Source organism: Pinus tabuliformis, chromosome 6 (assembly GCF_031772625.1).
Source record: "Pinus tabuliformis cultivar Carrire ecotype Pingquan chromosome 6, CPIR1, whole genome shotgun sequence".
Lineage (NCBI taxonomy): Eukaryota > Viridiplantae > Streptophyta > Pinopsida > Pinales > Pinaceae > Pinus > Pinus tabuliformis.
In genome coordinates this window covers 500,217,673-500,361,851 of record NC_142292.1, presented here as the reverse complement: position 1 = coordinate 500,361,851, position 144,179 = coordinate 500,217,673, and the positions used below count along the sequence as shown (strand labels likewise).

The 144,179-nt window shown below is 37.2% G+C and overlaps 1 pseudogene; it reads left to right on the top strand.

Moving 5' to 3' along the window:
- Positions 1-97,963: 97,963 nt before the first annotated feature.
- On the top strand, positions 97,964-98,930 carry LOC149259511 (GEM-like protein 5; annotated as a pseudogene).
- The last annotated feature ends 45,249 nt before the right edge of the window (positions 98,931-144,179 follow it).

The following is a 144,179-nucleotide window of genomic DNA, read 5'->3' as shown; positions in this document are numbered from 1 at the left end:
CGAGTCCGAGCCAGGTGTTCTGCAGTTCACCTGCTCAATCGAGCATAGAGCTCTCGTGTAAACATAGCCACAAAGGCACTTCAAGCCACACAGGCTATTCCAGCCACACAGGCAAGCTAGCTACTACAGGCACTTCAGCCTCACAGGTGACAAAAGATTAGGCTCACTCAATCTGAGCTCTGATACCAAGATAAAATGTCAACCGAATTGAAAAGAAAGAGATGTAGCTCTCAGGTGTGGCCTCCACCTGGAGACTACACTCATCAAACTTGAGAGATCACTCTCGTCCACTCTATTCCCAATCAATCCAAGATTACATCATTAAATACAATACTAGGAAATAGGAAGTTGCACCCAAACCCCATAATTATAGGAACTAATCCTAAACTAGGGAGAAAGTTACAACAACGTAACTATTTTCTCCATTAATAACAAAATAATATTAATTATTCTCAACTGGAATCAACTCCAAATCGCATGGATGCCCAAAATCAAATCTAGGACCATTCCTTGATAAAAATTCAATAAATATTGAAAATGTTTCCTTCATTGGGTTGATCTCAACAAGGTTGTGTATTTTTTGTTGTCACAATGCCTATGTTATGATATTTATCTGAACGACAGAGGCCATAAGAAGAATATTTTCAAATGAAGGAAATCCAAGCATTATTCCATTTGGTTGAAGACGTGTTTTTAATAGCTTGTTTATTCTTTCTCTTGTTACTGAGAATGAATATAAGCATGAGCTTTACGCTGACCAGCGTTTGGCAAGCCTATATCACCAATATTACAAACCAGTCAATGAGACTACAACCTTTTTCATGCAAATATTCCGTGCTAAATGCAGCATCCATAAATAAAATTAATATTTTGTGTCCTCATATCAAATTTATTGATAAATGAAATTCTCATTATACAAATGAAATTATAATAGAATAATTCATCCCTAGTTTGCAAGACGATTTTACAAAAACTTGCATTGGAAGAACTAGTGAAATATATGAAACCGCTCCAATTTTTTTTGAACTGCCCACCTTGAAGTCAATTTGGGTCCTTCTGCAGAAAACCTAGATGACGGATTTTTGAAAAATTTCTTTGTTTGTCCACAATAGGGAACCAAAATTCTCTTCTTGGGCCATCTGCAAAAATCAGTTTTCACAATGATTGATTTCTTCAATTCGTTGTATTTTTAGCAGCCAATGAGTTGCAACACAAAATCCCCTTCTAGAATGACTCGTATCTATTCTCATGACGTTGGCATGAGAATCATTCACTATATCATACACCAGATGTTTCTTTTGTAATGATTGGAGAAGCAACAAAAATCAAGTCTTGCCTCCAGCCTATCATTTTGTCCATTTCTTTTATTCGTAACTCACTTGTTGACATCAAGAATTGATATTCATCCTCAATATCTTCTAGTGTAAAACCAATGGAATTTTTTCTAGACATTAAAAATTTGGTATTGATGCTTTCATCAAATATATGAAAAAGTATTTTCTTCTGAAAATCTGAAGAATCATCAATAGAGCCAGAGAACACATCCATTATGAGAGATGAATTAGTATCGGAAGTTTTGCTAAGCTTAGCATTTCCTTCCTGCATGTCTGCATATGGATTTTCATGGTTGGTCATGCTTCTAAGTTCTTCATTCTTAATATTTATAGCATCTTATTCCATGGAGAATCACATCTCCCCTCTGATGTCATTAAGAAAGTATATGACATGATCTATAATAGAAACTAGAACGCACTCAAAAGTGAGATCAATAAATGGTTCAATATCGTCGTTTTTGAAAGAGAATATTTCCTGTGATGTTGCTGAAGCAAAAGGATGAGATAGAACCAAGTGTTTCTTCATTGAATATCTCAGCATTGTACAATTAACATTTCCCTCCAAATATGAAATAAGAGATTTTAAGAAATTCATCTCCAAAGCAATATTTTGATGTTCCATTTGTATAGGAGACTGTGATATTCAAGAATCTATTGAGTACTTGGTAGACAAAAATCCGAGAGAAGAAACGCAAACTGTGAAAATGTGAAATAAAAAATCAAAGTAATGGAGGAAGCAATTCCTCCAGAAACTGAAACAGGAGAGAAACTGGGGCAATATTAATCAATACATCGACTACAATGAAGACATAGGAAGAAAGTGCCTTTGGCTTCATACCGTAATCATACAATATTGGAGCCATTTGCTTCATTATCATGGATGGAAACTTTAAGTATAATTGCATTGCAAAAATTTCAATATACTAGCAAATTGCAGGCAGGTTGTTCATATAAAGGCATTTATGCATGGAAGAAGTAATTTTTTGAAGTGAACCTTCATCCACAAACCATGATAAAATCGAGATCATTTGTGAAACATGAGTCTTTCGCCTGTGAATACAAATAGACTTTTTGTACAGTCCAAAAATAAAAAGTTATGAGTTGCAAATTCCGTTCTAAACTTCGATGGCATATGAGTAGTGTGAACTTGGGGATCGAACCAAATTTTTTAATAAGGAACCTCCTATTTTTGATAAAAGAACATTCGTTAACTGAGAAATGGAGAGTTCCCTAGTCAATCCTCTTTGAATTACCCAGATCAAACCAGGCCAGTTTGAATTGTTTCATCCAATGTGAGCACCTACAACATACAATGCATTACTTATATGGCAATGTCATCATCGCTTCATTGAGCCAAATTAGCTTATACAATTATCATTGTCCATTTAATTTGGCTAATTAATCACATAGTTTATTTATCCTGATCATTGGAGGAATGAGACTTAGAGAGTCACAAAAGAATAAAAACTAGAAATCCCCTACAAGTCAACCATCCCAATACTACTATGGCCCAATTGCACCTAACTATAAGGTTATCATGAAATCTAATGCATTAATATTGGTGTGATCCAAGTTGCAACTTCATGAGTGACAAAGGTATACATCATAATGCATGAGAGAAATATTTCAGCCAAATTATTATAAAAGGAATTGAGAATAGGCCACAATGTTTAACAAAAATATTGCAAAAAAACCATTATAAAGATAAATCATAATATGGTACAGTGTGCAAGAGAGATGTTGTAGAAAAATAATAAAGAATGAACCAAATATTTATTGATTTGATAATATCCCATGAGACTACACTATGAGAAAAAGATGATTTACTCCTAGGTGAGGTTCCGTATTTATACTTTATATGGTTATCTTTCAATGAGAGTCATGCATCCTATTACATTTCAAATACCATGGGTAGATACCATGGTTTAAAAAATCCATGGGTGTATACCATGGGAAATTATAATAAATTATGGCACCCTGAAATATAATAAATTACGACGCCATGGATAAATACCATGGTTTACAAAATCCATGGGCGAGCAATGTAATTACAATGGTAAAATTGAAATTTTCATGTGATTAGATTCTCACTTTAATGTTATGATTTATTTCATTTATTATCTCACTTTATTCATGGTTTTAACAACCATTTATAGAAAAATAATGACTAACTGCGGTAATTATTTTCCACCTAGATCAATCGCCCCCCTTTGAGAAGCAATGGTCCCCATTGCGTAGAGTTCCATCTAGGGAAGCCTTTGTTGAATAGGAGCATAAATATGGGTTTGTGGATGAACCAAAACCAATTGTTTTTGAAGACAGGTTTTGCATGATTGACCCATAGCGATGGGTTTGTGGATGACCCTTAACCTTTAAGAATGAAGATCCAAGGATAGAAATACCCTACAATGTTTGTGGGTTGTGACCAACCACTCCAACATTTACCTAATTTCATTGATATATGAGAGTAAACATGAGACAAATAGTTACTTTGACATGACCTGACCTCCAAACTTGAGTTGAAGAAGTGGGGCTAAAAATTAACAACTTACAAACATCCCTTAAGGCTTACCGTGCACTCAGGGCCCAAAGAACCACCCCACTTGACCAAATCCTGAGACAGATAGCCTTTGCACTAACTTGGCCCCACAACAACATGCATGACAGGGAAAAGGTGTAATTATAGCCCTCCAACTGCATCCACAAAATTACTTCCCTACGGTTATAGCCCAAAATTTCCATTTCAAAGGGTGTGGTCCTGGAGATATGAGCCACTTTTCTAGGCCAACGTCCAGACTACTACCTAGAACTTCCTGTAACTTCTTAGAGTGATAAATGACATCATGATAATGTTATTTATGCAAAACTTGAACAAGAACTTAACTTAACCAGGCCTAACCATGATAGTCATTTTGACAAACATATGGTGAACATGTAAGCTACCAGTCATGAATGTATATTTTATCATAGGAGTCTTAAAATTATCTGAGAATCAGCAAGAAGGTACAATGCTCTCTATTAATAGCTGAAATAACACTTTTTAGCCCATATATTCATTAAACATCAAATATTTATCAAATATCGAACAAGTCATAGCCAGAGCATATTAAAAATCCATGTTTAAAACCAAAATATAACAAAATTATTAACCATGGCAGAATAACCGTCAAATCACCATAACAACAGGTACAATTTCTCATAAATTACAATAGGAAAATAGCTCTTATTAACTTATGCAAAAGCCAATCATGTTAGGGGCTTCCACGTACACCTGACCATAGATTGGGATGAACCAAATATTTCTTTCAGTCAATCACCCTTGTGCCATATTACAGGCATGAATGTGGACCTCACCAAATCCAATCAAGAGATCACAAAGCCCAAAGTAAACTTGAATGGATCAAAGTTCTTCACCATTACCTTAAGGAATTTTCTTGTCTCCTCCCACCTATTGAGGGCTTCCCAGATATTAAACCAACTCCACCCTTAGGCTACCATGATCTCACCAAATCTGGTTAAGAGATCACAAAGCCTAAAACAAAAATGGATTTCTCAGAGTTTCTTCACCATTACATTGACAAATTATCCTATCTCCACCCACCTATTGAGGGCTTCCCGAAGAATAAACGACCTCCACCCCTAACGGTTTGGAATTTTCCTGAGACCACCTCACCCAATTCTAAAACCCTCCAGTAATCCAAAGCTCAACCAATAAAAGAATCCCATCACACCATGCCTATCTAGGAAATGGAAAGGAAAGACTAAAACCATATTGAAATCAGGAAAAACCAATGCTAATGTGATTCATATATTTTCTCTTCAAATGCATAAAGATTTGCATTTAAAAGAGCATGTAACAATAAGATGCATATACATAAATGAAATGAAAATAAACAACAATAATGAGAAACAAATACACAATAGGTCAATAATTGAGTTCACCCAATGTGGGCTACATCTCTGGGCTCTACTCAAAGTGGGGTGGCCTGTTTCATTAATCTTTACTAAAATCATATTACATGCATGCAAAAAAGACACAGTATACCTCCATTTTTGGGGATGGTCTGAAAATACACACCTCTTCTAAAGAAGTGGATTGCACCATTGAATTATTTTCAAAAAATAATGAAAAATGACTATAAAATTGACCCCTTTCTGATTCGATCAAAATCCAGACTCCCAGGAATCTAAAAGATTCCTTCTCATGAGTGGAATGGAATTCAGCAACTCATACGAAGAATTGGATTACACCACCAGACGCCTTGTGAAAAATTGAGAAAATTAAGTATAAACTTGACCTACTTCTGTCACCTTCAAAAAATTTCTTCTAGGGAATCTTTTAGATTCCTCAAGATTCCCCTACACTAGGGTTCCTATCCTCGGTTTCTGTGTCACTAAAGGTTTCACCAATGCACTGGGTTCCGTGCATGCTTTATTCTCCAGGTTGGGTGAATTATGAATTTGGGTTCTTATACAAATTCTTGGGAGGAGTTTACAAGTTAGGCCACTTGGGTCGTTGGCAACACGGTCGGTTGTTATAGGCCTCGCCCAAGGTAAAAACCTTGCGGTTCCCACTTTATGTACGTGGCAATGTTTTTTTTATTTCGGTGGAGGTTTTATTTTTATGCAACAACATATTATATTTGGGGCCGCCTATTGGCGGGTCGACCCACATGGTCGGGTGGGTTCAATCCCTACGGACCCCCACATCACAAAGTATAGTCGTTTAAATATGGGCATTGGCCATATACATTATATATATGTATGTTCGAGTGGTGGCAAGAGTGGTTTCCCACCCCCCTATTTTTATATTATATAATATTATATATATATATATATATATATATATATATATATATATATATATATATATATATATATATATATATATATATATATATATATATATAATTAATTAATTAATTAATTAATTAAAAATAACTTTGCTAAAAACTGTTGCCCGAAATTTAGGGGTCACCAGAAAAATTAAGTAGGCAACAATTTCACTAATTACAGCTGCCAAATCTCTCACTTCAAATTGAAAAATTGTTTCCTCGTTAATTTTCACAAAATTCAGCTGCTCCGCGAGATTTATTTGGGCTACAAATTGAGTTGGCTCTCTACTAACTTTAGCATGAATGCCTTGTTTGACCAAAAGTTTGACTGGCTGTAACTTTCTGACACAATTTCGAACTGAGGTATAGTTTGCGCCATTCGAAATCTTGCGATGACATCTTCAATCTGAATCTAGTTTCACTACAATCTAATAAATTTTATTTTTGATCCTTTCCTGAGCCATGTTTGATCAATGAGTGTTTTTGGAGCCACCTGGATCATTCCTCCCCACTGAGAATCTTTTGGTCCTTCAAAAGCATGAACATAATATGCAATATATTATGCTCCCTTGTGTGCAAAACAAGTTCCCTAATATGCCACACTTCATTCTCCTTCACCTTTGTTCTTTAGAATCATAAGTGATGAACCGACAACTACATTGTTTGCAAACCTATAGAACAATCTTTGCAAACTACATGTTCAATTACATGACCAATTGTGACCCAAGAATCCCCATTCCTTCCAAGAGTTTATAACACACACTCTTCGGTCAAGTGTACATCATAATAGAAACCAATACCCATATCAACAAAAAGATGCCAAAACATCATCATGTTGCTTTCATAAGTGATGGAAAACACATCATCACTTTTTCAATCATTTTACAACATATGATTTACAATAAGATGGCCACGACAAGCTACTATATGTAATAAAACAATCTCTCACTCAAAAACGTGAATGGATCATCTACTTGTGACTAATTTTCTTATCGAAAATCTTCACCAACCGGTTCCTTCATAGGTGCTTTCTGGGCATGGAGTATCTAACATGTGGATCTCTTGTGTCCATCCTTGTTGTAGTGACTACAACGACTCTTTGTCCAAACTTTCTGGATCGTCTTGGAATGCTTATTCCTGGTGCACCTATCATAAGTCCTCATGGAATCACTGCTATCACTTGAAGGTGATGAGGTGCTCCCATCATCCATCGTTAGTTGGTCACTGGTTGTCTTGGATCATTCACCAACCTCTTTTCTGACATACCCAAGTCCTGTATAATGAGGAAATTCCTCCACTTCGATGGGATACATAATGCCTTGGACATTAATGCTGAGGCCCTTCCCTTGAAACCTGATCTTCTTCAACGATTTTGATCCAATTCATATAGTATGTTTCTCAAAAGCAACAAAATCATCACCATAAAAAGAAAAGGAAATTGAAAAATCACTTATTACCTCATGATTTATATGCTGCAATTTTTCCAAGGGATCCTCCTTGGCTTGTAACTAATGCTGCAACCTTTGTTTCCCCACTGCTTTTTGTAGGAGTTTCCTTCGTTCTGCATTCTCCACCTGAATGCTTTGGTTGACCTCTTTAATCTCTTGGATCCATGCAGAACTTGGTTCCTTCCTCACTTTTGGCACAACATCTATTGAAATCTTTACCTCATCAAATGAATCAGATCCCAGGTGGATAGGTCCATATCCAGTAATCCCAAGAGCTGCAATATTCATCTCTCACCTGAGTTTGATCCTAGGTCAATTGGTCCAACACCTGCAAATCTTGCAGCTATAATCTTCTCATGATCCTCCAATTCAAATTCTTGGTCTTGTTGCATGGTTGTAACCATCTTCTACTTCTCCTTCTTACCATTCCTCTTTTCCCTCAATTTCGAATGTAGTTTCCATCAATGTTCCTCATCATGCCTTTCTTTCTCACAGTGAGTACAAGATGTCTTTTCGTCCTTTCTCTTAGCTGCTGCTATCCTATTTCAATGATCTTCTTGCTCATGCTTCCCCCTTCTTTCAAGATGTACAACCTTCACACTAGCTTCATCAAGAGTTTTAGGTTCAAATAATAACAATGAATGGCATAAATAACTATGCAAAGAGCCAATATATTTCATCAATGTTTCAGGAGTGTCTAGTGGAACATTCAATGCTAATTCTTCTTTCCTAAACTCCTCTATAAAAGTTTGAATATTTTTACCTTTACCTTGTTTCAAATCTTTCCATTCCATCATGGCCTTATGTATGTAACCCAATGGTTAAAATTTTCCTTTAAAAGAAGAAACAAACTCATACCAAGGTGAAAGAATATTATGACTACTCTTACCACATTTCTATAGATTTTCTTCCCACTAGATGAGAGCAATTCCACTCAATCAAATAGATGTTGGTTGGATCTTGGCTTCATCCTCTTTAAATTTTTGTATGGATCAATATACTTCAACCCGTTTGATCCAGCTATCTAGCCTTTTTGCATTAGATTCTCCACTAAACATAGATAAATCAAACTTGACATCCAAATTAGAAAAATCCTTTCTATTAGTTTTTATTCCTCTAGAATGATGAAAAGAGGAATAAAATATATTTCACTGGAAGATGGAGAGGGAATTTTAGGAGGCTCTTATCCTCCTCCTTCATGATTCACTGAGGCATGATCATTTGGTCCTTCCTTGTTTTCTAGTTTCACCATTTTCTTCTCATACTCGGTAGAAGCATAACTAGCTAGAAGCTATTACATTAATCATGATATAATTTACCCCACAATTCCTTGAACGTTGTGTCTTTGTGGCTTGGTTGTTCTCTATAGTAGATTATCCTACAATTGACATTGCCTCAATTTGCATGGTCTATTACTTCATTTCCTTCCATAATGTTAAATATAATTTATCCTTTGCATAAATCACAATCATTTCCTATGATTTTTATATTTAGCAAAATTTGATATCACAATTAGATAAAATATTAATGAAACCAATAAGAAATCTTTAATAGCAATTATTTAAACATATCTTCATGTGCATAAATAAAATATATACAAAGTATCGAGACATGCCTCTTTTATTGACACTGCACGCACATTAGTTAAAATAACATAACTATCAAAACATATGTTTTTCCATTCAAATCTCAAATGCATATAGTAAAATACAAAAAGATTTCCAAGGCGTACTCCTTTATCCCTACATCACCTATATCATGAGAAAGGGAAATAGTTATGTTCTACTCTTCCCACTAGAACATGGTAACAATTAAAAGAACCTCCATGTTTATTATTATCTCTTCACACAAGAAGAGGGAAACATTTGCAAAGATAAACAATGAATAACTATGATTATGTGCACAAGACACATTCCATTCCAAAAGAACAGTTGCAACTTTCCATATGTGTTAAAATAAGAACTAGTGCATTAGCTATTATATTTGTGCATGCAAATACTCATACTTTTAAGAAGACCATCACAGTATTGATTACATATGAACACATATTATTCTCAAGAAATCAAACGCAATAGCTATTCTTCCTGTGCATGAGAGTACATGTTCGCATTCTTTTTCAAAAGAAAACTAACGTAATAGCTATTATTTTTGTATGTGTATATAGCACATACCCTTCTTCAAGAAACCAATGTAATAGCTAGTATCTATGCACATATAAGCACATCCTTTCTCAAGAAAACGTTTATAACATCTTTTATTTTTATGGATATAAGCATGCATTCTTTTTCAAGAGTCTAATGTACGGAAACCATGCATATATTAATTACATATTCTAGATTTCCACACATAATTGCCTACAATCTTTTGAAATAGATATAACATGGTTTCTTTACTTTTATGTGCAAAGTTCGTAGGCATCCTGTTTCCAAGAAAATCACATCATTAATTATCCTCTATGTGAATTAACTATGCAATATTCTTATGAAAAATAGTGCAATTAACTTTGTTTCCAATGGTCAACTCTTTTCCATGTACTTACCTTTATGGAAAGTCCAAGGGTTTGCAACCCAATCTTGCATTTCGTGGAACCTAAGTCTATGAAGTCAACAACAAAATTTTGTCATTGAACCCATCACTTTGTCCTCAAAATCATAACAATGCATTTTCTTCCAATCCATGAATGAGACATTCTAATGAACAAATATTTTCATTATTTGGATGGGCTTCGATTAGACAGGAAATCCCTCCATTAAGGAAAACCCATTAACCATATGCAAGATGGTAAGTATAAATATCAATGTATCGCCAACACTAGGTTTTAAACCAGAATAATCTCACGATTGTAACGTCACACCGTAGTCTCATCTTTGGTCGATGCAATTGCATGCAGAGTGACAAACAAATGGAAACCAAATAAACTTAGCCCATTGGTGCAACGGGGGAAACACTCATCACTATACCAATCTAGAAGTGTGAAGTGAAGCGATCGGATTCTAATGCATATATCTCATGGTAACAATATCTATATGAATTATGGAGTGAAATTTTCTCTAGAGAAGATAATGCAACAAGTGAAAGTTACTGAGCCATCCAAAAATACATCTATAACAAAGAGATTTCCAAAAAAATAGCCAACTACTAGTGTATGTGTTCGAAGGTGTACTCTCTGATGGAGAGAAATAGGAGAGGACAGTCAAAATGGGAGGGAGAGAGAGTGATCTACATCCTATTCCCAATATTGGACATCACCATATTTCTCCCCCTAAAGATAACATTGTCCTCATTCTTCATCACTGAATTATGCTCATGACATCTATCCCAAAACAACCAAAGGGAATCCTTCCCCTTCAAAATGAAGGATTTGTTTCTAGAAAATACCATTAAGAAAAAAAAATGTTTTATCAATAATCATAAGCATTTACAGTTGAAAAATATTCATTTTTTTACTTTCAATCACTTCAATATTATTCAATTTCATAGAAACAAAAACAAAGCCTTTATACCGACTTATTGTTACTAGCCAATTACTCTTGGAAATCATGGTCACTTTAGAAAATAATTTTAATTACAGGTGGTTTATTGGCTATGGAAAGCACTCTAAGATTGGTTTGATAACCAAAAAAATGCACCTAGGGTGGTTTCACAACCTCCATGGAAAGGACCTTGTAGTGTATGCCCAACAAATCCAATTAGTATCTCTTAATCATAATCACATTACTTTTAATCACAACATTTTCAATCAAAGGACATATTTATAACTATTAACTATTTATACAATGTCAGGTGATACAATACTTCTGCAAGTACTCAAATATCACCTAACTCTCTAATAATCGAATTGATCAATAATTGCACCAAGTGCATATTGTCCTACCCTCCATTAAAGACATCCACAAGTTTGGTAATACAATAGAGGAACTACACTTCCAATAATTCCTTTACGAGCACTAGGTTCTTATCTTATGAAGATGTACATACAATTCTTATACAATCATACACAAAATTCTTTTTAACACATCACTTACTTCGCTAGTTAACTTGGTTTTCTAAGAAAACTATAGTGGGAAAAAGAAGGCTCCTCCCAATGAATGGGAATTTGTTTCCACAACTAGATTGAGACAAATTCACATCCATCACAGTTCCCTAATAGTGACGACTATTGGTCCAACATAGGATTTCTCTTGGCAGCCTCCTGCCTATTTCTTTGACAATGTCATGTCTTGAGGAATTTAGAGGTCAACAACTCACTCTTTGGGCCTCCTCAAACAAGCTTCAAAAAAAGAAAAGTTTCCTCAGGATTTCCCATCTCACCATCTTGTCGAACTCTTTCCCATTACTGATATCATATCTCTAGGGAGAGGAAATACAAGCAGGAAACTGCCTCTCCCTAAGGCCCTCTTGGGGCCTTTCCAACGATCCTACAATTCTATAGGCTGGGAAACTCTTGTTAGCATCTTTTTCCCACTGTAATTTACATAAATAACCATATGAATATTACTATTGAATCAAAATAAATATTTATTTACATTGTGTATTCATACTTGACCCTCAACATGAGCCCCATTGTCTATAAAAGTAAATCAATAAGAAATCGCATGACTGACATCTCATGTCAAATGGGTGGGACTCATTTCAAATTTTCGACATAATAATAAACATGAAATTTAGAAAAACATTACCTTATCTTTCATATCATAACATTATACCTTTTCTTTTTCAGTTGCAAATCACATTGCAATATTTTACCTTTCACTGGTTCTTATATTCCATGTTTCCAGAGTTTTAGTGACTTTATTGTGGTACAATTATGCTAATAACACTAGCAACATTAGTCAGAATTTATTTTTATAAAATCATCCCTTGTATAGAATATTTTTATTCACAAAGAATTTTATATATTCAAGATGCATTTCACATTCACATGCATCAATGTTCTCAATATTTCAACATAGTAGAAAGGTATTGGTCCTGTTCTTTTTCATAAACCATTTGTATGCATTAAAAGTAAGCATAACAAATAAGGACACATCTTCTAGATGCTACATCCAAGGAACTTTAAAATGAAGTTTCCATGAATTTGTTTTCAAAAATAACAATGAATGGAATAGGCCCTTGCTCATTGACATTCCCATATTTGTAATTAATGCAAAGTGAAATTTCATTTATGCATATGAATCTAATAAAAAATCATTAAGAAAAAATAAAAAATTGAAGTCAATGGCATAGAATTTTCTTTGTTAAACAAATTAATAATATCAACAGATTTAAAAACCATCCAAAGTTTGGTTAACAATGACAACGAAAACAACATATTTCTACAACATGGTGAACTTAAATAATTAGGTTAAGCAGTGTCGCCATATTATTCTGTGATTATTCTAATGCTTTGGATGGATTTTTAAATTATGTAATTAACATATTTATTAGATATAATATGCATACCAACTAAGAACATCATTGAACCTGTTAGTGTCAGTCTTTACAGCCTTCCTCCAGTGATCAAATATGCTCTTACAAAGTGATTTTGAAGTGTCAAGGTCAAATTTTGTCATTTCAGTGAGTCTTCAAGCAAAATTTGGTCACTAGGTATTAGGTCTAGGGTTTGCCCAAATGTCAGTCCATGTAACTATTCAGCTGAGTCTATCATCATTCATATGGTTGTCATTATCATCTCAGTGTCTAATGAGTCATTTTACATCTTGTTCATGCTTCAGTTGTGCCTTGGCAAAGCTCATTTCCCTCTCCTAGGGTTTTGAAGGCAATTTCTCTTGGGCGGCTAAATAACCGGCAAAACTTGTTTCCAGATGTTCATACACCTTCCCCTATCCTTAAAGTACCTTATCAAACACTTCCCATCCCTTAGATCCGCCAAATTGCTCATTTTTCCACAAACCCTAGTTTCTAGCTACAACCTGGCAATTTTCTAGGTTTGACCTATGTTTTGTCCTTTTCGACCCCTTCCCATCACTCAATCTCTGAGATTCCAATTTCCCCTGCTTCCTAACATCCCTCCCCACTCCCAAAAATTTCCCCAAGAATTTAGAAGCCCTCTATCCCCTTCATTTCGCTCCATTTCGACAAAATCCCTTGTTTCACACATCGGGACAAGTTTCACTCAAAAGCTGTTTCTGATCAATCAAAGATGAATTTTGCAAAACTGAGAGAGGTTTTTGTCCACAACATGCCAAGGAAGAAAAACCTCTTTCACGTTTTACGCAGGTGTCATGGTTTGAGAGAAATGTCAAAAATACCGGCGAGAACGAAGGTGCTCCAAGGACGGTTGGCCAAAGCACAAAAACGAAGGAAAACGCCCGATCCACTCCAAATTTTGGCCAAAGCCTCTTTGACTGAGCATGATACTTGATTGGGGACTCCCAGCCCAAATTTCAAGAAATTTGGAGAAAATTTTGTCATTTGTGAATTTTTTGTGCAATTTACAGGTTTTGCCCACGGTTTGGTCTCACCCCGGGTGAGACCATTTTGGAGGACTGCTCGGAATTTTGAAAACTTGGCATTTTTGGAAAGGGCATGCAAAAAGAAAAATTACCAATACTTGGGAGAAGCCTGATTTTGAGTTTTGAGCCTCCAAAAGCTCAAAATACACCTAAAAGATGACTTTCTGCCCACTTTTTGAGTTGCAGAAAGTGACCTTGGGAGAAATGGTTTTTGAGGGGTCAAATCAACACCAAATTCAGAAATTCCACTTGGGATGGAAAGTATACAGGCCAAGCTTTCCAATGAGCCATCTTGCACCTGATTTGGACCAGTGGAACCCACTCAAAAACAGCTGTGAAGGGGCGCGACCAGAACTTCCAGGGGCGCGACCAGAACTTCCAGATTTGCCAGAATTCACATTTTTGGTCAAAAAACACTGTTTTGACTATGGTTGACTATTTTTACTTGTAGATGATGGATAAATGTAATATTTTCATGGCACTTTGGTAGATTTTATCTTTCTTTACCCTTCTAGAAGCTTCCATGATGTAAAAAGTGAAAAATTAATGCATGGATGAGTTAGCTAAGTAATAGAGGCAAGTTGTTGGGCTGCCTATTTTCTAGTTCTTAGTTTAGAATTAGTTCAAACTGCTCCTAGGAAGCTGAGCTCGACCCCTAGAGGTGGGGAAAGGAGTTAGATGGTCTAGATGGTCTATATTATGCTCTCTCCTTCTCATTTTGATGGTTGGACTCTTGTGTAAGGAAGCTTTATTGTATATTGTGCATCTATTTCTGCAATTGAAGGCAAGGAAAGCCAGGGTTTTACAGACATCTTTGAGGATTCTTGTGGATCTGATTGTTGATGGTGTGTTCTCTACATGTTCTTGTAAGTTTGTTTATGTGTTTCACATCTCTCTTATGCTTCTAAATTGGACAGATGAAGTGGTAAAGTTTGAACTCATGTTTTGACATGCTCAGCTTTTTAGTTTGTTCAATTTTAATGTTTTCTACTGTCTAGAGAGGATTCAAATTGTGTGTTTGCCCTCTTTAGCTTCTCCTCTATCATCTCTGATCATCCATCTCAGATTAAGGCATCAGCACTCATTCCTACCTTGCCCCTTAGATCCCCCTGTGAAAACTGTGCTCAATCCCCGCACCTTGAATTGCACTTCCACCAATTGCCACCAAAAAACCCCAAAAATCATTAAATCAACCCCCTTATCAATTTACTAGCCTAAAATCTTTATTATTGATTGGTCAGCCTAATCATATTGAAAGATCTATCGAATCTGACCCGAGAGAGCCTTCTCATACCTCGTAGGGCTAGCTACGAGGTGAAATGGTTTGATGTAGCCTTGAGAGTTTGTCTATCTCAGCCTAGGTGAATTCCAAGCGCTAACAGAACCATCAATTTTTAGAGTTATGGAGTTTGAACAAATAATGTAATCAACAACGCTTGATTAATACTAGTTCTACCATTAAGTTGGTAGAACCATTAAATTAGTCACTTTAAAAACACTATTGTATCATGATCCATGTTCTTTGTAAATTTCGAGAACTTGCAGTCATATGTATGCATTGTTAAAAAAATATCCAATTCCATAATCATTGTAGTTTTCTAGCATATGCATAAAATCCTTTATAAAGATTTACTCAAATAAGAGCACTAATTCACCATTAGTTCTTGGGTGTGAATATTTTTTTTGATAACAATCCAATCAACCCCAAATTCAATAGCGTACTGACACCATTAGACTAATATCATTCAATGAACTACCACTATCACATTGTTTGCAACTTTTAATAGTCTTCAATAATACATATTTATGCATACAAGTTTAATAGTTAGTCGATGTTACCAACCATCTCAAATTCAATCAAAATGCACGACAAGACTCAATCATCAATTATCTATTACAATCAAGTCCTACCACAAGAATCCTTGTTTATCATTAGCATTCCAAAGGGTTCTTTCAATCTCTTTTACATCATTAGGTTTTCCTCTTCCTGGAAAACCTCCACCATCTATATCCTTCGTTATTGCACAAGTACACGCATTCATTCTTTTCTTATAAGTAGTTAATTGTAACTTTAATCATTTTTGTTTCAATGTACCATTAAGCATTATTATAACATTATGCATGCAAGATTTGTAGTTAATCCACAATATCAGTGATGAGTGCTTAGGATTATTCATAGATGGAACATACTCTTAATTTTATTTTATCTACATAAAGATGCAAATACCATGAGCATAGTTTTTATATCATAAATTAACCCTTATCATTATTTAACACCATCATGCAGCTTAGATCGAATGCAGTCTACTACATACATTGCCATGAAATTTTCATTAGTATCATACTTAAACTTATACCAATAGCATCATACCTCTACTCTTTGTTAAGATAGAACCAAAAATGCGGTAGTGTTGTAACCTTTTCCTTTGATACCACTTGTAACATCCCCATAAACATGGTGTAAAAATACATAGGATTAGAATCTTCTTATGGAATTTACTGACATGTAATATTCCTAATAACTTATTCCATATTCCTTAACTAACCATTAGATAAAATCATCATCATTACCGAAAGTATCATTAGGATTGGAGTAGTAAGTTACATATCCATTGTTGTAGCATATTAGAATAAAGCTCCTTATTTTAATCTTACATAATTATCGTTATCTATTTAATTAGGATAATTAATCACATATTTGATGATGTAAGTGTCAATGTCAGGCTAGGAAGCAATATAATTAGAATGGCATAATAAGAAAACACATCAATGGACAACGATATACCCTAGAAACCTCGAAGGGAAAAACAAACAAACATTTATTTTATTAAACGTTTCATGAGGGTGTTCACCCATCACTCAACGGTTCTAAGAGACTCCATCCATTAACCATTATCAATAAATATTAAAAATAAATATATTTCAAATTCAACATAACTATTTAAAATTTGTTATAGTAATCATGATATTATAGACCCCACAATTCCTCGAACACTATGTCTTTGTGGCCTGGTTGTTTTATGTAGTATATTATCCTACAGTTGACATTCCCTCAATATGCATATACCATTGCTGCATTTCCTTCCATAATGTTAAATATAATATATCCTTCGCATAAGTCACAATCCTTTCTTACAATTTTTATCGTCAACAAATTTTGATATCATGATTAAATAAAATATTAATCAAACAAACAATAAATATTTACTAGTGATGCTTTAGGAATATTTTTGTGTGCATAAATAAACTGCATACAAAGTATCGATACATGCCTCTTTTATTGACACCACACATGCATTAATTAAAAGCACATAACTATCAAAACACATGATTGTCCATTCAAATCTCACATGCATAAAGTAAAATACATAAAGATTTCCAAGGAATACTCATTTATCCCTACCTCACACATATCATCAGAAAGGGAAATAGTTACGTTCTACTCCTCCCACAAGAACACAACGAGAGTTAAAATAACCTCCATTGTTATTATCATTGCTTCACACAAGAAGAGGGAAATCTTTCCAAAGACAAACACCACACTAAATATCTTTTCTTTTCACAAGACACATTCCATTCGTAAAAAACCACCACACCTACCCATATTTGTTTTAAAAAAATAGCACATAATATATTATCTTTGTGCATGAAAATACATGTTCGCTTGTTCTTTTTAGGAAATCAAACATAATAGCTATTATACCCGTACATGTAAATACATGTTCACATTTTTTTCAAAAGAAAACTAACATCATAGCTATTATTTTTGTGTGTATATAACAAATACTCTTCTTCAAGAAACCAATATAATAGTTGACATCTATCTGCATATACGCACATCTTATTTTTTCAAGAAAACTGTCATAATAGTGTTTATTTTTACATATATAAGCATGTATTATTTTTCAAGAGTCTAATGTATAAAAACCATGAAAATATTAGTAATATAACCAAGATCTCCACAAAAAATTCCCTACAATATTTTCCAATAGAAATAACATGGTTTATTTATATTTTATGTGTAAATTTTACTCATATTCTCCTTTCAAGAAAATAACATATTAATTATCCTCTATTTGCACAAAATTTGGAGGATCTTTAAGACAAATAATGTAATTAACTTATCATTCCAATGACTAACTCTTTTCCACGTACTTATCATTATGGAAAGTCCAAGGGTCTACAACCTAATCTTTCTTTTTGTCGAGCCTAAGTCTGTGTAATCAACAAGGAAACATTGTCATTGAACCCGTCGCTTTGTCCTCAAATTCATAAGATTGCATTTTTTTTATCCAAGAATGAGATAGTCCAAGGATGTCAGCTTTTCATTTTGCGAACGGGCTTTGCATTTTCTGATCACCTCTACCACCGACCTCGTGGTGAGGATTTCTATGCAGATCCTTGCAGGAAAAGTCATGAGAAAATACCACATGGACAAGGGTCCAATGCCAGTTATTTCATTGGCTGCATAGTGCGCGGAGGGTGTGCAGTTCAACTGGGCACGCTACCTTTGTTGTGCGTTCCTCGCAAACTATCAAGAGGTGTAGGATGAGAGTAAAACATTCCACTACGCGTGCTTATTACTCTCCATCGTATTAATCACGTAGGATCTACTGGAGGACGGTCAGTTTCCTCTCATGGACACGGGATTGTGGGAGGCTACACAGTTTGCATCCCTTTGGGGCACAAAAGATGCTACGTAGGTCACAAAAACCAAAGTGTTCTTGGTTTTGATGGAGGCCAGTCTGCGCATGGTCATCAACCAAAAGCCGCAGTTTTCTTCAACAGTGGTTTAACAGCTCTTGGAGTATGCAGAGTTCAAAGAATATTTCCACCATGTATACATCAGGGCATGGAAGGATCCACACCAAAAATGGTTTGACCTGCCGTACTTGGCCTCAGACAACATTATCCAGGAAACGATTAAGCATTCACCGACAGATTGGCATTCGCAATCCAATCTGGCTGCAGGTACCAGTAATTCTGCGGAAAAGACAAAGAAGGAAGAGGCCAAGAAGAAGCTTCAATAGTTGGCTAAGAAGCGTCAGAAAGAGGCCGAGGAGAAGGCCCACATGGAAGTGGAGCACACCGCAAAGCAGTAGGCCGAACTTAAAGAGTGCGACTCCTAGCGGAGTGGTAAGCCCTCTTCACCCCAAACAGAGGAGGAGGAGTAGTTACAGTGGGGCGGTGGTGGTCAAGAGGAGCAGAGCACTCCCTTCTGACACTCGCTAGATCCAATCAGTCTAATAGACGGTGACCTACATCTAATCACTCAAAAGGTACAAGGAACAAGGAAAGGAAGGTCCGTGGAAGAAATCAAAAGTGACAAAGCCATCACTGGATCCAATCACTCTAATAGACGGTGACCTGGACGAAATAGGCGATAAGGTGCATGATACCATGGCACAACTATTCCAGTAGTTCAAATAGCAGCACCAACAGGTGCTAAGTACCATCCAGAAGGAACTGTGCAAGATGCAGATTCATATGAGTAGGATCTAGCTAGGCACAGGGTAGATCAGCATTTCATCAACGAGTTTGGCACCGGGGACCACTCAGGTAACAGAGATGGTTCGATCACTAGATCTGTGGGAAGTCATGCTGCCAGATGGATCCTTGAGCATGGAGGCAGCTGATGACAAGGTCATCGTAAGTTCTTTGAAGAACATCAGCCTCAACCTGGCTTTGCTCCACAATGAGTACCTTCACACCCTGCAGGCGAATGTAACAATAGAGTTCAGATCTCAAGAGTAGTGCACACTAAGCCTCATAAGTGAATATAGAGTGAACAATGAAAAAAATTTCACCGAGAAGTCAGAGGCATTGTAGGCCAAGGAGAAAATTTAGGCGCAGAGCACCCAACTAGCGGTTTCAGTGCTAGAAGCATGAAGAACAATGCCATAATTGCATAACCCAGAGGAAGCGTTGTTGGAAGCAAAAGATCAAAAAACTTGCTACAGGAGTGCATGATGCCAAGGCAGAGGTGGCTAGAGTTGAGTTTGAGTTGAAACTAAAGATAACAAAATTGGAGCTCAAGTTGTAGCCTTCAACCTCGCTAGAGGTAAGGGAACAACGTGAAGCCACTATGAAAGATGGAGTCACGATGGTGGTGGACTGCACTGCACTGTTTGAGCATGCTATGGAGGTAGTCACGACCCTGCATGAGGATCCCATCGTGCAGGTCTTGAATAGAGAAGTCTATGAGCTCCAACAACAATATGATGAAGCAAGGACGACGTGCACACCGTTGCTACAACACAATGCCTTGCCAAGCTACAGGAGGTGAAGTAGCTACTTACACATGTGGAAGGAGTGCAGAAGAAAGAGGTTGTTATTAAGGGTAGATTAGGGCCTTGGTTGTGTGAGGCCTACAATGTCTCTGCCAATATTTAGGAAAAAATGGCGAACTTGTAGACTACGTAGTAGAAAATCAAGCAGGATAGTGCAGGAGAAACCACAGAGAAACTGGTGGAACAAATCAAGAAGGAAGCCACGCAGAATGCGGTTGAGGTAAGAGTTGCACAAGTAGACTTGGGGGATCTTCGCAGTAAGGTCCCACACCAACCGAGTGATTTGAGGGTGAGTCACGATCTTTGTGTTGGTGGCCCATTAGGATGGGGCCCCTTGGGTCAATTTTGGGGAAAAGCCCATGTTTTGATGTACACAATTTAAAGTGTCCATGAATTGTGGTCACAAAGTGCGTAGATAGTTAAATAGTCAAAAAGGGTTTTACCCTTCTTTATGTCAGTTGAGTTGGATTTTTGAGGAGAATGTATAAATAAGTGTGTCTTAAAGATTCTAAGGCATTAGAAAGAATAGAAGAGGAAGATGAATGTAATGGGTCAATAGAAGGAAAAATTGTAGAAGTCTTAGAGTATAAGGAAGGCTCTACAGCTGTTTCCGCAGAGGCCTAGAGTAGAGTTTGCTGCTGAGTCCACAGGGAGGTCTTGAGTCTGTAAGTTGAACTGATTATCAATAAAGAAGATTATTGCATAAATTCCTATGTTTCGTCTATTTACTTTTGTTATGAATGAATGCACTTTATGCTGTGATGGATGATGGGTTCATGAAATAGTATTGTATTGCTTCGTGACTTTTCTTGATTTATATTGTTATATGAATGCAATTAATGTTAATTGTTTACACGAATATTATCTTGTTATATGTTGAAGTTAGCGAACACTTAAGCCTTTCTGAGTAATTATCGGGTTAAGAGTAGTCGTTGACATGTGTAAGTAGTTGACTCACCTATTCAAGGTCTCTGAAAGAAAGTCGTAGACCTTCGCAGAGGTCTAGAGGCTGATTAAAGGGAGTTCCATTGATAAGCCATAAGGGCTTATCGATCTGTGCGAAGGCGTATTTAGGGCATAAAACAACATCACATTGATCTTTGGGTGCGGAAACTTGGTTCTAGCATCCCCCCTTATTGCTTCGGGTGAGACTTCAGTCTGCACTCTGCGGATTGATGCCAAAAGGCCCAGTAGTGTAGGGATTTATTTGGCACAACTAACTCTGAACCTAGGTCAGGACCCCCTAAGCCAACAGACCCCAAGAATCTAGATGAGGTTATTGAAAATGAAAGGATTTACTACCAACAAGCTAAACATAAGAATGATAACTAGAAATCCTATGAAAAATAGTAAAGGTGGACAATTTAAGTAATGTGGTAAAGGGGGGGAGAATCATAACTTCATCAAGAATAACGACCAGTCTAAAAAATCACAAGTGCATGCCTAGATTGGGTCTAACAAGATTGAAACTAGTAAGGGACCTAATGGGAAGGATAGGGAGCCATTAAAATGTTCAAGTTGTGGTGAACCTCACCTTTTATGAAACTACCCTTACAACAAAAAATTAGTACAACACCTTCAAAATGTCCAAGAGGAATCTACCATCAATTATATAGCCAAGAATATTCCACGCATTAGAGAAACATTGGAGGAGAAACATGCAGAGCACTAATTCACTATGTTGGAAATAAAAGGTACTATCCTTGGGCAATATCATTATGTATTAATTAATCATGGTTCTATCATAATTTATGTTATCCCTAAAGTTATAGAAAACTATAAATTAATAATTGAAATGTATAATAATCCCTTGTTGGTTCATTTAGTGATGGGTGTGAAAAGAAAAGTCATTAGCTGGGTAAAATCTTGAACATAATATACTCAATTTAAATATACTTCCATTAGGCTCTTATGATGTCCTAGTAGGCATGGATTGGATGGAAATCCATACTGCACTTGTTAACTATATTGGGAAAATAGTTACTTGTGTGATGGATAGTGGAGAAACACAAGTCATAAAAGGCATACACAGACCACCTTCGATAAGTCAAATATCAACACTATAGTTGAGGAAAGAAATTAGGAAAGGGTGTCAACTCTTTGCCATTAAAATCGAAAATTAGTCTTTGGACAAGTCAGTCAATTTATTAGAAGAATTGGGAGTGGTGAGAGATTTCCACGATGTATTTCCTTATGAGATTCCAGGACTGCCTCATAACAGGGAAATATATTTCTCCATAGAGATGGTACCTGGAGTTGCACCAATATCCAAAGCTCCTCATTGAATGGCAATACCAGAACATGTGGAATTAAAAAATCAATTGTAGGAATTGTTGAGTAAATAGTATATTTGACCTAATGTGCTTCAATGAGGTGCAACTGTCCTTTCGTGAAGAAGAAGGATGGAACTTTCAGGCTAGGCTTGACTACCATCAACTGAATAAGTTAACAATGAAGAGTAAATACCCTCTACCCCGTATAGATGATATTTTTGACCAAGTTAAGGGGGAAGTTTCATTGTCCGAGATAGACCTTAGATTTGAGTTTCATCAACTAAGGATCAAAGAGGAATACATATTAAAAAAAGCATTTATAACATGATATGGACACTATCAATTCACAGTGTTACCTTTTGGGCTCCTGAAGTTACCTGCCACTTTCATTTGATTCATGAATAGTGCATTCAACATTTTTTTAGATAAGTTTGTATTAATTTTCATCGATGATATACTAGTTTACTCTAAGACACTAGATGGACACAATCAAGATTTAGGGATCAAGCTATTAACCTTTCAGGAAAATCAAATATATGGAAAATTTAGTAAATATGAATTTTTTCATGATAAGGTATAATATTTAGGCCACACAATTTCAAAATAAGGGATAACGATGCATCCCAAGAAATTGAAGGTCATCCTTAAATGATCAGTACTAGAGGATGTGGTTGATATAAGATCCTTTATGGGGATAACTGATTATTAACAAAATTTTGTAGAAGTTTTCTCCAAGTTGGCACATCCTACAACCTCCATATAGAAAAAGGGTTAATTTTTTTATGGAAACAACAATGTCAACAAAGCTTCAAAAAGATGAAGAAACTACTTACTGTTGCTTTGATGCTCAAAATCATAGACACAGAAAATACTTTGAAGTGTGTACATATGAACATTTGGAAGGCCTAGGAGGTGTGCTTATACATGATGGGCATGTTGTGGCCTGTGAGTCACGCAAATTAAAATAACACAAGAAAAATGATGCAGTCTATGATCCAGAATGAGTGGCTATATGTTAGGCCCCTATACTACTAGTGTAACCCCTTATTGTTATTAGTATAACCCACTTATTATATTGATGTACCCATGTAGTGCCCATATTGTTACTATTATGCCACATAGAAGCCCACCATTGTCACTGTTGTGCCCTACAATATTATTGTTATGTAGGCTTTGATTGTATTGGGACCACTTAGACTCCTATATATAGAAAGGAGGTATTTTCATTTGTACCATCCAAGAATTGTTCATCTATGTAATGTAAAGGAGGTTGCCCCCTCGAAGAGGCTGAATTCTAAGTCGTGGATCTCTCTTTTCTATCTTTTTGTGAGCTGGTTTCATAACATTTGGTATCATAGCTTTGGATTCTAGGGTTTCGCTGCTCCAAACAGATCTTTTCGCGCGATATTTTCGGAGATATGATCTGCGGAACTTGGTCTTTTTGCAGACTCCTGAATTACACTCAAAACAGGTGACCTGGGGAAAATCGTCATAACTTTCTTTCTGAGTATCAGATTGAAATTTCGTAAGAATGTACAGAAAGAGGACGGACTGCAGTTTCTGTTTATATATTTTTTAGAGTCAAAGGTTGAAACAGTGACACGTGGCACTTCATACAAGTTCGCTCTACTGAACTAGTCTATAATCAGGTCACTGCGGGAGATTGTGCATAACTTTTTCTTGGAGAATCCAATTTGGATCAGACTTGTGGCATTGGAAAGAGGACACAGAGGGCTACTACAGGTCACAAGTTTAGAACTTAAAGATCCGAAAGTACAGAGTTACAGTCATTTCAAGGTAGAGCTCCTAAAATCAAGAAAAAGCAAGATGAGGAAGTTTGATGGCAAGGATCCGGTAAATTGGATACTTCAGATGGAGCAATATTTTGATATACATGGTGTACAACTGTTACAAAAGGTATGTATTGCATCTTCATATTTAGAACCAGATCAATTTTTATGGTACAAAGGGCTTTGTTCTCGTAAAAAACTTGTTACGTGGTCAATTTTCACGGAGGAAATGATAGCACATTATGAGGATATAAAGAGCAACACCTTCTTTAGAGCAACACCACAACAATTGGAAAGAGTAAAAGGGCTTTGTGACATAATGGAAAGCAAAATTATGGAAACCAGGAAGCATACCCCTCACAACTATAAAGATGGAAGTGTTGTTTCTCCCAGCCTTCCACAACCTACAAGGGTTACACCACAACAATTGGAAGAAAAAAGAGAAAAAGGGCTTTGTTACAATTGTGATAGCAAATGCACTAAAGGTCATAGGTGTGCTGAGAAGAAATTATTTTACATAGAATATGAAGAGGAGGAAGAAAAGGATCAATAAACATCAAAAGAAGAGGACATACGTCAGGACACCACCCTAGAGAAAGAAGAAATGAATCAGACCATATCTTGTAAAGCATTGGCAAGAATTACCACTCCTCAAACTCTCAAGATAGAAGGACATATCAAGAAGAAAAAGGTGCAAGAAGTGAAAGATCACATCGAGAAAGAAGAAATGAATCCAACCATATCTTGTAATTCAATGGATGAAATTACCACTCCTCAAACTATCAAGATAGAAGGACACATCAAGAAGAAAAGTGTTCAAGAAGTGAAAGATCACATCGAGCATCAAGAAATGAATCCGACCATATCTTGTAAAGGACTGGAAGAAATTACCACTCCTCAAAAGATAGAAGGACATATCAAGAAGAAAAAGGTTCAAGTAGAGAAAGATCATATCGAGCATCAACAACAAGTTCTCCAACTTTTAAAGGATAACGCCACTTCGATGCAAAATCAAATGAAACAACAGGTAGATCAACATCATAGTGAAAAATGTTTTGATGTGAGTGATTGGGTATTTTTACTGCTAGATCTCAAGCAAGCTATTTATGAGAAGGAAATGTTGGCAATACTACATGCACTTAAAAAATGGCGACCTTACCGAATGGGAAGACGCTTCAAGGATGAGGATGTGGAAGCATTGTTTTGTGCTATTTATATTATCCAACCAAATTGGATAAACGAAGCAATAGATGAATGGAAGAAGAACGAAGAAGTATGGCCACTTATTCAAAAGTTGCAAAAGATCCCAATTCAAGCAATATTGCCAGAAATTGAAGAGGAAGGAAAAATCATATTGGAACCTGGAGCAGTCACAGAAACAAGAACCTGACAGCTACGAAATCGATCAATTTCAGAGTATCTCATCAAGTGGAAGAACTTACCCGCTGAATATTCCACATGGGAGGACAAGAATTTTATATAGAAGCATCAAGAACTACTCAAGCGTTGAGGACAACGCTTTTTGAAGGAGAGGGGCATGTTAGGCCCCTATACTACTAGTGTAACCCCTTATTGTTATTAGTATAACCCACTTATTATATTGATGTACCCATGTAGTGCCCATATTGTTACTATTATGCCACATAGAAGCCCACCATTGTCACTGTTGTGCCCTACAATATTATTGTTATGTAGGCTTTGATTGTATTGGGACCACTTAGACTCCTATATATAGAAAGGAGGTATTTTCATTTGTACCATCCAAGAATTGTTCATCTATGTAATGTAAAGGAGGTTGCCCCCTCGAAGAGGCTGAATTCTAAGTCGTGGATCTCTCTTTTCTATCTTTTTGTGAGCTGGTTTCATAACACTATAATTCATGCACTCATAATGTGGAGGGGTTGTTTGACTGGAAAGAAGTTTACTCTAATTATAGATTATGTAAGTCGGAATTACCTTTTCAGCAACCCCAATATGAATTTTAAGAAAGCTGGGTGGATGGATTTACTTAGTGAATATGACTTTGACCTTAGACACGTAAAAGGAAAAGAGAATACAGTGACATATGCCTCAAGTCAAAGTTTAAAACAAATACATGAGATTTATGTTAGTAAAAGTGAAACATATTTCTTAGAACAAGTCAAAGAGTCAACATTGATAAATCAGAAGTATAATTAGCTATATAAAAAACTTGAAACTAAATATTATCTAGATAAATGGACCGATCATGAAATCAACAAAAATGGGTTGTTAATCTATAAAAAAACTCTATATACTAGATCAGGATAAAATCAAGAAATTAATACTAGATGAACACCATAAGAAACCTTTTGTAGGCCATTCAAGATGCCAGAAAATGATTACAACATCAAAAAGAAATATTTTTTACTAGAATGAAAAAGGAATTTGTTGAATATCTAGCTAGGTGCCAAGAATTCCATCAAGTGAAAATAGAACATCAATACCCAGTTGGACTACTAAACCCAATAACCATGATAGAGTGGAAGTACAAAATCATTTCCCTCGGCTTTATTATGAGATTTCCTCAGACATGGAAACAACATGATTCCATAATGGTAGTAGTTGATAAACTGAAAAGGTTGCATGCTTTATTCTTATGCAGACCACATATAAGGCTGTACAAGTGGCCAATATTTTTATGAGAGTGATTTTTAAGTTTCATGACATACCAAAGGTAGTTATAGAAAACAATGATCTAAATTTTACCTCGAACTTTAGGAATTCATTATTTACCAGATCTTGTACATGGTTAAATTTCAGTACTACATATCACCGAGAGAAGGATGGGTAGATTGAGAGAGTTAATGAAAATTTTGAGGACATGTTGCGAATGTATGTCATGAGCTAGCCTACAAAAGAGGAGGATTACCTATATTTGGTGGAATTTTCATACAAAAATGGTTATCAAGCTTCATTAAAGATGAGTCCCTTTGAGAATTTATATGGGAGGAAATGTCAAGTACCTTTAAGTTGGCACTAGATAGAAGATAGGTTTGTGTTGTGCCATATCTATCACAAGAAATGGAACAAATGGTAAATAATCTTAGATATAATTTGAAAGAAACACAAGATAGACAAAAAAGTTATGCTGATATGAAAACAACCCGTAAAGAGTTCTAAGTAGGGGAATATGTCTATTTGAAATTACGACCAAAGAAGAGTTCACTGAATTTGGGAAGTTGTTCTAAATTGACTCCTTAGTATTGTAGGGCCAATACTTATCAATTAGATTTACCAACCCATGTTAAGACTCACAATGTATTTCATGTATGTTTGTGAAATATATATATATATATATATATATATATATTTGGATTGGAGGGAAACTACTCTTAGAAATACAACAATTTCTCAATTCAATGTGCAATGGAAGAAATTTCTGCCTAAAGGGGCCATCTGGGAATTTGAAAAAGACCAGGGAGAATTTTAAGGATGGAAATTTATTTTATAGTTTAAAACATAGGCGAATCTCACTAGTACATAATATGCAATTTGTAAAATGTTTGGAATTCTTTTCGTAAAAGAATACGAATTTGTAATAATTTTATATAGTCTATATATAAAATTCTGGCGATTGAAAAAGTGAAACAATTTTATACTATAAAATTTGAGCGAATAATTTTTAGAAAAAATGAAAATTAACGATTTTTTTTTTGGAAAAAGAATGGAAAATTAGCCCACTTGCGAATATTAGCCCCTAAAATTTTCCCAAAAAATTGACATGAGAGAGGATTTCCCTATGTTATTCCAAATATTAATGGAATATGTAAAAACTGAGGATAGTGTCCCTTCAACAGGAGGGGAGATATAACACCAAGCCTGGTTAATTGCTCATGATTTTTATTTCTTTTATCATGGTTGAAAAGATAGAAATTCTAGAAAATACAAGTTGATGTAAGTATTCATACTTTGTTGTAAATAAAAAGGAAATATATTTGTGTTGTTATCACTCTTGAGAATTTGTTAAGGGTTGTCAAGTGGAACATAAATCCTATCTGTTAGGGAAAAAATTGTAATTATTTATGCCAAAGAAGATAAAATTTTCTCCATTTTGCATTATTCAGCTAAACAAGAAAGAAAAACCAAAAAGAGATAAAACCACATGGCTAGAGATTAATGCCATTTATCTAGCTTTGTATAGGAATCCTATGGGAGAGAAAGAAAGTGATTCCTAATTATCACCACTAGGAGAGAAAGACCATTTGGAACATAAGGAATAGTTGGAACATAATGAAACAATACGAGACATTACTTAAGGGTTCACGAGAAATAATTTTTGAAAAAATGAATACCTGAAGTTGTTTCTCTGATCGAAAGGAGTGGAGCTCATGGGTAGCTAGTTCAAAAAGTTATTTTATGGTTAGGTAGATGTGATATCTTTGTATACATTCCCAGAAGGAGAATATATAAGTATATTGTTAGATTAAAGTTACTATTGAATGGTTATAGAAAAATGGGGTAAAATAGAAATTAAGTTGGAATCTATGTAAATTATGGTTTAGATTACAATCTTTTGCTAAACCCTAGGGTTGTATAGTTCTAACATTTAACAAATGATACTACATCAATAATATTGAACACTACAATGTTGAACAAGGTAAATGTTTACAGAGAACTCTAGAAATGTGTGTCTACAAAGGTAGTGGTTCCTATTACAGAAGGGTAACAAAGTTGTTCTATTGAATTAGTTTTTCAATCACGATTTTTCTAGGTTATAATGATTAAACGATAAAGAAGTGATGTATTTCAAGCGAACTTTGAAAATAAAATATGTATGTGTAAAATGGTATTTATATAAAAAGGATTAGATAAATAGAAAGTGAACCCATGTTAGTTACCACAGAAGAAGGTAGACAGTTTGAACACACTCTTTTCTGATTTTGTAACAGACCTAGGTTTTATATAATTAGGTCATATGAAGAGAAAGAAGGTCCTATGATAGGTCCTGCCAAGCCTCCTAGACGATGGTTCTACAATTAAAAATATACATATAGCATATATGCGTATAAGCTATGTTTTGGTCAACTAAATAATACAATGCACTTAAATTGAACAGATAACAAATAATATTATAGATGAAAAAAATGAAAGAAATAATACAATTCTTCTTGAATTTTGTTACCATACATTGACTATTTATTCTACTTTAAGGAACCTTAACAGTACATTAATACTATAAGTAGAAATAAGAGTACTTTGTTATACATAAAATTTAATATAAAGAGATAAATCAAAAGAGTACCATTTTTCTTCTATACCATTTACAGTTACTCTGATATGCAATTTTAAATTCTAATTATGGAAAGAATTCCTCAAGATAAATTACAGAATATTGTATACATATTACAAAACAAGTCCTCCAAAAAGGAAAAATAGTGTGTAGACAATCCTCCATAAAGGACCATAATTAAAGTCTAATGAGACATTTTATAATAAATACAATGAGTGCGAGAACTTCAAAAATAAAAGAGAAAAACCCTAATCAAAAGTTGAAACAGGCTTAAGGGTGTTTCTTGGAAAAAAGAAGCAAAGTTACTACAATAGAGTGGCCATATACATTAAGTAATATAGTTGTGTAAATATATGAAGTCATGAGAGTTCTTGAAGCTTGTTTAGTAGTTTGTTGAGTGGAAGGTTAGAATAAACAAGTAGAGTGAACCACTTTCTTTAAACCCTAATACATGACAACCCAAAAAAGGGTCTTGCCCTCATGGTTGAAGAATCCCCTTATTGTATTATTATGCCCAAATAGTACCCATGTTGTTATTATTATGCCCCATAGAAGCCCACTATTGTTATTGTTGTGCGCCTACAATATTATTGTTATGGAGGCTCTAATTGTATAGGGATCCCTTAGACTCCTATATATAGAAAGGAGGTCTTGTCATTTGTATCATCCAAGAATTGTTCATTTTTGTAATATAAGGAGGTTTCCCTCTCGAAGAGGCTAATTTTGAAGTCATTAATCTATCTTTTCTATCTTTTTGTGAACTGGTTTCAAAATATTTGGTATCATAGCTTTGGATTCTAGGGTTTCACTACTCCAAACAAGTCATCGTGGAATTTTCACTATAATTTTTTCTGTACAAAGTTTCAAAAGCTAAAACAAAAACCCGTTTGATATGAAATCGTTCTGAACCTTGGGTACAAATTTAAGATGTTGTCTCACTATATTTTCAAATATATGATATGAGGAAGTTAGGGTTTTTTCAACTCCAGAATTCCATCTAAAACAGGTCATTGTGGCACTTTTGTTACAAGTGTGTTTCTATAAGGGTTCATACTCTGAACTTAAAATCCATTTGAGCAGAAATCTTGGTGAAGCTCAGGCCCAAATTTTAGATATTGTTTCTCTATATGTTTGGAGATATGGTCCAAGACATTTAGGGTTTTTTCCAGCTCTTGAATTACATCCCAAATAGCTGACATTGGGAAAATAATCATAACTTTCTCTCGGAGAATCAGATTGAAATTTTGTAAGAAATTACAAACAAAGAACAAAATTTAATTCGTTGTGTACCATTTTCAGGTTTGAAGGCCAAAACCGTGACACGTGGCACTTCCTACAAGTTCTCTCTACTGAAAACGTATATAATCAGGTCATCTAGGGAGATTGGGCGTAACTCTTTCTTGGAGAATCAAATTTCGATAAAACTTGTGGCATTAGAAGGAGGGATAAGAGGGCTACCATAGGTCGCAATTACAGACCTTGTAGTTTCAAACATTTAGAGAGATGACAGATTCAAGGTCAATATCCTAAAGAAAGGAACAGAATGACTCGAACGAAGAAAATAGAAACACCTAGTAATCAAAATTGGATGGATTATTTGAATAATGTGATCGATGCTACGATAAATAGTTTTATCTATGCCATGGAAGCTAATATCGATGGTATGGAAGCATATTGGAAGAAAGGCATGGAAGATTTGAAGAAATACATGGAAGGTTTGAAGGAATGTGGGATAAAGTTGCTACAAGGAAGACCTCCCAATTGAGAAGAGGTAGTAGAGGAAACTCATGATGAGAACAAAAGTAATGTTAATCATGATTTCATAGAATATAACATTAGATTGAATACCCAACATATTCCAAATATAGATATGAGGAAGTTTGATGGAAAGGATCTCGTGACATGGATACTAGAGATGGAGAAATATTTTGATCTACATAATGTGAAAAACACACAAAAGGTACGTATTGCATCTTTATATTTAGAACCAAATCAGTTTATATGGTATAGAGGGATTTGTTCTTGTAAACCAATTGTCATTTGGTCAATTTCCACGGATAAAATGATAACACATTATGAGGATACAAAGAGCAATACCTTCTTTATCCAATTGATAAATCTCAAACAAAAGGGTTCAATGGCAGAGCACATTGAGGACTTCGAAAAATTGAATATAAGGGTAAATGATATTCCAAAGAAGCATATGATTCAAGTCTTCATAGGACTTTAAATGATAACATCCAACATGTGGTTCTCCTTTGGGAACCTGATTCATTGGAGAAGGCATACAAGTTGGAAAGAAAAATTGAAAGAAAAATTATGGCAATAAGGAAGCCTACCACTCATAACTATAAACATGGAGCTATTGCTTCTCCTAGCCTTTCACCACCTACAAGGTTGACACAAAAAAAATTGGAAGAAAAAATAGCAAAATGGCTTTGTTACAATTCTGATAGAAAATACACTAAAGGTCATAAGTGTGCTGAGAAGAAATTAATTTACATATATGGGGAAGAGGAGCAAGAAAAGGAACAAGAAACGTCAAAAGAAGAGGATATAAACCATGAACCAATCCCAGAGAAAGAAGAAATGCATTTGAGCATATCTTGTAATGCGTTGACATGAATTACCACTCCTCAAACTCTCAAGATAGAAGTGCATATCAAGAATAAAAAGGTAATAATGTTGATTGATTCGGGTAGTACCCATAATTTTATTCATTCTAAGATAGCCAAGGAATTGAATTGCTTCCTATATCCAGAACTAGAGTGTCAAGTAATGGTTGAAAATAGAGGAACCATAAATTTCTCTGGAAAGTGCCATAATATCAAGCTATCCATGGGAGAATATGTCTTGAATAGTACAGTTCCTTCCATTACAATGGGTGGTGTAGATGTTGTACTAGGAGTCCAATTGCTACAATATTTGGGAACGATAGATTTTGATTTTCAAGAAATTTTTTTGAATTTTTTTTGGGAAGGAAAGGAAGTTTAATTAAGGGGTATCGCAAGGAAATCAAGAAATATAATCAACTATAACATCATGAAAATGCTTCTAAAGAAAGAAAAATTATGTTCACTAGAGGTTCCCACATTGAAATGTTCCATTTCTCCAGATCTCCAAAACGTTTTGGAAAATCATTCCAAGGTATTTGAGACTCCCAAAGCCCTCCCACATATTTGTGATCATGATCATGCTATTCATTTGATTCCAGGAAGTGTTCCCCCAAACATCAGGCCTTAAAGATATCCATATGCGAAAAAGAGTGAAATTGAACACATGGTTGCAAAAATGCTAGAGGTTGGTATAATTCAACCTAGTCAAAGTTATTTCTCTTCTCTATTGGTATTGGTACACAAGAAGGACAGATCATGGCGCATGTGTCTAGATTATAGGGAGTTCAAGAAGCTTGCTATTAAATATAAATTTCCCATTCTTGTCATTGATGAATTATTGGATGAATTACATGGAGCAATTTATTTTACCAAGTCGGATCTTCATTCAAGATATCATCAAATTAGAATGAAGATTGAAGATATTCCAAAAACAACATTTAGAACTCATGAGGGTCATTCTGAATTTTTGGTGATGCATTTTGGCCTTACCAATGCACCTTCTACATTTCAAGGTTTGATGAATTCCATTTTCAAACCCACCCTTAGAAAATTTTTGTTAGTACTTTTTGATGATATACTAATCTACAACAAGTCTTGGAAGGATCTTGTTCAACATGTTGACAGGGTGCTCAAACTATTGGAGGAGAAACAATTATATGCAAAAAGCTCCAAAAGTTTCTTTGGAGTACAAGAGGTGGAATATTTGGGTACTCCGTTAGCTCATAGCTCATCTTATCATCCTCAAGCAGATGAGAAAACTGAGATAGTAAAAAATGTTTGGAAGGATATCTTTGTTGCTTTGTATCTAATAAAAATCCACAATGGGTCAAGTGGTTACCTTCAGACAAATGGTGGTATAACACTTCCTTCCAAACTGCAGAAAAAATGACCCCATTTATGGCACTTTATGGATATCATCCACCGTCCATTACACCATCTTTAAAAGAAAATTCTAAGGTTCAAGCAGTGGAAGATCAAATCGAGCATCAACAACAAGTTCCCAAAATATTAAAGGATAACCTCACTTTGGTGCAAAATAGAATGAAACAACAGGCATATCAACATCACAATGAGAGAAGTTTTGATGTAGGTGACTGGGTATTTCTACGGCTACAACCATACAAACAAATGTCCCTCAAGCAAGCTAAGAAGGACAATAAATTATCACCAAAGTATTATGGTTCGTACAAGGTGTTACAAAATATTGGTACTATGGCATACAAATTGGAGCTTCCTGCATCTTCTGGAATGCACCCAATTTTCCATGTTTCACGCTTAAAGAAGCTTATAGATGAGAAGATCCCAATTTAAACAATATTGGCAGAACTTGACAAGGAAGGAAAAACCAGATTGGAATCGGAAGAAGTCAAAAAAACAAGAAATCGACAGCTACGAAATAGATCAATTTTAGAGTTTCTCATCAAGTGGAAGAACTTACCCGCTAAAGGTTCCACATGGGAGGATGAGAATTTTATACAGAAGCATCCAAAACTATTCAAGCATTGACGACAACATTTTTTGAAGGAGGGGGCCATGTTAGGTCCCTATACTACTAGTGTAACCCCTTATTGTTATTAGTGAAACCCCCCTATTGTATTATTTTGCCCATATAGTCCCCGTATTGTAAGTATTATGCCCCATATAAGCCCAACATTTTTATTGTTTTGCACCTACAATATTATTGTTATGTAGGCTTTGATTGTATTTGGACCTCTTAGACTCCTATATATAGAAAGGAGGTCTTGTCATTTGTATCATCCAAGAATTTTTCATTTGTGTAATGTAAAGGAGGTTTCCCCCTCGAAGAGGCTGTTTTTGAAGTTGCTAATGTATCTTTTCTATATTTTTGTTAGCTGGTTTCATAACAGTTGAGTGGAAGGTTAGAATAAACAATTAGAGTGAACTGCTTTTGTTTAAACCACAATACATGACAACCCAAGAAAGGGTCTTGGCCTCACGGTTGAAGAACCTCGGCCGAGAATAAAATACCTCGTAATAACCTAGATATTGTGAGGTCGAATAAAGACTCCATAAAGGAGGAACTCTTAATAATGTTGTTGTATCATAAGTTTACTGCTTCCAAGAAAGAAGTCGAACCTGTAAGAAAATATAATAAAATTAGAACTCTTAGAATGATGAAACAATTATGGAAAGTGAGAAGTAGATTACACAAAAACAAAACCCTTAACATAGTTATAATTAGGATCATCCACTATACATTAATTTCTAGATGACAATGAATTTTTCCGCTATGCACCTTTATTCACAAAGGACATTACAATAAGAAGAAAAGCTAAAACATTGACACTAGAAGTAATATTCGACGCATGTTTTGGAAAATATGGTTTTACTTGAAATGGTTATGGTAGAAAACTAGCCCTAGAGACCCTTACAATGTTATGCTCTTAACCTGCAAAAAGATACCCAAATACAAAATATGCGAAGAAAGATACCGAGAACATAGAATAGTGAGAGACAACAACAAATATTTTATTATTCAGAAAGCAATGTTCACTGGCCTCTTCGAGGGGGGCAACCTCCAATAGAGCAGAGCTCGATTCAAAAATAAGACATGATGCTCCTCGCAGGGAGTCTCTATCCTTTATATATGACTCATACATTCAATACCATGGATCAATACCATGGGTTTTATTAATACCATCTATCTAATACCATGGCCCATTTGCATCTAACTGTGGTCCCGTCATTAATTTTGGGTTAACCACTTACAATTATTAATATGGGCTTTATTGACTCTTTACTATGACTCGATCCCACTACATAAATAAGGGGGTTAGGGTGGGACCCTAACATGCGCTCCCCCTTAAGAATAGCCTTTTCCTCAAGGCTGAAGCTGCGGAAACTGTTGAAGAATAGTGGCTGGTTCCCAAGTTGCATCTTCTGGAGAGGTGTCTTTCCATTTGACGAGAAATTCCCTAATCATGCGGCCACGCAGATGCCTTTCTCGTGTGTCTAGGACCTATTCAGGTTGGAGCCAGATTGACCCTTCCTCGTCCAATTCAGGTAGACTGGTTTGAATTCTGCAATTGTTCCCAATCACTTTCTTGAGGCATGAGACATGGAAAACTAGATGGATTTTTGTAGTAGGTGGCAAAGCCAACTTATAGGCTACTTCTCCAATGTGCTGAAGTACTTGATATGGTCCGTAGAATTTTGGAGATAGTTTCTGACAACCCTTGTCTTTGAGTGATGTTTGCTTATATGGTTGCAGCCTCAAAAATACCTGATCCCCTTCTTGAAATTAGTGCTCTGAGCGATGCTGGTCTACCTGTTGCTTCATGCGATTTTGAGCTTGATGAAGATTCTCTCTAAGATGGGCTAGCATGGTTGCGTGGTTTTGTAGGAGTTGATTCACTGCTTGTACCTTTGAGCTCCCCTTGATATAAGAAGTAGGGGAAGGAGGGAGTTGACCATATACTGCTTCATACGGAGTCATTTTGGTGGTGGAATGATAGTTGGTGTTATACCACCATTCAGCCAGAGGTAACCACTGTACCCAAAGATGTTGCTTTTTTGAAGTGAAACACCTAAGGTAGGCATCCAGACATTTCTTGACGACTTCTGTTTGACCATCCATTTGTGGATGATAAGATGTACTGAGTTTTAGTTGGGTGCCTTGTAGCCTTAAGAGTTCCTACCAAAAATTATTGGTGAAGATCGGGTCGTGATCGGACAAAATAGAAGTGGGCATGCCATGCAATTTGAAGATCTGATCCATGAAAGATTGAGCGACCAAAGTCGGTGTAAACGGGTGCGGTAGGGCGCATAAATGAGCATACTTCGAAAGTCTTTCCAAAACCACCATGATGACTGACTCGTTTCCTGACTTTGGAAGACTTGTAATCAAATCCATAGAAACCTCCATCCATATTACTGTCGGGATGGGCAATGGTTGTAATGTGCCTGGTGCTTTGACGGTCTCCCCTTTGTGGCATTGACAGACATCGCATTCTGCTACAAGAGTGAGGATGTCCTTTTTCATGCCTATCCTTCTAGTGCGAGCATACGCCTTCTGAAAGCCTGAATGTCCTACAATGGGGGATGAGTGCAATTCTACCAAAATGCGACTTTTGAGGGTGGATGTTGGTGATATTACGACTCTGTCCATGTAGCGAAGAATCTCATCCTGCCATGAGTAGCCCGGGTGGAATTTGGATCCTCCTGAAATTGAGAAATGAGTTGGGAGAGCCCGGGATGTGAAAGCCATTCCCTGCGAGCCTCTTCAATCCATTCTGGAATGGGAAGGGAAATTGCTAGCAGGGTACTTCCCTCCTCAAATTGGTGAGATAATGCATCTGCTACACTATTTTCTTGCCCTTTCTTGTAAATGATATCATAATCATATCCCAGAATTTTTGCGAGCCATTTATTTTGTTGTGGGGAGGATAGGCGTTGCTCCAAAAAATATTTAAGACTATGATGGTCTGTGCGGATTTGGAAACGTCGCCCCAATAAGTAAGGTGGCCAGGTCTCTACTGCATGTAAAATGGCCATAATTTCCTTCTCATAGGTATATTGGCCCAGATTCTTCCCACTTAGTTGTTGGCTTGTGAAGGCCAAAGGTTGCCCTTCCTGCATTAAGACCACCCCAATACCCATACCTGAAGCATGACATTAAATGACAAAAGATTTGGTGAAGTCAGGTAGTGCTAAGACTGGAGTGGAACACATGGAATTTTTGAAAGCTGTAAATGCCTGTTGTGCGTCTTCATTCCAGAAGAATGAATTTTTCTTCAGGAGTTGAGTGAGGGGCTTCTCTATGCGACCATAATTGTAGACAAATTTGCAATAATAGCCTGTGAGACCCAAAAATCCTCTCAGGCTCTTCAAGGTCTTAGGTTGAGGCCAATCCTGCATTGCCTGGATCCTTTTGGGGTCCACCTTGACACCTTCATGCCCCACACTGTGGCCCAAATACTCAACTTCTTCCATGCCAAGCGAACACTTGGACATCTTGACAAATAATTTATGCTTGCGGAGCAGTTGCAAGAGTAGATCTACATGCTGAAGATGTGCGGCCCAAGTGAAACTATAGATGAGGATGTCATCGAAGAAGACAAGGACAAATTTCCTAAGACATGGTTTGAGAAGGTGGTTCATAAGGCTCTGAAAAGTATATGGGGCATTACAAAGACCGAATGGCATGACCAGGAACTCATAATGGCCTTCATGAGTTCGGAAAGAATTCTTTGGAATGTCGACTTCCTTCATGCGAATTTGGTGGTAGCCTGAGCGAAGATCCAGCTTAGTGAAGAATTGACCCCCATTGAGTTCATCCAGCAAATCATCCACCACTGGGATGGGAAATTTATCTTTGACTGTCAACTTATTGAGGGCTTTGAAGTCTGGACACATCTGCCACTCCCCATCTTCCTTGAGCACCATGACCACCGGTGATGAATAAGGACTAATGCTGGGACGAATGACACCTGCTTCCAAAAGTTCCTTGATTATTTTTTCTATTTCATTCTTTTGGGTGAACGGATATCTCTATCGGCACACATTTGGGGGTTGGGCCCCTGGAAGCAAGGTGATGCTATGATCATGTTCCCCTCTCGAGGGTGGAAGCTCATGAGGCTTGTTAAAGACTGGCAGATGGTTATTTAAAATCTGTTGCATCTCAGGGTGAATCGGCAGAGACTTGGTTTCGACTGTCTGGATGACATTAAATTGAACTATAACTCCATGATGGCCCGTTTTTAGCAATTTTTCCATCCTATCCGAGCTGATGATAGAGGGAGCTCTTGCTTGGAGTCCACGGAGGGTATGTGTGGAGTTGTTCTGCTTAAAACTCATATATAACTCCTGGAAATCCATTGTGATTGGCCCAAGAGTGTGAAGCCATTCAGCACCGATGACAATGTCGCACCCTCCCATGTGTATGGCAAACATGTGGGTGTTCAACTGATAATCCCCCATTTGAAGTTTGACATTTTCACACCGGCTTTTATATTTCATTGTGCCCCCATCTGCAAAATGGACTTGGAAGTTAGAAACTGCTCGTACAAAACAATGCACTGCTTCCGCGACTTTTTGATGGATGAAATTATGTGTACTTCCACTATCAATCAAGACTACTACTGGGAGATGTTTAATAAAACCTCTGATTTTGAGAGTTTGAGGTGATGAAATCCTTGCCAAAGCATGCAGAAAAATAATTGGTTCGTCAGGGACATTGTCCTTTTGGTTGTCCTCTTCTACTGCCTCATGTTCCTCCAATGGTGGATCTTCCTCTGATGAGCTGTAATCAGTGGCATCAATTTGAAAAAATTTGGGCTCCTTGTATTTATGACCTGGGGAGTATTTTTCATCACAGTAGTAACATAATCCTTACTTTCTTCTTTCGGCCATTTCTGTAGGTGACACCTTTTGAACCTTAAGTGTTTGAGTCGTGCTGTGAGCCTGTGGGGGGCGACCCTTAGCGGTGAAATTTGGGCGACTGTACCGGGCTGCTAATGCACGTTCCACGTTACGAGCTACCTTGCAAGCCTCCATTCATGTGGGAGGGTGGTGCAGTAGGACATGGGCTTTTATGGATTCTTTAAGACCGCTGATAAAACATTACGTGTAGAACACATCTGAGAGACCCCTAGTGCGGAAGGCTAAGGCTTCAAAGTCTGTAACATATTCATCCACTGTTCCAGTCTGTCGGAGCTTAGTAAGACGACCCAAAAAAGAAGATTCTTGGTCAAAGCGTTCTGTAAGATCTTTTTTGAAGGTGGTCCAAGTCACAAAAGTTCCATTGCAACGTTGATGCCATTCCCACCATTGCCACCTTTCATTGTCCAAGTACATGCTCGCCACCATAAGCTGAGTCTCATTATCTAAGATGTTATTCAGATTGAAATACTGCTCCATTTGTGCTATCCATGCGGTCGGGTGAGAACCATCAAATTTATGCATATCCAACTTGGGAGGTCGCGGACGGGATTATTAGTGGGGGCCCCAGAGGTGAAGAGAGTGGCTAGACTCACCCTCACTGTGTCCATTGCCAATATACGCCTCCTCATGGGCTTCCTCCTTGCCCTTCGGGATTATACTTGGGATTATTCTAGTTAGTCTGTCAAGCTGAATTTGGAGGGATTTCAAGGATTGTTCAAGTTTGTCCATCCTCTCATTGGCCATAGCTTGAGCTCTAGTTTCTACCATGCACCAACCTGATGTTCTTGAAATTTGGCACTGCCCAAAAAAAAATTCACTAAGAATTGAATGGTACCACCGTGCTTAGCTCGTCATCCTGATTCTAATGGGCTAGATCACCAATAAGCGCCCCAGGAGATCTCAGAATTTATTTATTTATTTATTTTTTAAGTCCTGCGAAAATCATGCCCTGGTATAGGAACCCCACACAACTACTCGGATCAAGTGGATCTGAGAGATCTGAATGGCGGATCGGATAGCTCTAAGCGGCGGAACAGATTGCTGCTGCAGATCTGATGGATCTAATAGATCGGAAGGGCTGGTCTGCTAACTCAGAACTGCGGGACTGATGTCTGTTGCTGCTGCACCCCTTTGTGCGAGTGAATCTGGCAGAGTTGATGCGTGATCCGAAGATAGAAAATGGAACTATGGTCTCAAGGAGTGTCAGGTGCTACAGATCACAATATACATAAGGGTATAACAGTGGTACTCGGCCCAATGTTTCAGGGCTCTAACTAAGGAGGATAAATCGTACCCTTAGCCGTACAACCCGACTACCCTATCGTACGGGTAAGTAATCTCTCCGAGTGCTGTTCTCGGTGTACTGTAGCAGTAAGACGACTGACAGCTTATCTATGGCGACGTTGCAGAGGTGCTAAGGGGCTTCCGAGTATACCCATAAGGTACTTGGAAGACAGTCCGTACGTGGTTCTGTCGAATGCGCTACTACTCGAAGGGGTACCCACAGGGGTTACAAGGGAGTCCAACAAGCGTGACCACCTCTTGTATTTCCTGCATGCATGCCTCCCCAAATCCATAGGTTTATGCGCTCAATGATAGATCCCGTGGTTTAAAGACGCCGGAACACATCTCTAGCCAAAAAAAAAAATTGCTAAGAAACGAAGATCCCACCGGCCCTGGAAAGTGCTCTGATACCACTTGCTATGCTCTTAACCTGCAAAAAGATACCCAAATACAGAATATGTGAAGAAAGATACCCAGAACATAGAATAGTGAGAGACAACAAGAAATATCTTATTACTCAAAAAGCAATGTTCACTGGCCTCTTCAAGGGGGCAACCTCCAATAGAGCAGAGCTCGATTCAAAAATAAGACATGATGCTCCTCGCAGGGAGTCTTTATCCTTTATATATGACTCATACATGCAATACCATGAATCAATACCATGGGTTTTATTAATACCATCTATCTAATACCATGGCCAATTTGCAACTAACTGTGCTCCTGTCATTAATTTCGGGTTAACCACTTACAATTATTAATATGGGCTTTATTGAATCTTTACTATGACTCGATCCCACTACATAAATAAGGGGGGTTAGGGTGGGACCCTAACATACAGCCATAGAATAACCAACACATAGGGGCTTCACTCAATGAACCTTTGACATATCACATGCATTTGTGGCATACTAAACATTACCCCTAATTTGACTACATATTAGAAAATACCTCTTAAATACACATTATTTAACCCCCTACCAATACAAACCCAATACATCTTCCCAATTTAAAAAACCCCTACTTTCACTAGACATTGTAGGTATCCATTTTTTCATTAACATTTTTTATACCCCTTTATATTTTTTCATTAACTTTGAGCTCCATTTTTTATACCTGCAAATATAAAAACCCTTTACCGCATATATATCCCCCAATATATTACGTCATTTTCCCCACAATATATATCCCCCAATATGAACCCATGTGGTATGGTATTTCTCCCCCAAAGAATCCATTGTGAACCAACAGGAAGAACCCTAGTTCAGTGCTAGCCTTCGAATTATAGTAACTAAGAATACAAGTATTATACAAGAACATATATACCCTAAATTTCAGAAGGGGGAATTATTCTCAAAGGGATGAGAAATTTAGTAGAAAACATAGATAATATATGAGTTATTCCAAAAGAGGAACAAAAACTTAACCTCCAAGAATGCATCTCCCTTGATCGCCAATGATAACTCCTCATCGAAGGGATGGCAGTATGGACAACTCAAATAGAGATAACGAAACAGAGCTGTAGAGGTAGAATCAAATGAGAAAGTTTAATAGAAGTGATGTAGTTGTAGAGCTCGCTATCGATCAAAAAGAAGAGAGAATGATATAGGGATGGTGGAAAGGGTCAGGGTAGTTACACCAAAACCAACTCCAACCCCTCTTGGCCTTTGATCTAAACCCTAGAATACGTGTATTGTCAATGATGAGACACATCAAATGCACCATATTCAATGACAATTTTCCAATGTGTTTCCATGTGAAAACTCATATGGGTTACATGTTGCAATGTCTAGAATATTTTGACATTAATCATAATAGTTATAAGGTTATTATTGTAGTCATAATATCAATGTATTCATCCACCTTACCACATGTTAGGGTGATTCTGATATCATATAAACCATGCAAAAGAATCAATATGTCTTTGATCTCCACTATGGATTCATAGTCGCACTATTAATGGTGTATCTAAACACAAAATAAATAAAAGCCCTTCCAAAATATGATAATACCCTTGTAACTTAAGTAATAATTGGCTGATCATGAAGCTGTATTATCATGTTGCATATTTCTAGGAGAGAAAAACCTTTTTAAAGGTAAACATTATAGAGCGATAATGTTGTCCATACAAGGAAGGTAATGTTTGTGTGTGTGTGTGTAGTAGGGAGAACGAATAAAGACTCTAACATACAGGTATTAAAATTAAAGTCCAAAACTATTTTTTGGAAAAATTATCGGTTGGTGTCAAGTCAAATCAAGGTAATCTTGTGTTTTTTTTTAGCATAAGCCATCACATTTATACATATATGGTTGTCACTATTTTACCTTGTTAAAGAAGAGGTAAGTTAAATTGTGAAAAATTTATTGTCGTTAAATGTGAAATAAAATAAAAAAATGATTTCCTCTGCCATCTGAATGGGTTAATCTGTAGTTTTAAAAAGAGATGTTACATTTTCTCGAGTAGTTATCGATATTATCTCATGAAAGGTAGCTTGATTTTACAATACGATTAAAACCTGGTAAAAATTCAATCTCTAAAACACACTATAGAATGACGGGCCCAAAACTTCAAGAGTTTCAAATTCATTTGAAGGAACTATTGGACATAATATTCATTATACCTAGTATTTCACCTTCGGGTGCACCTATATTTTTTCTAAAGAATAAGGATGGATCCTTGAGACTATGTATCTACTATCGAGACTTAAATCAAGATACAATAAATAATAGGTATCCAATGCCCTCAATTGGTCATCTCTTTCACAAAATGAAAGCGGATTTTGTCTTTTCAAAAATAAATCTACCATTAGGTTATCATCAATTAAGAATTAAGTATAACTATATTCCTAATACTACATTTTGAACACACTTTGGGAATTGCAAGCTCACAGTGGTTCCATTTGGGTTGACCAATGAACTAATAGTATTAATGAATCTCATGAATAATGTTTTCTGTAAGTACCTCAACTGCTTTATACAAGTCCTTTGTAACCACCATCCTCCCACATCTACCCAAGTAACTGGCCAATTGGGGTAAACATGTGAACAAAAGTTACTATGATATGATTCAACTCCCTATGTGTCAATTAACGAAGTGGAACCAATAAAACAAATCACACAGACATTCCACATTAGCTACAAACCTCACAGGAGCCATCCAAACAACTTAGGTAATGAGCCCCTGAGACCAAGTGAAGTTTTAGTGCATCAAACCCATTGAGTTTTCGTTGATATGGACAAGGATGTGTGTGGAACACTCCAAAATATCCCATAGAAAGGGAAAGGGAGCTTCTGGGGACTTTATTCCCTAGTGTTGTGCATGCGTGTTTCTGATTTGTGCCACTTTTTCAACCCTAGAGCCCAGGTCCCTATCTAAAACTTAATGATACCTTCATAAATGAAATTTCATAGTGGAACAAAGCTACATTTGTAAAAAAATAAACAAGGACTACACTGGACCCCTAATAACCATGACAGGAATTTCGTCAAACATATCACAAATATGAAAGCTACAGATATGTAAAACGTAAATGAGGATAAGGATCTGGTACCTATATGAGACTCATTATGAGGCATTTTTTCCTTATCACATTAGCTGCATCATCATATATTAGGACATAGATACAATTTTCATTCATTTACAACTAAAAACATGATGGGATCCATACATAGCCGCTATCATAATACATGTTCATAGCCAACATAATAACAACAAAACTACCAAGGAAACAACAACCATATAATCCACATAGAAACCAATATAATAGTCATGAATTAACAAGGAGAAATAATTTCATATTAATGATGCAACGACCAACTAGGTTTGGGAATTCCACGAAGCACTCAACCATAGGTTTGCTGAACCAAATATTTCTTTCAGCTAATCACCCCCATGCCATATTCGAAGCATGAATTTGGGATCTCATGGAACAATCCATCAAAACCGAACCAGGGCTTCTAGAGGCTAAACCACCTCAATCCATGAAACAATGATTCCACCTCATGGTCGAACATCAAAAACCATTACTAGATTCATCTCTACACAAGTCTTCCACGGTTTCAAATTATTTCTTACAACCAAGGCTTCCAGGGCTAGTAACTCAACCCACGACTATTTATGGGCTCTAAATCATTTGTCCAAGCAAGGCTCCATGTCTAGTAACTCAACCCACAACTTTTGTCGGGCTCCAGAGAATTTATCCAACTAAGGCTCAAGGAATAGTAACTCAACCTACCAAGGGCTCCAGTGCATTATAGGGCCTCCAAAGCATTTTTCCACCCAAGGCTCCATGAAGTAATAACTCAACCCAAGCTAAAGGAAACATGAGAACCAACTAGAAAAACAAATAGATGAACCCACAACACCATGGCTATCCAAGAAATGGAAAGGCTAGAAAAATCCACTGTCAATCTAGGAAATCCTCAATGCCAAAGACACTTCATGACCAATAAACCACATTCATATGCCATGCATCCCTAAACTATTGAGGAAAACATACATGCAACTCAACACCTACAAGAAAAACCCATTGTAGTTGTTGATCCTGATGTCCTCTTGCACTTTCTTTCTGTTTCTTCTGCTTCTTCCTCCAATCATCGAAGTATACCACACTCTCGAATAGTTCTCCAAGAAAGCTATAATTGTCCATGAGTATGAGAGAGAGAGAATAGAATGAGAGGTCCAAAACTGAAATCACAAAAAGCTCACCCTGACCAAGCCTAAGCAAAATTCTTGAGAAGAAGCTTGAGGAAAAGGTTGCCAATTGATCCTCAGAAGCCATTTTATCTATGAGGCCTCTTTTTTCTATTATTTTCCTTCATTTTCCTCCTCACATGCAGCTTGTGACCTTTCACCTTCCTTTTCTCCTAATTTCCTTTATTTTCATAAATAAATGCCAATTAATGCCTCTTTACCTTTCCAAAGCCTTTGTCATTTCATTTTCTAATTTCCTTCAGCTATAATAATCGAATTGAACACCCACTCTAGGAGGTCTTTCCCAACATTCAACTTGGAATACGTGTCCTATGAACATGGTATTATATATATTTTTACATGAATTTTTAACCAGGGCTATTACAGAACACTCCCCCTTGGGGGAACACCATCCTCAGTGTTCAATGACACCTATAACTAGCAAGACCACTGAAAACAAAATATATTTCCCATGGATTTTTATAACATAACTCTTTCTTGTATTTACAATGACCATCCACTAAAACATGATAAACATAATGTTTATGGGAGCTTTATAACACAACTCATTACACTATTTATAATAATAACCACATATACACACATACACATTTGCTTCACCTAGAAAATAATAATACTACCTATGGAGATTTATAAATCCAACTCAATACAATATATACAATAATGCACGCATATACACATATGAACGTTTTCTCAACCAACAAATAAAAGGATACGATGTCTACATCCGCGACAAGGGAATCCACTGCAATGTCAAATATACATCCAATGTTTAGTGATATAATCTTGCACAACTTGTCCTCTCAGTGAATAGTTATTTGCTCATTATTTCAAGGCACAATCCCAATGTGCATTTCATTCCATCTAGAAATGATAATGACCAAAAAAGATATATCCCCAACCTTCCCTTCTCTGTTACATAGTGCCTCAGGAAATCTAGTCACCCACTTCCATGCAGTCACATACCTTCCAAGTTCCATTGGAAACCCTATCCTAGGAATTCCATCCCTTGGAAAGGTTTCCTCGCATCAGAACGTCCAAAAACTAAGGAATATCCCTATCTTAAAACCATCATACTGGTCGTAGCATTCTCATGGCAATGAATGGACACTGTTGGGCATCCGTGTCCCACAATGACCCTACTCCTGAATGATTTACCAACATATTGCTGCTTATTCCAATTCCTTTTGTTGTTGTTGCTAATGTTTACCATCAGTTTCAGCCACCCAACTGGGCATTTCACGCTTTCTTGTACCAAACACATAATTTTCATTACATTCATAATAAATTGAAATAACTTCAAATCATATGTCATTGGTGGTCTATCAACAAGGTACACTTGCAATCCTATTCACTTCCAACCACAAAAAGTCAAACTAGCATCTTTGACCAAATAATCATGTATAAACATATCACATCAAGTTAGATCAAAACACAACCATCATAGATCAAAATCATAAATCACATGTAACCATCATAACTGATAATCATAGATCACATGTAATCATCATAGACCATAATCATAAATCATATGCATAATAAAACTCAAATAAAATATTGCTACCACTACTACATGTAGGGGGGTTTTAAGACAATATTTAAGACAATATTTGAGTCAATTGTCTTAACTTAAGACAAAAAGAAACTTGTGTATTGTCTTAAATATTGTCTCTAAGCGGGTGTCTCAAAATATAATGTCTCGAAAATTTGTCTCTATTAAGACAATATAGAACACATATTATTATTGTCTCTATAAAGACAAGAATTATTGTCTATTAAGAGACAATTTGATTTGTTTCTCTAGAGACAATTTCATTTGTCTCTCTAGAGACAATATAAAAAATTATTTAAAAATAAATAAATGTCCATAATTCAAACTATTGTCTCTCTAGAGACAATATAAAAAATTATCTTAAAAAAAATAAATGTCCATGATTCAAACTATTGTCTCTCTAGAGACAATATAAAAAATTATTTAAAAAAAATAAATGTCCATAATTGTCTCTCTGGAGACAATATAAAAAGTTATTTAAAAATAAATAAATGTCCATAATTGTCTCTTTAGAGACAAAATAAAAAATTATTAAAAAAAAATAAATGTCCATAATTCAAATTATTGTCTCTCTAGAGACAATATAAAAAATTATTTAAAAATAAATAAATAAAATCATTTTGAATGTTCTTTCAAAGTAGTTTCACATTCAAAGTTCACAAATAGTACTCGTGTATGAGAGAAACCACCACAGAAATTGTTGTCTGATAGAAACCAGCGCATATGGGTTATTAATTACGTCGTAAGGCGTTCCCCTTTGAAATCAACTCTCCTCTTGCCCACCTGTCATTATTGTGGACCATAAGATTATGTGTTAGACGATTGAAAGAGGTTCAACCGTTCGATCAGGGAAAGTAGTTAATTAGTTAATTAGTTGTTCAATAAGGGAAAGTTGTTATAACGGCTCATACTGTAAGGGTTGTTATAGCCTAGGTAGCCGACTGAGCTTATGTTATTTCATCTTTATATTCCCTGTCCTCATGTTATTTAATCAGAAACTCCATTTTGTTGGCCCTGCGGTCACGATGCAGCAAAGTTTGAGTACAAAGAGGGTTCCAAGGGGCCTGAAAACTAGTGGAAGCTCAACGATGAATGCTAGCCCTACGGTCATGAGATGCAACAGTCTCCAATTGATGTTGCTCTCAGTCTCTGATTGATGTTATGAAGAGCAACGCCACATTTTGTCGGGAGATCAGCCCACTATAGAGAAGCTATGACCTTGCACTTGCAACCTCCGTCAACAAGGGCCACGACATCATGGTTACTAATGCATATTTCTTTTAAAGCTTTTGCCATCTATAGAGGTTTCAGGTTGATTCACTCTTACACCTATGGTTCTGTTGCATTCGATTCACTCTTACACCTATGGTTGTGTTGCATCAGGTGAACAGGACGGAATACCCGACAATCAGATAAATGTTGAAAGATGCATACTAAATCAATGTCATTTGCATACGAAAAGCTTCACATTGTATCAATGCCATTGGCACCACCTGACGGAGTACACTATCGATCAATGGAGAGTAGTACAATCTCAAAACCCTCTTTTCGATCATTGCTACACTAAATTATACTCTGCAATTTACACGGTTGCTCAACAGTTTGGAATTGAAACAGGTATCCGCTAGAAATCCATCTGGTGCACAATCAGAGGACGGCATAATTTCTAATTGATGTTTAATGACATGTAGAATTTAGAAGATGCATGATTCTAATAACAGTCAGATGAAATGACTTAGTTAGAGCAAGGGACTTTGGAAAGAAAATATTCCTTGAAGAATTAGTGCTACATTTATTACAACAAATCTCTTGCATGACAATAGGAAGATAAATGTTATTTCATTAAGAATGGAGAACCAGTGTGTATGTAATTAAGTGTCAACTTAACTGTAGATGTATTAACACAGACAATAACAGAACCTCAAAGACCGCTAAACAAGAACATTTCAAAGAAAGCATCAAACTGCTGAAACAACATCCTCTTAGGAAACCTAACTGAGGAATTCGGGCAAGAGGGTGTTGGTATTTTGGATGGAACGTCATTCAAAGGGTGTTGGTATTTTAGATGGAACATCATTCAAAGGGTGTTGGTATTTAATTCAATGCTGCAGTACAATGGGCATGACTCGCCATATCGAAAATCCATGTTTCAGAAATGGAATCGGGGAGGCTGCCCGAAGTCTGAGTGCATTTATCACACTTACTGTTCACACGCCTTGGTTAGGGAATATAATATAGCTCAATAGGTGCAGTATGCTAAAAAATGGTGTTATACAAACTTCCCATATCTATTATCATTCAGCGTATGATGTAAATTTATACATTTAATTATTCTTTCACTTACATAAAATCGCCAACTCACACATTGTAATAAATAAATAGATAAAACTTATTTTTCTTATATAATGTGTAATATATTTCTCGTTAATTATTAAAAATAGAAATCTATTTTTAATAGATCATATTTAAAATAAAAGTTTGTTGATATTATTGTTAAATAAATTTATCATATTCAAATTAGTTTTAAAGTTTGTAGATAGTTACTCTTATATGAATTTATATTTAATATTTGACAAATAAATTTATGGATATGTGGACATTTGGGGAGCAAGATACTTGAAACATTTTTTTTATATTTAGGCTTTTGAGATTTTGTTATTGTAAATAATAACAAATTTTATATTATATTTTTGTCCATCATGAATAATAACGTTCATATATTATTTTTTTCAATATATTTTTTATGACTATTTTAAATTAAAAATGGTCATAACATTTTAAGTACTATAGATCAATGTTGAAGAATTTGTGTTTTTTTTCCACTTCCAAACAAAAAAAATTTGAATATTTATAAGATGTATACTCCCAAATAATTTCCCATATTAGTTTTTAATCCGAATTCGAACTTGATAACTATGCTTAATTTAATACTAATAATAATCCATACACCCATAATCATGTGTTTGGTTCATTAATTTTTAAGAAATCTAAACTCTTCTGACGATAAAGTGGGAAGTTATCTAACAAGATTCTTGGTATTAAGAGAATCAATTTTATTATAATATCAAATTTTAAATTCACAAAATTATTTTTCTTTTCAATTTTTTTTTCAAATTATTTGGTTAAACTTTAAAATAAAGAAGATTCTCATAACATTATTCAATTCATACATTATTATTATTTTATTTTAATAATGATAAATCAACATATGCATAAATAAATAATTATTAATTATGAATACCAATTAATTGTTATGGCAAATTAATAAAAAAACTATTTAATTATAATATTTCATCATTTTTAATTATAATAAATTTTATTATTTATAAAAAATATTTTTCTTACTCAAAACCATATCATTTTATTAATTTTGCAGAGACATCCCCAAAAAAATTTCAAGGAGAGAATGAAATTGGGACAAATATATGACCAAACACATTAGCCTATAATATATGATGTATTCAGTGTTTTATTGTTGCTTGAACTACGTGAAACCCCCCTCCACCCCCCACCACCATAGCGCAGTCAGCCTAGGGTGTAAGGGCTGATTCTAGGAATCAACCCTCACCCCTTGGGCCCATTGGGATGGGGGGTTGGCGCTGAATTTTTTCCTGAAAAATAACATATGATAAAAAATAAACACCAGTAAAGAAACAAAATTGCATAAAATTTTGACTTTTTCCTTCTATGTTATTGTTTCTTATGCCATTACCTTACGGCGTTTCTTTTGCAACATGTGGTGCAAATGCTAGTATTACCTTTGTTTAGCAAGAGGGGATTCAATTCATTACTAAATTTATGCCCAAGTTTTACTTTGTGTTCCAACAAAACCTGGCACCCTTGTAAATCTGTAGGTTTACTCTGCCAATTAAATAATAACAAGCTGTGTGTGTGGAGCACTCAGTCCAGCATTCACATTTCCACACTAGTAATTACCAACATCACAATGCAACATTCCATGCTTGACATGGTTTTCTTCCAACAGACATGAGGACAAGCAACACTTCAGAAAATATTGCTCGAGCATTAAACATGTCAAACCAACAACAGATAAAATGTGATGCTTAAGCAATAAAACGACATAGAACTATTTCCTTCAAAGCCAAAGTTACCCAACATTGGTGTAATGCCCTGGGAAAATGATGTAAATATTTGAATTACTGTGGTAGAAACAAACTGAACTTGTTATTAGTATTTGATTAAAAGTTAAATATAATTTGGTGAATTGTGAAAATGTAAAAGTGTTTCCTGAAAGAAGGTAAATCCTCAAGGAGGAAGTTGTCCTCTTGAGGTGGGAAAAAAAACGGTTGCTGAGGAAGCAACCCTAACTACCTTCCCTAACTGGAGGGTTTCCAGGGAAAAGGGGAGAAGGGAGGAAAAATTTTGTGCTGTAGTGACAGGCAGAAGAAGAGACTCCAGGAAAAAAAAAAGTGGCTAAGTCTGGTGATGCTCGCTGTACGAGCAACTTGCGCAAGACTGAGGTCTGGCAAGAAGCAAGGGGGGAGATTCTGGTCTTGAAGGACGAATCTCGTGGTTGGGCGGTTTGACAGATGACAGACCCAGTTTTGGGTGACTGTTAGAAGACGACATTCTATCCAAGGAACTCCAGACCCCGTGTTTTGTTTCGGGAGTCAGCCAGAAACGACATTTCAACCAGAATAATTTCAGGTACGAAGTAATCCCTAGAATTGATACTAACTTGGTAATTTTATAAGGTTATTCTTAGTTTTCCTCTTTCCTGTTATATTATGAAAGGAGGGTGAGAGAATTCCTACAGGGAATTGGACTGTGCGAGGGTATAACAGGGAGGGCAAGATTTTATTTCTGTCTTTCATTTTTCTTTTCTCTTAAAAAAAAAATACATATGGTTCGGGAAGTTAAGTGTGAGCGAGGGCTGCTGGGAAAACCCTTTCAAAGATTACGGAAAACAGAAAACAGTTAATGCAGAGACTCATTATAATTACAGAATTCTTGGAACTAAAATGTCATTGCAATGAAAACGATTATATTTCATAAATCATCAGAGAGTTCAACAGTTATCTGTTCTATGTCCAATTCCTATATAAGCCGTGAAACGTAGCAAAACAAGAAAGCTCATTTCCGGAAACTCGAACCCGAAACATTTACAGAGTCAAAATTATAGACAGTCTCAAAGAAAAACACTAAGGAACAAAGCCGTAACCGCGAGGGTATGTCGGCTCCAGGACCAGAGTTACACATTCATATTAGCATGCAGGTAAAAGAATCTTTAAGTCGGCACTGTAACCATAAATATTTATATATATAACATAGCCAGGCAGTTATACAGAAGTCGCAGCTCCACAAGGGAACAAGAAAAACAAAGAATACATACAAGTGTGGGCCTGGAATCGAGTTCAGGTAGTACTCCTGTGACTCATGTGAACAATAACCCTGTAGTGAGATGCCAGACGAATATTCTTTGCCCAAATACTTAAAACAGTAAGGCATAAAAATCGTAATTAACATGCGGTAAGCATCTTACTGTATAATGGTGATAAGAAAACGAACAGGCAAACTGAGCATTGTGCAAAGTAGTATATATATTCAGATAAAATTATGGAAAAACACTGTCATGATTATAAGTGACTCCCTCCACAGTTCATGAACCCTAACCAGGGAAAATGCAAAAGAGTGATTAAGCCATACAGTCAGGCGCCGCAAGGGAGGCGCTCACCTCTTCAAACCAGCCGAGCTCGGGTCATAAAGACCCTGACCCTCCATAGAAGAACAAAAGCATGAATATACAAATTGTACTCAGACAGCCTCGGAAAACTGTAGGAAGTCACAATAAAACAGTTCGGGGATACAACCCACATAGTTTGATAACCGTGGAAATAAATTACATAAATGCATGCATCAGCGAGCTCGAAGGCCCGACAAATTCAACAAAAGAAAACAGAGTTATCAGTTCACAGCCACATCGCGCGAAGGATTCCCAATCCTTGCGTTGGTCGGGCTGACTTGTCAGGCTTAAACCCTGCCAAAACCCCTGTACAGTAACCAAGAGGAGAATCCGTAAGGGGTCTGGGCCAGAGGGCCGAATCTATCTGTCATTAAACTCAGAAGAGTAAAAAAAAAAAACCAATAGAACCCTATACTCAGAGCGATTAAATCATCAATTCCTGTAGTAACACACTTATGTTGAAGAATAGTAAGCGGATACAATCGGGTGTGAACTCACCTGTTCGCCGCAGCTCTGAGAAGGCAAGACCCTGAAGACAGGCAGCTTCACCGCGCCTGTGCATAGCGTACTTTGGGAAGAGACCTTCATACCTCGCCACAGACAACAGAAATACGCCGAGGGTAAGTTAGAAACTTCGGATTGTTCATAACACGTCTGAATATGGCAAGGGCATAGAAAAAAAAGAAAAAACATAACATATAAACCTTATAGATAGCACATTAAGCCTTACCGCAAGGTAGCCACTGTAAAAGGCTCAGTCCAGCTTGCTCCAAATCAGTAGTAGGCATGAGAACCACGACCATGCATCAACCAGAGAAGGTTTGGTATGAATGCGGTGCTCAAAGGAGGAGGGAACTGTAACAGGTCCGAGGGGGAAATGTATCTGGAACCATCGATAGTATGTTTCATCGAGTATGGTGCGCACCGAGATAGCTCTGCCCTCAGATGGGAATTCCCTCTTTTCCATCGTTGATGCGAGGAAGCAGAGGATACCAAAACCTTGCCTCCATCACGTGACAGCGCCGGCAAGAGTAAATGCCCAGAGCCAAGTGTATTGAACCAGTACAACCAGCAATCAATCCAGCAGATAACGCTCTTCCCCCACATAATACTTCCTATTTGCTCACATAAGGATAATATATCCAATCCATGACCTTTGTGAATGTGAATTCCGTGTGTAGGTGTTAATGGGGTTAGCCTTTTTACGAATAAGGTGCATGCAATAGTATCTTAGATGTGATTAAAGTTTAAAAAAAAAAATTATTACATAGATTTACCGTGGATACATTACAATTGGCATGAATATAAGTGATAAATATATAAAAGTGAGGACTGACAATTGATGTCGGAACACTCCTATAAAATCTAAATCACGCCAGCATTAATACAGAGCAGAAAATGCTTTCCTCCAAGACCACGTGAGCTGTGATGCCCCGGGATAAATGTAAATATTTGATTTTACTGTGGTAATTGGTAAACTGAATTGACTATTATTATCTGTTTGATTTAATAATATTTCCTGTGGTTCTTTTTTCTTAAAAAGAAAATGTTTCTTGAAAAGCTGGCAACTTCCCAAGAAGGTGGTTGCTGTGTGTCCCGATATACCCTAACTGCTTTCCTAATGGGGTTTTTTCTAGAGGAAAGGAGACAGGAAGGGGGTTCTGTGCTGTAGGGACTGGCAGAAGGAAAGAAACACACACAAAAAAGAAGCTAAGTTTGGTGAGGACCAGATAGCCATGCACGAAGGTGCAGCAACTTGCTGAGGGCAGTGGTCCAGCAAGGGAGCTAGGGGGGAGATTTTGGTCCTGGAGGACGAATCTCAAGGTTGGGTGGCATATTGGAAGCGGGAGAAATAGAGGAGGCCTGACTCTGGAGTACTTGTAAGTTACAGCAGTTCAGGTAAGTGAGTAAACATTTATAAGTAATTCTGTAAGGACATTAGAAAAAGGTAAATGTACTATATAGAATTAACAACTACTGTTAGAAAACTCAAGAACTTGCTGCTGCCACCGAGGTGGTGATAACTAAAAAAAAACATACATAGGATGTATTCCCCTGTTGTTTAATAAATGTTTGTTTAAAAAAAAAAATCATAGTAGCAGTGATAATCGAAACCTCCACGAAGGTGGGCGAGTGCTATGGACGCTACCGAGCGGTTGTAGTTGACAACTATTGTCGGACTATTCCTAAATACAGGGGGACTGTATAGTAGAGGTTATGTTGGGAAAAGAACTGTTACAGCATCCTTGTTAAACACCATTAGCAAATGAGTCATGCAAGATTTAGTGCAATAATTAATAGAAGTATAGGTTTCATAGAATTCTATAAGCTCCTTGCCGCAAACGAAAATGGAGTTAAGCACTAAGGTTTCCAAAACAAACAAAAAAGGAAAGAAAGTCAGGTTGATTCCTTCATGGAATCCACCCTAGGTTTGACAGCTTGAGCATTGAAACCCTTGTGAGACGTGTCAGATTGGAAATTCGTGGACTCTGAAAGTATAAGCCCCGGGAATGGGGAGTAAAACAAAAAGATAAATCCTCTGCAAATTAGGATGAGTAGTAAACATTCTACCTACAAAATAAGTGATGTTTAATAATTCGAAATTCCAGTGGAACAATTCCTCCAAACGAAAAAGGGAAATATCCACTACCGGGAATGGGTGATAACATTTAACTAAAATAACAGAAGCCCTCTCAGGGATACCTTCAAAACCTGGCCACCTATCCACGAGCTCTGGCAAGCGGTAGACACAAATCAGGTGCAATAGCCTATAGACCAGGTCCAGATCCCATTCCTACAAACAAAAGCAAGTGGAATTTCATCATACCGGTGGAAGCCAGGATGGTTATCCGCTCACCACTCCGTCCAATGCCATCCGCAACCCAGACAGAAGGAGTGGGGGTACCTGTGTGTGAGAAAAACACTGTGGTTAAAGAATTGTAAATACTTATCCTATATATGATGGGTCTATCTGCAAATCAAACGATTGTAAATCAACGAACTAGGAAAGGAAACTGTCAAATAATTACCCGGTCGATAAATTCTGGTGGTGGGATTAGGTTCTGAAACCTCGCGCACATGTTCTCTGCAACCAAACCATAGAGCCGAGACTGTCAAGCCCTCAGCTGAGGCAGGAGGTGGAACAAGTTCCAAGTCTTCCCACGAAAGAATGGGACTAGAACTCGGTGCCAAGAGTAGTGTAAGTCGACAAGCATCCATGGCAGCCATAGGATCACCTCTCTTGTCTCGTAGCCTTCGATACATGAAGGATCCCGAGGCAGTAGCTGGAGACTGCCCACGCCACGTACCTGGGGTGGGACAAACAAGTTAACGCTCAATTAATGTTAACCGAAATCAATGTGTATCAAACAACACAAAAACCACAACATCGCTAATTTCATAGCCCTGGGGGATTACACAAATCATCGGGTGGAGATCGTGTCAATTTCTAACAGGTTCGAGTCATGGAGAACTGCGTGGGAATTATCACAGTCCTGTCCAACCAGTTGGGTAGTTGTACAGCTATAGGACTCGTTTCATGCAAGTTTTAAAGTGAGCCATTATATGAGCATACATAAGAATAGGAATTGTAGACCTGTCAACTGTATAGAGAATAACTCATGTGTTGACAAATTCAACAAAAGAAGACAAAGTTATCAGTTCACAGCCACATCACACGAAGGATTCCCAATCCTTGCGTTGCCCGGGCTGACTTCTCATGCTTAAACCCTTCCAAAACCCCTGTATAGTAACCAAGAGGAGAATCCATAAGGGGTCTGGGCCAGAGGTCTGAATCTATCTGTCATTAAACTCAGAAGAGTAAAAATAAAAAGCCAATAGAACCCTATACTCAGAGCGATTAAATCATCAATTCCTATAGTAACACACTTATGTTGAAGAATAGTAAGCGGATGCAATCGGGTGTGAAATCACCTATTCGCCGCAGCTCTGAGAAGGCAAGACCCTGAAGACAGGCAGCTTCACCGCGCCTGTGCATAGCATACTTTGGAAAGAGACCTTCATACCTTGCCACAGACAACAAAAATACGCCGAGGGTAAGTTAGAAACTTCGGATTGTTCATAACACGTCTGAATATGGCAAGGGCATAGAAAAAAAAAACATAACATATAAACCTTATAGATAGCACATTAAGCCTTACCGCAAGGTAGCCACTGTAAAAGGCTCAGTCCAGCTCGCTCCGAATCAGTAGCAGGCATGAGAACCACGACCATGCATCAACCAGAGAAGGTTTGGTATGAATGTGGTGCTCAAAGGAGGAGGGAACTGTAACAGGTCCGAGGGGGAAATGTATCTGGAACCATCGATAGTATGTTTCATTGAGTATGGTGCGCACTGAGATAGCTTTGCCCTCATATGGGAATTCCCTCTTTTCCATCATTGATGCGGGGAAGCAGAGGATACCAAAACCTTACCTCCATCACGTGACAGCACCGGCAGGAGTAAATGCCCAGAGCCAGGTGTATCGAACCAGTGCAACCAGCAATTAATCCGGCAGATAACGCTCTGCCCCCACGGAATACTTCCTATTTGCTCACATAAGGACAAGATATCCAATCCATGACCTTCGTGAATGTGAATTCCGTGTGTAGGTGTTAATGGGGTTAGCCTTTTTACGAATAAGGTGCATGCAATAGTATCTTAGATGTGATTAAAGTTTTAAAAAAAAATTATTACGTAGATTTACCGTGGATACATTACAATTGGCATGAATATAAGTGATAAATATATAAAAGTGAGGACTGACAATTGATGTCTGAACACTCCTATAAAATCTAAATCACACCAGCATTAATACAGAGAAGAAAATGCATTCCTCCAAGGCCGCGTGAGCTGTGATGCACCGGGACAAATGTAAATATTTGATTTTACTGTGGCAATTGGTAAACCGAATTTACTATTATTATCTGTTTGATTTAATAATATTTCCTGTGGTTCTTTTTTCTTAAAAAGAAAATGTTTCTTGAAAAGCTGGCAACTTCCCAAGAAGGTGGTTGCTGTGTGTCCCGATATACCCTAACTGCTTTCCTAACGAGGTTTTTTCTGGAGGAAAGGAGAGAGGAAGGGGGTTCTGTGCTGTAGGGACAGGCAGAGGGAAAGAAACACACACAAAAAAAAAGCTAAGTCTGGTGAGGACCAGATAGCCATGCACGAAGGTGCAGCAAGTTGCTGAGGGTAGTGGTCCGGCAAGGGAGCTAGTGGGGAGATTTTGGTCCTGGAGGACGAATCTCAAGGTTGGGTGGCATATTGGAAGTGGGAGAAACAGAGGAGGCTTGACGCTGGAGTACTTGTAAGTTACAACAATTCAGGTAAGTGAGTAAACATTTATAAGTAATTCTGTAAGGACATTAGAAAAAGGTAAATGTACTATATAGAATTAACAACTACTGTTAGAAAACTCAAGAACTTGTTGCTGCCACCGAGGTGGTGATAACTAAAAAAAAACATATAAAGGATGTATTCCCCTGTTGTTTAATAAATGTTTGTTTAAAAAAAAAAATCATAGTAGCAGTGATAATCGAAACCTCCACGAAGGTGGGCGAGTGCTATGGACGCTATCGAGCGGTTGCAGTTGACAACTGTTGTTGGAATATTCCTAAATATAGGGGGACTGTATAGTAGAGGTTATGTTGGGAAAAGAACTATTACAACATCCTTGTTAAACACCATTAGCAAATGAGTCATGCAAGATTTAGTGCAATAATTAATAGAAGTATAGGTTTCATAGAATTCTTTAAGCTCCTTGCCGCAAATGAAAATGGAGTTAAGCACTAAGGTTTCCAAAACAAACAAAAAAGGAAAGAAAGTCAGGTTGATTCCTTCATGGAATCCGCCCTAGGTTTGACAGCTTGAGCATTGAAACCCTTGTGAGATGTGTCAGATTGGAAATTCGTGGACTCTGAAAGTATAAGCCTCGGGAATGGGGAGTAAAACAAAAAGATACATCCTCTGCAAATTAGGACAAGTAGTAAACATTCTACCTACAAAATAAGTGATGTTTAATAATTCGGAATTCCAGTGGAACAATTCCTCCAAACGAAAAAGGGAAATATCCACTACCAGGAACGGGCGATAACATTTAACTAAAACAACAGAAGCCCTCTCAAGGATACCTTCAAAACCGGGCCACCTATCCACGAGCTCTGGCAAGCGATAGACACAAATCAGGTGCAATAACCTGTAGACCAGGTCCAGAACCCATTCCTACAAACAAAAGCAAGTAGAATTTCATCATACCTGTGGAAGCCAGGATGGTTATCCACTTACCACTCTGTCCAATGGCATCCGCAACCCAGACAGAAGGAGTGGGGGTACCTGTGTGTGAGAAAAACACTATGGTTATCTATATATGTGTAAATACCTATCCTATATATGATGGGTCTATCTGCAAATCAAACGATTGTAAATCAACGAACTAGGAAAGGAAACTATCAAATAATTACCCAGTCGATAAATTCTGGTGGTGGGATTAGGTTCTGAAACCTCGCGCACATGTTCTCTGCAACCAAACCATAGAGCCGAGACTGTCAAGCCCTCAGCTGAGGCAGGAGGTGGAACAAGTTCCAGGTCTTCCCACGAAAGAATGGGACTAGAACTTGGTGCCAAGAGTAGTGTAAGTCGACAAGCATCCATGGCGGCCATAGGATCACCTCTCTTGTCTCGTAGTCGTCGATACATGAAGGATCCTGAGGCAGTAGCTGGAGACTGCCCACGCCACATACCTGGGGTGGGACAAACAAGTTAACGCTCAATTAATGTTAACCCAAATCAATGTGTATCAAACAACACAAAAACCATAGCATCGCTAATTTCATAGCCCTGGGAGATTACACGAATCATCGGGTGGAGATCGTGTCAATTTCTAACAAGTTCGAGTCATGGAGAACTGCGTGGGAATCATCGCAGTCCTGTCCAACCAGTTGGGTAGTTGTACAGCTATAGGACTCGTTTCATGCAAGTTTTAAAGTGATCCATTATATGAGCATACATAAGAATAGGAATTGTAGACCTGTCAACTGTATAGAGAATAACTCATGTGTTGACAATTATGTACACATGATACAGGACCTTCGACCTTATAAAGCACGTCTATGTGTTGGTAATTATATAGCTGTGTATATGTATATATTAAAAAAAAAAGTTGCAGCGGGATATATGACATGAGCTTAACATGGCCACCCATATATAAATGCAATGTCCATCCAGCATATTTAATTACTGTCAGCTTTTCAATAGTGTGCCATCTTATAAAGCTTTAATATCTACCTCAAATGGGAGTCAAAAGTTTGGATTTAAGATGCTACCTTAGCTTTGATAAGCGTTCCATCTCCCAGTTTTACTATAGTTAAAGAAGAATCTGTAGACTGTTGAATGGAAACGACTTTAGATTTAGACAATGCAAATCTTTATGCAGAAATCAATCGAGAGCCCAATTAATGAAATGGCGATACCTTTATGTGTTCGACAGACAACATACCCACAAGAATACCCAGGCAGGCTTGATAGCCACAGTTATCAACTATGTAAACCAATTTCAAAGTTAAAATAAATCCTCAGACATAGCTAGAATTTTCAGAGAAAGTTTTAACAAGCCATAATATATTACAAGCAACAATCATCGCAACTAGCATTTCCCCCAATAGTACACAATGAAAGGCACTTGAGCATTCTTGAAATATTTGAAGAGTACAAAAATTTCTTGTGCAAAATGTGCAAGAGTATATAACGGAAAAAACTATCTTAGCATATAAAAATAGCTCTGTAATGGAGTTGAACTAAGATAGCTTAGCCAACTCCACCGATGAAAACATCTGCACAGTACCCAAATCACATATAGAGAGATGCAATAATGCTATTCTAAGCCCCAAATACAAATCAGAATTAAATGTCAGAACTCAAGAGCAAACTCCAATGATACAAAACTAATTGAATCCGCCAATCCCTAAATATGCAAAAGCATCTTAACAAAGCTATTCAAAAGCATCATCATCGTCATCTAGAAGGGGTTGGGCCACAGCTGCTACAAGTTATGCCTCGTACCTGACAACATAAAATATTGTAAGCCAAAGTTTCAATATTTTAGAAATGGAACAAATTATTTCAATAAAAGTTAACAAAAAATAATAAGAAAATAGCATTCTACTTAATGTTGCTGGGTTGCAAGGTCTATCTAAACCTCAGGAGGAGCAAGAGCAGGTGAATCCACAAAATGAATGTTTGGATCCCTATAAAAATAACCCATTATAGAATCAATGCAATTTTTTTAATATAACATTCATATTAGGGAGCGTGAGAAACTAGATTAAAGGCTCACCTTGAGAGCTTCTGTGCCAAGTACAGGGATGGCTTCTCAAAGTTGTAGTTACTTTTTGCAGATATCTCAGTACTGAAGATTCTTCTTTCTATGAAAAGTAACTTGCTTAGCTTTCACTTTCCTATTCTTCACATCAACCTTGTTTCCACAAAGAACAATAGGAATGTTCTCACACACGCAGAAATTCACAAAGATATTTAGCTAATCGGTTTAGGCAGTTGTGCCACCACACAATTAAGGAACCTTCATTGCTACTTAGAGATCCAACCCCTCTGTAAAAGAGATACCTGCAAAGATCTTTGTGCCATGTTGGGGCATTCTTGTAAGTCAATCGTGCAGTAACATCAAACATGATAACTTCACATTGCCCATGAATACTCAACAAACAAAATCCCAATCAATAAATAAGAAGGGAAAAAATAAATGCTTAGGCAGACCTAAAATTAGATGAGTGAATGGAATCAACTCAAGACCAGCATTACTCAGTAATGGCTTGCAGCCTTTGGGCCGAGCCCCTTTCTTTAAGAGACATAGGTGTATATAATTAGAAAAAAAATAAAAGAACGTCTGCTTGCTACAAACTGTATCGACCCTAATCTAAGGCAGAGATTATTGCAGGTTATGTTAAGATGCAGTAGAGAATTTCCTCTGTAATAATGAAGGCCAGAAAGAGGAGTGGCATAGCTGGAGACCCGCTCTGTCGACATTATCTAAGCCAAATGGAACACCCAAAAAGGAAAATTGGGTTTGGAATAGAATGGAATAGCAGGTTGGTAGGGTTATTATCTTGTCCACGTTTTAACTCTTTCCAGCATACAAGTATTAATAACCTAGAAGCAATCAGGAATTAATTCAAAAGAACACTGTAATTGAGGGGTAGGGTTCGACCCTCTCAACAAGGGAGGTTGTAAGCTTAGGGGATAAGACTCTCTTCAATCAATTACATATAACATCATATAAACTGTATAGGAATGTGCAGCTAAACCAAACAAAAAACATGACATAGATAAAAGCTGTGCAATACTATGAACTGATAAAAAAAAAATAAGTACAAATTCCTGTGCAGAAAGGCCGCGGTGCGATAATCTTTAAACAAGCACAAACGAGGAAAAAATATTTTTTCGTTAAAAGTAGTATACCCTCACAATAAATTATAGTCCAGTAAACAAGGAGCCTAATATGCTGTGAGCAAAATAAGCACAGGTGTGCGTTAAAATATATATACAGCTGCAATTGTCCGGGCAGAGGAATTACAGCCGGAAATCCAAATTCAAGAGTCTAAACTTACATTTGTCATGTCCATGGTAACTAGAGCCTGGAGGGAACGAATAACCTTCCCCACCCTGGTTCAATAAAAAATAAAGGTGACCTAGAGGGTTACCCTCCTCTAAACAGAAGAAAAACTCTGAAGCAAAACAGACATAGCCACAATTGGTAGGATTCCCCATACCTGGAACTCGGAACAGAATGAGGGTGGGGTTTTCCTTAGTCTTTAGGCCGTGTGAGGAATGGGTGCCTAATCTGTACAAGGAGCAACCCGAATAGCACATGTTAGACAACAATAGAAGTAATGTAAACCGCAGTAAAACAAAAACTCAAGGAATTTATCCTCGTGCTTGCCAAGACACTTACCACTAAAGAAAACTCTTGCCAATGAATGAACAACACTCGTTCCAGTGTTGTAGGAGGACCCCATTGCCAAATAACCCTACAGACGCATGATTCATGAGCATAATCAAGAAGTTTATCAGTAAATTGAAAAGAACGCATAGCCAAAGGTTACAGAAGGAACAAGACATTGTGCGGTTATCTACCTGGAGGGTTTGGAAATGAATCCTCCGGCATTTGAATAGGGTCTGCGAGCTAGGCTCTCCGAGATAGAACACATGGACTGAACCAGAGCAAATCCATAGAGAAAGTTCCCAAAAAAATGATCGCATCACCCAAGGCAAGCATTAGTTTAGGCGGAAGCCCGCGGAGACGATCTGCCACCGTTGGATTACGAAGTGTGCCCTCCACCGTTGATGCAAGGTGAAAAGATTGGACATCTTGTCGGCCTCGTACAGTACGAAGCAGAGCAGGAGATAATTCTAACAGTAATGGATAAGGGGTGCCAATTAGAGAGCAGCGTTAGACCCTAAGCGCTCCACTCCCCATTTTCTTTTTATTGACATAAACGGTTAGTTTTTATTTAAAATTCGGTAAATCCACTGCCGAGGACTTTAACACTGAAACCCTGTATTTCCTTGTTACAGTCGCTGAGGAAAGAAGATTTTTATTTTTAATATTCTGCTGAATGAGTTACACTGTGAATGCTGATAGAGGCTTGAAAAAGAACTTGATTTGGTTTCAGAATGGTGCCTTGAAATTCCACTGCTTTTGCTTTCCGTGATGTAGCTCTGCTTCCTAGCTTGCAGAGAGGAGATCCAACGCGCTGGAGTGTCAGATCATCCCAAGAATCACTATGTTTTCTTTTTGAAATGTCTGGCGGAGTGTTATATAGTGTTCAAGAATTCCAAGAGTGGTAAATTGGCCTTGAAGAGGCCCTCATGAACTCCCCAGCACCTACCTAGATGCAGCAGTGAGTTCCAACGACGAACAGAGATTGAAAATGCCACGGTTGCGTTCTGAATTTTCCCTTGTGGATGAGTCCGCGTTTCCTAACAGCAGCCAGCTCAAAATGGTTCGGTCCCAAAGTCTGGAGAATCTGAATCAACGAAATGCTCAAAGGAACAGAGGCCTAGACAACTCCAAAATTAAGGAATGTTGCAGTTCGATTCAACATCATTTACTAATAGAGATCTCCTGCTCCTGAGAGAGCCTAGGTTGGCTGCCAAGTCCGCCTGTGAGTTTAACTTCCTCAGAACATGATAGAAGGAGATTTTGTGGAACTTGGGCAATAGTAGTCTGATTTTTTTGAGGATGGGGGCTAGCTGGACCTGAGAAGGGATCTTTTGAGAGTTCATAGCCTGCATAATTAGTCTAGAGTCTCCAAAGACTAAGATGGAGAGGAGATTCCTCTTGATAGCCAGATTTATACCCTGCCACAGAGCAAGAGCCTCTGCTATTGTTTGTTTCATGCCCCAAACCCCAAGCAAAGCACAGCTCAGTTGAGCCACCTCGGCTTAAGATAACTCCCCTGCCACCTGCCTTTCCTGGGTTACCTTTAGAGGCCCGATTGAACAATAAGCAGTGATCATCCAAAGCAGATCTCCATTTGATGAATTCCTGTTCTTCCAAACGAATTTCCCAATGAGAAGGGGCTTTAGCAAGAGGAATGGATCTATTCTGATGATTTGGAACAAGCTCTTTAACCATTTATCTTCCTCGTTGTCCAGAATCATGCCATTTCGTATGGTGGGTTTGGTTTCTAAGGCCTCCCCCAACAGAGCTTTGATCTTAGTGATAATTCTATCCAGGTTACAACTCTCCTCCCTAAATATTCTGTTGTTCCTCTCCAACCACAGTTTCCGGCATGTGAATTTGGGGATCCACATCCAGCCAGTCTTAAGAAGGCTTTTTTTGGAGAGATAGAACGAGGATAACTTGGCCCGGTTTCTTAGTAGGTCCTGAATATTTCCTGGAAGCTCTATTTTGTCAGGTCCTAACATCAGGACACCCTTCCAAACTTCTTGAGCAAAGGGGCACAATAAGAACAGGTGGTTAGCTATTTCTTCATCCGATGCACAAAGAGGGCACCTGGAGGGACCTTCCATTCCACGCTTCCTCAGGTTATCTCTAGTGAGGATACTTTTATGCACCAGAGTCCAGCAAAAGAAGTCAATTTTGGGGAGAGCAAGAAAATACCAAATAAATTTCCATTGAGTTGGCTCTAGGGGGACGCTAGGGATAGCCATCATACTTTTGTAACCTTCTGCTATTGAGTAAGAGCCTGAAAGAGAACCCCACCCTCTTTTGTCCTTAGAAGAGGCCTTTAAGGGAGATTTTCCTTGGAGCAAATCCAACAATAAATTGGCTTCACCATCTAGCCAATAAGGGACCTCCCCCAAATTCCAACCATCCCATAGACTTTTTGCATCATTTGTCCAATTGGAAATGTCCCAAAGGGTTTCCAGATTGCTCTCCTGAAGCCAAGCTCTGATATTTTCCAGTTCTGCCATCTGATTCAAGGGCTGATCTCCAAGAATCGAATCTTCCCAAATTTTTATTTTTTTCCCATTACGTGGGATCCACTATAGCTTATGACTGAAAAGTTTCAAAGCTGTGAGACAGAGTTTAAAAACTGTTGATCCTTTGGAGATTCTAGGAGACTGGTCCAAGCACCTCAAATGCTGCCCATGAAAATATTTTTTCCACAGAACTCTCTTGCTCCAACTAGGATTCCCAGAAACAATGTTCCAAAGGAGCTTGGAGCCCAGAGCAAGATTTTGGGCTACCAGATCCCACATTTGGAGACCTCCTTCCAAGAATGGCTTCTTAATAATGTCCCAATTAACTAAATGGAGCCTTCTTTCATTATTTTTCCCTCCTTCCCACAGAAATATTCTCAGGAGACCATCCACTTTACTAATAAAGGTTTTAGGGGCTAGTAGAATGGAGTTCTGATAAACTGGGAGACTTATGAGAACAGATTTCATAAGGATTACCTTCCCAGAGTTATTCAACCATGAGGCTCCTCAAGCTTGTATTTTGAGTTTTAGCTTGTCTAGTAGGGGCATCCAGTGAGCTACCTTAGGATTTGATTTGAAGATTGGGATCCCAAGATACTTAAATGACTCCTAGGCCAGGGTTCTTTTCCATTTCTAATAGCCTTGTTATGTCTGTCAAATCTTTGATCGAGAAATTCCAGCCATAGATCGTGCTTTCTAGATAGTTAGTCTTGCTGCCCGAAACCTCCCTATAAATGTCCAACTCCTTCTTGAAGGTTCTAGTAGAATTTATGCTAGCTCCTCCAAGCAATAATGTATCGTCAGCAAACTGGGCATGATTTATGTCTTTAACATTGTGAGCCATTCTTAGGCCTAGGAGAGTTTAGATCTGTTGACAGTAGTCTAGCTGGAAGCTGAGCACCGAAGCTTGAATGGCATAAAGAAGTGGGAACAAAGGGCAACCTTGTCTTAGCCCCCTCGAGGCCTAGAAAAATTCCATTGAACAAACATTAACCTGAGGCGCTATCCAAGGGGAGGAAATGCAGGCTTTCACCCAAGTTATGAGAACTTTTGAGAAGCCAAATTTCTCCATCACAGAAAACAGGAAATCATGTCTCACCCTGTCAAAGGCATTTGTCAAATCTAGCTTAATCACCATGACTTTCTCTTTTCGATGACAACTTGAATGAATTGCTTCTTGCACGAGCACAATATTGTCAAGAATCTTTCTCCCTTTTATGAATCCTCCTTGGTTGGCTATTATTTATGTAATTAGCTTATAACTTGCATTACACAAAGAGATGGGCCTGAATCTGCTGAAATCGATGGCGCCTTTGTCTTTCAGAATCAAGGCAAGGAAGTCCGAGTTGGTACTGCCTCCAATCTTGGTGCAGGTCTAAGATTTACGGATCATTCTCAGAAGGTTATTTTTAATTGTAGACCAGCAAGTCAAGTAGAACCTTTCAGTGAAACCATCAGGGCCCGTGGCTTTATCTGTATCCATGCAATCCAAAGCTTATTTAATCTCATTCATACTGATCGGAGCAGTCAGCATAATATTGTTAGAATCTTGAACACAGTGAGGAATAAGATCAATCGAATAGGCTTGAGAATTGATAGGAGGGTCTTCCAAGGTAGAGTAAAGATCTTTAAAGAAGGAGTGGGCTGCTCACTTTATGCCTTCAGAATCTTTAACCACAGATTTTTGATAGTGAATTTCATTTACTGTTTTGAAGTGCTTGCGTGCTTCAACTTGCTTATGAAAGTAGCTTGTATTTTTGTCTCCAGCCTGTAACCAAAGATTTTTGGACTTCTGTCTCCAGATCTCTTCTTCATCCCTACTTCCTCTATGGAGATATTTTTGTAGCTCTACTTCTTTTTGAAGAAGGATTTGAGTTACATCGGAATTATTGATTGTTAATTGATGGCCTACTAAACTGTCATGCATCTCCTTTCTTTTGGCGGTGGGTGTTTTCAACCTTTTAGCCCACTCCTTGAGCTCCCTTTTAAGTCTCCTCATTTTTTCTTCCTGCACAAAGAAAGGGGATCCTTCATGAACTTGCCGGTTCCAGGCCTCGAAGACCACCTCCTGGAATCCTTCTTAATGAATCCATAGAGAACTGAATCTAAAGGGAATGGGGCCAAGATTTCCATCCAAGGAGAGCTCAAGAAAAATGGGTTTATGGTCAGAGGTGTAGTTCGGCAGAATTTTAGAGGTGGCCATTAGACCACAAGTCAAGAAGGAGGATTGGACTAGAAATCTATCCAGACGAGAAGCAATGTGGCTGGGGCCTATCCTTTTGTTTGACCATGTGAATTTCTCATATGTGGGCTTCATATCCTCCAATTCCCAATCTAAAATGAGGTCTTCAACCCATTCTCTAGCTGGGTCTCTGACCAGCGAGCCCCCCTTTTTCTCTTCTGCAACTAGCGTAACATTCAAATCACCTGCAATAATAATATTTTCTGGGCTGTGCAAGAAAATATAGGACTGGAGCGAGTCCCAACAAATTTTTTTCTCAGATGGTAAGACCAGAGCATAAAGATTGAGCATACTTACTTGCTGGCCAGATTCTTTATGTAGGAGCTTAGTGAGTAGACAATGGGGGAAACATTATTCATGAATCAGATCATATTTGGTGTTGTCCCAAAAGGAGGCAATCCATCCAAAGGCGCCTCTAGCGCTGACTACTCTCCCTTGGCCTTTATGCCAGAATGCTTTGCTTGCTTGGAGGAGTAGAAGGTCCTCCAGTTTTGTCTCATGGATGAGAAGGATTTCAGTTGAGTACATCCTTACAATGTCTTTCAGAGCTTCTTCTTTCAACCTGCTGCCTAACCCTCTGCAATTCCAGGAGACGTATTTCATTATTTACTGGCTTAGAAGGTTGTGGCTCCTTTTGGAGCCTGACCATGCTTGCGCCTACATCTGGTATTCATCATTCCTTTGAGAGTTTTCTGAGAGCCTTGGAGAAAATCCAGATAAGTTTGTTCCTCTCTTTGTTTCTTCTTGGACTTTCAACCTCTAGCCGAATTGATAGGAGTGACTTGCGAGTTGTCTGAATCTGAGACTCCATCTTCTGAATCTCCCTCAGAATCAAAGCCCAGACTGATGAGCTCCTCGTTTTCTTCTTTTCCCCTTATTCATCCTCTAATGGAGGAAGAGTTGACTTTTCCTCTGCTTCTTTCACTTTCTTCGACGGGTCTTCTAGTTCCTCTTGGGTTCCAATGGCATCTGTCTTTACCCCAAAGGAAGAAGCCTCTTTTGGAACTTCTTTGGCTTCTGGTTTAGGCCGGGGCTTCACCAATGGCCCTGAATTTTTCTTCTTAGCTGGTTTTGGGACTGCCTTGCCCTTTTTTATTTCTTTCCATCCTTCTTCGTCCACTTTGTCCCCGGTTGGAGCTTTTGGGCAATTTCATTGGAAGTGTCCATGTTCGTGACAGGTTCTGCATTTGAAAGGCAGTTGCTCGTAATCCAATTTTTTATAGTGATGCCATTCTCTGACTGTAAGTTTTACCGCTTCGGGCAGTCCAGCTTCTAGATCGACTTCCACACAGATTCTTGCGCAGGTATATTGGCCCTTGTTATCTGCTTTGTCAATGAAATGGCCTAGGCCATTTCCAATCTTCTGCAAGGTGTGATAGCTCCAACAATGGATCCGAAGATTGGGAAGCCGAACCTAGACTGGGACCTCTTTAGGGATATCGTTTGAGGGATCGAAGTCAGGCGTCCACTTATTAAGATACAGACCATGGTTTCCCATAAAATACGGACCATTTTTGAAAACCAAATCTCAATCTTCTTTGGAGGTGAAATAGAAAATGAAATACCCTCTTCCAACAACATAAAACATCACATTATTTTCCATCTCGGGCCTCCAGTTGCGTTGGATCCAGTCATCTGTTGTTTTTGTAGAGGGCCAGCATCCCATAAATTGTCCTACCAACCCCCTATCAGCCAGGGCTAGGGCGATTTTTATCGGTTGGTCTTCTGGCAGGGTGATCTCAGAAATTTCCTCTAGTTTTTTGATGAATTTCAAGACTTTTGGAATCAAATGTTTCTTCCTTTTCTGCGAGAGAAATCTTCTGAATGCTTCTTCTAAAGAGATTGGTGGGGTGGGAGAAGGCTCCCCACCCCCAAGCACACTCATGGCAGCAACTACACTCCTCTGCGATCGCAAAACCCAGACGCGGACGTTGTGTCAGTAGTAGCATTGGCCGGAGGAGGCATGTAGAGCCCAATTGCGGGGATGTCGGGAAGGATTGAGAGCCTAGCAGCAGGGGCTACCAGGCAGGGGGTCTCTGGAGGGCCGCAGGGGCCGAGGAAGTAGGGGCACGGGAGCTCTAGTGCAGAACGCACTCGCAGATCACCCTGAAACTCAGCGCTGCCCTCCATTTTCATTCGATGTGAAATATCGTATTAAACATAGGTTTGATCTAAAGTGGTCATTGTATTAAATATAAAGTTTTGTCTTAAAATATTTTTGTCTCAAAATGATTTTTTCTTAAATATAAAGTTTTGTCTTAAAATAATTTTGTCTGAAATTGTTTTTGTCTTAAAATAAGTTTGCCTTAAATTATTTTTGTCTTAAAATAATTTTTTCTTAAACTATTTTTGTCTTAAATATAAAGTTTTGTCTTTAAATTTTTGTCTCAAACTACTTTTGTCTTAAATATAAAGTTTTGTCTTAAAATAATTTTGTCTTAAAATAATTTTGTCTTAAACTATTTTTGTCTTAAATATAAAGTTTTGTCTTTAAATTTTTGTCTCAAAATACTTTTGTCTTAAATATAAAGTTTTGTCTCAAAATATTTTTGTCTTAAATTATTTTTGTCTTAAATATAAAGTTTTGTCTTAAAATATTTTTGTCTCAAACTACTTTTGTCTTAAAATATTTTTGTCTTAAACTATTTTTGTCTTAAATATAAAGTTTTGTCTTAAAATATTTTTGTCTCAACCTATTTTTGTCTTAAAGTCTATATTTAAGACAAATCAATTGATATTAATTTTTAATGTAAAATAACTAAAATAAAAAACGAGTTTTTGAGACAAAAGATTTCTTTTGTCTTAAAAAAATGTCTCAAAAGTCCCCTTGGTGTAGTACTGTACTTATCCTTCAATCAATCCTTAGCTTCTACCTTATATTTATTTTGTACACACACTGATCAGTTGTAACACATAACAAACACCCAATGCCTTCTCCTCAACCATGTCAACATAAACATAGTGTGCATCGCACCCATACAACCACACACGACATACAACACCATGGAATACATGCATCTACACCTGACATACCACACATACACCTACAACGAGTGTACAACACAAAATAATACATAATCCTTCATCTAGTGTACACCACAACACAATACATACACCTACACCTGATGCATAACACAACACAAATACGTAAAAAGAGTACAATACAATGAATGCATGTGTCCCGATACCACGACTACAAAATGCACATACATAGTACTATGTGCCTACAACGCAACATGTACGACATGTGCACAATACCAAATGTACACCAGTACCATATGTACAACATGTACACAATACCACCTTTACACATCACCAACTGCACAACATGTGCAAAACATTACATGTACACGACATAGCCTACATAACGCATACACAGTGCCACATGTACACCGCACCACTTCTACAATGTGTACACAATACCACATGTACACAGTACTACATGCATGACATGTACATGACACCACATGTACATAGAATCACATGCATGAGATGTACACATCACTGCCTCCACAGAGCATTACATGTACACAACACCACATGCACACAACACCACATGTATAATCATGCACGCAACACCATATGTTCATAGTACCACTTGTAAAACATGCACACAACACCATATGCACATAGAACTGCATATACGACATGTACATAGAATAATATGTACACAATGCTTCATATACAACATGTGCACAACACCATATGCACACAACACCACATATCCATCATGAGCATAGTATGATATGTTGAAAACTTCGCATATCCAACATGTTTATAACACTATCTATACCCATCACTGCATATGAAATATGCACACAACACCACATATCCATCATGCGCACAATATGATATGTTGACAACACCACATATCCAACATGTTCATAACACCATCTATACCCATCACTGCATATGAAATATGCACACAACACCATAGGTACAATCCCTTAATATAAATTATGCACAACATATACACAAAAATAACATTGCACATCCAAGACCATATTCCCTCCACCAAACAACCTTTCTTCTAGTGTCTCTCTATTATCCATGCTTATCCTAGCACGATGTGGATCACTTTTTTTCATCCTGCTAATGTATCGCTCAATAGTAGCCTGTCCCTAACATAAACATAGACATAGTATAATCACATAATATCAATTCATATCCACATGATAATGACCTCAGACATCTGTCATACCACTCTACCTACTTGATTCCTCATGAACCACGAATCTCTTCATGTCATTCACCTGCCTAAGCAATTATTCCTCCACAAGAATGATTCCTAATCACCATGTTAGAAAATGGTATATATATATATATATAGACATACACATATAAACATCAACATAAAACAATCATGATCCTGTCAGAAATGGACATACATACATACATATATACATGCATATATATAGATATTAGCATGAACATGATGACAACATAATTACCAAATATCATAAGGTCGGGGTTAAGAGAACTCCCTTTATCCATGCACAACATTGACAACAACCGTTCCTAACATAGCTAAGGAATTAGATGCCTCACATCCATTCACTTTACCCTTCATGTTACCTTTCTCATGTCTAGACTACTACTGTCCATTTATGAAAATGGACCCAACCGGTCCAATCGACTATCATATTATTACCTTCTGCTTCCCCTATACATGAACCAACATCATCTGATTCTTTAATTACCTGTTTGGTTCTACACAACTCTCCCAGAGTTCCACCACATTCTTCTTTACCAAACAATTCCCAAGACCCTCCAAACATAAAAGGAAATAACAAGAATAAAATCATGAAAACCAATAACAATATGACACCGCAAACAAAGTAGCATGATCATGCACTAGACATAACACAACTACAAATCAAGCGCAAGCAAATGACAAGGTACCGAAATCACAAGACTCCCAACAAACACCATGACTCAATCCCCATGGGTTCCCAGTTCTTCCAAGATAAAGCTCAACATGAGCCTTCTTGAGGATTCCATGGCAATTTCATTGCCATGCAATTCTGTGCATAGATAAATGTGTTAATATACCAATTATGTTACCTTGTTGTTCCAATTATGTTGCCTGTAACTGAAGACACATGTCAACCACATGTTCCAAAGATCAACACACCATTGTTATAGACATTTTTGTGCCTCGCATCATGGAGCATGAAATGTCAATAATCACAGGGATCCTCAGTCCCTAAACATGTTGTTCTTACCCCTAAAAGAACAAGGTCATCAAACAACAGCACTTCCAATCAGTTCTCCACCTGAAAACACTTCAAAACAAGCTTATTTTGGATCATGTCAGCTGCTTAACTGAGCTTCTGCGATGGAATGCAACTGTCCCACTCTGTACCTGCGCTGGAAGTCAAAAGTAATGAAGGCTACCTGCGCTGGGCGAGATTGGCCAAGTGGCACAGTCATCCTGCAAGGTGTCAACTGCCCAGGAAGCTTCCAAACTGACACTTGGTTCATCAGATTCGCCTTGTGATGAGTAAGAGGTACTTGATCACCATGTGTAACCAAGGATCTCCAAGTGGACTCAAGAACTGAAGATTAACTGAAGAGGGAGAGGACACAAGGCAGCTTCATGTCAGTCTCAAGCTGACTCATCCTCTCTTCTTCTATCCTATATATAGAGCTCTTCTATGAGGTCTAAGGAGGCTGGAATTTTGTGTAAAGCAAGGAGGTGCTGTTGGATTACAGTTAGAGCTATTGGGTGATTGTTTTACTAGAGGTGAAGAGGAGAGTTCTTGCTGCTGGATTGGAGCCATCATTGGTTGTAACTTTCTCAGAACCCTGTTACTTCTATCAATAAAGTTTTGCATGTTCTCCTATATACTTGTATTGCATTGATGTATTGTATTTACATGTATATTTGATTCACTCTAATCCATGCATCAGTTATGAGTACATGTATCTTGTAGTTTCCTCTCTTGTTTTGTGCAGGATCTGTGTGTAGCTGGACCGGCAAAGAGAGTAAGGAGCTAGGAACAAGAGACAAAGAGAGAGGATCAAGATCGACTAAGCGAAGGACACCAGGTTGGTTAATCATTTCTTCTTTCTCTCTGTACTTTCATAAAGGAAAACATCAAAGCTTTACTTTCAGTTGTTGCTAAAGACTGTCACCTTTAGAGTAGGGATAGGGTCATCCGCATCGGATACTTTTCCCCACAACAAACTGGCGACTCCGCTGGGGAGCCTAGTATCTTGTTGGTGTTTGTAGTATTTTGCTATTCATTTCTTGAAGAAAAAGAGTACCAAATCGAAAAGCTTTTGACTATATCGAAAGCGAAGTAGAGGGACTGCTACTCTTGCTCATTTGCTGAGCAAATTCAAGATTTGAAGAGCTTATCTACAAAAAACTCTTTACTCTTTGTGATAGATCTTCATCCTCTTGATCATACCTTAGCCTGTACTTGACCTATAGCTTTTTATTTCATCAAAAACAGTGCATTTTTGAGCTTTTTATGACCCGGAAAACTTTGTAGACGAAACTCTCGTGAGTCAGTGCAGGCTGTACACAGGCAGCCTGCATTACAGCGCAGGTACTCCCTTCGGGAACTGCGCTGAGAGTGAAATTGGCAGACTAGAACCTGCGCTGGTCCAGTTAGCCCTTGTCTTGCTCAGTCTTCCTATTGTGTCTTGGCCCTGTTTGCACTTGTTTTTGGCTGATTGCTTGCTGGTTATTGTACTTGCTGTAAGCCACTTCTCCTTGACATTATTCCGCCTCAGTTGTGTGATGAAACTGTGAATGTTCTTTCAGTATTTCTTGTTGCAGTTACAGTTTCCCATTGTGAAAAGCGAACCAGTATAGCTGTGACCTCTTAGATCCTGAACTGTAAAAGTGTCTTTGTGATCTTAAGAGCTAGTTTTATTACTGTTCATAGCTGTTTGAGTTTGTTCGATTTGCATTTCATGGTTTGAATCTATACACTTCCTGTGTTTTTAAACAAGTCTATCATAAGGTGTCTTTTTGATTGTGGACAAGCTTGTTTATTTCTACTTGAAATTAGATTCAAAATCATACAACAGTTTCCTTTTTGTCTAGCATCAACATTAAGGATAACGAAAAGAAATACATGCATTGTGCATTTTGCATTTGACTGTATGCTTGACGATTTAGGAAGATGTGCATTTTAGTGTGTGTTCTTTGATCTGTGGAAAAAGTTGTGTCCTTCTTTTCCCTCAAGTAGATTAAGGTTTTCAAAGTTGAAAGATTGAAAAGATTTGCTTCTCATTCTTAGATTGCATATAGGAAGTTGTATATATACATCTCGTGGCGAACCTGAAAGGCAAACTGTTAAGAAAGATCAACATTAAAATAAACTCAATTTACATAACAACGCTTTGGAATTTAACGCAAACATCTAGAGGTCTAGGTAGAGACGTGTTCCGGCGTCGTTAAACATAGTGACTGTCGATCTCTACGAAGGTGGGTGATTCCTCCTGAGAGTCGGTGGCACTAACACGGACTTGAGCTCCCGCGTACCGTCGCGTATATTGGGAGACCCCTATAGGCTTTTATCCTTTATCCTTAGGAAACCGTGTCGGCCACCCTACTGATCGCGATGCAGTGAACACAGCATTCACGAAGATCGACCACCCGTACCGTAAAACGTATTCTGTGGTTTCGCGAAAGGTTTGGCACACCCTCTGCCTAGATCTCCAGAGCAGTTTCTTTTGGCCTTTTTCAAACTCTATAACTGAAAAAGTCCAACCGAGCATTTGTCACTTCGGGCTCGTTAATACATCGAAGGCGACTAGAGTCATCTTTAGCTTTTTCTCGACTCTTAAAACATGAAAAAGCAAGTTTGTGTCTAAAAGCATCGTTAATAAAATTTATTTTAAAGCGGAACGTAATCACCTGTTATTCCCACGTTGATCTTTCAGTTGAAAAGTATGGAGCCCACCAACCAAGGAAGTAACCTTGGCGGAAGTCCAAATCCCTTCTCCTCTTGGGGAGATGTTGGTGCGCCTCATATGGCTACATTGTCGCTTCCAGGATTGACAATCGGCCTCCCTGTATGGCTCTTTTCAACTAATGTAGTCCAGATCGCCACTAATCCTGAGCATTCGAATCAACAGTCAGAACAATCTAGAACTACCCACCAGCCTTCCACTTCTTATGATACTTCCTCTGATCCTTCGTCTTCGCAAGGTAAAGCTGGCAAAAGTCAGCCTCCCAAGGAGAAGAAGGAAAAGAAGAAGAGAGAAAAGAAGCAGAAGGAGCCTCTGGCGAAGGCGACTGGGGGCAAGCAGAAGAAAGCTGACAAAAACCCACACACTGCACCGACCGGGCCTAAATCGCCATGTGTCATTTGCAAAGGGATCCATTTCCATCGTGATTGTCCTTGTATTCCCCAGATACTAAGGGACTGGTCCCCAAGGTTGCACAATCCGGTAGCATCAACCTCTGGTTGTCATGTTGATTGCATTCCGTCAACTAGCGAGAGTGAAGGACGAAGAAGGGGACCAAGATCACCCTGTCTATTGTGTGAAGGTCATCATGCCATCCACAAATGTCCATTCTTAAATGAGGCCAAGAGAGTTTTGGAAGATCGCCCGGTGTCACCGGTGCGACTTCCACCTGGATATCAAAAACTCGCGCCTAATCCCTCGATAGTTGAAAATCCGGTTGAACCACTCAAGTGGTCAGCTGAAGTGTCGGTCATTGAGAATGAACCTACTGAATCTAGACTAGACGAAAGTCTAAAGGTCGATACGGCAGTTGGCCCGGTTCTTCCTTCAGAGGTTCTATCGTCCAATGACCCCGTCATTGAAGACCCGTCTTCAAATGACACCGTCGCCGAAGAGTCGTCTTCATGCGACACCCTCACTGATGAGAACAAGGATGACACCATCCAGGTTCTTTTCATCAGCACCGACTCCGATGAGCATCAGGGCAATGCGCCCATTCCTTTATCGCAGGAAGGAACATCATCAGAGTCATATCCGGCCGTATATTCGGTCCCACCGCCAAGCAACCTGGTTGTATCCTTTGATTGGAATCAACTAGGCAGACCCCGGTTACCAGCCAGTGTACCATTCAGAATCATTGTCCAGATCTATAGAATGATTATGGCTGGTACTATCATTGATGAAGGGGCGTCTGTGAGTATCCTTTCCTCTGTTGCTTGGAAAGCACTGGGTTCCCCGGCGCTTTTACCTGAGTTGAGAAATCTCTCAGGTTTTGATAAAGGAACCAGTCGACCATTAGGGATCCTCCCCGATGTACCTGTTACATTGAAGGGGAAGACCATCAGGATGAACGTGTTGGTAGTTCAAGGACCCTTGGATTATAACCTACTCCTTGGACGCGACTATATTTATTGCATGGGAGCGATAGTCTCCTCACTCTTTAGAGTAATGTGTTTTCCACATGAAGGAAGGGTGGTCAAGCTCGTAGACCAACTTTCATTTCCGGGATCTCGCATCGCAAATAGTCAAATACCAATCCTAAATGGTCTGTTCACTCAAGATTCGCCTCCGCCCCCGGTCCTCCTTCCCGATGAGCGCGAGTGATTCGGAAAGAAAGACTAGGACCCAGGGGGCATGCACCCTGGTCTGCTTCGGGCAGAAGAAACTCCGGGTATAAGACAGAATTTCCGCAGGAGAACATGACTAGTCCGTACCCCGTCCGTAGGAAGTGGGGTTGTTCTGGAATAATGATCTTTTATTAAAGTTATGTGTTTGGGAATCATTCACCTTTGTCTAAAAAGTGGGCAATGCCCGAGTAGGAATTCCCTTATTACAACAAGTAGTCACCATCTTTAAATTCAAGCCTCGCCCATCGAAACATATGTTTTGAAGGATAAGCAGGGGCAGTCTACTAAGAAGGAGACCGTATTGTCGTGACAGAGGGTAACCATCTTAGGACAACCCAATGATAGGCACCGCCGAAGAAAGAGATTGATCTGCGGCAGCAAATCGAACCGTCTTTGGAATAATAAGAAAGAGGCAAGCCTCCCTCAATAATACCAATGTTTTATCTTTGAGTAGTGTTCTTCTATTGTCATAAATAGCTGTTTGTTAAAAGTGGGCCGACGGGAAGCCTGAGTACTGCGTAAGACCCCTTAAAATAACGAGAAGACAAGTATCGTTAGCATTAGATTAGCAAGATGACAAATAAATGTGAACACCCAAAGAAAAGCAGAAGTAGGGGAGAGGAGGGGCAGCCTCGAAATTCTATCCTATACCTGGGGGCATGCAAACTTTCTGGAGTGCAAGCTAGGGGCGGTTATTTATCTGGTTTTAAGATTAGCCGTTTCCAAACTTGCATGAAAGAAAGCCTGTGGGGCAAAAGTAAAATTTGCCAAAAGTGAGCACAGCTGTGGTAAGGCATAAGCTCTATAAAAATTGGTCCTTACGAGAGGCGTTCTTCATATGACTGGTATATCGAGCAGTTTTAGCATATAGTTCATGCTCGTTAAAAAATAAACGCAAATCCGAGCAGTTTTAGGACTGAATTTATGCTCGTTAAAAAATAGAAAAGTGTGAGCAAAAGTTTCCCTCAGAGTTCAAGCTCATGGAAAAAATGAACCGGTAAATAACCTTTTGAGATCGTAAATTCATCAGCCATAAGAACCTTGATCGTGTTTTCATCCATCACCTCCACTGTTCATTTGGCCGATCATTCACTTCCATTTGTGTGTTTACCTCTTTTGAGAAACAGCTGCGAAGAGTGATTTCACCTAGCCATCCTTGTGACACTGCCGTGATTGGAAAATTCCAACCTGTACCTGGAATCTGTAGCTATCCCTGTTTATCACTCGTTCCTCAAAAGACGAGTCTTCTTTCAGCTCTTTTCACTGACTCGTAAAATATGAAAAGTTTGCCGAGTTTTGGCCTTCCAGCTCGTTAAATGACCGGAACGCTATCCCTCCTCTAAATTTTAATCTTTTTGGACCTGAGGGATTATTGCACAAAAGGATCGAGCGCTTGTCTTGTTCGGCTCGTTAAAAGTACCGAACAGCCATCCCTTCTGTATTGTTTTATACTTTTTTGGACTTAAGGGATTTGCTGACGAAAAAGGAATCATGGAGTTAACTTTCTGTACCTTTTCAGACTCTCTAAAAATGAAAAGGACCGAGTTTTCTTTGTCGTTAGACTCGTTAAAATGATTAAATAGCGACAAACTTGTCTTTAGACGAGAACGAGTTTCCCTATCGCTAGGCTTGCCCGAAGGGCAGGTTATAGAACAAGCATATGTTATCCTCCTCAAGCTTGACAAAAATAAAGAGGTACTGGTCAGAAATGACTGGGGAAAAATTGGGAGAACATTCAAAGTTTAATGGTAGCAAATCACTCTTGAACATGACACTTTTCCTCCGTATCACATCGGATTGGGTTGTTTCATTCACCGGTCTCATCACCATGGTCCTCGCCACACCATCCGCGTTTGGGGTAATGCTACCGATCCATCGCATCAGTGTCGTTATATGTTCAAGAGGGGTCATTCTGAAAGTGTCAACCGTGTCCCATCCACTGCCATACATTATCCTTCATCCATTCATGATCGCCACCCTGAATCATATGTCACAGTTTCTTTTCACCTCCACTAAAGTCATTAGCTCCGTTCCGTGTCATTGATGTGGGATTCATTAAGGCCCTCCTTTGACGGATCGCTTCTTGTCGACTTCAGCTCATTATCCAAGAAGTTGATCTAGGAACACCCCCATCAGTACTTTGAAGCTTGCATGCCTCAATGGCAAGTTTCTCACTTCCGGCGACAGGTATACATCGATGACCTTCGACCAGAAGATTTTGCGTGGCGTTCGATGCCAAGTCCTTTATTCACGCCACGTGAATTGTACTGCAGTACCTTGAGGGTCATCGTCATTATTGGTGATTCCTCTCGCGCTTGTTAACGGTTTTCATTATTGACCGGTAATCAAGCGATGTCTTTCCATGTTCGACTTCAGCGCAATTCTCACATGGATCGACTTGTACTTAGAGTGAAGATCGAACGAGTTTGAAGACCCCGGATCTAGTTTCATCCATCCGGGCTGCGATATATATTCAGGAAATATAAAAGCATTTGCCATGTACATCATTGCAGCAGATGATCATCCTCCTCAAAGGATGATAATTTCAGCAGAAAATTATCAGTCTATCTTCAGACGATCGTCTGTCATATGTACCAAAATGTATTTATAAAAAACTGAGCATGGGAATGCCCGCCTCAGCTAGATCATGAGAATAATGATGAATGAAAAATAATGTATTGTATTGTATTGTATTACAGGGCACTCTCCTCAGCACTGGAACGAACTTCGGATCCTCTAGATAAAGCATTTCACCCGATAAACGGCCTCATACTTTAGGGGGCAACTGTTATAGACATTTTGTGCCTCGCATCATGGATCATGAAATGTCAATAATCACAGGGATCCTCAGTCCCTAAACATGTTGTTCTTACCCCTAAAAGAACAAGGTCATCAAACAACAGCACTTCCAATCAGTTCTCCACCTGAAAACACTTCAAAACAGGCTTATTTTGGATCATGTCAGCTGCTTAACTGAGCTTCTGCGATGGAATGCAACTGTCCCACTCTGTACCTGCGCTGGAAGTCAAAAGTAATGAAGGCTACCTGCGCTGGGCGAGATTGGCCAAGTGGCACAGTCATCCTGCAAGGTGTCAACTGCCCAGGAAGCTTCCAAACTGACACTTGGTTCATCAGATTCGCCTTGTGATGAGTAAGAGGTACTTGATCACCATGTGTAACCAAGGATCTCCAAGTGGACTCAAGAACTGAAGATTAACTGAAGAGGGAGAGGACACAAGGCAGCTTCATGTCAGTCTCAAGCTGACTCATCCTCTCTTCTTCTATCCTATATATAGAGCTCTTCTATGAGGTCTAAGGAGGCTGGAATTTTGTGTAAAGCAAGGAGGTGCTGTTGGATTACAGTTAGAGCTATTGGGTGATTGTTTTACTAGAGGTGAAGAGGAGAGTTCTTGCTGCTGGGGAGGTGCTGCTGGATTGGAGCCATCATTGGTTGTAACCTTCTCAGAACCCTGTTACTTCTATCAATAAAGTTTTGCATGTTCTCCTATATACTTGTATTGCATTGATGTATTGTATTTACATGTATATTTGATTCACTCTAATCCATGCATCAGTTATGAGTACATGTATCTTGTAGTTTCCTCTCTTGTTTTGTGCAGGATCTGTGTGTAGCTGGACCGGCAAAGAGAGTAAGGAGCTGGGAACAAGAGACAAAGAGAGAGGATCAAGATCGACTAAGCGAAGGACACCAGGTTGGTTAATCATTTCTTCTTTCTCTCTGTACTTTCATAAAGGAAAACATCAAAGCTTTACTTTCAGTTGTTGCTAAAGACTGTCACCTTTAGAGTAGGGATAGGGTCATCCGCATCGGATACTTTTCCCCACAACAACCATATCTACTAATTTTAAATCAACCTTTACCAGGACTAACAATCATGTCATAATCCATGGTCAACACATAGTCATTAGACATAATGTTACAACTATGCCCTACTTACACTCAGGTACATATCAGCTATATCAACACATATGTGTGAGTAAAACCATCTTAAAACAAGATCATTCCTTCAAGAAATCTTACATACACATAGTCATATTATGCAATTCATCAAACATCCAACCAACTTGCAAACATACCGTCTTAAATAAATCAACTAGATGAAATAATCAAACACTCAGACATCGAATAAATGACATAGTCAACTCATACCTTAATGTCATAACCCTAACCATTTGCATAGGCCAATCCAATTTAGCATGATAAGTATAACATTAAGATCTTAATGCGATAACCTTAATCATTAACTAACATATAAAAACAACAAGTTAACATATAAAATGCTCATCAATAACATATAACATAATCATCAAGTTAACTATCATAAAACAACAATATAAATGCATACAACCATAGTTTATTATCATTCATGACTATCTGACACATGTGAATATGATTACATGAATCCACTAGCATTTATCATACATGTAATCATAATAATAATAGAATGAAAAGCATATTAGTAATCCTAATGCTTATAATAAACATTAAACAACATACCTATATTCCCACCATACAAACCTATATGATGATCTGCTCTTATCTGAAGTCCATTGTTGCAACTTCACTTTAATGATCTGCATCTCCTGCTCTATCTCAACCAACACATTATCATCATAACATACCAATATCATCATTATTAATTAATTGCATGCAATGACCTTATGCACAACAACCTTCATCATGAAAATGCATGCATAACAACATATAGACACCGACATGCATAAAAAATTCATATACAACCATACACCCATGATGACACATCCCACAACAACACCATCAAACTTCACATGCTGACATCACTACAACCATGATCAACACCATGCAAATGCAACAAGCACATGGACTATAAGAATACAAAACACATATGCAACCAACATGAATGTATGAGAAACAAATCATCCATCTAGTCCGAGGGGTGAACCATGCTTTGATACCACTCTGTAGTATCTGATAACACCCAAAGAGAGGAGAAAATAAACATTCCCCAAAGAGAATGGAACACATTCTAACACCAATATGTGGTATCAGATGTGAACCAAAGAGAGTGAAACCCACTTTGATACCACTTTGTGGTATCATATATGACCCAAAGAGACCAAAATCTACTCTAATATCACTCTGAAACCACCCTCCTCCCACATCTACCCAAGTAACTGACCAACTGGGGTAAACATGTGATGAGAAGTTACTATGATATGATTTAACTCCCTATGGGTCAGTTAAGGAAGTGGAACCAATGGAACACATCACACAGACCTTCCACATCAGCAACAAAACTCCCAGGATCCATCCCAACCACTGAGGTAACCAGCCTCTGAGACCAACTGATGTTTTAGTGCATCAAACCCCTGGGTGCTCCCTTCATATGGATAAGGGTATCTCTAGGGGCTCGATAATCTCCCACAACAAGGGAAAGGGAAATTCCAAGGATTTTTTCCCCATTGTTGTGCCTGCAACTTCGCAATTTGTGCCACTTTTTAAGGCCGAGAGCCCAGGTTCATACCCAGAACTCAATGACACCTTCAGAAATAAAATTTCACAGTGGAACAAATACACATTTGCAAAAAACATCAACAAGGACTATACTGGACCCCTATTAACCATGACAGGCATCTCGTCAAACATATCATAAATATGAACCCTATAGGTCTTAAAAATAAAACTGAGCATAAGGGTCTCACGCTTACCTGAGATTCTCTATGAGGAATTGTTTCGTTATCACATTGGTTGCATTATCATATATTAGGCCATAGATACATTGTTCATTAATTTACAAGTAAAAACATGATGAGATCCATACATAGCCACTATCATAATAAATGTTCATAACCAACATAATAACAATATAAATACCAAGGAAACAACAACCATATAATCCACATAGAAACCAATATAATATTCATGAATTAAAAAGGATAAATAACCTCATATTAATGATGCAACGACCAACTAGTTTTGGGACTTCCATGAACCACCTGACCATAGATTGGCTGAACCAAATCTTTCTCGTAGCTAATCACCCCCATGCCATATTCCAAGCCTAAATGTGGGATCTCATGGAACAATCCATCAAACAGTGATTCCACCTCATGGGCAGACATAACAAACCATCACTAGAGTGGTCTCTACCCAAGCCTTCTAGAGCTATAGAGCATTTGTTCCAACCAAGGCTTTTGGGACTAATAAGTCAACCCATGGCTGCTAACGGGCTCCAGAGCATTTCTCCAACCAGGGATCTGGGACTGGTAACTCAACCCAGAGCTTTTGGCTGGCTCTAGATTGTTTGTCCAACCAAGGTTTGAGGAATAGTAACTTGACCCACTAAGGGCTCCAAAGAATTTATCCAACCAACGCTCTAGGACTAGTAAATCAACCCAAGATGTTACAAGGGTTCAAAAGTGTTTTTCCAACCAAGGCTCCAAGACTAGTAACTCAACCCAAGCTATTACAGAGCTTCCAAATCAATTACTGAACCAAGGATCCAGGAACTAATAACTCAACTAAAGCTAAAGGAAACATGAGAACCAACCCGAAAAACAAAGAATTGAAACCACGACACCATGACTATCCAGGAAATGGAAAGGTTAGGAAAATCCATTATCAATCAAGGAAATCCTCCATGCCAATGACATATCATGACAAATAAGCCACATGCATATGTCATGCATGAAAAAACCAGTGAGGAAAACATACATGCAACTTGGTACCTGCAAGAAAAACCCATTGTAACTGCTAATCCTAGTGTCCTCTTACATTTTCCTTCTCTTCATTTTCCTTCTTTCTCCAAGCATCCAAGTATGCCACATTCTCCAAGAGTGCTCCAAGGAAACTCTAACTATCCAAGAGTATGACAGAGAGAGAATATAATGAGATCTCTAAAATGTAACTTACATAAAGCTCACCCTGACTAAGCCTGAGGAAAACACTTAAGCAAAATCTTACCAACTGATCTTGAGAAGCCTTTTTATCAATAAGGCCTCTATTTTATACTATTTTCCATTATTTTCCTTCAATTTCCTCCTCACATGCAACTTGTGACCTTTCACCTTCATTTTCTCCTAATTTCCTCTATTTTTATAAAGAAATGTCAATTAATGCCTCTTTTCCTTTCCAAAAACATTGCCATTACCTTTTCCATTTTCCTTCAGCCATAATAACTTAAATAGACCCCCACTCTAGGATATATTCCCCAACATTCAGCTTGGAATACATGTCCCATTACCATGGTATTATATATATTTTTACATAAATTTCTACCCAGGGTTGATAAATCTTCCTAGATGATATTCTCATCTACTCCAAAAATTAGAAGGAGAATGAAGAACACTTATCATAATATTATCTTTCTTAAGGGAGTATCATTTACATGGAAAGTTATCAAACTATTCCTTATTATAGAAAGAGATTCATTACCTAGGTCACATTATATCTAGTGAAGGGATCTGCGTAGACCCTAAAAAGGAAAAAGTAATCATGGATTGGCTGATACTAAAAATTGGCATGAAGTGCATACTTTAATGACCTTAATAGGGTGTTATCGAACATTTGTAGAAAGATTCCAAAAATTGCAAAGCCTATCACAACCCTCCAGTGAAAAGGAGTTAGATATGAGTGGATCAAGAAATGTGACACTACATTCACTGAGCTTAAAATATTTTTCACCAACATACCAATCTTGTGAGTACCTAAAATGGACAAATACTTTACTGTATGCATTGATGCATCTAGGAAAGGATTAGGTGCAGTATTAATGCAAGATAAAGGAGTAATATCATATTCCTCAAGGATGTTAAAGCCTCATGACGAAATTTGTGCTACACATGATTTACATTTGGCCACTATAGTGGTAGCTTTAAAACTATGGAGACACTACCTGGTAGCGAGAAGCTTCGTGCTCAAACATGATCACTAAAGTTTGAAATACTTTTTTACTCAAAGGGACTTGAATGTGAGGCAATGATGATGGAATGATTTCTTAAGTGAATACACCATTAGAATTTCATAGAGCTAGGGGAAGGAGAATGTAGTGGTGTATGCTCTAAGTATAATACCAAGGTTATTCTCCCTTATACCCATAATTAAATCTTAGGGAACACGTGATAGAACATCTCTTCAGAGATGGCTAGTATTTAAAAGTGAGATCTAACCTTTCAAGTAAAGTTCCAAGAGAATCTAAATTTGAGGGGTATGAAGTAGGGAATGATAGTGTGTTACAATTACAATAAAGGATGTATATCCTTGATATTGGAGATATATAAAACACCATTCTCAAGGAAGCCCATAAGTCACTTATTTTTTCACATCCATGCGTAAAGAAAATGTATGTTGACATGACGGAACTTTTCTTTTGGGAAGGCATGAAGCAGAATATTGTCTAGTTTATTGTAAAATGTCTTGAATGTGAGTAGATAAAAGCTAACCATCACACCCAACAAGTATCATACATCCACACAACATTCCTATGACCAAGTGGGAGGTCGTTTCTCTGGATTGTTTCATGGGGATACCTCTTACCCTAAAAAGGAAAAATGTCATTTTTGTTGTAGTGAATAAACTACCGAAAAGCGCTAACTTTATTCTTGTAAATGATACAATTACCTAAAAAAAACCTACATTAATAACATTAATTTTTAAAAATAATAATAAGTTATCAATCTTTTAAAACTATTTTTTTTCGATATATGCTATTAAATTAATCATTAAACAACAAAAAAAATTTACAAATAATATTAATAATAAACGCTCATATATAAATATAAATATTAATCCTAATCATAATTAATAGTCTGCCTCTTTAATTCACTCATTTTAATACAATTACCTAAAAAGCTATATAAATAAACCAATATTAATAACATTAATTTTAAAATAATAATAAGTTATTAATCTTTTATAACTTTTAATTTTTGATATATGCTTTTAAGTTAATCATTAAACAACAACAAACACTTATATATAATATTAATAATAATCTAGACATTTATATATAATATTTTTAATAAACTAGAAATCAAAATCAAGCATACTTAAATTAATATTAATTAATAGCCTATTTTTTAATTCACTCATTTTAATACAATTGCCTAAAAAACTACATAAATAAACCTACATTAATAACATTAATTTTAAAATAATAATAAGTTATTAATCTTTTAAAACTATTAAAATTTTGATATATTCTTTTAAATTAATCATTAAACAACAAAAAAAACATTTTTATATAATATTAATAATAAACATTCATATATAAATATTAATGTTAGTCCTAAGCATAATTTATAGCCTACCTTTTTAATTCGCTCATTTTAATATAGTTACCTAAAAAACTAGATAAATAAACTAACATTAATTTTAAAATAATAATAAGTTAGTAATCTTTGATATATTTTTAATTTTTGATATATGACTTAATTCAATCATTAAACAACAACTAGCATTTACATATAATATTGATAATAAACTAGACATTTATATATAACATTTTTAATAAACTAGAAATCAATATCAAGCATACCTAAATGAATCCTTAAGTGAAAATCAATCAAGATAAAAAACCGACAATAAAAATCATTAAGCTATAAACTATTAACTATTAATTGCTCCAAGAAATCACACTCTCTCTTCTCAAAATTAAGATTATAGCCCTGATGATGGATTCACTTAGCTACTCTGAAACGTTGGTTACTAAATGATAACAAGTTTTTTACACAAATATTTTTGAGATACTTGTGAAGTTGTTGACATGTATTTGGTACTTATAAATGAAATTATTATATTCCACAAATTTCCAAAGAATATTGTATCATATAGGGATTCATGATTCACTTCAAAGTTCTATACTTGCACAATTTTTTTTAGGAAACCAACTAAATTTAAGTACAACTTATCATCCTGAGATTAATGGACATACAAAAATAGTAAACAATGTAATGGAATATATGCCAAGAATGTATGTCATGGACTAATAAATAGATTGGGAAAATTACTTTCCTTTATTTGAATTTTCTTACAATAATCATTACCATACTTCAATTACAATGCCTCCATTTGATGAATTATATGGAAGACCTTGCAAGACACCACTAATTGGGATAGGTTAGAGGATCAAGTGATTTTGGAGCTATAATTAATTCAAGAGATGGAAGAGTAGGTAAAAAAAAAAATAGAAAACGGTTAAAATAAGCAAAATATAGACAAAAACCTATGTTCATGCTCACAAGATAAATAGGAATTATGGTGTAGGAGATTATGTTTTTATGTGCATCAGGCCAAACAAAAGCACCACTAGATTTGGAAAGGGGATAATGTTGTCACCCCAGTTTATCTAACCATTTAAAATTCTTGAAAGCATTAGACTTGTCACCTAGCATCTTGCATTTAAACCCCACTTGCATAAAATTAATAATGTTTCTCATGTACATGTACTAGGACACTACATAGTTGTTGAATCTCATAACCCTCAATGGAAGGAATTGCAGTTATCAAACGAGAGAATTGTTGTGTTTGAACCATTACATATACTATAAATTAGGGTTTGATAGCTCATGCACCACCTGGTGGACCAATTTAAGGTCCAATCGAACAAGTATAGTCCTAGGTCTCCTCCCTAGGAAGACACAAAAACCATGCTACAGAATTATCCCAACTTGTTTTGATTTTGAAAAAATTAAATACATTATTCTGTATATTGTTACCTTTATTAGGTACATGCATGAAACTATCATTTTGTATATCCTTACTTTTATTAGTCATATGCATGAAACTATCATTTTGTATATCCTAACTTTTATTAGCTAGATGCATGGAACTATCATTTTAAGAGTTACAAATGAGAATGTTATTCTTAAATGATTATGTTTTTTCATGTATGTTTAATTAAATATGCACATGTTACTGGTACATGGATATGAAAGTGAATTTTGTTATGAATGAAAGTGCTACATATTATGTTTTACTAGTGAGCATGCATGATTATGTTAAAGACCATAGAGTTTGTATTATTGATGAGATGAATATAATTATAGCGATCACACTTAATTATTTGATGTAAAATTTAATTGCAAGTATATTGGTTAGACATAGCCATGATCATTATGTGTACTTAGAGATCAATATCACAAGATGTTAGTAAAATTTGAATGTTGTGAAACCTCTATTTGAATATATTTGGTGATGAATATAATGATACATATGTTATAATGCATCAACAAGTATTTATATTGTAGATTCTACCATTCCAAACCAACCTTATGATGACAAAACTCTAAGAACAGTTGAGGCCCAATGAAATTTCATGTTAAGGCGTTAACCATGGTCCTACCAGGAGGGATGGAGGTGTTGCCCATCATTTATCCTGTCAAACCTAGAGTCATGTGAGGATTGTGATGATGTTTGCTAGATGCCTACTGAGGAAGTTATGTCTATGTAGGCAATGCTCCTACTCTTGGTGTTTTTTTACGGATGGTTAGGTCAATATACTTAATGCCATGGTACAGATAGGAAGGGATCGAAAGAGATTAAGGTGAATAGGATGCTACTAGGATTTCTTGGAGACTCTCTCGAGTAGGGCATGATTATTAATTTTATCACTAATAAATGTTCAAAATAAAAATTTTAAGTGTCATAATGTTATAAATGAGAATACAATCAAAGAAATATACATGATTATATTAATTTATATAATAATTACTAATATACTATATAAACCCTAACTTCAGGACAAAGTCTTCTAGAGAGGGGCATGTAATGACTCATCTTGAATTACCAATAAATATGATTATTAGCATGCATACAAGGCCTGCGTATATTAAATTCATATGCATGCATCACATGCATTCCACTAATATGCACAACAATTAATTATATAAAATGACTAAGTGTATAATCTTTAAAATTATTAATTGCCTCCCTAATTATATAATAATTAACATAAAATATATTAAATATATGTTGATTAATAAAATATTAATTAGATAATAGTCTTTGTGAGTGGTAAAGTTAATATTCATTTATAAAACTTTAGACAATATATAAGGGATCTCGAAAGGCCTTCCACTCAAATAAGCAATAAAGAGTTGGTCCAATATATGAATATTTAATTGAAAGGTTATGTCACTGACTCAAATGACCACTAAAAGTCACCTAAGAAATATATATTTAATCAAAAGGGCGTGCAATTGACTCAATGACAATTAAGAGTTACGTAAGATATTACGATCTCAATAATAATTATGAGCTCATTATTAAATAATTAATTAAAATATAAGGTGACCAAATCGAGGAAGAAAAATTCCTTTTATAAAGAAATATACATGGAGAATGAAGGGGTTTTTCGTACTAGAAATGGGAGATCGGACAATTTTGAAATATGACGGAGAAACTTTGTCAACTAGAGGAAAATTAGAGGAAAATTGAGGGATGAGAGATGTCGTTAAAGATTCATTTACAAATCTATAAGACATTGGCATTATTCTTGGGGTTTTCGGAATTGGGGTAGAAGACTTTGATTTGGAAGACTTATAGGTTTGGGCGTGGGAGAGATTGATCCTAGATAGGTAGGGAGGAATTGGCTGGCTTGGAAATGGAAACAATGGGCTTGGACTTGGAAGGATGTTAGAGAATGGAAATATAATGTTAGGTACTACACTAAAAATAACATCTTTGTATTAATAGATAAACTTTATTTGTTTTAATATGAGGGAGGTATGTAATTTCTTCACCACTTAATATGTAATTGAAAAATGGCATGTTAAAATAATACTATTGATATCATATGATAGGTAATTCATTTTATGTTCAATTGACATATAAAATTTAAAACAAAATATATTAATAACAAAAAATAATTTTAATGTCAACCATAAATAAAAAATTTCAAAGTCCATATTAAAACATAATTTTCTATCAACTTTATATAGAGATAAATAAAGTAATTTAAATTAAAAAAGGGTTATCTTTTCACCTTTGAAGGGAGATGTGTAAATTATTAATATGGATTTGACGAGTAACATTTAAAAAACATTAATAACATTTTTTTGAGTGGGTTATAAATCAAATATTTCAATAATCCATTAATAGTTGTTTTCTAATTCAAGGTGTGATGGGGATTTGCAATTCTCTCAGTGTTTAATATGGATTTGATATGTAACATTTTAATAAATATTAATAATAAAAATAATGAGAGAGAGAGCACTTATAGATATATGTTTTCTATTTTGGAATATGAAAATGATTATATTAACATTTTAATGTGGAAAACATGAATCATAAATATATTTTTTCAATGTTAGGTACATATATATTATATAAAATAAGTGAGAATGAAAAACAACTCTTATAGCTAATTTTTTTTAATATATTAACATGTTACTCAAAACCAACACAAATCAATCTTAAGTCTGATCTACCAAGATCTAATACAAATCAAAGCTCTAAAGGCACAAACCTTTCCTAAAGTTCTCCCAATTATCTCAAGACTCACGATTAAACATCAACTGAGTTGCCCCCTCAGTACAAACCTTTCCTAAAGTTCCACCAATTGAATTGTCCCATAATCTCTAGAGGTACAAACATTTCCTAAAGTTCTCTCAATTATCTCAAAACTCGCAATTACGAACCAATTGAATTGTCCCCTAAAACGATAATAACATTAACAATTTAAAAAACATATAAACATAATTAAATAATAACTATTTATTTATTTTTAAATATAAATAAATGAAAAAATATAAATTTTCATTTAAAGCAACACTATAAAAAGAAAAAATATTTAAATATTATATGAAATATAAATCTTCCACGTTTAAAAACTTTAAGGAATAATTTTCTTTACTAGGATATTTTTAACTTTTGAAAAGAATTAAAAATATTCCATACTCGTTCTTTTCTAATTGATATATAAAATTTTTACATTAAAATAAAATATGTATATTCAAAATCATGTTTAAGATTAACAAGACATGCCTAAAGGCAACAAGTCCCTGCCACCAAAGCAGCGTATTCTTAGTGATAGTAAGAAGAGCTCATTAACCGAGTTGGAAAAGAGCTTAGATCGTATAAGCATGAACAAAGTGATTTAACACCTAAAATTGACTTTCTATTATGTTTTTGTACATGTGGCAAGGGTGGATCAGGCAGTGTGCCAGTGTGTCTGCATGTATTACACATGTACACGGTAGAGGCATTACAGACCCAGTTCCTACCAAACATTAGTGCTCCGCTAGCAATTGCCCATTCTAGTACTAATCACTGGCACTTCTCCGATACAACTTGATAGCGGGAGGGAAGGAATGTAGTGTTTCTAATCCACTAGGCCATGTGAATTATTGTGAAGTGCACCAACACAAGAACTCGATCAGCAGTAAAGTGCCCGTCTGTTCTATTGGTCGTATCTGTTGCAATTTGCCAAAGTTATGTTTGTTACGGGACACCGAGTGACTCCCAAACAATTGAATATTACACATCAATGACCTAACTAGTTGGTAGCCATTAGAAATTAGCCCTAAAACAAAACAACAAACAACTATTAAACATACACTAATAAACCAAAAAAATGGACTTCATTTAATGGAGAATATAATGAAAAAACTCCATGATGTATGTAGCCTGTATAAGAAACTATTAAACCAAAAAGAAGGAATTGCCTATATAAATATTAATTGGCCCACTCACACAATTATTAATGTGACTTGTGTTTTTGGCCCACTCATACAATTAATAACGTGACTTTGTTATTTGTAGGATCTCCTTTGTTTTTGCTAAAATAAAATGTCCTCTTTCAACTTGTCCTAAATTGACTGTTACAAATCAAGAGCATTCAATGATGTTTGTCATAACTTGTTCTAAATTGACTCTTACAAGTCAACGAACATTCAATAAAACCTGTAAAAGGTAAAGACTCGTTGGAGCAAACAATGCGCAGCAAAAATTTAACAGGCATACACAGCACATACAAAATCATAAAAATAACACAAAGATTTAACGTGGTTCACCCAACCAATCTGGGCTACATCCACGAAATAGAGGCATCGACAATCTTATTATTCAACACGAGAGTACAACAATTTAATTCCTCACACACACTCTCAGCTCCTCTTATTTTCTACACTCATATCCTCTACGGGCTTACATTTCTTATAGCTGGAGTAGAAAACTGAATCATAAATTCTCTCACAACAAATATAGGATGCATTAACTCCTCCTCAAGAATAATGGAGCTAATATAGCAACAAATCCTATTGTTGTCACCTACATGAGATTTTTGCTAAATTAAATAAAACAGAAAATCTCAACAATCTCCACCTTGACAACAATTAGCCTGATACCCTATTGATTTATTATTTTATCTTTTCTGCAAGCCAAGAGAAGCCAGACACGAACGTAGCTTCTCTAAAAAAACTGGTTTCGTGAACATGTCTGCACAATTTTCCTTTGTATGCACTTTTTCAAGAGAGACACCACTTTCAGTGATAACCTGTCTTACAAAATGGTACTTGATAGGTATATGCTTTGATTTACTATGATAGGCCGAATTCTTAGCCAAATGAATTGCACTTTGACTATCACAAAATAACTTGATGTTGTCTTGCAACCTACCGAACTCACCAAACAAACTTTTTAACCAAACCGCTTCTTTGCAAGCATGTGAAGTAGCTATGTATTCTGCTTCAGTAGTGGATAAAGCAAAAATGTTCTGTAGCTTTGACATCCAGCTAATAGCTCCACCTGCAAGAGTAAAGACATATCCTGAAGTTGACCTTCTCTTATCCAAATCACCTGCAAAATCGGAATCAACATATCTGCAAACAAATTCACTACTCCTGTTATAAGTGATATAATAATCACTTGTGCCTCTCAAAGACCGAAGCACCCATTTCACTACTGACCAGTGTTCTTTTCCTGGATTTGCCATATACCTGCTGATAACTCCAACTGCATGTGAAATATCTGGTCGAGTACAAACCATCGCATACATTAAAAAACCTACTACATTGGCATATGGAATTCGAGACATATATTCCTTTTCTTTATTTGTATTAGGACATAAACTAGAAGAAAGCTTAAAATGGGAAGCTAAAGGGACTAAAACAGGCTTCACATTGTTCATACCAAACCTCAAGAGTGTTTTCTCAATATACTTCTGTTGTGATAGCCACAGCTTACCATTGCTCCTGTCTCTGAAAATCTCCATGCCCGAAATTTGTCTTGCTGCTCCTAGATCTTTCATATCAAATGTCCTAGCCATATGAGCCTTTAACCTGTTGATCTCTATTATGTTTTTTCTTGCTAAAAGCATATCATCAACATACAAAACTAAGATAATGAACATGCCATTACTTAATTTCTTAAAGTAAACACAATGATCATATTCACTTCTTATATAATTTTGACTCATCATGAAAGAATCAAATTTCTTGTACCATTGTCGAGGTGACTGCTTCAGACCATACAATGATTTCTTGAACCTGTAGACAAATTTGTTGTTGCGATTTTGAACAAACCCTTCCGGTTGTTCCATGTAAATCTCCTCATCTAAATCTCCATGTAAAAATGCAGTTTTAACATCTAATTGTTGTAATTCTAAATCAAGTAAAGCAACTAATGCTAATACAATTTGAATTGAAACTATTTTTACAACTGTTGAAAATATCTCATGAAAATCAATGCCTGCTTTCTGAGAAAAACCTTTTGCGACCAGCCTTGCTTTGTACCTGTCGTCTGTATCATCAACACCCCTTTTCAATTTGTAAACCCATTTACATCCCACAGTTTTTCTATCTTTAGGAAGTTCTACCAGATCCCATGTGCCATTCTTGTCTAATGCCATTATCTCGTCCTTCATAGCTTCTTTCCACTTTCCACTTTTAGAACCTTCTACAGCTTCCTGCTAGCACAAAGGTTCATCATCGTTAGTAGTTAAAGCAACTGAAGTAACATAATCATCATACCTTTTAGGAGGACGTTTGATTCTCGTGGACCTCCTTAAAGATGTTTCTGGTACTTCTACAATTTGCTGATTATTATCTGTATGAACTTCTTCATGATATGCATCTGAAACATGTTCATGATCTACATCTGAATCTTGTTCATGATCTGCATCTGAAACTTGTTCATGACTCACATCTGAACCATGTTCATCTTGACTATCATCAGTATTTGAACTGGTTTCAAACTGAATGTGTTGAAGCTTAGATACATTATCCTGTATCAATTTATCATCTACATTTGGATTTTCAAGTGAGGATTCATTAAATTTAACATCTTTGTTAATGACGATGTTGTGAGTATTAGGATCCCACAATCTGTATCCCTTAGTCCCATCACCATATCCAACAAAGATATATCTTTTTGATTTAGGATCTAATTTAGAACGCTAATGTTTTGGAACTAGAGCATATGCATCACAACCAAAAACTTTTAGTTTAGAATAATCACAAGGATGACCTTTCCATACATCTTGAGGAATTTTGCATCCTATTGTAGTTGATGGTGATCGATTTATCAAATAGCAAGCTGTAGAAACCGCTTCTGTCCACAATTCCTTCTGCAAATTGGCGTTACTAAGCATACTTCTTGCTCTCTCTAAAAGAGTCATGTTCATGCCTTCAGCAACTCCATTTTGTTGAGGAGTATATACAGTGGTTTTATGTCTTTCGATCCCAGCGTCCTTGCAATAATTATCAAATTCCTTTGAAGTAAACTCACCACCATTGTCAGTTCTTAAACATTTAATGGTTCTTCCAGTGATGTTTTGAACTAATGCTATAAACTGTAAATACATCAGACTTCTTCTTTAACATGTAGACCCACACTTTGCTAGAGAAATCATTAATAAAAGATACAAAATATGACGATCCTCCATATAAGGTTGTAGGAGATGGACCCCAAACATCAGAATGGATATAATCAAGGATTCCCTTACTAGTATGTTTTCCAGTTTTAAACTTCTTCTTGCTTTGTTTCCCAAACAGACAATGTTTGCAGAAATCTAACTTAACAGACTATAAATTAGGAAGTAACTTATGATCAGATAAAATCTTTAAACCTCTTTCGCTCATATGGCCCAACCTTTGATGCCATAAACGAATAGAATTACTGTCGTTTTCATACACTGTAGAAACATGATCTGACTTTGTTCTTCCTTATAACTGAAAAAGGTTTCCAACCTTCTTTGCTTTCATTACTAGTAAAATTCCTTTATAAACTTTCATTACTCCACCTTGAATAAAAAATTTATATCCATTAGTGTCTAGTACTCCTAGTGAAATGAGGTTTTTTCTTAGTTCAGGTACATGTCTTACATCAGTTAGAATTGTATTTGTCCCATGAAACATTTTAAGTTGGATGCTTCCAATTCCCACAATGTTACATGTGACATCATTTCCCATGTAAACTACTCCATCATTGATTGATTTATAAGTTTTGAACCATTCTCTATGAATGCACATGTGATTTGATGCACCAGAATCTAATAGCCAATGTTGATCATGATTAGACAAATCAACTGATAGCACTTCATCACTCATACCTGTCTTGGATGCCGAACCTGTATCTGTCATGTTTTCTTCTTTCTTCTCTGTTGAAGAGTCTTCTTTGGATGTTTGTTCTCTCTTCCAACAGTCCTTCTTCAAATGTCCCGATTTGCCACAAAACCAGCACTTTACCTTACTCTTCTTCCCTTTCGATTTTGAACATGAGTCGTTGTGCTTACTGAAGCGTCTTTCTTTAGAATGACCTCTGACCATCATTGCTTCTGATGTAGAGGTTTCTGAATTTGACCTCTTCCTTGTCTCTTCGGACAACAAAGCTCCAAAAGCGTCATCAAATTCAAGGGTTTCTGATGAACTAAGACTTATAGAAGTAACAAAATGATCCCATGACTCGGGCAATGAGCATAATAAAGTTATAGCTTTATCTTCTGATTCAAATGTTACTTCTATACTTTCTAATTGCACCAGGAGAGTATTAAAGATATTCAAATGATCAGTAATAGTTGTACCTTCCTTCATGCACAAACTGTACAATTGTCGCTTCAGAAGAATCCTATTGGTTAAGGATTTTTTCATGTATAGCTTCTCAAGCTTTGTCCACAAACCAGCAGCAATTTTCTCTGACACAATGTTAAACAAAACATCATCCGCCAAACACAGTCGAATACCGCTCAATGCTCTTCCATCCAATTCGCTCCATTCATCATCTGTCATGGTGTAAGGCTGTTTGGATTTTCCCAACAACACCTTCACCACGCCTTGTTGCACAAGTAGATCATGCATCTTCACTTTCCAGATCTCGAAGTTGTTTTTGCCATTGAACTTCTCGATCTCAAAACGAGCACTTTGAGTTTTTGCCATGTTGTAACAAACAAAAAAAATCTCCAATTCCAACTTTTAATAAATGAAGTTCTTATTTAAAAAATGCCTTTACCTTATACTAAAATGCCCCTACCATACCATGTCATTATAATTTCAAAAAACAAAAAATTGCAGTTTTACTAGAGGGAAAAATGCCTAGCGCTCCTCGACGGTGAAAGATCCGTGCCTGAAACAAAATCCACGCACGGAATGAAATTAGCGCAATTAACCCTTTCGTTTCCGCGCCAATAGCCCTTTCTGGCGCGCTGGCGCGACTGTTTCTGAATCTATTGGCGAGATTAACCCTTTCGTTTCCATGCCAATAGCCCTTTCTGGCGCGCTGGCGCGACTGTTTCTGAATCTTTCGCGCCAATGGGCGCGACTGTTACTGAATAAACCGCGCCAGCCCTTCTTTAGTTAAAAATTGGCGCGATTGTTCTTACCAAAACCGCGCCAACGAAAAATCTCGACCTTCCTCCTTCCGCAGCATCTCTGTCACACGTACCAGCTCCACAACATGTTCTGATACCAATTTTTGGAGCAAACAATGAACAACATAAATTTAACAGTCATACACAGCACATACAAAATCATAAAAATAACACAAAGATTTAACGTGGTTCACCCAACCAATCTGGGCTACATCCACCAAATAGAGGCATCGTCAATCTTATTATTCAACAGGAGATTACAACAATTTAATTCCTCACACACACTCTCAGCTCCCCTTATTTTCTACACTCATATCCTCTACGAGCTTACATTTCTTATAGCTAGAGTAGAAAACTGAATCATAAATTCTCTCACAACAAATATAGGATGCATTAACTCCTCCTCAAGAATAATGGAGCTAATATAGCAACAAATCCTATTGTTGTCACCTACATGAGATTTTTGCTAAATTAAATAAAACATAAAATATCAATAAGGATCAACCATTTATGTTTCAAAAAAGAGCCTACTGGTACAAGGACAAACATTACAATAAAAGTCTTCATGAGTAAAAGTTGGAAAAATGCCATCAATTGAATTTCGTTCAGTAATACACGCACTTACTGGAATCTGTAGCAGTTGTAACCAAAATTCTTGCTTCATCTAATTAGAATCAGCCTTATGCTGACCGAGAGACATCTGAGTATGATTGAGTGACATCTAATTCTGAGTGGAGACAACCTAATTCTGTTTGTATTCTCCCTTATTCAGAGAAGGGTGCAACTCGTATAGTGGCTCAATGATACACAAGCAATCAATTCAAATAAGTTAGGCTTCGAAATAACTTTGAAGGTAGGCAGAGTAAGTGATTGGTGATTCAACCCTTGCAAATATTACGAAGCCCATCCACGAGAGCATCCCGTGAAATCTCTATAGAAAGTATCTGAAAAGTGAAAATTGAGTAATAAAAAATGCATTTGAGTCTCCATGATCAAGCACGTGTTTTTGGAAAAGATATGATAAGAAGATGTGCATGGAAAATTTGGTGACATGTTGACGAAGGATGGATGTTCTGATTTCGCCATGAGATTCCGTCGTGAGAGTTCCTACTTAATCATTCTAAATATCATTGGAGAATGGGCTAACATGCAATGAATTTTAGCCACTTTCCAAGATATATGTATGTAATCATGGTTGTGCCAGGTTAAGATGCGTATGTTTTCCACTTGTCTAAACATGCAATCATTCTTTGAAGGTGTCTTTGAAACAAAGATTAAGAAAACTCTACTACGCTTTACACATTGAGATGGAAACGTTGCTATGCTCTGCCTACAGAGGATAGGTAGCTGAAATCAAGGGGATCAGAGCTCTGAAATAGGTAGCCGAAATCAAGGGGATCAGAGCTGTGAAAGCACATGGTAGTTGAGGCAACCCATGAGCAGTAGCTTTCGAAATGACTGACAGAGTGGCGCAACCGATCCTTTATCCAAATCTTGAAACTGAGAGGCTCTGACTACCCAAGAGGTGCTGAATCGAGATTCAGGTACTTCAGAGAAGGATAGCAGAAAATGGGGCACCAAATTCATATTCTATCCTTCGGCCCCTTCCGCCCACCCTCACAACCAAGACGCTGCGACATGGACGGCCCCAATAGAACATCTCATCCCCAGCTCGTATATTGTGCATCCATCACCAATAGAGCATTCAAAGTGTGCACTCGCATAAAAAAAAGTTTGATCAAACAAAGAATTCTCTATTTTTTTCTCATATTAGATTTGTCTATGTGCAGCCCCAATGCAGTCGGTGTAGCACTACTTCAACAAATGGACCGAGAAAGCTGAGAATTTGGCCTTAGAGGTCTGGACCAACTACAAGTATAAGTTCACCTTTATCGTATTTTTCTTGCTCGACTACTTTCATTTTGAATTAATGGATTTCATTTAAATGCAGTGAAAACTGGAAAGAACATGTCAGATGTGGTGTGGGTAAGCTGACCTTGGGTGTCAAAGCCCTAACGAAAGCAAGCTTTGAAGCTCTGTTCCAACATACCTTTTCCATTTGTCCAGAGAAGAAGTTACAGAAAGCATACGCTTGTTATATGTCAACTTCCACTGACCCTGTTGCGGGAACTTTATACATCTCCACCGTGAAGATCACATTCTACAACAGTCACCCCTTATCATTCACCGCTCCTTCCGGAGAGGCATCCTGGAGTTACTACAGGGTGAGTGATGCCTATTTTACTTGATGGAATCCTTTAGTATAAAAATTGGGGGAAATTGAAATAGTGATAAAATTGAATGCAGGTTGTGAATCCTTTTGTAAATAAAGACAATCTCGCTGAAAAGTATATTTAGATTGTGACAGTCCACTGTCACAAGTTCTGGTTCCTTGTATTCATTAACTATGAGAATCCCTGAGAAATTTGTAGGAATCCATCCTGAATTCAGCATGCTCAGCATCCACCTCGTGAGCATCAACCATCCTCTTGAACCATCAACCGACCCCACAGCTGCCCACTAGTATTATATCTTTGATGTCTAGAAATTGTGTTGCATGTACATGGTGCTCACTGCCACTAGGTATCAGGGATGTTCAGCCTACCCATCGCCACCTGACTGCCCAAGCCACAACACACCGCATCAACATGCATTCGCTCACTGCCACTAGGTACAAGGTGTGTCCAGCCCATCCACCACCACCTACCTGCCCAGGCCATGACACACTGCACCAACATGCCATTGCATTCACAGATGGCTGAAATAGCCTATTGAACTTTGCTCAGTTAGCGATAATGTCTCGCAAAGATTAGCTGGGAGGCTACAGTGAACAACCCTTGTTTCTATCAAGACAAAAGAAAGCTTAGAAGAAAGCTTGGAAGGTGCGAGTGAAAGCGACTGCCTAGTTCTCGCATAACAGGTTCGACCAGTTTGGGTTCTTTTTTTTTCTTCGCAAAGCACCGAAAGTGTCCATTGAACCTGTCCAGCTAGATCATCTATGTAATTAACTCGAGCTCAAAAATTCAAATTCAAGTTAATAGTATATTCAAATTCAAGTTAATAGTATCTTGTGATGCAAAAATTCAAATTCAAGACTAGGATACAGAAATAGAGAAATTCATAACATTTTAACAATATCTGGATAATATTTTATGTGGCTTGAATTTTCAGCAACGGCTTGAGAAGCACAACCAGCATAGAGGCTATGCTACCTAAAGCAGCAAGGCCATACTACCGTGGTTGGTAGATTACTCGGCCTCCCCTGGCTCTTTCACCGTTTGGGCTCAGCTCCTCCCGCAAACAAAGGATTTTACTATGCTCTTGGCGCAGGCCTACCACACTTTGTGCGTGCGGTGTTTTCACAAGACAGTATTTGCAAATAGTGCCATCCTCTACTGCCATCCTCCCCGTTGGCTACTTAGTATTCCAAGGTTGTCTCTGTGCATTCTGTTACGTAGGCTATGAAAAGAACAAGCATTTTGTTAGGTAGGCTTTGACAGAAACAAGTGTAATTGAACCAGGCCTACTTCAAATTAGCTTCCGGAAGGTAGCACCTTCTTTTGGCAAACCGATGCCTCTGTAACAAAAGGAAAAGCTAACACAAATATGGGAGTTTGAAAAGTTTTATGGGAGTTTGAAAAGTAAAGGTGGTGAAGGCCATCGAACACACGAAATGTGCATGTCGTTCAGGTGGCAGTGGGATTGGTGTGTAGGTGGAGCGTGCATGGTGTGCAGGGGTAAGTGGGATGGGTGTGCAGGTGGTAGTGGGAATAACAAGTATAGGCGTTGCTGCATTATAACTTTTAGCATTTTAGCATTTAATACTGTATATTAATGTTAGCATTAGTCTGTTAGCATTAATCTACACTATGAACATACAAGAAAAAAACACACATAATATATGGTCAACCTCGGTCAGCCTCGCGAAGAGGCCAAATAACATGGCGAAATTGTTTGCGCATAAAAACTTTACTTAAACTTCTTTTGTACTTGATGAGAAAGACGAACAAACAACTAAACTAATGTTTACGGGGACTAATTACCGATTACTATAGTCCAATGCCATTGCCATATGACAAGGACTAATAATACATAACAAACATTAAACTGGTCTTATTCAATCTTTTATGAGTGACCATTAAGTTGTACTCTCTCATTTTCTGAGCAATATACTCTTTATAACGACTCTTAAACTTTCGAGTTGTAATCGATAGCTACTAATAATTACAAATTTTATGTAAATAACGTAACAGGAGGGACTTACATAGTATGAACATGTACTTGTATTCCTATACTAAGATATTCTTGCTAATTTGTAAATTTATTACATAGTCTTTTGGTTAAAGAATTGTTAATATTGTCATTAGATCTTCAAGAATTGGGTTGACTTAGTTACACAGAGTTTCAGAAGAAAAGAGATAGTTAGCAAATAATTAGTTGATTTAGTTTTAGATAGATAATGTGTAGATCATTATAAAGTTTTTCTAGACGAATGTATATGTATATATTTATGTTATGTATTAATGAGTAATTTGTTAGGATTAATTTTGACTCCGGAATGAAAATATAACGAATGACGAATGGTTTTGTGATCTGTAGTTTTATGTGAATTGTATTGGGTTGGAAAGAAACTTATAAATCGGTTTATTTGTTTCTAGTATAAGTGTGCCAAGCACCAAGGTGTTAAGGGTTGAGCAAGTTCTCTTGAGCCAGTGTGAAGGGCAAAAGGTTGCGCAGAGTCTATTAGGTCTGTGTATGAGACCAATAGTTGAACAGAGCTTGTTAGGTTGAGCAAAGTCTATTAGGTTTGTATATGAGACCAAGAGTTGAACAGAGCTCCCAACAAGTTCGATGAAGGTTTTGGCTAAATCTAATAATACTCTAACCTAGGTTTTTCACTGGAATTGGGGTTTTCCCAAATTAATCATTGGTAATTAACTTCGTATTCTTTATGTGTGACTGCTTCTTTTTTTTTAAAATGATTATTGTGTGATTTCTCTGAACTTTTAATACATAACAGTGATATCAGAGAAAGTGTAATGACTTTTTGTTCAGTCTATAGTTTTGCTGCTATATAAAGTTTTATTGGCAAGATCTGCTATGTACAATTTAGTTATTGGATAGATCTGTGTAAAAGAAGAGAAGAAGAGGAGATCTGCATGTAGAAGTTAGATCACCATAGATTTTGGTTAGATCTGCATGTGAAGAACCCAGTTCTGCTGTGTAGAGTTTTATTGCAGACATATTTACATGTAAAGAACCGGAACTAGTCAGATCTGGAGCTGAAAAATGCAGTTAGTAAAATGATGGACGCAATCGTGTGAAAAAAATCGAAATGGAAGAATAGCAGAGACAACCTACGTGAGGGCCATCGTAAAGTCTTCCTCATCTATGTAAGCTACAGCGGAGTAAGCAAAGAGGTCAGCGGATCATTCTTCCTCTTTGACGGGGTCATTACGGGCATCAATCAGGAGCTTCAACAAGGGAAGCTCATTGTTCATTTGAAGATCAGAGGTCTGTGCAAATATGAGGATGCCCATTGTGAGAGATGGACCCCGTCGGAGGTCTGCGAGCGCTGAAGGCACTGGATGAGTCGTGTAACTGTGAACCCCTCCGAGGTCGACATTCTCCATTATATGTGGCGGGTTGAGATCATTGATGGCGGTGTAGATGCTGGTAAACTCCTCCGGTTGTTGGACGCCGCTGCAGCTGCCGACGATGGTGAAGATGATGCCGTGTTCTTTGCAAGATTTATAAGAAATAATTATTTTAACTTATTTCTAGTTTTTCCCAGTAGTAGACGATTTCAAATTTAGGAACAATATTAGTAATTTAAAAATACTTTTAGAGAAATTTGTTTATAATTGTTGAGAGTATTATTTATCAGTTTCTGGGATCTATTTAATTATTTTTTTTTAATAATTTAATAAATAATTTATTTTTAAATAATTTAATCAATGATAAATTAACTCAAATGATAAAGTCACAGTTCTAATATGTTGTGTGTGATATTTTTCTAAGTTATTAAATTTTAATTTTCTCATTTGTTCCATGGTCTTGGAGGAAAAACAAAAAAAAGAAAACCAGTATAGAGCTAAATAATTTAGATCTAACCATCAAAAGAATGCCTTGTAATTTGAGGGCTTCTAAATCAGCTCTCGTTAAAAACAAACTCTCGTCGTACCATTTGCACAGCCACTGTTTGTTGAGGGAGCTATGACCTTGCAGAGTCGCGTTCGATATAGCTTTTGCCCATGATCAGGTAGGGAGAAATCATAGATCGGAGTTTTAAATGGTTTTTGGACAAAGTCAAGGATGAAGTTTTTCTAGAAGAAGAGAGCAACAATCATTTCTTTTTGTGCATGAAATTTTCTCCGCTGTTAGTGTTATGCCCTAGCCAACAATTTTTTTTCTTGTAGTACAATATTTGAGGGTATTAGATAAATATTGGTAAATATCATAAAGTCCATGAAGTTCAATAGGATTTTATTAAAAACATCTAAATATTAATTTCCATAAAGGTTTCAAGGGGTTATTTTAAAATATTTTCAATTTACATTATACTATATTTATTGATATGGTTAATTATCTAGTATCTTTAATAAATATATGGTTAATTACTTAGGTATCTTTAAAGTTATATAATTATAAAAGGGTGATTGAGGATTAGTATATTAGAAGAAAGGTTAAAAATTTAAATTTAAAAATAATTGAAAGTTAATTGTTTAGTGAAAAAAAAAATTGTTTCTAATTAAAAATGGTTTTTTTTGAAATTAAAAGAAAAGAGATACAATTTGAAGTGAAAGCCTTTTACCAGTACCAACTTCAATTCTAACCAGGAAAATTGCCTTTTACCAGTACCAACTTCAATTCTAACCAGGAAAATTTATAATGTATGAACAATTATGATGCAAAGTTGTTACATTTTAAGGATGTCTACTATATTGTATTCTATTCCTATAAATAACTTATTGATGAGGCAGCCGAACAAGATTTCATGAACACATAAGAATTAAGTAATCATAAACAAATTATGCAAAATCACTTGTTTCCATCCAAAAATATTTATATGAAACTATCTTTCCTAACTTTTTAATAGAAATTTTTTCGGAAATAGTTTGGAACATCTTAGAGACTAATTATCAGGAGTAGAAAAAAAATAAGTTGCAAATTCTGAAAATGAATTTTGAGAAAAGATTCAATAAGCCATTACATGAGCCGAGTAATAAACATAATCAACTAAGGACTAAGGATGAATGGTGAGGAGCTTTTAGATCATAAGCGGTAGAGGAGGTTCTTAGAACCTTGTCTAAGAAGTTAGAACTTTGATGGAGTGGTCATAGTCATTGACAAGAGATGGATTTGACTTTCATAAAAAAAAATTATAGGCATTGCAAATTCGCTGAGACATAAACCAAACAATAACTAGTGGTGATAGTTATGGTGAAGTGTTACATATTTATTTATATTTATTTCCAGTTATTAAGGGTTTCTAGTAAAATTTAAATTTAAAAACAAAATTAACATTTTTAAAATATTTCTATAAAAGTTTCCAGGAACTTTAACAAAATTCTTTCTAAATCTCTTGTATCTATTTAACCATGTATTCCCAAACAATTAAAACAATAAAAAAAATCGATTTGTATATTAAAACGACAATCAATACGATATTCTACTAAATTATTTCAAATTAAGTTTTTTCCTCTGAATTAGCATTCGCCAATCACAATGTTAAAAACAAAAGTATTTCTAATAATTTTGGAAGGTTTTTCCACATATAATCAACTTAAAATTCTATCCTTTTACTTAAACTTAGAATACAATTATAATTTTTCTCCGAGCATTACTCTTTGAATAATAAGGGATACACCAGATCCCTTTCCAGGACAACGACTGACACAAACGTTGGTCTCATAATTCGCATATATGTTTGCAGGGAAAATTCCAAATCCACCTTAAAACTTCTCAAAACAGGATTACATCCCATCCTTTAAATGGAATTTAGATGATCTACTCCCTGCACCTTTAAAAGCCTAAAATGTAGGCGGAGCATCTGATGACAATCCCTTTTCAAAAATTATCGTTTGTGTGCGAAGGATATGCATAATATAAAAGTTGTGTCAATTCAATATAATGAGTTGTTTAAATTCTTTATTAAACTGAAGGCCATCTTTGTTTGGTTAATTTCGTGTCGGCTCATCTCAATTGCACATTTGCCTGGTTTATTTAACTTAACGTGATTGTACATTTGGATATCCAATGGACATCAAGCAAAGTCAAAGCCCCATGGCCTTTCGGTGAACCAAATCGAGATAAGATGCCTGTTAATTCAAAGATACAACATTATAGATTGGTGTAATTTGTACAGACAAATTGGGCAGGCACTCGAGTAGTTATAGTTATTATTGTTTAATTTGAATCAGGGATGGATAGAAATTCGAGCATCCGCTATCAACCAATATACGGTAACAACATGAATATTATTTGGGATTTAACCAGACACTATTTCAACGCCATTCTACCAGTCATATCATGTGCACTATAATTCAAGTTGGATTGAATATGTCCGCCTACGTTAGGATTGTTATTTATTCCTAAACCTATGAAGAGAAAGCATGATTTTGTGTAATGAAGTTTCTAATCCTTTCAAATGATTTACGGTATTATTTAACCTGTCCGCTATTATGTTCTGATATGGTAAATTTCTATAAATAGGCACACCATTCATATAAATTTATATATGGCATCTTAGAGATTTATGGTTTATCTACGGTTTATGACAAGGAATGAAAACTGAGGCACACCATTCATATAAATTTATATATGTCATCTTAGAGATTTATGGTATATCTAGGGTTTATGACAAGGAATGAAAACTGTGGATATTTTTTTCCAAAATTATTATGAAATAGTTAAATAATTATACTAGACTTAACTACAACTCAACCAAATTGTGCTGATCTCAACTAACAATGGCACTTGAATGGATGGTTATCACACTTAGTAGGCGGTTGGAATTAGATTTTCCAACACTTTTCCTTAATTATAACCACATAAAAATCTAAACTAAGATCCTATCCTTACTAGTCTAAGTCTTTGTTAGGCTTACAATTTAAAAAAATATATTTACATAGCCGGATATTTCTTTTTCTTTTTCTTTTATTAGATTTTCCAACACTTCCCCTTAATTACAACCACATAAAAATCTAAACTAAGATCCCTACTAGTCTAAGTCTCTGTTAGGCTTACAATTTAAAAAATATATATATTTACATAGGCGGATATTTCCTTTTTTTTTTTTTTTGCATATCCTGTATCCTCTAATGTGCTTGAGCATTGTGTTTTCATTAAAATTTTCAAACTTTAGTTTCTTTATTTGTTGATGCAAGGCTTCCATTGTTTCAGGTTGTCCATGGATATCATCTATGTCTTCAAAAGTCTGTTTGGATGTGGATTGATGCCACATGTCATATTTTGCTCTGTGATCTTCATCATCAATTTGGTACAACATAAGATGAGAATAAAATGTTATCTCTTCAAACCTCCAATACCTATGAATATTGTTAATGTTTTCATCATCCATATTGTCTTCACATTCATTTTTGCGGCTTCTATGCAAACTTTATCAAGCCATAGTGTTGCAAGTCAAGGAATTTTAACTCTTCTTCATAATAAAATTGTCTACCTACACACTGGAAATCAATGGTAAGTTCAAAAATGTATGCAAAACCATATAGTTTTTGTTCTTTCTGCTCTGAAGTGAGAGCTTTCTCTTTTTTTACTTCTTTCTCTACCTCTAACACTTCCACTTCTTCTATTGCTTAAAAGATGTTTTCTTCCACCTAGTTTTCAGAGCCAAGTGGGTTTGTCTCAACAAATAACATCATGTCAATATCATGTCTTTGTTGCATCATCTCCAACCGTTCATCATTAGGAAACAATTTTTCATCAAACTTAACATCAACAAAATGAATCGTTGTATTCACCATGATATTGGCTACTAATTATTCTTGGGTCGGCTCTATATAACCATTCTACAAGGTATCCCAACAATCCAAGATTAGCAAAAGTGTATTCATTCTTAAACGCCAAAACTCGTAATTTTTGTCAAACAAAATCAGGGTTTGTGGCAAAGCGTTGGAAGAAATCATTTCTTCAAATGCAGATGTTCGCAGTCTTCTTTCCTAGACTGAGAAAATATCCTTGAAAAATGCAGCGTAATGTTCATTCTTTATAACAAATTCATTTTTTTAAAATTTGAATTAAAGATCCTTTTTATTTCAATAACAAACCCCCTCTCATTTAAAAAAAAGACTTTGAATAATTCTTTTTAAAAGTCATGAATGAGATCATTTTTAATAAAACCTCTTTTTAAAAATAGTATAAAATCTCTTGAAATATTTTGAAACAAATTTAAACAAATGATTTTTGTTTAAAATATGCAACTTTTTGTTTAAAATGAAAATTTTGAATGCAGAGTGGATGACTCGCTTCAATACACTGAGGCATGTGCCACAAAAAAATTTCTTTGAATTTTCTTTAAAAACAAACTCGTACCTTTAAAAAAACCTCTCAACACATTTTTTGATGAAAGAAGGTTGCACTGAGTTGCAAAAATTAACAATTTTATAATTTTTTAAAGATGAGTGTACTTGGTATTTCTGGATGGGTGCGACGGTCATTCAATTTTTTTTGTTTTAAATAAGAGATTCTTTGGGCCTTTTGTTTCAGCTGATGAAATGATATGATTTGTCCTCATCGGCTTTTAAAATTATGACTTGCCTTCTTCACAAAATTAGTTTCACGCAACTAGCTTCTTTAAATAATGAAAGCATCTTCACCTCCTCGACTTTTTGATCTATGTTTCCCTCTCTAGAGTCTTATGCGACATGGTGTTCTAATTCCATGGAACGATATGAAAACTATGGCACTATTGTAGCGACTACAGCCACTCTCCAAAATTTTGGCTCGCATGCAAATTTCAGAGCCTGCCTTGGATCTTGTGATCGGTCCTCCTTGGTCACTTATTGGTAAGATGATGATTCCAAGCTCCCCTCCTTGATCCTAAGAGTTGTCTGCATTCCCATCTTTATGCAACATGTGTAATTTTTGGGCACAGGTGTTGTTGTTTTTCATGCAAAGGGAATGTTGTTTTGCTTCAAGGAAAAGCATGTGTGCATGAGTGGTTGTCATTACATAGACATTTTTCACACTCACTTCACGCATTCTTGTCACTAAGGTTGTTGCATCAAACAAGGTATGTCTTATGTATTCTCGATGGTCTACATTGTGTCACTAAGTGTTCGTGTGCAATCATAGTCAATTCCTATCAATGTTTACGTATGTTTCACTGATCTCACACCTAGCCATTTTCCCGAGCAAACTAGCCTCGTCCAACTTCATGGAATTGCGCATTTTTCTTCTGCAACCATCAAGCTTCCTCCCTTGCCTACTGAAACCCCGCAATGCATACAAATACCAACCCCCCTTGCCTGCTGAAACCCCACAGCCTGCAGAGACACCAACCTCCCTTGCCTACTGAAACCCCATAGTCCACAAAGACCCCAGCCAACACTACTCTTCAGAAATACATCGGCACTACACTCAGAAATTACACAGAGGTGTCCTCCCAGGACCCCCATCCTGCAACAATGTCTAATGCCTCAAAACTGTGCACTATTATCTAAGCTACCCTTTTTGTCTTGCATGCAGAAACTACGCAAATGGGCCCCATTCCTGCAACATTCACTGTCCGTTTAAATTGCACAAATCTACCTCTCAGTGACTACAGGAAAATATAACATGCTGAGATCACTCCCAAGGAGTTGAGGAGAAGGACCAACAAACAAAGTAATGAAAAATATCAGGACCGTATGCAAATTCCGTAGGATGCATCATCATCTTAAGGGTAAGTATGGTAAGTAAAGAACACCTTTCGATGTACACCTCTTAGTTGAGTTTGTAGGACTGCTTGTCATTATCATATCATCTTGTCGTCAATAACACGTGTGCAAACATGAAAAGTCATTTTATGTGTTTCTTCTAAATGTCTTGCTTCTTAACAAGAAGATTTTGGAAAAAAATCATATTGAAAATATTTGGTTGACATGTTTCGAACCAGCCAATGTGGTTCATCTTGTCCTGAAGATGAACCACACTGGCTGGTTCGAAATGGGTCGACCAAATATTTTCAATTTGATTTTTTTTGAAAATATTATTTTTTATAAGTTGTGGACCACAGAAGCTTGAATTCGAATGTCCTGCTTCCTTTTCACTTGTATGACCAAGTGTGGTCTTCGGCATGTTGATTGCTATGTCATGTTTGTGACTTCATTCTAGTGATGTTGAAGATTGTGTTTGAAGTTGTTATCACTATGTAAACATCTCTCACACTCATGCAAGATGTTGTAATCACTGCCATGCAAGTGTTACCACGATCGTCCAAATGTCTATCTCAAGTGTCGTGCTTATTGCTCACACCCGTCGGTTAGTCACACTGAGTGTATGTTGTCTTGATGGCTCAAGGTGTCTTATCATTGAGTCATGTTGAGTGTGTGTTCATAAGCTCATGCATGCATAAGTTAAATCACTCACACACTCAGTCATATTTTATGAAACTCTGTTGACTGGACCACCCCATAATAGCCAGACGTCGGCTGAGCTACACTACACAGTCTCAGCACTCAATGATAATGTACTGCTTCCCGAAGTTGTGCAGAGCTTGAGGTTGCCTCCTAGGCAGTCTACACTGTGGAATCCTAGAATCAACTTGACTGACATTCACCCATAACAATGCAGAAGTTGCTCAACAAGCCATCTCAATCTGTGTTTCCCACAATAAAATCTATCAAGCCTCCTACTAGTCAGCCAAAGACTTTGACTGATAGTGACCCCGGGCTTCACTCCGAAAAAATGCATAAAAACTACCAGCATGCCTACTTCTGCTGACTCAAGAAATTTCACAAACATGGCGGATAGACACCCACTGCTTGTCACTACACTGTCCTCAAAAAGTGTGCAGTTTCGTCAGCCAGCCACCTTGTTAGTTGACCTACTACTCCTCATGAAAACTACGTAGTTTTCATGGGCTGCCTCCAAGTTGCCCAAAATCCTGTTAAACCCAGAAACTGCGCAAGGATGTCCTGCAAGCCAGCCTCTGAGCTCTGTGCAGTTTTGGCCAGTAACCTCCCGCAGCCCTCTGCCAACCTCCTGGGAGAATTTGCGTAGTTTTCACTGCCTGCGTCCCCTTGCTACCCCCACTATCTCCCTAGAAAAATTGCAGAGATCTTTCCTCCAGCCGAGCCAGATTCCACAAATAATCACGACTAACCTAGACTTCCCATCTCAGCCTCCCAATGACCTCTGTGCAATTTTCATTCACAGTGCCCCGGAGCCCGCATCCCATCCTATAATGTGCTCTGCGTAGTCTTAGAGCCTTGTCCTCTCTCCCAGTCGCCTACACCCGAAAGCGAAAGATGATGCACCATGGTAGACTAGGAGATTTTTGGACTTGATGTCGTCCCTTCATGGGTGATTGCAAATACAGGTACATGGATGAGATGATGCAGTGATGAACAGGATGAATAAGGAATGCATGCTAGGAGACTTGTTCACGAATAGATGAACACACGAAGTGTACCAAGTAGCAAGCAAAGGAGACACATGTGCATGCATGAATTATCAAGCGAACACCAAGACCATCGAAGACTCCGCACACATTTCCATGTGGAGGTGAAGCTATGATACACTAAGAACACATTGATCACTCAGAAGCACTACGGCGTGACATGGACACCACTCTCAGCATGAACATATCAGCACTATCGTGTCAAGTCATGTCGTGAGTCATCTTAGCCACATCACTATTATGGGCCATATTGTTTTAATCAATGTAATGTAACATGGAAGTCCAAGAGACCCACATGTAAAGTTGAAGAGTCATGTAAAGTTGAAGAGTTGTGTAAATCAAACAATCATGAGGAAAGTTGAATAGTCACAAGGGTCAGGTTCACCCTTGGCTATATATAGCCCTCGTTTGTACATGCAATGGAATTTCCATCTTGGCTCCTCCCAGATAGCCTTGAGAGTCAGTAATATTTTCTTTGAGGAGCGAGCAGTGGATCCAACGCCCCACTATTGGGGTTAGTGATGTAATGTTGTACGGATGTGTCTTGAAACTTTCGCTTAATTTAAAAGCCTGTTAACAGGTCAGCAAATTTTCGCACATGTATTGTATTCATTAGCAAGACTATTATTTTAATGTTTGTAATGCATGTTTCTCTATCCTGTATTAAGAAAGTTGAACTATTTCGGTTGTTTTAGTACATATGCTGTTGGAAATGTGTTGTATCAGTTGCTAACGTTGTCTTGCCCATGTGGGCTATCCACTAGACACTCGACATATTCATTCTCTTAAACTTGTTATAACACCCGTTGCACTCATGTGGACTATTTCGCTAGGCGTTGTGCGTGCTGTCTGTTCACTTTGTGTTTGTGACTGTCGCATCTGTGTGGACTACTCCATCGGAAACTGCGCATGTCATGTCGTTTTGTGTGTCTCTAGCAGAGTTGGGACTATTCCCTCCTTTCAACGTGAGACTCACTTCCACCCTTTCCCTCTACAGTGAGGGAAGTTTGACACAAGCAGCACTAAGCACTCACTAGGCATGTGAACCTCGCTATTCGAAGACAAAGAAAATGACTCTCACGTGCTAACAAGAAAGAGGTAAGGAATATATTTAAGATAGTGAAAACCGGGCCATCGTAACGGATGGGACTCCTACACCAAATAGTGTGAGGTCTAGTTGGAACTTCATACCAAGGAGATCCCATGAATGCTCGCGGGTCGAACACCGTCAAGATTTCTGGCCATAGAAGGAGGGTCAGATGACAAGTTGAGTCCTGACAATCTATTTTGAATCTTCACACCTCTATCATGGAATTTTTTATAGTTCACGCTTTGAAATTTCTATCCAACGGCAAATCTTTCACGTTGAGAGGACATTCTGCGATGACTTGTCAAAAATCATATATGATGGTGAAGGCAAAGTGGCCTAGCCTCAGCACTTAGATGACTTCCATGAGCTCACAGAGAACATGGAAGGTTTTAATGAAACAGAGGTATGTTCATTGCTCGCATACACACTTCACGACTATCCATTACGATGGTGTAGCACACTACCTCATAACTCTGTACACTTAGTTAAGCAGTTCAGTGATATAATAGAATATTTTTATCTCCATTTTGATCCTGAAGCACTTGATAAAAAAATGTTACAACAACAAAAGACCCAACATGAATCACTAGAGGAATTTTGGGGTCGCTTCTATCTACTCATGTTTGAAGCTCTGAAAAGTCAAATGAAATTCCAATATCACATGGACAAATTTGAATATTTCCTTCACAAATCAATCTATCCCAATGAGAAGAAAAAGTTAAAACCCCGCTCAACATACTCCGATGATGGAGCTGTGCGATCACAAACGAACACAGTCACTGTCACAAGTAATTGTCTGCCTTCCTCTAATCAAACAGCTCCACCCCCGCTGAGTGATGTGGGAGAATGTGCACACATGTTTGTTAAACTGTCACATCCTCCTACCACACCTACTCTTGATATCTCCACAGATTTAGCTTGCAAAACAACTAGTTGTCACATGGATTTGTTCCCTCAACCTTCGTTCCCGCGTTCCATTGATCCTTCAGATTGTATTGTCTTGTGTTCTTCCATTCCAGACTCCACATGTGTTGTGAACGAGGATCTATCTAGCAACAGAGTTAATGTTGTGCAGCCAACCTATGTTATCATTCATGATGAGTGTGTGTGGGAATATGAACATGAACCTATGGTAAAGGATGACCTCCTTTTTTCCATGCCTCCTCCTCTTTTTCCTGACATCTCTAATGATTCGTCTAGCTATGATTTCCATTGTGTAAATTCATCCATGGGTTCACCTACTTCTGATCATTTGCAGAACACACCTGATGTCAGTCTATCATTTGATAGTGGAGAGGACAAATCTTTCATTGAGAATCCACGTGAATTTTCATCTACATTTTCCGTAAATAGAGAGGGTGAACATCGTTGCTTCTCATCTACCCCTCTGCACAAGTCATCAAATCATGAGGATGTCAACGAATATCCCAAATTTTCTGATCGTGGTTGTCATGATCTCTATACTTATTCATTTGATCATGATGTTGATTCACTCATGGTTAATCTGTATAAGCCACTGGTCTTCGACGATCTAGTTATTGAAGGAGTGGAAAACCCACAAGCTATTGAGGCACTTCAGCCAGGGTTGATGGTTATGTCAAGCATTTGTTGTCCTGAGGTTATTTCCACTTCACATAAGAAAATTTTTGAAACACCCAAGGCTCCTCATCACTCATCTGTCTGCACTAAGGATCAATCCAACACACAGCTTTTGCTTCCTCCACGAGAATCACATGATCCCATTGCTTATGCACTAGATGAATCATTCACATCAAGCACATTTGCAAGGCGTAAGTTGTCTCTTTTTATCTTGTTTGATTGTCTCTCATAGTTAAGAGAGTGCATATTCTTATCATCTATATGCAGTGTTCCACAGCACCATGATAAGTCCATAAATTGTTTGTCTTGTGCTTTCACTCTTTTATTTTCTGTGGACGCGTTTAAACTCAGAGTGTGTTGGTCCTAATTGTTACATATTTCATGTTTGTTGGTTCACTGGGCTATGCTTTTCACGAACCATGCCCTCACCAACATGGGCTAGCCAATGCGTCAGTGGCTACATTGGAAATATCACTTCATGTGAGTAGGTCCATGCACTCTTTAGCATAGGAGTAGGAGTAGTGTATGCTTCCTTGATTTTCTTTGCTTTATGGTTTTCATGTTTGATTTCTTGCTTACTTGGTTTGGTTTGCTTGCTTTCTTGCTTTTCTTACTTGTTTTTCATTCGCTTTAATTCTTCTTTTTACTTTTTTCTTACTTTACTTGCTTGTACCCGTAGGTTAGCCTCTTGCGAAACCGTGTAACAAGCTGGTCAAATCTAAGAGGACTTGTACAACTATCAACATCTGGTTATCTATTTTCCTCTCTCTTTATGAAAAACATTTTGTGTTCAGTCGAGAATGCCTCAATGGAAAATATGTTATGTTCAAAGTGAGTCTTGGTGAAGACACACACTTATGCTCTAACTAGTACCACCTACTCTAGTAAGTGGTTTTGGGTTAACCCTTGTCAGCTCATTTAAGTAGAGTGAGGTGAGGGGGAAAACCTTAACATGTATGTCAGAGGTATACATAACATATTTCTCTAAAGGAACAACCTCTTCTACTCTCAATAAGTCAGGATCCCTCTTCAATCTTTGAAATAAATAAGTGCCAATAAACAATTTTTTGAAAAAAAAAACTGAAAAGTGAATAAGGCGAAAGAAGATAAAGTATTCTGGTGCAGAGAGGTGATGCAAGTAATTCCCGCCAGGGTATTGACTAGGTTCACTAGTAACGAAGTGATGCCTGTGGTCTTGCGTGACTTTGTCGGATTACTGTCCAGGCCTACTGACAGTGGAGCAACACCAAAGATAAAACTTAGACTCTTATAGTTATATTACTTGTGCATCAATATACCCCTCATACCCAATCAAAATAACTAAGTTGACCTGGCCTGGAATGTGTGATGACCGATCAAAATAATTGTAGGGACTACATCTTTCACACATGCTAGTGCATAAGCCATCATGATCGAAGAATCGAGCAATAATTCTAGAAGGGTTAGACTTGATTTTCACGAAACAAGGTCCATTCAGAGAGCTAGAGTTCTACTTGTGTGTCGCCAAGTGTTTTAGCATCTACAACCACCCTCCAAAATTTTCACTTGCACACAAATTTTAGAGCCTACCTTGGCTCTTGCGATTGATTCTCCTTCGTCACTTATTGGTAAGATGATGATTCCAAGCTCCCCTCCTTGATCCTAAGAGTTGTTCGCATTCTCATCTTTATGCATCATGTGTCATTTTTGGGCATAGGGGCTATTCTTTTTCATGCAAAGGGAATGTTGTTTTGCTTCAAGGGAAAGCATGTGCACATGAGTGGTCGTCATTACATAGACATGTTTCACACTCACTTCATGCACTCTTGTCACGAAGGATGTTTCATCAAGTAAAGTATGTCTTATGTATTCTGGAAGGTCTATGTTGTGTGACTAAGTTTCTGTGTGCGATCATAGTCAAGTCCTATCAGTGTTTACATATGTTTCACTGATCTCAAACTTAGCCATTTTCCCGAGCAACCTACCCTCATCCAACTTCCCGAAAATGTGCGCTTTTTTTCTACAACCATCAAGCTTCCTCCCTTGCCTGCTGAAACCCCCTAGTGAGTAGAGACATAAACCTCCCTTGCCTACGGAAACCCGATAGCCCTTAGAGACATCAACCTCCCTTGCCTGCTAAAACCCCGCGGAGACCCTAGCTAACACTGCTCTAGAAAAATGCATAGAGTAGTCCAGCTACACTTGACTGAGAAATTGTGCAGAGGCATCGTCCTAGGAATCCCAACTTGCAGCAATGTACTATGCCTAAAAAATGCACACTGTTTTCCAAGCTACCATATCTGTCTTATATGCAGAAATTGCGGAGATGGGCCTCCCAAGGCCTCATTCCAGCAGCAATCACTGTTCACTAAAATTGTACAGATCTAACCCTCAGTGACTACAGGAAAAGATGACATGTTGAGATCACTCACAAGGAGTTAATGAGAAGGATCCAGGAACCTATTGAAGCCTTGAAAATCATTGCTTCAACATGGGGGAAAACCACCCGGTCCAGACCTTGGTTGGCAGCTCCTTTTCCGTTTGGAGTATGGCTCTGACTAGGGATAATGGGACCAGTTTCGCAATCTATTTAATGATTGTGCTAATGGGGTGATATGTGATGTTTTGAAGTAATGTGTGAGATAGAATTAATCTAATCTAAACTAACAATCACATGCATTTTATCCTAATTTAAACACTATCTAATTATAACTATACCCAGGATTAAATTGATGTATGCGATCTATAGTAATGTCTGACGGAAATTGATAATAAAGATTATTCAATTGCGATGAGAAATGAATTCGTTTTAACAATAATCATTTCATATAAAATGTTAGACGAAACGATTGTGAAAGATATATCGCATAAGGAATTATTCATGCATTCAACATAAAATATAGATCATCATGATACAAAAGTGCAATAATGGCAATCAAGATTTAGACTTTCATACATAAACAATTCAAAAAGAAATCATTGCTTAATACATAAGTAAAAAGGATTACGAGATAAAAGTACCTTTTATAATACGTCCAACTCATGTGTTTCAGCAATATTGATCTATCTTCAGTCCATTCAATGCTATCTAAGAATACAAAAGTGCAATTTTCGTAGAAGATGCTAAATCAAATAAAAAATAAATCTTGTTGCATTAATTTCACTAGAACTTCCTCAAAGGGACAAAAGTGCATGTTTTGAAGACCGTTTCTAATAAAATTTCTGAACCCCTTTCTAAATGCATGAGTGGGGTTTGAATACTTAAACTATAAAACTAAAAATATATTATTACAAAAATAGTTGAGGAGGTTTCAACAACCTGCCTCAATTTATGCAAAAATAAAATCAAAATAGAAATAAATGTGGTGACTAGCTATCCTGCATTTGATCCTTCAGATCGCAAATGTCCATCACAGACTTAAGCTATGTTAGTTAGCCAACTTCATATTTTAATTGTCCAGCGAATACGGCATCATTCAGTGCTGGCGCCATTTTCTCCATAGAAGTGGTTAGGCATTGGAGGGTCATCCATTGGCTGTGAGGTTTCACCAAATGTCGCCAATATGCTTCCCAGTTTAACCTGGTCGTTTGCCTTATTACTTCTATTCTTTCTTTTGTTTCCTGTTCCCACTGTAGTTCAAGCTATTTTGCATTAGGAACAGAACCTGGAATGGATTCTTCCACAAGGTTGGCACTATGTAAATTTTCATTGATATTGTCTATGACACTATTTGATGTTGCTCTTGCCTTTTATGCTTCTCTTAGCCGAGAATCCCAACTTGCAAATAAGATTTCTTTATGCCACTATTGTATTTTAGGTAAGTCAGCATTCCTCCCATCTTTTGTATTCTGCCAGGTGACGAAATCAAAGACCTATTTAAATATCTCATCATATTCAAGTCTCATTTCCATGAATGGAGTTGTCAATTTGTCATTTTTTTCACAATAAGAGTTCCATTGTGAAATCTTCTGGCGCAATGATTCTTTCTAGTGCATCAGCTGGGAGTTAAGACCGAGTGCTTCAGTAACAGACTGATCAATTTTTGGATCATCTTTGTGTAGATCAATTATTGTTTGTATTTCTGCTTCCTTCTCGGTTAAGCTGGTTTGATGTTCTATTTGCATCTGCTCGAATTCTTGTTGTAGCTTAGCTAATTGTATCTTTGCCTGCTAGTCAGATTTTTCTTGTTGTAATTGTTTCTCAGGAGACATAATTTATCTTCTTTTTCTCTAAGCAACATTTGTACTTTTCTTTCTCAAGCGACATAATTTTATCCTCGTTTTCTCTAAGAAACATTTGTTCTTATGTTGCTTTGTCCATGGTCATTGTAGCGTCGGCACCTGCAAATTGTGAGAGTCTAGTGAGATTGGCGGACGGGTCAACGTGTGAGTCTTTCCAGAGAACATACATTGGTTCATTTTCAGGGGTAGTAGCAGATGTAGAGTCAAAATTCCTTTTCTTTCTTTGTCTTTTCACGATGGCCTTATGTTGCGGGCTATAAAACACATCTAGAGGGGGAATCTATTCTATTCTCAAAACTATTATAGAGGTGGGGGTAACAGGGATGTGTTCCACCTCTTGAGTATTTACAGTCTCTTCTGCTATAATTTCATGAGTTGTTTTTCGTTGTGGAGTTTGCAACCATGTCGTTTGTTCCTCTTTGATGAGCCTTTTATTAAAATTGTCCCATTCATCCTCTAAATAAATTACCATGGTTTTATTGGTTGTGTGGAGGTGCCATGGATTTCAGCCTGCTTGCTAATTGAAGTTTCTTCAACTATCTTCTGTATAGATTAGGTTGTATCCTTTATCGACACCATGCTTCTGCTTTTCCCATTTTGTGATGAATTCTGTGATTCCCTGGTAGATTTCTCTTGGGATTCTGCTCCAGAATCGGTTTTATAATTTTCTTTGGACTCACCTTCTATTATTACACTAGGAGTAGGCTCCCTTATTGGTTCAATCAATAATTGGTCCAATGAGAGCTTTGATAATTTCCTTTATCTGTAGCTATAAAAGTTTTCCAGATCTTCATGGTCAAAAAGTAATTGTGCCATATGCTTCACCTCTGTGAAGGTGTCTTTCTGCAAAAAGATGTCATGAAAGGCATCTTCCTCATTACCGAATACTTTTATTTTCACCAAAGTGGTGAAATTTTTGACAGTGCCGAATGGGTCATATTGCCTTCCAGGGAATTTAGGTAATCACAAAGATAACATGTTCTTTGCTTCTTTAAATGCATGCCCTAGGTTGTCTTATGCAAATGATCCACACTGTAAAGGTAATGTAGGCTATATGGCCTTTTATGATTCCTTTAATGTCTTTCTCATCCCTCCCTCACTAGCTGTTGGATAGGCTATCTCTCTAGCCATCAATTTGTTTGGAACGTAGTATGGGAGGACATGGGGGGAGGTGATGCTACCAAAAACCCTGATATATGCAAATGTGTCCTCCCCAAACCATCTGGCCATCAAGAGGATATCTACTTCAACTTCTTAGGAAAACCTAAGGGCATCTCGATTATAAAGCCACTTGTCAATAGGGAGCATAACCCCATGAAAAATCTTGAAAAAATGTGGTTGAAAGTTGGATTCCCACATGTCCTTATGGTATATGTGAATGGGAAGTGGATTTCGAACAATCCATTTCCATCCCATGATAGGGAATTTCGAACTAAAACAAATTGCATCCATTACATAGGCACTCATAAAAAATGGAGGGTAAACCCTTGAAGCAACACTTCTTTTCCTTCTATACTCGATAATTGTTTTTTCTAAATTGTCAAACAAAATTTGTGCTTAATTCATTACAGTTGCGTTAACGGCTCCATCTATTAATGACAACCACTCTGGGATGAATTTAGTACTATCAGGTTTGCCAAATAGTCTACATAGCATGGCTGCTGCAAAACTATGAGGGGGACAAATAGACGAAGTAGCGTACATACCATTTTTGTCTTTCTTGAGTTTGTCCTCATTATTTGACCAGGCCCAGGTGTAGTCTTTTGGGTCATCATTCTCTTTGACAAACTTCTCAACAAACTGCATGTTGTAGATGACTTGTGGCTCTGGTAGGTGGTACGTGAGCCGTAGATTGTTTGGGGTAAAATATCCCATAACCTCTTGGCTTCTTGTCTTGAATTCTCTGTCTAATATGTCCGCTTCATCAATAACCCATTTAACCATGTTGGTATAAGGGATTATCTTAGTGCGCATGGCTATGCAGTGCAAAAATGAGCATGTCGTCTCTAACATGGAAGCGTTTGAGGAATCACATTCGTCAACTATCATCTTCAATTCTAGAATCCTTTTTTGCTCTTCCTATAGTATATTACATGCCCTCCCATGTAGAAGTTACACCCTCTCTATTGCATGTAGTATCCGTAAACAGAGGAGTCATTTCTGACTTCTCAGAGATGGTTGCCTTGCCTTTCTTCATCATTGTTTTCAACAATTTGCTCTGTGGATTTTCCCTCAAAGTGAAGAACAATGGCTATCAGATGAGCGTAAAATGAAATAATGCAGATAACTTGTAAAGGTGATAAAATGAATTTTACTCAAATGCACGTAAGATGATACCATATCATGCTAAATGGCTTTCCACACATAAATCCAGTTATCTCTTACTAAATGCCCACTAATGCTTCGTTATCCATTAGCTTTAATGCTCATGAATGCCTGCATCGTAAAACGGGAAGAAAGATTCTAGGGTGGTGAGCCTTTGAACTACAATGATGGCGATTGTGCGATTTGGGAAGCAATATCGCAGATCGCAATATCACATTATTCCTTTCTTCCTTTCTTACCTCCTGTTGTGTTTCTGCGAGATGCGAGATGTGAGCTTCTCATTAATCGTTTCAAGACTTAGCTACTTTCTAGGCTTTTCTATGTAAAAGGCCCTTTTTAATGAGTGGTGGACCTAAAACATTTTCTTATGATATATTTAAGGAGTGGGTCCAGGTCTTGATTGCATTTCGCAATATCGGCTAGTGGTAAGTTTGCGGTGTTTGTTTGAATGCCCGAAATGTGATGCGATAAAGGTCATAACACCATCACAATTTCGCATGTTGCATGTTTCGAAATAACCATTTTGAGGTGGGTCCTTTATGAATGGCAACATGCGATGTGAGACTAATATTTTTGAAGAAAAAATTAAGAACCTAGTTTATGTCAGAATTATGATAGTTTCGAGCATAGAGTCCTTTTTCAATCCTTTTACTTGATTTAAAGGGTTAGAAAGGTATTTTGATGGTGCTTAATCATTCTATATGTGGGAAGGTAAACATTTAGTAGTTCTCTAGAAAAAGGGGGGGTTTGATTGATATCTTGATTTTTTTCCAAAAATAAAATAAATCCCTAAATGCTAAGTTTGGTTTTTTCTATATGGATTTTTTAAAGGGTCCCCATTTATTAACGTAATATTAACTACTATCATTAATAAATGGGGCGTTGTTGAATATCATAACAATGGGTGATTCACTTGGAAGAACCAATTATCTCTAATAGTTTTTTCAAATTTCTAAAACTTCCAAAATAAAAATAGTTTTGCAAATAAAATTTACATGGAATATAAGGTAAGCAATACTGCTTTTTATTAATAAAACAACATCTACTTAACTACCATTCTTTTGATTATTCTTTTCTCATAAAAAGTCACATTGTCTACATCAGTCTTTACTCGGTTTTTAAAGATAAAAGCAAGGAGTCTCTCCTCAGATTAGTTTTGGGTATACTCAGTTGTCATAGGTAGAGCCTCTGCTACTAGCAGGTGTTCATAGCCTCGACAAGGTTACCTCTTAACCAACAATGATTCAGTATCCCACTTAAAGTAGAATGCAATCGTAAGGATAAGCTCGAAATTATACTTATTGCTTTCTTTATTTTATGAAGTAATCCATTATTCCTTCAACTCTTCATCTTTTATCTCTTAAAGGACAATGCCTTGGTATGGTGACCAACATTAGCAATGCCATTCACTTGATTTGTAACTTAATTGAACAAGCTAGCTCGTGATGAGACCCCTTGCCTTTTGATTAATATAATCTTAAGCCATTATCCTGTTTTGATATGAAGTATTGGTAATGTTAGTTAGTTACAATATTATGATTATGGTAAGCTGGCTCTTGATGAGACCTCTTATCCTTTAAGTTTAAGTATATTTTAGAATTACACCCTAAAAATGAAAGCTGATTAGGTGGGGAGAATCAATGGCTCCTTAAGAGCTTTTGGACAACAATTGTAGGGTTTTAAAGATGATTTTCTGCAGAGACACTTTGCTTTGTTATTGATACTTTTATTGACTGATGTAAATGAAAAATTCCTTTCTCAAAGGTAAGTTTCATCAAAAATCAGATAATTTAGGCAGAAAATAGGCTGTTTAAGAGAAATAGAACTTAACTATAGATTTCATATGTGAAGATTACTTTCACAACAATCTTTACTTATACAAGTGAAAGTAAAAATCAAAAAGAGACTATCCTTTGTAAAACCAAAAGTAAATGCTTTTCAATTTATATTATTCTTTCTAAAAGAAAATTTAACTAAAGGTAATAATATATAGTGAACAGAAGAGATAATCTTCTATGGAAAGTATTTCTTTAGAACCTGCCATTAACAGGTAGAGATTCTCTCTTACCTTATAAATCTTGTAACAGAAAAGTTGATGGGCCTATTTGTTCCACAATCTGAAATGGGCTGAACCACATTTGTTGGAACTTGGTATGGTTACCTTTCTCCTCATGGGCTTTATCCCATTTTAGTACTAGGTCTCTGAGTTGAAAAGACTTTGAAGTTATAGAATTTGAATCAAAGGAGGCTTTGACTAATTGTTGATGATGTGCATGTGTGGTCCTAGCTTTTTCTCTTTCCTCTTCGAGCTTGAGAATTTGTAATTGTCTAACCTGCATACATGAGGAAGGAGTTTCCCCAATGAATTGAACTAAGGCTAAGGAGGGAATAGCTACATTTGTTGGCAAGACTGCTTCTTTGCCATAGACTAAATTAAAAGGAGAAGTGCCAATGGAGGCTTTCTGAGTTATTTGATCTACCCATAGAGAAAACAATAAAGACTTATGCCAGCTATTTTGGCTTTGGTTAATAGTTTGTTTAATAATATTGATGAGATTTTTGTTTGTGGATTCGGCTAACCCATTTCCTTACGGATAGTAATTGGCAAAATACTTAAGCTTAAAACATCTTTTAAGAGAAAACTTTGTCATAGAATTGCCTGAAAAATAAGATGGATTATAAAACATCAAAGTAGATGGTACGCCAAAACTGGTGATGATAAATTGATCTATAAATTCAATAATTTTTCTAAATTGGCTACCTTGAGTGGAATTTCTTCTACCCATTTGGTGAAATAATCAGTGGTCGTAAGGGTATACCTGTGTTGTTTAGAAGAATAAGGAATGATCTCACCTATTACATCAAATCCCCATTGTTCAAATGGTTCGTCAATGTTGACTGGCTGTAATGGTAATGCGGGTTTCCTCTGTTTTCCAGCAACTTTTTGACAAAATCTTACATTTCCTTACATAACTATGTGCATCTTTGAACAACGTTGGCCAATAATAGCTGTCATGCAATATTTTATGTGTTGTAGTATCTCCTCCAAAGTGACCACCAACTGGTCCATCATGAAGTTCCTGCAACACCTTCTCTACCTCATATTTTTCAAGACATCTAAGTAAAACAAAATCATAATTTATTCTAAACAACACATCTTTGACAATTTGATATTTCCTAGCTTTTAATCTCACGGCTCTTTTCTTTGCATAATTTAATTGGGTTGGGGAATATCCATTTTTGAAGTAAAATATGATATCAACATACCTTGATTCTGTTTCATCAAGGCTTACCTCATAGATTTGTATATTGTCACCTGAATGTTGCAATTCTGATAGATTCGATGCTCTTGCCAACATTCTGCAAAAGCCTTGAACTTTTACAATTTTTTCCGGTTTAATTTCTATGTCATATTCTTGCAGGGTTGTCACCCAATTTGCTCTCTTTTCACCTGCATCTCTTTGTATTAAAATATTTCTCACTGCTGAGAATGGTACTATTACTTTAGTGTGGGTTTTGAGGAGAAAAGGTCTGAAGTGTTTTATTGACTTGAAAATAGCAAAAGATTGTTTTTCAACATCTGAGTAATTTAATTCAGCTCCCTACAAGTTGGAGCTAAAGAAAGAGATTGGGGCTTTAGCTTTTTCTTGATTTACATTTCTCAATATGGCTGCATATGATTTCTCGAAAGCGAAAGTATATAGAATGAAATGATTCGAAAAATTTGGCATTGCTAAAGATGGGGCATTTATGATTTCTTGTTTTATAAAGCTAAAAGATTCATGCTCTGAATGTCCCCATTTAAACAAAGAATTTTTATTTATCATGGATTGAAGAGGTAAATAAATTCTTGAGAAGTCAGGGACAAATCATTTAACAAAATTTATTTTACCTAGGAAAGATTGCATTGATTTTTTGTTATGTGGTAAAGGTATTTCAGAAATTTCTCTAATTCTATCAAGGTCAATATGAATTCCTACTTTGGACACAATGAATCCAAGGAGCTTTCCTTCATTTAATTCGAAAAGAGACTTCTTCGGTTAAGAGAAATTCCATAACTTTAGCAATGTTCAAAGTTCTGCTTTACATCTCTTAGATGATTACTCCGTTTTTTGTAGTATACCGTTATATCATCCAAGTAGATTACTACTGATTTGTTTACTAAACCTTTGAAGGCTATATCCATAGCTCTTTGGAAAGTGGCACCGACATTGATCAGTCCAAATGGCATCTTTTGATAAGTGTAAGTGCCCCATTTTGTTCTGAATGTAGTTTGGAGCTGGTCATCTGGATGTACTAAGATTTGATTATAACTTGAGAATTCATCGACGAAAGACATTAGCTGTGAGCCTACCACTGATTGCAAAATATATTCCATAAGGGGTAATGGGAAATTTTCCTTTTGGAAATCCTTATTGAGGTTGTGGAAATCTACACATATCTGAATATCATCTTTTTTTTTTTCCTGACTGGGAAACGATTGGAAACCCACCGAGAATGTCTGACAAGAAAAACAATTCTGGCTTTCAACAGTTTATTCAACTCAGATTTAATTTGACTTTCTCAATTAGGATGGATCTTCCTCAATTTCTATTGAATAGGTCTTTTGTCAGATATCATGGGAATAGTATGTTGAATAATAGAGGTGTCGTATGTCTTAAGATTTTCATAGTTCCATGCAAAGACATTCTTGTATCTTTTCAACAAACCTATAAAAGTTTATCCTTCATCTGATGTAAGTCCGAGACCTAAATTAATATTTTAAGGTTTTATATCAGTCCCAAGTTTGATCAATTCAAACCTCAGAGTTGAACTCTGAAGTTTTGAATTGGTGGATCGTTTAAGTCTGTCTTTGAGGTCATATAAATCTTTTAACTTAACCACAGCTTTTGGTATAGCATTAATGATTGTTTCTTGTTTAAGTTGGTTATCATGCCCGTCTTCATCAATTATCTTGTCATTGTAAGAGCCTTCTGAGGTTAGGAAGCTTATGATATCCAGATCGTTATTAAAGACTATCCAGTTGGTGACATTATCACGAATAGAAGGCCTACAAATTAATTCAATGGAAAATCAATCTGGGGTATAATCCTCTAGTGGGATAAGCTTGGAAGCGACATTGGCTAGAAGATTAGCACTAGCATTCTGGAGTCTTGGAATAGGGGAAATATTAAATGATATAAAGTGAAAAGTTAGGTCTTGGACTAATGACTGATAGTGTTTCAAATGTCCTGACAAACAATGTATAGTATTTATCACCTATTTTATGACAATCTCTGAATCTCCGAATACTTGGAGGTATTTAACGTTAAGGGCAATTGCCTTATAAAAACCTTGAACTAGTGCTTCATATTCAGCGATGTTGTTTGTGCAATAAAATTCAAGTCTGCATGCTAACATAGCCTTTTCCCCCTCTGGGCTGACTAAGATGCAACCTACTCTTGCCCCATCATTGGATTTAGATCCATCAAAAAATAATTTCCAAAATAAATATTTAACTACAGGTTTATCTACAAAATTTACACATTTAGAAGTGTTTGTTTGGGAAAAAATTTCAACTTGAGATACAACAGAGTTTTCTAAGAAAGGTGAAGTGTGAGCATTGAAATTCCCTAGAAATGATTCTACAAAATAGTTTCTGATGATATTGTTGCTATACGCAACTGGTTCATTTTCTCCTTCTAATTCTGTTACTATGTACTTTTGATGCTTCTCGTGATCAACCCTTATTTGATTTGTCTTGCCATTATAGGGAAGCCACATGTGAGACCAATCAGTTGCAAAATAACCATGAAGTTTTTCTAACCAGTCTCTACTAAGGATTAAGCCATAGAACTCGGGAATGTGAGCTACAAGTATGTCAATGACTTGGAAAACTTTAGGGTTTGATGAAACTCTGATGATTACTTAATTAAGTTCCCCAACAAATTCGACTTGAGATCGATCTAACTGAACTATTCGTACAACAGATTTCTGAGGCTGAACATTAAACTTTGCACAAATTGTTCTAGGTAAGATGTTAGATGAAGCTCCAGAATCAACTAGAGAATTGTGTAAGTTTTTATTAAATACTTCAAAAGTAAGGAGAAATGGCAGAGTGTGGGATTTTGATCTTCCCCCAATTAGAGCAATACAAGTTGGATCAATATTGTTCAGAGAAGTGCTAGGGGTCTTCCCATTTCTTGGGTAGCGTGTGAGATCACGACAATAGGAAGCAGCGCAATAGGTACTGCTTTAAGTTCTTTAAGAAGTATCTTCTATTGATGCTTCAATTTACTAAGCTCATGAAAGGTGATGTTTGCCCTAGTTTTCTTCATATCATCAATAATATTATATTCCATTTCATCAGAAGCTATCAAAGTTTTAGATGAAGGAGAAGGATCCAATTGAGTAGGTGTAGTTTGAGTGGATTTTGGTACAAATTTCTTACTTTTTGCTTTGTCCCTAGGGAGTGGCATTGAAGCCTTCTGTTTTGGATTTGTTTGTGACAACTCAACAGGGTTTTTACTTCAGGTAGCGATAGGTAATGCTTTTTGAGTGTCTTCATTGGGAAGTATAAAATCTCACATTCCTTGCAATTCTGCCACTTCTTCATCGTCTGTTTGTTCTTCGTTTGTTGAAACTTCGTCCTGCTCTCCATATCATTCAGCATTTGATATAGCATTTGGAGGTTTAGGATTAACAAGAGAATTCATTTTAAATGCTCTAAAAGGTTTCTTAGAGGAAGTCTTTGCTACCTATTTTTTAATATCAACTATTTCGTTAGACATGGTTTTGAGGACTTTCTGTAACCCTTCAAGATCAAAAGGATCTTTTGGCGGTTTCCTCTTAGAGTCATCCCTAAAGGTTACTTTATTAGATTTCCATTCTTCTAATGCGTTTTTCTTTTCCGCAGCTAGAATGCGATTCTCCATAGCTATTGCCTCTTTCATATTTTTGGCCAAAGTTGGTTTAGAAGCTCTATCAATGAAGATATATGTGTTTGACAGTAGAGTAAAAATATACCACTCATTTTGGACCTCATCGCTAGGCTCAGATGCTGTCGGTATCTTATTCAACAATTTATTGAAGCGAGTGTTGAAGTCCTTAATGGATTCTTTTGGTTCGGCTTTCAAGTTAGAGAGATCATTTATTAAGGTAGTTGTAGATATATCATCTCCAAATTTAGTTAAAAATTGGTCTTGAAAAGCATCCCAACTATTAATAGAACCTGAAGGTAACGAAATGTACCATGATCTTGCTGCTCCCTGTAAAGTATATGGGAATAATCTTACAACTACATCTTCTTCCACTACTTCATTCAAGTTAATGGACAACATGAAATTATTTATATGTTCCTCAACTAATAGGCCATTATCAGGATTGAATTTGGGCAACCATTTCTCTGGGTGTGCTAGTAATTGATGTAAAGGCCTAGCCATCCTAACAGCCCCTGGGTTTGTCCATGGCCTTGGAGGATTTTGTGCCATTGCTGGTATGTGGGTAGGGGAAGGTGTAGCAGTGGTTGAAGGTGATTGGGTAGAGGAATATGTAGCTCCTGTACCTGTGTGAATCATGATCTGGAGTGGCGAGGTGGATGATTGATCTTGTGAGGGTATAGATGGAATGAATGAAGATGATGATAGAACCTCAATGTGAGATTCAGATGATGTTTTCTTAGCTTTCTTACAGCTTGGTAGAGGAAATTCAAACAAAGGAATTCTTAAATTTTTGCTTTGTGCTCTAGTTAACCATTGATATGCGGTGAACTGAGAGGTAACACTATCCTGGGATAACTAAAATTCTTCTTGAGATAGCGAAATCCCCTATAATTTATGAATCAAATATTGAACTTTAGGGGCTTCAGTAGAAGAAGAATGATTTGGCTTGTTTGGGATTTCAACAACGAGTTGTATAATTATCTGTGCAACTTCTCACTTAGGATCAGGGGATTTGGAAGGATTTCGAGAAGTTGGAGGTGATGGTGAGGGAGTTTTACTCTTACAATGGCATGTTAATTTAGATTTACTTTCCATTCATATTCAGTCCCTCCTTCTAGCACTAAAACATTGAAGCCTCGAAAATCATTGCTTCAACATGGGGGAAACCACCCGGTCCAAACCTTGGTTGGCAGATCCTTTTCCGTTTGGAGTAGTGGCTCCGACTAGGGATAATGGGACTAGTTTCCCAATCTATTTAATGATTGTGCTAATGGGGTGATATGTGATGTTTTGAAGTAATGTCTAAGCTAGAATTAATCTAATCTTAATTAACAATCACATGCATTTTATCCTAATTTAAACACTATGTAATTATAACTATACCTGGGATTAAATTGATGTATGCAATCTACAATAATGTCTAAAACAAATTGATAATAAAGATCATTCAATTGTGATGAGAAATGAATTTGTTTTAACAATAATCGTTTCGTATAAAAGGTTAGTCGAAATGATTGTGAAAGATATATCACATAAGTATTTATTCATGTATTCAACATAAAATATAGATCATCATGATACAGAAGTGCAATAATGGCAATCAAGATTTAGAATCTCAAACATAAACAATCCAAAAAGAAATCATTGCTTAATACATAAGTAAAAAGGATTACGAGATAAAAGTACCATTTATAATACGTCCTACTCATGTGTTTCAACACTATTGATCTATATTCAGTCCATTCAACACCATCTAAGAGTACGAAAGTGCAATTTCAGTACAAGATGCTAAATCAGATAAAAAATAAATCATGTTCCATTAATTTCACTAGAACTTCCTTAAAGGGACAGAAGTGCATGTTTTGAAGACTGTTTCTAATAAAAAAATTAGACCCCTATCTAAATGCATGAGAGAGGTTTAAAAACTTAAACTATAAAAATAAAAATAGATTATTACAAATATAGTTGAGGAGGTTTAAACGACCTACCTCAAATTATGCAAAAATAAAATCAAAATAGAAATAAACATGGTGACTAGCTATCCTACATTTGATCCTTCAGATTGCAAATGTCCATCATGGGCTTGAGCTGTGCTGGTTGGCCGAATTTAGCTTTTAACTATCTAGTGAATACGACATCGGTCAGTGCTGGCACCATTTTCTCCATAGAAGTGATTAGGCATCACAGGGTCATCCATTGGTTGTGAGGTTTTACCAAATGTTGCCAACATGCTTCCTAGTTTAACCTGGTCATTTGCCTTATTACTTCTACTTTTTCTTCTGTTGCCTATTTCCACTATAGTTCAAGTTGTATCACATTAGGAAGAAAACCTGGAATGGATTCTGCCACAAGGTTGGCACTATGTAAAGTTTCATTGATATTTTCGATGTGTTGTTTTCTGCTACTGCCATGTCTGATGTTGCCTTTTCTGCTTCTTTTAGCCAAGAATCCCAGCTTACAAATAATATTTGTTTATGCGACTCTTGTAGTTTAGGTAAGTCGACTTTCCTCCCATCTTCTGTATTCTTTCAGGTGATGAATTTGGAGACCTTTTAAAGATCTCATCATATTCAAGTCTCATTTCCATAACTTGACTTGTCAATTTGTCGCTTGTTTTGCAATAAGAGTTCCATTGCGAAATCTTCTGGCATAATCATTCTTTCTGGTGCATTAGCTGGGAGTTAAGACTGAGTGCTTCGTAACAAACTGATCAATTTTTGGATCATCTTTGTGTAGATCAGTTATTTCATGTATTTCTGCTTCCTTCTTGTTTCGGAGAATTTGCTATCTATGGATAAATACTAATTCCCTAGATAAGTAGCCATATCTAGAACAATAGTTTAAAGCACTCTAGCCTTTTCCTATAAGCAATAGATAAGACAAAGAAGATGAGAAGACCTACTTGTAGTTCCACTTTCCTCTTGTCTCCTTTGCATCGATCCTGTTGCTCCTTCCCGTACTTAACACGCTTGAGAAGTACCTATAAACACAAACAGAAGACAAAGAACCGATCAAAGAAAAATATCTATTGAATACAAGTGAATGGAATTAGTACATTTCACACATATAAGCATCATATAACAATACAATCATATGGGAAAAAGGTTCAAATACTTTATTTAATATAAGAAGGAATTACAACCATTGTGTCTGATTCAAAGTCATTCCTCCAGCTTGGATCCCATCCACATCACATCAAAAGAATGACAAACTTGTAGCATTACAATACTTGCTTCAAAGCCAATTCTCATAGCAACATTATCTCCTTACAATTCAACATATTCCAACCCTTGATCACTTAGATGAGTGGTCAATTTATAGAGAGATGAAGGAGGTTATGTCATAAATGGTGGTATTGAATGGCCTTCCATACTCAGAATTAGTTCCATGGAGGAATGGATGAGAGGATAGGATGCATCTTAACTCATTCCTCATCCTTTTTTGAGCTCATAGGAGTTGATAAGTGAGGGAACCTTCTAGATGACTCCAAAAGATAAGAATATTCCCCAAACCCTATGTAAATTTCGCTCAATCTCACCCAACGCAGGCAAAATAGGGGCTAAGTGCTCTACAGAGCACCCTAGCATGGTCTCAACTGCTCTGCAGCACACCCTTACATGGGCCTACCTGCGCTAGTCCCTCTAGAGGTCATTTCAAGATGTCTTTAGGTCATGAAACTGTCTAGGAAGGAGGCATTCAAAAGGGTGACTTGTTTAGGGCATGTAGCAACTAGAATTAGTGTTTGATTAGCCCTAAAACACTAATATGGATGATGGGAGTGATGTGACCAAATGGATCTGTAACAGCTGCCGCCTAATGCATGAAGTCGAAAAATGCAAATGTCGAATGAAATGTTTTACAATGTGATGAGGAGGTTTCGAAGTGGAAGGTGACCTACATCAATTACAATACATTTGTCATGATATTTTGATTTTTACACGAATCATGGAGGGAAGGCATACCCATGCTCAGCTTATAAACTTTCACTACATGTACAAAGACAATCGTTTACATATATAGACCCATGATCAGAATGATCATCAATGTAAAGCCATTGTACATATGATTTAGTACTCTTGAAACCATAGCCTAGATGGATGAAACTAGACCCAGGGTCTTCTATCTCATTCAATCATTCACTCAAGTCGAGTCTAACTATGTGAATATGTGATCTGAAGTCGAACATGGGAAGATAACGTCTAATTACCAGCCAATGATGTAAGTTGTTAACAGACACGAGAGAAATCACTGATAATGATAATGATCCTCAAGGTACTGCAGTAAATTCTGCATGGTGTGAATGGATTATTTGATGTCAAACACTATACAAAGTCTTTCGATCAAAGGCCATTGGTGTCAACTTATCGCCGGAATTGAGAAACCTGTAATTGATGTATGCAAGCCTCAAGGTACTTTAAGGGTGTTAATAAGTCAACTTCTTGGATAATGTGCTGATGCCGATAAGAAGTGACTTGTCACAGGAGGGCCTTGATGTATCCCACATCAATGATACAAGACGATGGTAATGATTTTGGAGACGGAATTTAACAGATGACACAAGGTTCAGGAATGGCGGTCATGAAAATGAAGGTTTATGGTATTGCAAAGGATTATTTTTTACTGGATGACTTCTCTTAAACATGTCGACGACACTAAAATGGATTTGTAGCATTGACCCAAAACAAAGTGATGGATGGTATGATAGACCAATGGTATGATAACCATCAAGCTGATAGCCCAACCCAAATAGTCACCATGATGGAGTGAAAGTGTCATGCTCAAGAGCAACTTGCTACCATAAATTGGCTTTCCCCTTTTTCCCATTTTCCTTAGTCATTGCTGACTAGTACCTCTTTATTTTTTATCAAGCTTAAGGAAGATAACGTATGCTTGTTGTATAATTCCACCCTTCGGGTGAATCCATCGCTATTTGATGTTTTAACGAGTCTAGTGAAGGTGAAACTCGATCTTGTCTAGATGGACAAGTTTGTTGCTATTTGATGTTTTAACGAGTTTAACGACAAAGATAAATCTGTCCTTTTCATGTTTAGAGAGTTTGAAAAGGGATGAAAAGAAAACTCCACAAGTTATTTTTCGTTGATTTGTCTCTCAAGCCCAAAAAAGCGTAAAACAATACAAGAGAGAACCTATTGACCATGTTTGGCCAACCAATTCCTTTTCCGAACTTAATCTATCTCAGCCAGAAAAAGGGTTAAACTTATACTGAGTAGATGTCATTTCCAATCCATTGACGAGCTAAAAAGGACAAGCACTCAATAATATTTTCATGTTTAGAGAGTTTGAAAAGAGCTTAAAGAGGACTCCAAGGGGGTTCCTTTTTATTTATTTAACAGAGCTCGAAAAAGAGATAAAAGTATGCTCTGTGGTCAAAGGTACAATTTTCAATCGAGCACGTCATATTATGTAAGTCAGTTGTAAAACCTACTCAAAACACCACCAAATGGATTAAAAATACCTGTTTCATAGGCAAATACTAATGCTTACTTGATTAATGAACATGAAATAAACATAAAACAAGTTTTTACCATGACATTTTTACCATTTGGAACTTACCATTTAGTTTTGTGCTCTGGCCTAGCTTTTTACCTCGAACTTCATCAGCTGATTGCGAGAGATTATGTGGACCATTTGTCGTGTCATCCAGACTAGGTAGGGGATCTACCCCTCCTCTTTCTTTTCAAGTCATTCTTTTGTCATTTCATGCAATTTTCATGGTTTTTTGGGGCCTCTAAAGTTTCATTTTCTCACCCTCGGATCAACACAGGCTTTCACATAGAAAAATACACTAAAGAGCACCCAGATAGAAGGCTTCCTGCTCTATAGTGCACTATCTCCATGCCTGGGCTGCGCTGGGTGAGTTTCCCCAATTTGTTATAGCTGTTTGCTCCAAAATTTGTCCTGTTTTTTGCATGGAAAGGATCCTAACTAAGCTTATGATTGTATTTCAGGATTTCATCAAATCATAATGTCGATTACATGGTGAGAAAGAGATAATGAAGAACAAGACATGGTTTCCCTAAATAATCTGGGTACAGTTAAGGCCCTAAAAAACTGTGGGTTACTCAAATACTTTAAGTTGTCCGGAATGATGCAACAAATACAACTATTGCAGTTCCTTGTTCATGCATGGGATATGATAGATCATAAATTTCACATAAGGGACAAGATGGTCCCTATTACCATTGCTAATATTTACTTTCTTACTTGACTATCGAGGTGAGGTGCCCCCATCTCACTTTCTGGATTTTCCTGTGGAGGTGAATCGGTGAGAGATTATATTTGACAGTTATGTTGGCTAGGTACACAGCTTAGCAAGGATGGGAAAATAAACATTAGGTATGTAGGTGATTTTTCTTTGAGAACAATCCTCTTCACAATCACAAAATTGGCTGGCAGTGTGACACTACATTTGGCGAACAGATCATATATGCAATATGCACTTGAGTATCTAGAGCTAAAGGTATTCAACTGGTGTGAGGCCATGCTTTCTTCCCTGAAAGAACAACTAACCAAGGTAAAAAGTGGTAATATGAAGAATTTCTACTATGGTTTGATCTTAATCACTTTTACCTTAGAAATAATCCCATTGATGCAACCACAACATGTATCACTGGGTGTAGCTGGTCCTAGAGATCCACGTATGCAAAGGTGGGTCGAATTGATGGCTCGACATGCGGGTCAATCAACAATAATTTTTTCTACTACATTCTTCAGTTGGCTCAATCAACAACATCTCGTCATCGAGGAGAATCCATACTCGGGGATGGATTTCCCTAGATATCCAGATTTGATTCTACCAGTTGAAGCACAATGGGGTGTTTTTTGATTTTTCAAGTTTCTACATGTTTTCTGTGTTTTTAATGTTTCGAAGACTAAACTAAAATCATTCTCATGCATACAAATGTGGGTACTATTCGACCTGTGGGACACCAACAGGGTGTAGGTATGGAGCATCCTTACTCAGGGATGGATTTGCATAGAGATCCAGATTTGATTCTACCAGTTGGAGCACAATGGGGTGTTTTTTTATTTTTCAAGTTTCTACATGTTTTTTATGTTTTTAATGTTTCGAAGACTAAACTAAAATCATTCTCATGCATACAGATGTGGGTACTATTCGGCTTGTGGGACACCAACAGGGTGCAAGTGGGTCAGTGTGAAGAAATATTGGGAGAGCAGCTCTCGAGGACTTGGATTTGGCCGAGACCTTAGCAGAGTTGCAGGATCACATAGAGGGATTAAACCTTGGTATTCCGGATGTCCGGATCGAGGAGTTACCTATTAGGCTGCAATGCCACACTATTGGTGTTCCTAGCCACTGGGCAAGGCTTTTGTGCATGATAGCACAGGCTGTGACCTATTATCATGATCACCACTAGATCTACTTAGGATGTTTTGCATGCATTTTGAGTTTTTGGGTCAGATGACCAAATGTGTCTTGGACACAAATTTTGTAAAAACTTTTAAAACACCTATCTATTTTACTTTCAGCGTTTTCTATGGTTATGTGCAATCCTATTCAACCGATGATGTGAATTGAAAATATAACTTTTACATGTGTCACAAATGTCTATTTAACACATAATTTGCTAGAGAATCAGTGAATGTCTTAAAGTTTTGGGAAATATGTTTATACTGAATGTATTCAAAATACCTTTCCAAAATACAAACTCTAAGGAAGATGCGAAGAATTGTTGTGTTTCAAACAGTATACACACTTGTAAGTTGTAGTACAATGAGTTGTGAGTCCAGCCTAACGATGATTCGACGAATGCTAAGTGAAATTGCATCAGAGAGAAGTTCGATGAACATGCTATACTCAGAGATGTTGTTCGGCAATTGACTAATACAAATCCCTTGAAAACTCACTAACTCACTGGTGGGCTCCAGTATTGTAGCAATAATGCTACAACTCCTGGAGCTTCCTATCTCTAATTTTATCAACCCGGTAGTTCGTAACAAACTTGGAAGCGACGGTGCTGTATGCACAAGTACTAGCTCTTGCCGTAGCTGTCACTTGGTCAGCTGGCACAAGTCCGCTAGGGGCTCAAGCCAATTTCTATGAGCTCTTAGAAGAAGCTTTTTAACTGATGGACGAAAGCTAACTCAAAGGAAGCTAATCTACTTGCGGAAAGAAACTGAAAGCCAAAAAGAAACGCAAACCCTAGCAAACCCTAATTCTACCAACTAGTCCTACTGATGCAAAGGAAAGAATGCAAACTACGAAAAGAGATGCCATTACTACTAGGAAGGTAAAATGCATGTGTCTAAGTTATCACTATCTGAAGAAAACATCTTTCTGTATTTTTGCTTAAGTTGTTGAAATTATCATGCATGTGCTTCTAACTAGTTTTCCACTGTGCAGGGATGGATCAAGGGATGAAATGCTTTGGGAAAGGTTGTGATGGTACAGAGAGGGTCTAAGGGATCCCTAACATTCTTTCTGAGAGTTTCACAAAGTCTGGATGCCATGCAACCGTGTTTATGAACTTCTAGAGGAAGTCTGCAGGGGTTTCTACAGGATGTTCTGTAATTCTTCTACAGGATGTTTCGAAATGGGATTTTTGAGGATGGGTGATTGATGGAAGATGCATGGATGGTTATGGAGGTAGGATGGGGGTCTGAAGTGACCCAGGAACTGATGGATCGAGTGGTGAGATGATATGTGGAAGGCTGATTTGGCTTTAAGGTAGTTGAGACAACAATGGAGAAGAAGGTAGGGTTACGTGGGCAAGAGGATGGGTGTGAAGCGAGAAGCCTAGATATGGGATGAATTAGATGGCTCTGATGAAGCTTGACCATGTGAGTGAGTGATAGAGATGCCCTGCACAATGCACATTCAACCGAATCAATGAATTATTGCAAACAAACTAAGTCCTAGCTAACTTAATCTAACTGTCAATGACATGAATAAACAACAGCCTCGTTTGGAAAGAGAACCATGTACATCACGTGAGCAAGAACATTCCGAAAGATCTAAATGCATGACAAACTCCTACCAATCGATTCCCAAACATAAAAAGCTACTTTAACCAACAAAAACAACCAAAATAACAAAGCAAGATCTAAAGAGCAGATTTTATTTTAAGAACGCAGCAAACACACATAAAGATAAACAGGGGAGGTACTGGGCGCTTGAGATGGGCCCAACCCCAAGAGCTACAGCCTCCCAAGAGAGATTTAGAGCTGGTGCAAAGCTGAATTCATCTTTATTAATCAAGAAATGAAGAGTTACATCAAAACTATCCACAAGAAGAACTTGAACATGAGCTGAAAGCTAAGCTAATCTATTGCATAAAAATCGAACTACAAACTAGCTAACTAATGGCTACAAAATGACTAACCACTAGCTACTATCTACTGGCTAACTAGCTAACATCCACTGGCTACACTGGCTAACCAAAATGAGGCCCTAAGCCTTCTTATTTATACAATTTGAGGACCCAACAGTCCTCCTAAAATTTAGGGACTCGACTGCCCAAAACTTAGAGTTAACAGCAGTCCTACTTGACTTGCTTGGTTGCCCTTGTGTTGATTGATTCGGTGGCCCTTGAACTCCGAGCCAATGGTGGAGAATTCGAGGCAAGGGCCCATAAATGAAGGGGACACCTTCCTACAAATCCTCTAGCTTGTCTTCCCACGAATTTTGCTGCCAAGTGCTCATTAAGACCTTCAATTTTGTCTCCAAATTGACCAAAAAGGCTACACAAAGCACCCATTAGACTTGTTGGCATAATGACTAACCAAATTCACTCTATTAGCATAAAAATAATCAAAAACATGCAATAAACCAATGAGAATGGTGGATTAAGTCAAATTAGGAGGTTGAATGAGCCCAAATAATTGTACATTTTTGGGGCTCATCATCACCCCCCTACTGAAAGTGTTGCTCATCCTCTGAGCAACCAATCTCTCTCCTCATCTTTGATGGCCCTGGTGGCTTCTTTGGCTAACATCTCGGCCGATTTCTCCTTTGGCTTCCCTCTTTTCAAACTTCCTGTAGAGAGAGTCCGCTGGCTTCCTGTAGAAACAGTCCTCTGTCTTCCTGTAGAAACAGTCTGCTAACTTCCTGTAGAACCAATTTTCTCTGATTTTGCTTGCTTGGCTGGGGGTGCCTTCTCCTTGAACTGTGCTGCCTGAAAGCTGACGAATCCAACACGAATGGCAAGTCTAATGTATTATAAAAGCACACAAGTACAATGAACTGCCTGAGAATAGATATTGCATGCCAAAGCTGGATGGGAAAAAGTGTTTCCAGGCCTTTAACTGAATCAAATGGCATTCTTAATCTTAGATTTGAACTCTGCTAAAAATTGATAACAGAAGCAGAACAGAACATAAGATAGATCAAGGGTAGAGAAAATATGACTTGCTCACATATCACTGCTATGAATCAGCATTTCCCTTCAATCTGAAATTGCTTCATTGAGATCTTGATCTTGCTATGAATGTAATTATGCCAAGACTTCCAGCGCTGAGACTGAGGTTGTCCTCATTATTGCACCATTATTACATCATCATTGAGACCCTCACTGTTGCTTCTTTATCATATCCATGAAGTCTACCTGAAGGTTAGATCTCCATGTGTGTCTAAACTGTGATTGCAACTGTGGAATTTTAATTCAAATACCCATTGAGAGATATCAAATTACAGTTCACACTGAGGTATGCAGGCTAATATAAATTGTATGCTGAGATCCTTGATCATAGGACAGATCCTTCAACTTCATCTCTTTGATGAAAACACTTGCAGGTTGACAAGATGATGTTCATACATATTCCTAGGTTTATACATCCATAGATATTTCCTTTAATCATAGGTATGCTGAGCATCACATATATTCGTTGTGATATGTCTGTTCTGAATATAGAGCCGAGATGTAACCCTTGTTATTTCTGCAATATATATACACAGTCTTCTCTGTCCCTCAACTGCAAGTTTCACAGTAACAATCCTTCCATCAATGGTTTTGTTTGGTTCCTCACGGGCTCACTTAGTAGCCTCCACAGTCTTGAGAGTCACAAATGCAAACCCCTGGTTGGTGAAAAATACATACAACATTAACCAAGACAAATACAGCCAAACAATCTAGGCCTCGGAAAAACATGCATAAATCTCTAAGAATAGAGGCATTTTAAACTGCCCATCATAAAGAAATCTGATGTATCTTAGATTTGTAACCTAGATTTGTTGGTATTCTTATCGTATGCAACTGAACCTTCTTCCATCTCTCCATATTTGGAAAAAAACTTCTAGAATATTATCATTGGCCATGTCATATGAAATATGACCAATGTAAAGTTTTCTTTGAGCTCGATTTGCACTTTGACCAGGACCTGTTCTCACCACTGACTAATTTCTTACAGTAATCCCGCTCTTTCTTCAAGCTTCGAACTAGATGAAGAAAACACTTGGGCTTCTCTGCTTTTGAAAAGAAGAATTTTGTTTTCACAGACAGAGTACAGAGATCAAGTTTTCTTCTCAGCACAGATATGCAAATTTAAAATTTTTCATACACAGGCTGGCCCCCACAGTTGCATACATCTTCCCTACAGGAGAATTTTAAAAACAGGGAACATGGACGAGAATCTTGATGCAGAAATGACTGGGAAACCCAGTGCAATACATAAGCAAACGTTTTTCTTCCAATTCACTGGCAGATTTTTCTCTGATTCCACAATCTGATGCTGTCCAATTCACCACCTTTTCAAAACATACCATGCATAGAGGAGTTTTCTCGAGCATACCTCGTTTTGAGCTTGAAGTTTTCTAAAAATCCTGTGTTTTCTTTCTGCAGGGTTGTTTTCTGCCTTTCCTGTAGACAACTTCCTGTAGAAATGCTTGTAGAGCGCCCTGCACCTCTGAGCGAGCCTAATACACATCAGAATCTAGAAGACAGGTAGAGAAACTGGTGGAGGATGACTAGTTAATCATTTTGTGCAAACTTCAGTTGACGATGTGGCAAGTGAAGATGAACAGCAGTTCGTGAATTTCAGCCGAGCCTTCTTTAGTTGCTGCGTGATTTGTGGTGAGCTGGCAAGAACATGTGTTGGCCATGCAGACAGAAGTGTTGTCACGAACTGCATGTTCTACTTATTAACTGTATGCTTTCTTCTTGATCCGCTGCACTGGAGTTCAAGCAGCTGACACTAACTGTTTTTTTTTTTTTTACGTGAGTCACCTGTCCACATGTACTGCGTGACTGCCGGCTGAGTTCTAGAGAAAACAATCAGCTTAACCTTGATAATTCGTGGCTTAATCCCACCATTCCATTAATTCATGCAGTTTTTAAATTAAATTTATGCAATAGAGGAATAAGTTCAGTCACATACCTCGAAGTTGAATCGCTGCCGTGAGCTGTTGTGGCCTGTCATTGCTGCATGCATTGGTTTCTCTGATTGCATGTGGCTTGGCTGCTAATCTTTGATTGCTTTTCCTTGTGCAGGTGTCCTCTGGCCGGATCTGAGCTGCATGCAATTGTTTCCACGTTCAGATCTGCACCTTCAAGCTGCTGCTGCTGCATGGTCACAAAACCAGAACTTGTTTTCGCCATTTCTCCCAAACGGTAAAGCGGATTGATCTGAAACTTGCTGAGCATGTTTCTATCATCATTATGCATCTCCCATAGAAAAATCATGATCAATGGATGCACGGATTTCGAGAAAAATGGAAAATGGCTGAAGATTTCAGAGATCGATTTCTCGGAAGCCGTGCATCGGAATCGGCTGAAACTGCTTGGGTAGGTTACCATCTCTCATATGCATATCCCCATGAAACAGGTTTGGAAACGGATGCATGGTTATGGAGAAAATGCAAAAATGGCTGATGGTGATGGAGGTTGATTTCTTGGAAACTGTGCACCGGAATTGGCTGAAACTGCTCAAGCATGTTTCCATCACCCTTGTACAATTCCCCATAAAACGGTTTGTCAAATGGATGCATGGTTTTCAAGTTATGGCAAAAACAAATTTTGTTCCATGTGTTTTTTTTCAAGGCATTTTGCAAGTGTTTGCATGGAAGGGAAAACTGAGCTTGGGCTGTGATGCAGGTATGGAGATGATGGAGGAGGAGTTGGAAGATTGCATGAGGACTTCTGAACCCTTGAGGAAGCTACCATGTTTGCCAAACCACTTTTTGAAATCCATGTCTAGTTTCCCACAATTTCTACAGGAAGTTCCTGTAGAAGCACAATGAGAAGCACAATGAGGTGGAAAAAACGATGGAGAAAGGCAAGGGATGGACACACAAGTGCTTGTAGGCCTAATCAACAGATTCCCACCATCAGATTCCATTTTAAACTTGAATTTGGTTCGTCCAAAGGTTCTACAGGATGTTTCCTGTAGAAATACAAAGCTTCCTGTAGAAGGCACAAGAAAATTCCTTTGACCTTCATTTGAGTGCTCCTCCTATCATGAAACGTCCTTCTTGCAACCTGCAATTAGCCAATGGAGATTAGTTTTATTTTTCTTTTCTTTTTCTCTTTTTTTTTTTTTGAAAAACAACTAGGGCGCCTCATGGAGGTTTTCACCCTAATTGCCTGCCCTAGGCGCCTCCAAGGAAGGTTTTCACCCAAGGATCTTATTCCATTTTTATTTTCTCTTTTTTCCAACCCATTGACCACCTCATGGAGGTTTCCAAGAAACGCGCTTCTTCTTCAGAAGTGTCAGGTAATAGGTCAATTGTGAGTTTGAGAGATGAAATTTCACATTGTATCGGTAAGACTACTTCTAAACCATACACCAACTAAAAGGGTCTGAATCCAGTTGCATTTCTCACTGAAGTTCGATATGTCCACAAGGCAGAGTACAGGGTTAAATTCCAGTTTCGTTTATGAACCCCTATCATTCTTTGCAACATTCACTTCAGGACTTTTTTTATGACCTCAACTTGTCCATTCGCTTGTAGGTAATAAGGGGTAGAACTATCATGTGACACTCCTAACTTAGCAGTCAACTCAACCATCATGTGATTGTGAAAATGTGGCCCATGATCTGTAACTATTGCTTGTGGTACACCAAACCAGGCAGCCACATGGTTAAAAATGAAAAGAGCAGCTATTTCGCCACTATTGTTTAATGTTGGCATCGCCTCGACCCATTTGGTAAAATAGTCAATGACGACTATAATATACCCTTGTCCCCGGCCAAGGTGGGGTTATATGTCATGAAGTCAATGCCCCATTCGGCGAATGGTCCAATAGCAATGACTGGATGCAATGGTGCAGGCGGTAATCTAGTTTTTCAGTCATAAATTTGGCATGCATGACATCTTCTAACAACAATAATACAATCTTTGAATATAGTTGGCCAAAAGTAACGGGCATAGAGAATTCTCTATGTGGTAGCGTATGTAGATAAGTGTCCACCACACGCATGTGAATGGCAATCATTCAATTCTTTCTCAGCTTCCTCATGTGTGAGGCAAATTCGTAAAATCATATTGACATCACGAGGGTAAATAGTGTCATCAATGATGAGATAATATTTGTCTTGGTATCGAATATGTCATTGTTGCCAGTGAGAGATATTAGGCCGAAAAGTTTGGGCCTGGAGATAGATTATTATATCTCCATACCATGGGTCAGATGAAGATATTAGAAATAGAGACTCATCCAAAATTGATGGTTCAGATGTTGAATAAATGGAGGTCGAGGGAAGGCCACAAAGTAGCTCGGTGAAAACTAGAGATTTCTTTGATTTGGACTTGATGAATTCCAGATCAAACTCTTGCAAAATGACTATCCATTTTGAGTATTTTCCCACCAGCAATTGACATGACAAAATGTATGTCATAAGGTTGCAATCCGAAATGACAGTGGTCTTCTAGAGTAGGATGTAATAGCAAAATCTCTAAATAGCTTGCACAGCTACCAAATCTAGTTTCTTCACATAAGTGTACTTACATTCTGTATCATTGAGATTGCGGCTCAAATAATAAATCGGATGTTCAATCCCATTTTCCTCTTGGACTAAAACCATTCCAATGGTTGTATCTGCAATGACGAGATACAGGTAATAGTCGTTTTGATAATTTGGAGAATACATTAATGACAGTCTAATTAAGGTGTCTTTAAGAGCATCAAAGGAAGCTTGTGCAACTTGATCCCAATGGAAGGGTACCCCTTTTTCAAAAGATGTGTAAAACCTTTAGCCATTTTAGCATAATTGGGAATCAACCTCTTGAGAAAGATAGCCTTCCCTTGGAGTCTCTATAACTTTAAAAGATTTTCAGGTGGAGGCAAGTCAAGAATAGCTTGAACCTTTAATGGATCGAGTCGAATTCCATCTTTAGACACTACAAATCCAAGCAAGCAACCAGAACCAACACAAAACACACATTTGTGTGGATTGATTCATATCTTGTAGTGTCGCCACCATAAAAATATTTCTCTCAAATGTTGTAGGTGATCAGTCTGCTTTCGTGAATGAGCAGGTAAATCATCAAGGTGAGGTTGAACAATGTGCTTGATTTCATGGAAGGCATCGTTCATTGCCCTCTGAAATGTAGCCCCTGCATTCTTCAAATGGAATGGGAATTTCATATACGCGAATGTTCCTAATGGAAAAATAAAAGCTATTTTATAATGGTCCTCTGGGCGGATATTGATTTGATTGTAACTGGAAAAACCATCCATAAATGAGAATATTTCGCATTCGACACATTCATCAATAATCTGGTCGATAAAAGGACTAGGATAATTTTCCTTTGGACATGCCTAATTTACATCCCTATAATCAACGCACACTCGAATTATCCCTTGTTTCTTCATGAAAGGAACAATGTTGGAAACTAGTTAGTAAGAGGTACATGGTAATTGAAACCATCATGCAAAAGGATTTTAACTTCTACGTTAATGGCAGTGTCTTTCTTTGGATGAATAGGTCGAAGTTGTTGTCATATTGGTTTGACATCAGGATACATTTTGATTTCATGTTCAACTATACTAGAGTTAATGTCTGGCATCTCCTCGTATGACTATGCAAATATATCTTGAAATTCATGAAAGAGAGTACGATAACTGTCAAGATTTTATGGAGAACATGATTTGCTGACATGAATCTTTTCTACAACATTAGGCTTGGTCAAAATATTTATAGAAATTGTTTCTTCAATATTTGACAGGTTTCACTTGGAATCTATTGTGTCTATGAGAATAGAATTCGAAAGGAAATAAACAACTGAATGGTGGTTTAGTTATTTGAATAATCTTCAATGTCATCTAGAAGATGGGAACGATGATGATAATCTTTCCAAGGTGCTTCTCCTATCATCATTGATTGGACAATTCCTTCATCCATAGAAAATATACGTGAGAAAGGATCCAAAGAAGTACCATATTATAATGAACGATCTACCCATAAAATTGGTGAAAGTGGATTTGGGTTTGCCGCACAAGCCAGAAAAATTGATTTCTATGCAAGCTCAATGGGGCTTAGCGACATAACTTCAGTATAACAATCTTCAGAATTGTTGGTGATCCTCCTTAAATCAGATAAGGTGGAGGAAATCATGTTGCAAGTCTCTACTCTTGCTACTTCTACCAAATTAGATGGTAACGGTAGCGTAAAAGTACCCATTAGGGAAGGATCTTTAAAGACACCTACACCAACACTTTGAAGTGACAGCAGTGGCCTATGTACCAACATAATGCTTCCCGTAGCCTGAGAACTAGATGCAAAGAAGGCAAGCTGATTGATAACTATGATCCCACCCTTATGAGGGAATGCAATAGTACAAAATTACGTGGAAACTACAGTAGCCATAGCAAATATCCGTGGCCTTCCCAGTAAAATGTTGTAATCGAGGGATCCGTTAATTACCTCAACTTCAACAGTAACTGTTTTACACGCTAGTTTAGTTTGCAGGTTACTCAAAATCCCCCAAGGAGTACATCTTCGTCCGTCGAAAGCTTTTAACGTGGTTGGGGATCGTGACAACGGTGGTGAACCAAGTGTTTTCCAGCAGCTCATTCACATAATGCAAGTATATGCCCCCTTGTCAATAATAGTTCGATGGACATTCTTATTGAGAGCTTTTACTTGAATTAGAAAAGCTAATTGCGCTGGTAACTGTGGTGTATATCCCACATGGCTAAGAACCACAAGATTGGAATCTGTAGGGTCTATTCCACCAATTGCTGACAGTAAAGCCTGCTTTTAGGAGGGAAAATTTTGTAACACCTCGGGTGTCGAAACCATAGTAGCCATAGCATATACCCATGGCCTTCCCAGTAAAATGTTGTAATCAAGGGGTCCGTTAATTACCTCAACTTCAACAGTAATTGTTTTGCACCCTAGTTCAATTTGCAGGTTACTCAAAATCCCACAAGGAGTATATGTCATCCATCGAAAGCTTTTAACATGGTTGGTGATCGTGACAACGGTGGTGAACCAAGTGTTTTCCAACAACTCATTGACATAATGCAAGTACATGCCCCCTTGTCAATAATAGTTCGATGGACATTCTTATTGAGAGCTTTTACTTGAATTAGAAAAGATGATTGCACCGGTAATTGTGGTGTATATCCCACTGTTGAGCTATGGACAAGGTATAAATTTGACATTTATTTCCTTATCTTTTTCTTTAATCATAACTCATTTTTATTCTAAGATGGTAATATATCGAAGAATTATGGCGAAAACTAGGGAGTTATTGATCATGGCAAATTAGTTAATTATTGTCTTTTTCCATGCAAGAAATAGAAGAAATGGAAAACTACCATTCTGGAGGAAAAGACAAAATAGAGTAATTGTTGTTCCTTCACCAGGAAGTCATATCTAGACAAGTAGATCAAGATTGGAGCACACAGTTAAGGATAAGAACAGAAAATCACAGCATCAACGCAAAAACACAAAGGGTTGGATGG